The sequence below is a fragment of the Stylophora pistillata genome, chromosome 11, assembly GCF_964205215.1.
Source record: "Stylophora pistillata chromosome 11, jaStyPist1.2, whole genome shotgun sequence".
Lineage (NCBI taxonomy): Eukaryota > Metazoa > Cnidaria > Anthozoa > Scleractinia > Pocilloporidae > Stylophora > Stylophora pistillata.
In genome coordinates, this window is record NC_142529.1 from 19,533,890 (window position 1) to 19,669,367 (window position 135,478).

Below are 135,478 nucleotides of genomic sequence, written 5' to 3' on the forward strand. Positions count from 1 at the left end.
AAAAAATCTTAGATAACATGTGCAGTTTGTATAGATCGAGATACAATCAAATGAACATAGTAGTCAGCTCTGTACATCATGTGTTCACTTGCAAATATAATGTTGTCATTTTAAATTATAATGGATGCATGTTCAAGTTTGTTCAACTTGATGGTTTTCAGGATCAATAGAAGCATGTACCATTCAGTCGCATACAGCAGTATTATGTGCATTCAAGCTCTGTTGAAATTTGAACAGGTATGAGTCAGCACTTTAATACTTTAAGACACTAAAGATATTATAATTGTGATGGCTTCTTGCACCTGCTCTGCTGATCAAAACTCCCATTTTTTTTCCAATTTATACAAGACTAAAATTTGCCATATCTAGCAGTCAGAATTAAATTTATCAGACACAGACTTTTGAAACAAGAGAGTAAAATTAACTTGATTTCATTCAAAAGGGAAATACTTTGGGGAGTCCATGCAAATGCTTTTCTAGATCCCTGACAGTGCCTGAAAGAACAGCTTCGAATTATGTATTCAGAACATGTGCACAAATATCTTTAAAAAAAAAACTTTGCATCTCTTGTTCATTGTATGGATCCAGACCTTTGTTTACAACTGGTTTGCTTCAAAAATACAAATCATATACCCTTAATTCTGAAAAAGGTGGGAAGTATCCTCTAGTCTTAGTTGGTCAACCACATGACTTATCACAGCAGCATGACTGTTATTTACATTATAAGTCAACATCGTTACTTTTGAGCAGGTACAGACAATTGAGTTGAAAATTTCTCTTTGTTTATTTCCAGGCAGCAATTCAAAAGGCAAGTGAGAGTGTCAAGATGGCGGTGAATATCTGTGAAAGGTACAACCAATGATTTGTTTATCAATGTTGACAGTGACTTTCAAAAGACATAATGAGAATTAAGAATTCTACTTTAATTATTTTCAGACATAGGAAAAAGCCCACATGGTCAGAGACATTTTCAAGCTGGATATGGAGTTCTCCATATGACGAGTTTTCTACAGGTTTGTGACTATTGTAATCACCCCCTAACTCTGTTTATTCTTTGTTATGTTTGCTTGTTTGTTTGTTTACATTTTTTTGTAACTTTCATTGATAACAACTGACAGTGCACAGGACAACGCTGTAGCTATTCATTGAAAACAAGCCATTAGATCTCTCAATGAATTTAATGGTCTCATGGTTAGTACACTCAACTCTGGATAATTTAAGTGGTTTGGGTTCAAGCCCCGGCTGGGGACATTGTGTTGTGTGCTAAGCAAGACACTTTACTCTCACAGTGCCTCTCTAGATCTTCACCCAAGTCTTTAAATTGGTACCAGCAAATTTGATGCTGGTGGGTAACACTCCCAGGCCTGCAATGGACTAGCATCCCATCCAATGGGGAGAAGTGTTCCTTAAGTCCACTCATACTACAGAAACTGGAGTTAAGCACTGGTGTGATGGGCCACTTGGCTTGTAAACAGACTTTTCTTTTTAAAAAGCTTACGGCAAGACTTTTGGTATTAATGAAGTCTTTCTGAGTAGCAAGACTTTCAGTAATCAAGGGGTTAAAAACTAAGATGTTAAATAAATCTAATATTTATGAAATTACATGATTGTATAATGCAATATTGAATTTTTTTATCTGAGGTATTCATAAATCGTAATTTATAATTACAGAAGAGAAGCATGCTGAATTGTGCTATACAGAATGTCTGCTACTTGATGCTCTACTTACATTTATTCAGGTACTGAATAGCAGTAATATAGTCCACCACTTTCTATAGGCTCATTTCTAAACAAATAATTGATTGTTAGTTTTATTTTGCAAACAGTCTTGTGTTTACATGTACCGTATTATTTGTCGTGCATGCTGTAATAAACTGTGATTCAGTTACAGTTGTGTTGAACTTCATTAGAAATGTTACAGTCAATGTTGTTTACCACAGGATGACAATCTCATCAGTTTTGTGTGGGGAGCTTTGAAAATTAGGACCTGTTATCAGAATTACAAGTAAGGATTGAGTCTTAAACAGAACTTTGTATGTAATGGTACAGCCACTCAAATGTATCATATTAGAAACAATGAAAATAATTCTTAATAGTTTTCAATCATTTTTTAGATAATTGAGATATTTCATTCATTGTATTTTACTACATATTAGTCTGATTGATCTCCTAGGAAGAGTATTTTTTAATCATCAAAGATTATAGGACATGTAAGGTTCAATAAATTGATTCATGTTTACTGTAAGTACTCTCAACTGATATATCAGTCAATATATCAGTCAAGAGTTGGAAGATACTCAACCAATATGTTGGTCAACACTTGGTTGAAAGTCAGTCCAATTAGTTGATCAAGACTCAGTCAATAGTCAGTTGACATTCGGTCTATAATTAGTTCTTAGTAACCGAGCGGGAGGTCTGTATGGGAGAATCTTGACCAAAGTTGCCAGTACAGACCAAACACAGTGGGGTCTGTACCAGTGACCGAGGTCAAGATTCTACCATACAGACCGACCTTGCTCGGTTAATAAGATGTTTCTTATATGGCTGTGTCTTATATGCCAATTTTTTGTATTCTTTGTACCTTTTTTTTCTAGACCGGTCTAGATGCCGGTCTAGATGGGAAAATCTAGACTGCTTTCAATATTGATTTCAGCCAATCAAATTCATGAATTCGGTAGTTCCCAGTCCTTGTGAGACACAGCCATATAATAATTGGTGGATAGTGGGCTGATACCTGGTTGAGACTCTATGGATAATTCATCTTGACTGATATATCAACCAACTATCAGCCAACTATCAACTGACTATCACCTGAGTGACGACTGACATCCTGGTTGAGTATCATCAGACTCTTGACCAATATATCTGTTGAGTAGCGACCAGCTCTTCCTATGACATATCGACCATTATTAAAAACTAGATCATTGGACAATGCAATTCAAGCCTTTTTATTGGCTTAGCCATTATGGTATATCAGCCAACAATATACCATAATCTACAAATACGGTAAGCGTACTTGTCAGCTTAAAATTAAAAGGGAGCTAAAAATTTAATAAAATTTAATAATTTAATTTAAGGTTTTTAATAAAACAATTATTCCCCTGGCGCTTGTTGGATATGAGATGATTATAGCCAACCCGGCGCTACGCACCTCGTTGGCTATCTATCATCTCATATCCAACGCGCGCTCGTGGAATAATTGTTAAATATACCTCACAAGAGTACTTACAGTAAACAAGATGTAAGAAATCTTTAGTGGCATTGAAGTTGTGCTGTGTTGGTCTTTCTTTCTGATTTACCAATGAATTGTATTAAATCCTTGTTTTAAATAGGACTTGTCTTGAAATGATAGCAGACCAACCACATTCTTCATATCAGTCACCTCTAGAGAAAGACTTTGAAGCAGGAGTTCATTTTGGAATTGGTGGGTTTAATCTGGTGAGTGGTACAAATGGTATTATTGCTTAAATAATTATGCAATCTGAGCTCTGAGCAAATTTCTCTGAAAATTTAACATCAATTATGACTTAGTGGTAAGTTTTAAATTCAAGCTTTGCCATAAAATTAATGAAGGAACAATGTTTCAACCTCTCTGAAGTCAGATTTGAGTTCTTGTAAAATATGAAATTTTACATGTACACCGTATGAAAAAAATTAGCATATAAATATGATCATAATAATGAAAAATGAGAACATAACAAGCACTAAGATGTGTTAAAATAAAATGATAACAATAGTTTACATATTTGAGTTTGAATTAAAAAAGTCAATAAATGAAAACTTTGCATGGGCTTTAAAATTATCCAAACAAATAACTTTGTGCTAATTGAGTATAATACTGTTCGTTTTATAAGCTTCAGATGAGTTCCTTGCTTTTTTTTTTAAAGCAAAATGAAGTATTATTTATATTCATTTTTGCTTTCCAGGTATTGTCTTTACTTCCACCCATAATCATAAAACTGTTGGAGTGGGTTGGTTTCTCAGGCGATAGGGCAAGTACCTAACCATCTATTTTCCATGCACAATAAATTACTTTCAATTAATTTACAGTTAATCAGGTTTTCTAAAATTCATTGTTTCTCTCTCTGGGACACTACAGTTTTTAGGGTTAAATCATTTACACAAGGGAAGTAAAGGTCAGAATTTAAGGTCCCCACTGTGCTCTCTACTTCTCCTTGCCTACCATACATGGATCACACAGTATTTAGGTAAGTTAAAGAAATTTCCAGTCAGTGATGCTCAAAGGAAAAAAGTCTTTTGACTAAGTTTTATGAAACCCAAACCAAGGGAGGCGGCACGGCCGAGTGGTTAGGATGCTGGACTTGTAATCCGGTGGCCTGGGTTCGAGTCCTCCACCCTCTACTCGCTGGATTTGTTTTCGTTTGCCCCGAGTTCAACTCCTCAGCTGCGCTCTGTAAATAGCCTACTAGTTTGCCCCCTGCCTTTGGGTATTTTCATGCACTTTATGTTTATTTGAAATCTTTGTTTGATTTATTTGAGGGTCACAAGTTCATCAGTTGAATTACTGTCATGTGTTACCCTCCTTAAATAAAGTTATTATTATTATTATTATTATTATTATTATTATTATTATTATTATTATTATTATTGTTGTTAACCAACACCAAAACAATTTTAAGGACCATTTAGAATGAACCAAGGTAATTAGAGCCGACAATTCCCTAGGATTATTAATTTGAAATTTCTTTGGATCGCCTTACCGGCTTTGCTAAGTAATTGGTTAGAGAAATGTTTTCCATCCTCGCAGCCAATCAGCTTTAAAATTGACACCGATCACGCGTTTTTCGCTTCGGACGGACCGTGTTATTTTGAGACAAAAAGTGTGATGAAAAGGCTTGATTTTGTGACCAATTATTCTTTTGTCATAGCCTCATACTCTGGGTTTGGGATGGAGTAAGACGCTAAGAAAAATTCTATTGTAATTCTAAAACGCCATGCTTGTGTGTTATTTTTTTTTCAGGAAATGGTGATGGCGATATAGATCAATCTGAGGAAATATTACAGCCTCTTTTGGCAACATTTCCCAAGGTACTGGCAGTTGTTTAAATTAGGTTTTAACGCATTTTTCACTTCATTTTTTCGAAGTCCTCGCAGCTTATAATACGCTATCATTTCGTTTTCAATTCTATAAATTCGCATTCGCAAGATTGTGGTAGCTTTTCAGCTAATCGCAAGCCAGTAAGTCAATTTTTTTTATTTTCAGTGAGCTCTCGTTGTTTGTTGCTTTGTTTTGTTTTGTTTTGTTTTTTTCTATTGATGAGCAGGTGTTTATTTTGTGAATCAAAAACTATTAAAAGTGATGTTAGATGGACGAACGAATCATTTACGATTCAGCGAAGGCCTAAATGGAACCCTCTGTATTCTTTTGTGCAGGGATCGCTGTTTCTATTCTACGATGGTCGCATCAAACAAGTTCGAGGAAAAATAGAAGAGGTACATTACAGACCGCAGGAATAGCAGCATTACACGCGCGTTTCATGCTTGTAAATCTGCCATATTGCGCGCAAATTACGCGCGCGTTACGCGCGAGTAAAAGAAATACACGAAAGTGCTTGTAAGTGCACATGATTCTCAATTCACCAGATCGATGTTAAAATCTCAACAACTGCGCACCTACCCCTCCCCTAACCTAACAACAATCAACTGATAACAAGTCGGGTTAATGTAAATACGCTGACATTGTTCCAGTGCACCTAACTTTGAAAGCTGGCTGGCTTTTCTCTTCTGCAATGATGAGGACCCGCCTACCTCTCGAATTCCTTTTTTTCGATTCTCAAAGAAATTAAATTCATCCCAAGAGAGGGTATCGTACACTTACTGAGGGTGGACAGTAACGGGAATTTAAACTTAAAACAGTAGGTTTGCATAAAGTTTTCCATTATTTGTTTCCAGGCCATCGGCAGATACAAGCACTCGATCACAATTCAGTCGGAGATTAAACAGTTTCACCATATTTTCTACTGGGAACTGATGTGGTGCCACGTGTAAGTACAACAAATAATAGTTGAGAAGGCTGTCACAAAGTGTTTCATCACTTTTTCAGCGAAACAAAGAATATATGCATGCACTTATAGCCGCAAGAAGCCGCAAGAATATTTTCTTAGTGCTGTTCTTATGATCCCATCTTCAGGTGCAAAGGAGACTGGGCCGAGGCTTACCGGTACGCTGGCATTCTTTTTGAAGAGAGTATGTGGTCAAAGGTAAATGGCGCACATTAAAATGATATTTTTTATGGAGGGAGGGGATATTTGCTGAAGATTCTACATGTACGTCTTTGCCAACGAGTGGTGATTGGTCAAGTGAGAAACCTCAACTCCACGCCCTTAACTTAATCGAAACATCAGCAAAACTTGTTCCTCTAAGATAAAGAAAGCCTATCAAAATGTCGTGCACATGGAACTTTCAATGCTTTCGTTCCGTTTCCAACACCAAGTTTCCATTCTTCTCTGATTGATTTGTCGCAAGGACGTCGTGTCCTTTTCTTAAAAGGAGTTGGTGCCCCTGCAGACAAACTTTCCATATGCTTAGAGATCGCGCATTGGTTTGAGAATTCACAGTCCTTTTTATGATTGTAATTATGCTTGAAGGGTGTCACATTTCACCCCTTGCAATGGTCTAGCCCACCATAGGGTCTACAGCTCAGTGGAAGAGCGTCGGAGCGCGGAATTCGAAGACCTGACGTTCGATTTCTCATAGGGATCCAGAATTTTTTCTTTTCCCTGCGCTTGTGATCAGACGAAAAAGCTTCTTCTTTACTCCTCCAACAAGCTCTTTGTTTATCTATTTATCACGGCACTTTCGACATTGCTGGTGCCAGTGGTGCGCCGGACGGTTTTTACACGCAAACCGTAATAGTTATACTCCCGAACGAGTTCTCTGTAGCAGACCATCTTGAAATGTAAACTGCTTGGTGTTTTTTAATCCTTTGAGCGTTTTTCGATAGATTGTCGTAAAACTAAAACTAAAACCATAGCAATCACAAAAGCCAATCGCAGCGAGGAAAATATCACAAGGACCCAATGAGAACTCGAAGAAGAAACAAGCAAACTGCTTGAAGCGCGGGAAAATACGGGTGACCAAGACGCGATTGGTTATAGTCTTGAATCGGATTGGTCGAGAAAGTAGAGCGAATTTTCTGGACCAATCATATAACGAAGGAAAGCAAAAACGTGGCAATCCCGGATTGCTTTCGACACTCAATTGGAAATTGCTCTAAGTGAGAGACAGACTGTTCTATCCTGCGTTCGAGGCGGTGCTTAATCGTTTCTCTGTATATTCAGACTGTTTACATGCACCTCAAGGCGTCTTTCAAACTCACGGCCAGACTTGCCAACCAGCCAATCAGCGATGAAGAAGGGCGACACACAGAAAGCTTTATGTTTAGGTAAGCTTTTGAAAACTTAATGTAGGCTACTGATGTTCTGACAATCATTTAGCTTGGTAAAATATTCACGATTAAAAATTTTTTTTCAGGTTCTAGTAGCCCTAAGCTTCAGGATTTCCACTTGGCCCAAAAGAGTATATGATTTACAGGCTCTTTCTTCCATCGCAACACTTCCTCCTTTCCATACCCCACCCTCCTTGTGTACCTAGATGTTTTTTTAGGTCCCATTTTCCCCATAATTCCTTTTTTTGTTTCTTTCTGTAGCTAATTTTTTTAATTTGTTTTAACTTTTAAGACGTCTTCCAGATTTTAAGCAGCGTATCGCCGGTCAATCTCTTCCTTTTGAAGACTTCGCCATCCACAAGGCAAACAAGTATTTTGAACAAAATGGCGGCCTTTTTCTGCCTGGAGTGGTAAGTCCAAACTTGCTCGGTGCAGTCTTAAAGCGTGATCTGTGTAGGATATTTTTAATCAGCTTCGCGACAACTGAGTCAATAATCATTTTATCAAACGATTGCTGTTCTTTCTTTGTTACATTCTTCGTGCATTTTGCATCTCCTGGGGCCATACGACTTTTCAGGCCTTCTCTCGCCGTTGCTTTCGGCCCTCATGCATGAATCTTTTCTTGCCATTTTTGAATAAAAGCGCTCATGGAACCGTTTGGGTCATGTGATACCAAAAAAAAAAATGTTTCCACGGATTAAAACATTGGCGTTAAAGGCCCGCTCTGATTAACTACACAAACTCCACATATACATTGCTATTCACCTTCGAATTACTCGTGCTGGATTTGTTCTCGAAATATATTAATCGATCGCGGCTGAAGTGAATGAGTTAGAATCGTCTTTTCTGCTATATTATCTCACTTGTTTCAGTAACTCTAAAACAACTACTTCGGTGAATAGTTCTTAATTACTTCTGTTAGAGAGAAAAACACGAAAGAGGCAAAAATAAATCTTGAACTACCAAGGATGGCAATGGACGGAATCGTTTAAAACTTATTGCGATTATCGAGCTTAACATGAATTACAGGCTTGTTTTCCAATTACATCTGTCGTGTTCATATTCCAAACTAGGGTTTTGGTAATAATTCAAAATGATAAAAGAACATTACACGAGGCTGCTCTTTCAGTTGGTCTGTTAATTATGGAAAATGTTATTTCTCCATTTATTACTAGGAGCTTCTATATATATGGAATGGCTTTAAAGTCCTTACTCGTAGACCTGACTTAGTCCCACCTCTGCTGAAACTAGTGGAGAGTTCTTTGCATAAATTGAAGCAAACAAAAGGCGAGTTAGTTAAAGCAACATTGTTCAATTTGTGATAAAGCTAACTCGAAGTCTCTGTGTTTTTTTTTTTCTGATTCAGTTTTGTTGCTTTGTAGACTGTTTTACTTTTTGCATTTTGTTTTTCCACAGGTTTACCTTACGATAATTTGCATATCGTTGGGAATTTTCTGTACTCGTTTAAAAACTGGTTGCGTTTTATGTTTTATCTCGAAGATGAAAACTTTTAAAACCTTGTCATACTTAATTAAAGACTGTTGTAACGCAAAATGCATCAACTTACTTTTCTTACTAGGATACCATTTTTCCTTGAATAACCGCCCACGCCCTCACCAGAATAAGTGCTCACGCCCTAGGCCCTAAGAACAGACAAGTGTCCCCCTCGAATTAGCGCGCCCCCCCCCCCCCCCTCTTCCCCACTCCCTCACCTTCTTAAATGGTAGGGGTATAAGGAACATCTGTTTCTGTTGTCACCTAATAGAAAAATTTTAGATTTAACTACAGCAGAATCCGGACAGGAGAAAAAATTTCTTAATGAGCGCCTCCCTCGATTAAGCGCTCCCTTCCAATAAACGCCCACCCTTTCAGCCGAAATTTTAAATAATAAGCGCCTGGGCGCTTTTTCGAGGAAATACGGTGTGAGCTCGGTTTCTATCCAATTCGAAAATTCTCAAGGAGTAACAACGATTTCATCCCCTCAGCTATAAGAGTTGATATTCATATTGCACACCTTTTTTTTGCTTTTAGAAGAGAATGAAAATTACGTAGACGACTTGTGTTTGGGTAAACTCCTGCAAGGAATGTGTCATCGTTGCTTGAATAACAGGAAAGAAGCAATGGAATGTTTGAGAAATTCTTTTGACAGGTAAATGGTGGGGATTGATGCTAACATTGCATCACCAAGCATAACTTTTTTCTTTCTTTTCTCTTTCCCTTACTATTTTTTTTTCTTTCAAGATCTTATGGGAATACTAACCCATTCCATCTCACTCCAAGAAATTTCCTACTTGTAGTTCCTGTGATTAACGGCTGCTCCATTTGTTTTTGCCTTTGTTGTTCTCGGTCGAGTGTGGAGCCCGAATACGGGTTTTGTGAAAGCAAATGTATGTATAGAATATTTATGACCTGTGCCTCGGTCATATTGTGCAGTCAATAACTGCAATATGAACGTGTGTGATGGACGTTGTTTTTTTTTATTTACAGATCAAAAAATTTAAAGCAGAATTTTTACCTCGCTCCTTACGCGTGCGCGGAGATTGGATTTCTGTATTTGGACGAAGAGGACCTCGGGCGAGCAAAAGAATATTTGGAGCGAGCAAGGTATTGACTTATCAAATTGAATGCAATTTGCCTCTTTACGTCATCTTTGATTTAACTGAAAAACAGTTAAAGACTCGTGTAAGTAAATCGGACTTCGCTAACCTTTTCACGTTTTCGCGCTTTTTACCGGTTGAATGATCCAACTGGTTGGCGCCGGTTGTATCCACTCCCCGCTACGTCGCCGTTGTATATTTTCCCGCGCTTTCCGCTTGTTTGATATTTGCCCAATGCGCCTGGCACCGGTCTCATTAAATAAACAATTTCCTTATGAAGTGGGTGACCATTCGAGCTGAAGTGTCATTGATCATCCACGAGTGACAGTTTATTATCTATCATTAAGTTTTTTCACTTATTGTTGAAACCTGATAGGAAACATCGTGATCACCTTTTACAAAGTCTACTTCACTTACGAATTCACGCAGCTCTCCAGAAAATTGAGCACAACAGCGTATCCTTGGGAAGACCACAAGTTGTACGTGGACAAGAATTTTTGCAAAATGGACGGCAGAATGAGCTTCAAAATATGAATAGCGAAGAAATGACAGAATCAGAAGATTTCTTCGATGCCGAAGAAGAGTGCGCGAATTTATGTCGCCAAGATTCTAACTCTTCATTTGATATAATATCGGATTTTTCCGATGAAGTTTGAGCATGAAGGGTCTACTTCATGGTTTTTGAGGCTTCTTGAAAAAAGTAGCTTTCCAATTCCACTCCGTTTCAGTCTTCTCTTTGGGATTTTTGCTTCTTTCTCTAATGTTTACTTATGTCTACCTTATAAAACTAGAATGTCAAGGTTCCCTATCTTGTTAAAGCAATTCTTCAAAATGTCAATGATTCTTAATCAGGGGGTAAGCTCGAGATTACAAATAAGTGACGGAAGCTGCTACAGCTGCTACATATTTCCTAGTAAATTAGTTTTGAGATATTGGTGTAAGATCAAGATAACAACTTGATAAGTTCGAGTATTCTCATTACCTGTTTGATGGATAATGTACGGAAGTTATAGGGAGAAGTTTCATGTTCATTACTTATGGGAGTTTAAGGTTTAAATATCCTTACTATGTTCCACTCACTATCAATAGGCCGGAAAACAGCGGACTTGTCAACCAACTTTAACATTGGGTTTTCGACAGAGTGCTTAGTTAGAGATTTGGAAGCACCCAAGAGCCCAATCAAGAAGTTTTACATTTGTGTTAGTCGCTGTTGTAAAAAGTTCAAAATGTTTTATATTAACAAAGGTTATACATTTTCTATGCCAAGTATCAAATAATATTTAACAATGAAACGCATCCAGTAACGGATTATGGCAAATGTTTTTATGTATATTTTCACTCTGGCATGTAATTTATGGTGTAATATCTTAAAAAGGAAATATTCACTTTTTACATTTGAATACGTGCGGTATAAACTATAAATGATAACTGTTGATCATGCTGTACTTGATACTCTCGTTTGGATTGTATATATTCACTCGCTTTTCGAGAAAAACACCATTTTTTCTATTCAGTATCTTTGCCCATCATGTTATTCCATAACGTTTTTAACCCAATTTTCACTCAGGTATCTGTCGTGGTTGTTGATCGTTAGGGAGAAAGCAGGCAATGACGTGCTCCTCGTTAAATTTTCACCATGAACTTTTCCCCAATCTTCACTCAGGTATCTGCCGTTCTTTTTTATCGTTAGGGCGAGAGCAGGCAATGACGTACTCCTAGCCAAACTTTCAACTAGGCCGTTTCCTAAGTCTCTATCAAGGTCTTCGCCGACTTTGTCGATTTTAAGGGTAAAGGCAGTTGGTAATGTGTTATCTGTCAATTTTTCACTAACGTGTTCTCTTGAGTCTCTCCTTACTAAAAGGCAGCGATCTCCTGACTTGCATTTAGTCAGGTGTAAAGACGTTCCTCGGAAATGCTGACTTAGCCTAGTCGCTACTAAGCGCGTTCTTGGTTTCCTACAAGAAAAAGTGATATGCACTTATTTACTGAGTGTAGGTGGCCAAACGGAATATCCCTCGGCGTAGCGCAGCAAGGTCCGTAATTCAAGACCCAATGAAGAAAGGTTTGGTCGATCCAAGGAAAACTTATTCCGCTATTACATCCAAAAGGATTTTACCCTGTAGGGCGTACTTTGAATTATTACGTTTGAGCTTTTAAATTGAATCATTTAATCACCAATTTAAAAAAAGAAATTATTGTCGTAAATGTCATTTACGGTGACTAACCTCGACGAGATGCATTCAAATATGGCGATAAAAGGTAGCCTTTCCACTGGAGATGATAGACCCGGCATTGACGCATCATAGTATACAACTTAAGTAGGACAACATTCAAGCTGGCGTAAGACGTGATTTTCTTGTACTTGAGGTGAAATCTGCCGGAAGAAACGTACCGTTCGTAAGCGTTCTGTGAGTCATTGTGATTTCATCATCTTACATCTCCAGACATGACCGAGTGATTCTCTCGCCTTTTTTACACCTCTTAGATGGGAAAAAAACTTCAAGTAACAATGAAGTTACTCCAAGGGCCAAGATTCATTTTAGGAGAAGGACTCATCAATGGTGCAAACTTTGATTGCTTTTTGTCAAATACGACCATCACTTCAGTTCTCACGGAGAAAAATTTCAATTTTAAAGGCTTGGACTTCTTGACGAGATACACGAAGAGATATCGGCTCGATGGTATTTGCTGTAAGCAATACATGGATATCAAAGCCACCAAAAAAAATAGCAACCATACCTTTGCACTGTGTGTAGGAAGAGAGTTTGGGCCGAATTCTGGTCTCATTTTCTCTAACCGGTAATAAAAGAAAATAACTCAAATTAGAAGACTCGTTGCCTGTGTCAATAAACTCAGTTATATTAGATAAAGAAGTAATTTACGCAAAAAATACGCAAATTAGAATCGGGTTGAAAAAGCTTGGGAACAATTTAGAACTTCTACAAGAACTGAGCCATAAAATTCCAAGTAAACCCGAAACAACAAGCACCTGATAATTTTCGCATTTCTTGTGGTCTATTTTTGACACTAAGTAAACAGCTTCTGTACCGCTGCCACTGCCAACACTGTAAGAGTCACGTCCGCTCTTCTAGTAGTGGGCTTGGGCTGCCTGTGGTTGAATCCGAACATTTGCATAGCAGAAATGCAATGCGAGAAATCTGAAAGTTGCTCACATTCACCGAAAATCGGCGATCAGTGTTACGCCGCGAAGGGTTCCCTTACAGGTAAGACTTTTCGAAAATTATCGTAGTTGGAAGTTTATTATTGTTTAAGTGCACACCTAGTGGAATTGATATTCAGGTGGCTTTCTGACATTTGCATGTTGTAATGCTGTAATTGCATTGAAATTTTTGTATGGAAATGAACCATATTGAGGGTATTCTATTACGAAATCTTATAAATATATTGATGAATAAAGAAACGATTAGATTTAATAACTTAATACTCAATAAACTGTTAAAGGAATTCGGGTTTTATCTGAATGGATCATTATACTAAGTTGCACATGATATGGTGATGATCCTGAAGATTTTGTTATAGTGTTCGTAATGCCACACATTTTTGTTTTCCAGGGTGCTGCCATGTGTCGTTTTAAATCTAATCGAGCGTTTCCGAGGAATTTGCAGTTTTCATTGGCTATCTTCCAATTCGAGCATCCAATCACTGTTAATGTTGAGAGGTGTTGCGATGACTGCCTTAATAGAGAGAATATTCCACGTACGTTGATTCTTATTGCTTATACGATAAATGGTTTTGAACTCGGGGGAAATATTTGATTAAATCGTGTAGTTTGATCGTCATGGCTAGCATAGGACCAACATATTCTTCTAAATAAGTCTGCTTGGCTATAAGCTATAATCTTTAGGTCTGAATGAAACTCACAAATTGTAGATAACCATGTTGTAGAACTAGTAGAGACAACGAAATTTTAGGAGTCTGTGTACATCAACACTTAATATAGATGTCTAATTTAAAGAAAACAACTGCCAATACCTCACAAATGTATAATTTTAGTGTATTTTATTGTAAAAACGTGGATATTCCCGAGAGATCTAATTATTTGTAGACTTTAATAATTAAGTTTAAGTCAATAGTTAATCCTAATTTAATGCGTATATGCATGTCAAAAAAGACTTGCAAAAGATTAAAGTATGAGATATTCACTCTTTTAATACTTTTTATGCTCTTTTTGGCTCTAAGAGAGGTATGCATCATCCGCTATTTTGATAAAGATGGTCACTATTTTTTTCTTGCCTTATAATTATAGCTTCCAATACGCCGGGAGAGGTCAACGTACTTTTACAACGAGCGGATGGTGAAGTGCTTGGCGAAACGACGAATTGTTATTACAATCAAAAGAAAAAGGCTATTCCAAAGATAACTGAGGACCCAGAGCTACAGGAGGGATTTTTTCGAAGTTATTGTGAGATGTTGACTAATCGTAACAATGCAACAGCCAGTGGCACTGAAGCACAAAACCCTGGAATTCGTGGTGAGCGGCGCAACTTATTGATTGTATCTAAAATTCATGAAAACCAATCGAGTGCCGTCACATGTGGTTCAAATCCAAGGCAAATTAATCAATCAATATAATTTTATAATTTGTGCATTATTTGGTAAATAGACCACTTCAGGCAGTTGGTATGTCGGCTGATAATGTTCGCGGCTGAGATATCGTCCCAGAAATGAATATTTTGTTTTAATTACAGATACCCTTCACTTTTCATGGCTACTACCTCCAATGGAAGCGAAGCCATAATGTTGTCCTGTTGAGTAAATATAATACTAGAATACGAATGACGTCCTAGCCCACAACGAAGTCTGCCGAGTTTTACCCGATATTCCGAGTCACTGTATTCAAACATCTTTCTCTTGTGGAAAAAGCCAGACTGATAAATATGTGAGACGCGGCAGCCATATGCAGTCGTGACTGCCTATTTTTGAAATTATGAAACGATAAAGCAATCAACATCTTTCCATTTTATATAAACCACGTGGAGCGGTTTATATAGCTTCATATAAGGAACCGCTTGACCAATCAGATTGCTAGAAACTCTTTGCTCAGCTCGAAAATTATACAAATTGAATATATTTATACCTTAAGGAAAACAATTTTAAAGCATTGTTTTGATTTCACATTGGACTGGTCAATTTTTAAAAGGTCGATAACTTTATTTTCTTATGTTTCTTTGATTGTACTACAAGGGTTAGAAGTTTAGCACTCAAATCTTTTAGCTAGGCAGTTCCCTTAAATAGAGAAATTCATTTGATGACTGTCTCTAGCTGACATTAATTGTAAACATCCTTATTTTTTCTAGGTTCTACAGAACCTGTGCAGATGTTATACACCCTCCTTTGCTTTGCAGCAGAAATTAGTGCTGAACAATTTATCAAAATGATCTTCAACTCGTCCGCTGGAAGAGTAGTTTATGACCAATACAATGACAGCTCATTTCTTCCCGAAGCTATTGCCAGAGAGTATGGGCATGAGAAGATAGCTGTTTATCTTGAGAGGATAACTGGAAGGTATTCAGTTACACTTGACTTCGGAATGAGGTGATTTAGATACGATTAATATTGTAAAAAGATTGGGACTACTCATCGTGTTGATATACGGCCTTATACAGTAATAGATCCACGTTTTCTTCCACAGCGAACCGCGGGTTAACATCAGCTGTTGCAGCGAGTTTTGTGCGTAAGAAGTGCGTAGATAAAATGATTTAACAAGGCGGCTATCCAAAGGTGGTACTAAGTTTTATTTTTATGGCTACGTACTGCCTCTTATGGAGACGAAGCCATAATATTTTCCTGTTGAGTGGGTGAGTGTCACAGTAGAATTCGAACTACCTCTAAGCCAATGCAGGCGTCCTATTAGGGCGATTTAAAGTTAAGAACGTGCGATCGTTTATTCAAACGGCCACGCTTAATTTGGAATTAGAGTCGACGGTAGGGGAAAGGCGAAAAGACGCCTGCGTAATATTTACTCCACTACCACTACCCCTTCCTTATTTTTTCACTGTCTCACCCCTTCTTGGTCCAGATATCTTTCTCTCTTAACCCTTCCACTTCCATTAAAATGAAAGATGACGGCCATAATTTTCGCCAAGAAAATACTGACCACACGCTCGCCAAAATTTCTCCTGCTCTGTAGGCTAAGCCACAACGAAGTCTGCTGAGTTTTACCTGATATTCCCCACCCTTAGCTTTTGTTTGTCTGGGAACATCTTCGGTTATTTAACGCTTAGAATTCCGATGTTTCTCGGTGAGCCCTGCAGAGTATTAAAAAGTATTACAGAAGACCATAAACATCTCACAATCATTTCAGGATAGCGCGTAAAAAAAAAAAACCTTTTCCGTGAGAAATATCTTAAAGGTGTGAGTATATCAGGAGAAACCATTTTTTCAGTTCTTGCCTTGACAGTACAAGAGATGATAAAGATCTCAAAGTAGTTTCACAGTGTCGTCTCCGTCACATAATTGAAAACAAGACTTATCTTTGCAGAAATATCTAAAAAAGTACGATTTGCACATCGATAAAACTTTGAAGAAAAGGTTTGTTTATTCGGAGAGCATTTTATCATTTTAATCAGCGACTTTGGTCTAAAAGGGCCTCTAAATTTGCAAAGCGACCTAAGTCCGAGGTTTAACGGGCTGACCCTATTCCAAAGGAATGATGGAACGGTGAAACGGCGAAAAGGTGCAATGAAGTAAGAAAATAATTTATGATTTACAGGTAAAATTAGAAGAAGCATAGTTTAATCATTATTGGCGCTTAGAGGATAGACCGAAAAAGGAACAATGAGATTCCTGAGCTAACCCCAATGCATTATTGTTATCAGTACTATTATTATCAATATGATTATTAGTTACCACTTAGTTATTGGTTGAATAGCAATTAGTTGCTATATTTTTTAATCATCCCTCTCTATGTAGGATGCGTCAGGTTTTCTCGTTTGCATGTTGAACAAATCCTCAGCGACAATTTGAAACATTCCTTAAAAGAAAAAGGAGAATGATAATGTTGTGACGCTTTCATATTTCTCTATGAAGCTTTGATTTACATTTACAAAAAATGTTTTTTACAAAATATGAAAAAAATCCTGATTAAAAGGAGAAGTCACATTTTGGCCTCGTTGAACCTATGAACTTAGAAACTTCTAATGTTGTCACTTCCAATGAGGATCATTATGTTTTTCGATCGACTGCGCTTCAAACTGTTATTGCTAACCTTGTTGGGTCTTACACAATGTAAATAAACTTTTTAAAACAAATTCTTCCTACTTAGATTTTCCAAAGAGGCCAGTGATACGCCAAACTACCCCCAGGGAAAAGGAATTATGGGGAAAATGAGACCTCAAAAAATATCTGGGCACACAAGGAGGGTGGGGTATGGAAAGGAGGAAGTGTTGCGATGGAAGAAAGAGCCTGTAAATTATATACTCTTTTGGGCCAAGCGGAAATCCTGGAGCTTAGGGCTACTAGAACCTGGAAAAAAATTTTAATCATGAATATTTCACTAAGCTAAATGATTGTCAGAACATCAGCAGCCTACATCAAGTTTTCAAACGCTTACCTAAACATAAAGCTTTCTGTGTGTCGTCCTTCTTCATCGCCGATTGGCTGGTTGGCAAGTCTGGCCGTGAGTTTAAACGACGCCTTGAGGTGCATGTCAACAGTCTGAATATACAGAGAGACGTTTAGCGCTGCCTCGACCACAGGATAGAAAACATCTGTCTCTCACTTACAGCAATTTCCAATTGAGTGTCGAAAGCAATCCAGAATTGACCCGTTTTTGCTTTTCCTCTTGATATGTTTGGTCTAGAAAATTCGCGCTACTTTCTCAACCAATCAGATTCAAGACTAAAACCAATCGCGTCTTGGTCAACCGCGATTTCCCGCGCTTCAAGCAGTTTGCTTGTTTCTACTTCAAGTTCTCATTGGCTCCTTGTGATATTTTCCTCGCTGCGATTGGCTGTTGGGATTGCTATGGTTTTAGTTTTGCGACACTCTATCGATAAACGCTCTAAGAATTAAAACACCAAGCAGTTTCCATTTCAAGATGGTCTGCTACAGAGATCTCGTTGGGGAATATCTTGGTTTGCGTGTAAAAACCGTCCGCCGCACCACTATCACCAGCAATGTCGAAGTAAAACTGAAGCAAAAAATAAAACTGAAGCAAAAAAAAGGCAAGTTAAGTAAAACAACATTGTTCAATTTGTGATAAAACTAACTCGAAGTCGCTGTGTTTTTTTCTGATTTAGTTTTGTTGCTTTGTAGACTGTTTTACTTTTTGCATTTAGTTTTCCACAGTTTTGCCTTGCGATAATTTGCATATCATTGTAAATTTTCTGTACTCGTTTGAAAACTGGTTGCGTTTTATCTCGAAGCTGAAGACTTGTAAAGCATTTGGATACTCATTAATTTATTCGTGTTCTTCTCGTTGCCATGTTCCCACCAATCACGTAGCTCCTTTTTCTGCCTTTAAAAGCACACACAACCCACAATTCCCCTATTCGCTCCGACGAAGGGCTAACGCTCGAAACGTCAGCTTTCATAATCGTAACGGTGGCCAATTTACCATTTCAACTTTGTTGATATATTCAATTATTTCGTTACCCCCACCGACGCAGCCCCAAACAGTTTCTTTAGAAACTATCAGCCTTTATTCATTGGGATACTCAGTTGAAGACTGTTGAAACGCAAAATACATCAACTTACTTGTCTTGCTAGGATACCATATTTCCTTCAATAAGCGCCCACGCCCTGAACGCAATAAGCGCTCACATCCTAGGCCATAATATCAGACAAGAGCCCCCCTTCGAATTAGCACCCCCACCCCCTTCCCCCCCCCCCCCTTGCTCTCTCATATTCTTAAATGGTAGGAATACAAGGAACATCTGTCTCTGTTATCACTTAATCGAAAAATTTAAGATTTAACCACAGCAGAATCAGGCAAGGAGAAAAAATTCTCAATGAGCGCCTCCTTTGATTAAAGCGCCCCTTCCAACTAGCACCCATACTTTCAACGGGAATTGTAAATAAGCGGCCGGGCGCTTTTTTGAGGAAATAGGGTGACCCCAGTTTCTATCCAATTCTAAAATTCCCTTAACTATAAAGGTTGATATTAATAATGCACACTTTTTTCTAGAAGACAATGAAACGTATTTATCATCCAGGAGTGACGGTTCATTTTTATCAATAATTTTTTTTCCTTTCCTTGTTGAAACCTGATAGGAAAAATCGTGATCACCTTTTACAAAGTCTACTTCACTTGCGAATTCACGCAGCCCTCCAGAAAATTGAGCACAACAGTGTATCTTTGGGAAGACCACAAGTCGTACATGGACAGGAATTTGTATAAAATGGACCGCAGAATGAGCTTCAAAATATGAATAGCGAAGAAATGACAGAATCAGAAGATTTCTTCGATGCTAAAGAAGAGTGTGCGAATTTATATCGTCAAGATTCTAACTCTTCGTTTGATATAATATCGGATTTTTCCGATGAAGTATGGGCACGAAGGGTCTACTCCATGGCTTTTGAGGCTCCTTGAAAATTTTATAATTTGGATATATCAACAAAGTCGAAATGGTAAATTGGCCACCGTAACGATTACAAAAGCTGACGTTTCGAGCGTTAGCCCTTCGTCGGAGCGAAGGGCTAACGCTCGAAACGTCAGCTTTTGTAATCGTTACGGTGGCCAATTTACCATTTCAACTTTGTTGACATATCCAAATTATTTCGTTACTCCCACCGACGCAGCCCCAGACAGTTTCTTTAGAAACTATCAGCCTTTATCCTTGAAAATTTTAGCCTTTCACAGGGTTCTCGCGCTCTTTGAAAGTCTTTGAAAGTCCTTGAATTTAATTTTTTGTTTTCAAGGACTTGAAAACCCTTGAACTTAGGCGCAGGTCCTTGAAAATTTCTAAAAAGTCCTTGAAAATAAGTGAAAATGAATCAAATTCGAAGTTTTCTTTTGTTTTCGGTGTTGAAAGTGTAAGTTTCCATAGATACAAGGAAACACCAGAGAGAAAAGCAACATTCCAAAAGAGAAGACCGGGTTGAAACGGAATGGAATTGAAAGCAGGGTTCTTGCACTTTTTTAGGAATCCAATTCAACGACTTTCAAGGACTTTTTAGGTCCTTTCCAAGGACCTCGGCTATCAAATTCAAGGACCTTTTGCATTTAACAGGAGCTGATAGAAATAAAAAACATTGCGTGCAGGGCCGAAGTCCAACGAGCGTGATTTCAAGCATGAACATCAGAGTGATCACGTGTTAGGTAACTAAGGTTATTTTCGATGCACCAATCAGGTACAAAATATATAAAAATCACGAGTCAAACATCATAATCGAACGCGGGATTTGAAAGAAAAACTCGTTTTCGCGATTTGTGCTCGTGTAAAACTATTATGACAAGGTGTTTCATGTTAAAGCAATTTTTATGGCGCCCAGAATAATACAAAAACCAAAAATGTCAATGATTCTTATCAGAAGGTAGAGATTACAAATAAGTGACGGATGGTGGAAGTCAATTATCATCGTTGATTCAAAATAATAGTAAGGCATTGGGCTGCCTAGGACTTCGTTCAAAAGCTCCATCAGTTTCTCATTTCAGCCGTAAGGATTTTTTTTAACCTTAAACTCCCAAGATCTGATTGTTAATCCTTCGTTTTTCGTGTGTGGGAAATTAACGTCTCCAACCCCTAACCCTGCAGGAGACGGGACCTCCATTTAGTCGTCCCTATCCGAGAAGACTAGAATATCTAACCATTTCTTGGTGTAGAAAGGTAGCAAATTCTTCTTAATTATTTTAAGACCTTGAATGTTGGTCCGGCCGGGGCTCGAACCCTCGACCTCCCACACAACAGTCCAGCGCACTATCCATTGAGCTAACCGGGAGGCGGTTATGAAAATTTAGCATAAGATCATTGTAACAACTATCTGATAAGTAGGAGTACTCTCATCGCCTGTTTGCTGATAAGTTTGAGTATTCTCATTACCTGTTTGCTGAATAATATATATGTGATAAGGAGAAGTTACATGTTAATCGCCTCTAGAAGTTAAAGGGTTTAATCTTCATACTGTGTTCCACTCACTGTCAAGAAGCCGGAAAACAGCGGACTTGTCAAACAACTAACTTGGGCTTTCAGCAGACTGCTTAGTTAGAGATTTGCAAGAACCTAAGAGCCCATTTTTACAGATCCTGTTGTAAAAAAGGTAAAAAAGTTTTATATGAACAAAAGATTATACAGTTTCTATGCCAAATATCAAATGATATTGAACAATGTAACGCATCCAGTAACGGATGTTACTAAAATTGAGAACGGGAAACGGAGAACGGGAAACGGAGAACGGGAAACGGAGAACGGGAAATGAAGAACGGGAAATGAAGAACGGAAAATGGTGAACGGGAAATGGAGAACGAGGAACGGGGAGCGGGAACGAGGAACGGGGAACGGGGAACGGAGAACGACGAACGGGGAACGGGGAACGGGGAACGGGGAACGGAGAACGAGGAACGGGAAACGGGGTACGGGGAACGGGGAACGGGTGTACAGCGGTAACCCGCCTGAGAACTCAAAATGGCGAAGTCTGTTGGCTTGACTTCGCGAGTGAAGATTTAAAAGGTTGTCCACGTTGACATCGGCTGCAGGCACGTTCGTGGCTGACCAGACCGATGCGGGAAAGGCAGATCCGCGGGCGGAGTAAAGGGAACTAAAAGGGTCTGGCAACTAGTTTTGAGCACGTGCTCTTCGAACGCGATCGTCGGAGCAAAAAGCATGGACTGTAAGTATAGGTTTTATTGAAGGATTTTAATTTGAAATGTTGAGTGCCTCATAAATTTAGTGTTTGTCTGGCACACATTGCAGGTTGCATAGAAATCAAATCCTCGGAGAGATGAGTATCTTACAATTCATGCACAACATTTGAACAATCAACTCAGAACTACAAGCTCGCGGCATTTATTCTTACATTCGTAGAGTAATTGTACTGCAAGGTAATGAAGTTTACCTCCAATATCTTCACCGTTACAACCTAGCAATATCAATATTATTGTAAAGCAAACAGCTGCATGACTTTCACGCCCATTATGGGAATCACTTTCTCTTGAATATGATCAATGCAATGTAAATATTATTGTAAGCATTAGCATGAATGTGAATTCATACACCTACATTCTTGAATACATAACTCATGTTTTCCTGTTAAATTAAATGTTATTAAAAGTTCTGTCAATGTTTGATTTCTCTATTGTTTACATGGAAGTTTATGGGTCGATAGAAAGATATGTTCCTGATGTTATTTTGCGGTAAGGTAAGCAGATATCTGCATGTACTAATTCTAATAACTAGGCTGGTTATTACGTTTCCTAGCTCATTTCTGTTAATCTAAGATATTACTAGGCTTTTGTAAATTATTCTAGCATTTTTTTTGAGCATTTTAGTGAGGCAAAAGCAGTGAGCATTATTCGAGCATTTTAGTGGCATTTTCCCGGATTATTATTTTTTTAGCGAGAAAATAAAATAGAAATTAACTTTTTTCAGTCCCGCTTTTAATTCATGAAAAAACCTAATACAGCTGAATGGAGCTGGAGACTGAGGACAAGTCAGCGGTTTTACCTTTCGAGATTCAAAAGGCGGCCATTTTTGTTTTCTTCGTGACCCGTGTAAGTTACACGGGTCACGAAGAAAACATAAGCCTGTATACATTGTCGTTACTTGCAACACTTGTACCTAAGTGTAAACTTTCAAATTAATTTTAAAAAAACGTTTGTATAATGAGCATTATCCGAGAATTTTAGTTACTTTTTTGGGGGAGACCGAGCATTTTAGTGGGAAAAATGGAGCATTAGGGTGGAGCATTTTAGTGGGGAAACAAAAGCATAATCTACAAAAGCCTAGATATTACCTGCTTGCTACTTATCTGCAAAAAATGCTGTTGGGCAATGCAAACAACCAACATACCTAAACTCTGCCAAAAGATGCAGATTTCAGGAAGGAAACACAAAGAGAGACGTCAGAACAAATGGTGGCAGCCATTGCAGAAACGTTGACTTCGAATTCTCGCCTCGGAATACCAGGCTTCGAGGCTTCGCCTGGGTAACAGTTAAATAAAAGCGAGTCGTCTAATTTCGCTGCAAGCGGTGACCTAGCGATAAAATCAGCTTTTGTAAACGTCGTTTACTTCGCCATTTTGAATTCTCTGGAGGGTTACCGCTGTACACCCGTTCCCCGTTCCCCGTTACCAGTTTTAGTAACATCCATCCCGTAACTGATCATCGCAATTTTTTTTTTCTCTTATGTATATTTTCACTCTAGCATGTTAGTTTATGGTGTAATGTATTGAAAGGAAGTATTTACGTTTTAGATTTGAATACGCACTGTATTAACTATAAATAATAACTGTTGCTCGTGTTGTATTCGATACTCTTGTTTCGAATTGTATTTGTATGGGGTACAGAGAATTGTATAGAGATTTAGCATCGCGTTTACGTGGAACATGAATGGTAAGTGACCACGTGACCTCGTTTTCCCCACCATTTTTCCACGTGATTTTCTTCACTTTTCCTCTCACAGTGTAGAGGTTAACTGTAAGTCATACAAGAGCGCCTTCAAATCCGCCATGACGTGAGCTCACGCGAAGCTAAAGCAGCAATGTTCACGCTATTTTACGTGAAACGTGAAAGGGCAAGCTGACATTTGCCGTTTCACGTAAACGCGGAGCGAAATCATTTCTATCGTTTATATAGCTGGCAACGCCCGTTAGAGTGAATCCTGTGTTCTGATTGGCTACCCGAGCTGGCAAGATAAGCCCATCTTGCCTACTCGCCGGGATTGCCCGCTTTGATCCGCGTAAGAAAAAAATTGCGTGGAGCGGACTGGAAATGGTTCGTAACTTTTGGACAATGTCGGCGATGAAGTTGCAAAAAGCGGCAGAAGACATTCAAAACAAAGAAAACATAAATGACCCTCGTCATTAGGCTACAAACACATTTGACTTTCTCTCCCGGCTCTCCAAGTAAACGAGTCATTCTTGATTCTTTTTAAAGCGAAATATTTTTGCTATATGATAAATCCTTTATTGACCAAGCTTGTTCGGTCAAGATGGTTGAATATTAGCCTCGTTTGTTTTCTTTCCGTTTTCATGGACCGAGACGAAGTCGACCGGGTAGCTTTTAAAACACACGCATCGTAAAGATAAACGCTGTCTTTCCCAAAATTTCTTTGTAAGGAAACAAATCCTTTAAAACGCCTCTCGCTTTCCGGGCTACTAGCCAGTCCGCTGTGCTACATTGGCAAATATTCAACCTACGTAGAAAACCATAGAATTACTCAACTTGAATGATGGTAATACTTTAGGCAGACAGTGAACATCTCAGCCTGTGGTTCATGTTTATCGAAACGAAATAATCTTCCCATTTTTAATAACAGTACCAGGAAGAAACCCTTAATAATCTTTGTCACATCAAAACTTTTTATCACTGCATAAAATGTCAAAATAAAACTTCAATAAAACTTTTATAAAAGTGTGCGAGTGCTTTTAATGAGAAAAAAGAAGCATTGTCAGATTTTCCTGGAAGTGGACCCCCTGAGCTATGAATTAATACAAAAAGTCCATTCCCGGCTCGAGTTTAGTGGCTCACAGCCACTTTGATTTCTTCTGGTATTAAAAAGTTCTATAATTATTTCGATTCTCACTCCTTTGAAACTTCAACTAATTATGGCTGTTTTAGTAAGCAACAACCGAAAAATAATTCGTTCATTTATTACTTGAAATGAATTAACGTTTCGAGACAATCGGCCTATCATTCTTTCTTTCGTTTTTTTTTTTTTTTTTGGGGGGGGAGGGGACTACAATAGTCATCACTACGGTTAAATATGGTTGCAATAAAAGGAGGACTCCGTTGATAACAAACATTCTAGTAATAAAGAATTGGTTCATGCTTTGCGTGTATATATTGGTTAGGGAGCAGATACTGAAACGATTCAAGCCGGCATGTTGAATTTACTACGCAGTCTCGTATATGCAAGAAACTAGTTGTTTTTCGCTCCTGAGTAGACAATATTAATTTGCAATCTTTTGAAAAAAGATTTTTCGATATATGCCGAGTTATGAATGCACGAGGGAAAAATTGAGAGCACGAGAGAAGCTAAGAGTTACTAGAGGCGCAGCTGAAAGCAATTCTAGCTTCTCTATGAATATATGACGGGCAAAAACGACAAAGAAAATCTTTATCCAAAGAACTGTAAATTGTTTGCTCAGCAGCGCAAAAAAGGAAATTTATATCAGCCGCTCGAAAAACGAAGCGAAAACCTGACAAATTTCTTGCATTTACTAGACCCGTGTAGTAGATTTACAATACCCAGCTTAGTTGCAATTGTTTACAAGAATTCATGACCAGTAAATTTGTCTTGAAAATTCTGAAAATTGTACAATTTAAAACAAAACTTTCACTCTCGGGAAATATCAACACCTCAAAATAATATTCGTACCGTTCCAGTGAAGAGTCTCCAAATTTTCAGATGAAGTTAGAAAACTCAGTTTGTTTTCAGCCATGATTAGCCTCACGTTAGGAAATTAAGAAAGTATCGTAAACTCCAAAAATAATTTCCTCGATTGAGCAACTGCATGCTTATTGTGCTTCGAAACGAGTATTATTTAACATACTTTTTTTTTGTTGTTTTGAGCTTCAAAAGCTCTATCCTATCGGGAAGGAACAGAAACAAAATCTTGAAGTTTTCAAACGTCTGTGTGCGCTTGAATGATCCACGTTAGGTTAAGCATCAATTCGATTTGTACTGTAAGGATTTAACACGACTTGTGCGTCTTTTTTTTACCAACAAAGATCTCGTCATCATACTTTTTCGTGCATTCGTTTGGCATTATTTCCTTCTTCGCGTCATACTTCTTCATTTTCTGTTTCGTTAATTTAGTTGAATACTTCGAAAAACTTAGAGATCCAGAGTCTAAAAATTTCTCTTCATGATTGATTTGTCGATTCCACTGACACAACGGTGGGCTTCTTTGAAAACCACTATCAACATCAAAAGAAGAGAAACATCCACCCAGATAACTGCTGTCAGAAATCCTCACATTAGAAGAAAATAATAACTTGCTATTTTGTAAAACTCTTCTCAGGCTTTCAACAAAATCCCCCGTCAGGTAATCGTTATTGATGGTTGTCAGGATTAAGGCAGTTATCGATGTGCTTTCCACCAGACCTTCAACCAGCCCTTTTACCCAGTCACCATACAGGTATCTGGGCTTGCTATTGATTGTGAGGGTGAAAGCAGTTATTGACGTACTATTCGCCAAACCATTTCCGAGACCTCTTCCCCAGTCTCCATACAGGTATCCGTGTTCGCTGTTGATTGTGAGGGTGAAAGCAGTTAATGACGTACTCTTCGCCAAACCTTCTCCGAGGCCTCTTCCCCAGTCTCCATCCAGGTATCTGTGTTCGCTGTTGATTGTGAGGGTGAAAGCAGTTAATGACGTACTATTCGCCAAACCTTCTCCGAGGCCTCTTACCCAGTCTCCATCCAGGTATCTGTGTTCGCTGTTGATTGTGAGGGTGAAAGCAGTTAATGACGTACTCTTCGCCAAACCTTCTCCGAGGCCTCTTCCCCAGTTTCCAAGCTGGTATAGGCGTTCGCTGTTGATTGTTAGGGTGAAAGCAGTTAATGACGTACTATTTGCCAAACCTCCTCCGAGGCCTCTTCCCCAGTCTCCATCAAAGTCTCCGTATTCGCTATTGATTGAGAGGGTGAAAGCAGTTAATGACGTACTATTCGCCAAACCTTCTCCGAGGCCTCTTCCCCAGTCTTCATCCAGGTATCTGTGTTTGCTATTGATTGTGAGGGTGAAAGCAGTTAATGACGTACTCTTCGCCAAACCTTCTCCGAGGCCTCTTCCCCACTCTACATCCAGGAAAAGGTGTTCGCTGTTGACTGTGAGGGTGAAAGCAGTTAATGACGTACTATTTGCCAAACCTTCTCCGAGGTCTCTTCCCCAGTCTCCCTCCTGGTATGGGCGTTTGCTGTTGATTGTGAGGGTGAAAGCAGTTAATGACGTACTATTCGCCAAACCTTCTCCGAGGCCTCTTCCCCAGTTTCCAAGCTGGTATAGGCGTTCGCTGTTGATTGTTAGGGTGAAAGCAGTTAATGACGTACTATTCGCCAAACCTTCTCCGAGGCCTCTTCCCCAGTCTCCATCCAGGTATCTGTGTTTGCTATTGATTGTGAGGGTGAAAGCAGTTAATGACGTACTCTTCGCCAAACCTTCTCCGAGGCCTCTTCCCCACTCTACATCCAGGAAAAGGTGTTCGCTGTTGACTGTGAGGGTGAAAGCAGTTAATGACGTACTATTTGCCAAACCTTCTCCGAGGCCTCTTCCCCAGTTTCCAAGCTGGTATAGGCGTTCGCTGTTGATTGTTAGGGTGAAAGCAGTTAATGACGTACTATTCGCCAAACCTTCTCCGAGGCCTCTTCCCCAGTTTCCAAGCTGGTATAGGTGTTTGCTGTTGATTGTGAGGGTGAAAGCAGTTAATGACGTACTATTTGCCAAACCTTCTCCGAGGTCTCTTCCCCAGTCTCCCTCCAGGTATGGGTGTTTGCTGTTGATTGTGAGGGTGAAAGCAGTTAATGACGTACTATTCGCCAAACCTTCTCCGAGGCCTCTTCCCCAGTTTCCAAGCTGGTATAGGCGTTCGCTGTTGATTGTTAGGGTGAAAGCAGTTAATGACGTACTATTCGCCAAACCTTCTCCGAGGCCTCTTCCCCAGTTTCCAAGCTGGTATAGGCGTTTGCTGTTGATTGTTAGGGTGAAAGCAGTTAATGACGTACTATTCGCCAAACCTTCTCCGAGGCCTCTTCCCCAGTCTCCCTCCAGGTATGGGCGTTTGCTGTTGATTGTGGGGGTGAAATCAGTTAATGACGTACTCTTCGCCAAACCTTCTCCGAGGGCTCTTCCCCAGTCTCCCTCCAGGTATGGGTGTTTGCTGTTGATTGTGAGGGTGAAAGCAGTTAATGACGTACTATTCGCCAAACCTTCTCCGAGGGCTCTTCCCCAGTCTCCCTCCAGGTATGGGTGTTTGCTGTTGATTGTGAGGGTGAAAGCAGTTAATGACGTACTATTCGCCAAACCTTCTCCGAGGCCTCTTACCCAGTTTCCAAGCTGGTATAGGCGTTCGCTGTTGATTGTTAGGGTGAAAGCAGTTAATGACGTACTATTCGCCAAACCTTCTCCGAGGCCTCTTCCCCAGTTTCCAAGCTGGTATAGGCGTTCGCTGTTGATTGTTAGGGTGAAAGCAGTTAATGACGCACTCTTCGCCAAACCTTCTCCAAGGCGTCTTACCCAGTCTCCATCAAAGTCTCCGTGTTCGCTGTTGATGGTTAGGGTGAAAGCAGTTAATGACGTACTATTCGCCAAACCTTCCCCAAGGCCTCTTCCCCAGTCTTTACACAAGTCTCCGCGTTTGATGTGGATGGTTAGGGTTAAAGCAGTTAATGACGTACTCTTCGCCAACTCTTTCCCAAGGCCTCTTCCCCAGTGGTTACCTATGTATCCGTACTCGATGTTAATGGCTAGGGTGAAAGCAGTTAATGACCTACTCTTTGCCAACTCTTCCCCAAGGCCTCTTTCCCAGTCTCCATACAGGTATCCGTGTTCGCTGTTGATGGTTAGGGTGAAAGCAGTTGACGACGCACTCTTCGCCAACTCATCCCTAATGCTTCTTCGCCAGTCTTTATCCAGGTATCCGCGTTCGCTGTAGATGGTTAGGGTGAAAGCAGTTAATGACGCATCCTTAGCCAAATCCTCCCTATGTTCTTCGTATAACGTTTCAGAACAGTGATTCGTTTCATCGTTTACAAGGCAAGGATCTTCTGACTGGCATTTATTCAGGGGTGAAGATATTAATTGGTTATACTGACTCAACCAAGTCGATATCAAGTGCGCTCCTGATGTCCTACAAGAAAAAAATGATATGAATTTATTTACTGAGTTATGTTTGCGCTGACTGGAAAATGCTTACGCAGAAAGGTTCATATTTCAGGACTTAGTGGAGTACAGTATGTTCCATCCAAGAAAGAATTTTCTGCTGTTACATTCAAAGGGGTCCTACCTTGTCTGACTAACTTTGTATCAATAGGTTTGAGCCTTTGAATTGAATCATCTTATCACAAATTTAAGCAAAGTTTAATTTCTCATAAATGTCCCGATGCACTAACTTTCTTACGTTTTCTCTCAATGGTTTTCTTAAACTCCTCTTTGTTGATTGGTAATGAAAATGTTCAGATTCTGTTTTTGTTTTTTTGTTTCTTTTTTTAAAACAATTTTTTAGGGTACGTCAGCACTCTTCCTGACAGGTTATATGACGTAGGAGTTCCGAAGTTTTCCGAGTTTCAAAGGTTTTCCTTCCACTTATCTGATCTTTCAAGCAGATGACCCACGCGATCACGCACGTGTTTGAATAAATATTCAGCGTATTTTCGGGGAGTTTGCTCCTACGACGATTTAGCCTGCAGAACAGGCGTAATTAGGGCGAGCGAGTGCACAGTATTTGCTTAGCGAAAAATGACCGCCATCACTGACGGTCAAAAATAAAGAGAGGGGCCGGGGTGAGGTAGTGAATATTCCGTCGTCCTCTCGCCCTTTCCCGCCCCCGCCCCCGCCCCCGCCCCCGCCCCCGCCCCCTACCGTCGACTCAAACTCTAAATCAAACATGGTCGGTTGAATAAACAAGCGCGCACTTCTTAAACACGAAGGCGCGCTATAAAAGGAGAGGTCCCTTAGGTGTCTGATAGACGAACAAACGGAGCTAATGAGATGTTTACTTCCACCAGCATGGTAGCAATGATGTAACGTGCGAACCACCTACTTCGATTTTAAATTTACCGCCACAAATAAAGACAGTTTCCACTGGAGAAAGGAAATACAAATCTCAAAAATTCTTGTATTGTGATGAAAACATAAAACAATTTTGAGGAATGCGCCCGCTGTTCACTGCTTAGGATTAGCTATAGCTCAAGCTGACTTGACTGTTGGAGTTCTACATCACACGACGGTTGATTGACAAATGGTCCAGAGGTACCTAAGGCACCTCTCCTTTCATAGCGGCCTTCGTGTTTAACGATAAATTGCCCTAATAAGACGCCTGCACTGCAGGCTAACTACGATTCACTTCCCCCAACAAATGAATCGCGTTCAGCGTTGCGAAAGGCGGTTTTAAGTTTTGGAAATTGAACGTGCTATAAGTAATATATATTCCTGTTATAATGGGAATAACATTAACAGTAATAGTAATAACCAAGCCCAAATCGGCAGAAATCGCCAAGGAGTGGGTAATTTTTATTAATCTTACGTGTAAAATGTTTATATTCAGTTCGGGATATTTAGTGTTGTAAATGGACCACAACGCGTAACCCTTTCATTAATATTAATATTTTGTTTGATTTCAAAAGTGCGATGCCTAAGGTCATTTATGATGACTAACCTCGACGAGATGGCATCAAATATGGCGATTAAAGGTTGTCTTTCTTCTGGAGCATAGACCAAGCATTGACGCACCATGGTATACAACCAAGTAGGACAACATTCAGGCTGACGTAACACGTGCTTGCCTTGCACTTGAGGCAAAATCTGCTGTAAAGAAACGTATTGTTCATATCCCTACTGCAGTTCATTGTAATTTCATTACCTTACATCTAAAGACATGATTGACTCTTTCGCTTTCTTTACAGCTCATAAATGGAAAAACACTTCAAGTAACAATCGACTTACTGTGAGTGCCAATATTCATTTAGAAGGAGGACTTATCAACGGTGCAAGCTTCAATTACTTTTTGTAAAATGCGATCAACACTTCGGTTCTCACGGAGAAAAAATTCAATGTTCAGGAATTGGACTCCTTAACGAGGCACATGATGAGATAGCAGGTAGCTGGTTTATGCTGCACGTACTACATTCCTATCAAAGTCAACAAAATTCTTACTCTCCCCAGCTAAAAACAACAAACATACCTTTGCACTGCACGTAGGAAGAGGGGTCGGGCCGAATTCTGGTCTCATTTGCTCTAACAATAGAAGGACAATAACTCAAATTAGAAGACTCGTTGTCGGTGTTAATAAGCTTGTTATAAATTAAAGAACTAATTTAGGAAAAAATAAGCAAATTAGAATCGGGTCAAAAAACTTGGGAGCAATTCTGAAATTCTTCACGAGCTGAGCCATAAAGCTCCAAGTAAACCCTAAGCAAGAAGTACCTGATAGTTTCCGCATTTCTTGTAGCCTACTCTGGATATTAAATAAACTGCCGCTGTATCGCTGCCACTGCCAGCGCTGGGTTGACAATTCGTATCCATCATCATCGAAATACGCTTTGTGAGGGAAAACATCACTGTTATCTGCAACCTCAAAAACGAAAAGAAAAGACATTTTAAAGTTCAACATAAATTTACCAGCCTTTAACATACAAAGTCTTAACGGGAAAGCGTATGGTCGGTACACTGGTCGTTCATCTTTAGGCAGACAGCCTTTTTGCAGTGAAACGTTTTAACCCACGGGCATCATCTGGTCGTGTAGTCTGATCGCCCTGGTGGAGTGGTCATGAGAAGGAATGTTGTCGGTATTAGTGACTGACGTTTCGACAACCTGAGCGGAAGTCATCATCAGAGTCGAGTGAGGTGCAGACTTAAAATACTGACTGACTACTTGAAAAAAGAGTGATTCTACAAAGTTGAAATTTCCCTCTCTTTTCAGAGAGAAAAATTAGTGAAATATCGCCAATTTACACTTGTTAAGTACTTACATATACAAACAGAATATTCCTCGCTGGACGGTACAAACAAGTCAACACCCATACATTGGAAGTAGAATGTTTTGTTGACCCTTGAGTCGTATTCCACTGAACAGCTAACTCCGGATTATCAGACGTTGTTAAGAGTTCTGGAAAATAATAATAATTAATCCAAAGTTAAGGAATTCGGCAAATGTATCACACACCCAAGAGATGAAGGCCCGTCAAGTGCATTATTCTAGACTGGAAATGTTTAACTAAGTTAACTTAGACTGAATTATTATACATACGATCAGTTCCTTACCCCTTGTTGATTGTAGGCAAGGAATGTCTTCAACGCAGCCAGAGGAAGCTCCCATCATAACTGCTTGGGTTTCCTGTTTAGTTTGTTGTAGAAATTGTCCATATTCTACCGCAAACGTCTGATTGTGTAAACTGTTGTCTTTTATGCAATTAAACAGGAAAAACCACCTTTCATACTCCGTGATTAGATGAGATTGGATACCTTCCGCTTCTGAGCCAAAGAAAAAGGAAGTATCACATTTATTAAGACCTTTCAGGTGTTTCAAGCCGTGGGCTTCAAGAAGGAAGCTATCTTGAAAAATTGAGAGTTGCCTTCCTCGTAAGGTCGCTAACACAACTTTGTTGGACACTCTACAGTTTACTCGCTGTCGGTTAAAATGTCCAATTTCACTAAAAGACGTCAAACTTTGGCTCGCAGCAGCCTTCTTGATTCCACATTCCTGATCCTCATCTACCAATGCATTTTCGCTGAGCTCATCTGCAAGGTAATCCACTTCTATTTCGGAAAAAAAAAGAGAAGTACAATACGCTGCGTTAACTATAGCCATGACAAACACTTGTGGTCCGTAAAGGGGTTTTGATATCCATAACCATAAATTTTTCCGAATGAAATGGAAAGAGGGGTAAAATCTGCCGAAAAACGAAACAAAAAATATTAATTTTTAAACGATAATAGTGAAAGGCTATACTAATGCGTTGTTTCAATCTGTAGAACGGGTTATTGTTTGCTCTCCCTTTTCTAAGGCTTATACGCGTAAATTCTTTCTACACCAATAGCTAACTGAATGTTTTACAAAACAACCACAAGTACAATGGTGGGAAGGATTTAGTGTCCACTAACATTTATGACAAAAAAAACATGACCACGGGGTACCTTTAGAAGTCGCCAGAGGAATGTTATCTTCAGACTCGGAGCTTACGCTCTCGCAAGATTCGTTAGACGAGGTGTCAATGTCTCCCAAATAACCAGTGTCCTTTACAACATTACTTTCAAGATGATTGCTCTTTTGTTCACTGCTGAGACCTGTTTGGTAAAAGCACAAAATTAAAAGAAATAATGGGTTACTGCCCATACGTCACCCTCCGCTACAATCTTAACGGTGCGCGGTTTCTTTCGTATAAACATCACTTCACAACTTGCAAGCTGTATACATATCTAAAAACATATTCTAAGTCAGCAGTGCTAGTTGTTCACTCACCGGGCTGCTTTTGCGCTTCCTCCGCAGCTCTCACAAGCTCAGACCAGTCGATTGTCTGTTGGTAGTTTGGGGCGTCACTCTCTAAAGAAAATCTAAGCAGCAAAAATTTGTTTTAACGATTGTATTTTAATTGTTTATGACTCGTTAACGTTCGCAAAAAGCAGTCGATCTAAACCTTATGATGCTCATAAAAAATGACTGCATCAGCAGTGACGAAGGGCTAACGCTCGAAGCGTCAGCTTTTTAACTCATTACGGTGGCCAATTTACAATTTCAGCCTAAGTTGATATAACCAAATCTCATAGGTTAAGTCGAGGATAGTCGACACAAAAATGGGAAAGGACAATTCAATATCAAAATAAAAAAAAGTCTAGATCGTTTTAATCTCTGCTGAAACTCGACCCACTCTCATCCCAGACAGAGTGGAAAAGGGCGACTAAATCTTTTGCGAAAAAGCATCAAATAAGTCAACAAGAGTTAACCAAAGAAGCCCAATATCATTTTAAAACAAAAAAGAAGAAACTAATGTACATCAACCTGAGTGGCAAAGTGAACTCACTACAACAGTCTAACGCCTGATGTCGATCCGTGGCTCGCAGTTAGAAGTAGACGAGCATCTAAATGTCTCTAACATCGCATATTACCGCGATGAATAACCCCAACCGTTTTTGTAATCTTAGTACCTTTTAGTTATCTCCTCAAGGTAAATTGCTATCTTCTCATGCCCACATTCTCTGGCAATAGCTTCAGGAAGAGCTGACCTGTCTTTGTAAAGGTCATAAACTACTCTTCCGGCGGAAGAGTTGAAGATCATTTCAATGAATTGCTGGCCACCAATTTCTGCTGCAGCGTAAACTAAGACGCATAGCATCTGAACTGGCTGTATAGAACCTAAAAAAAATTGTGAGTGTTTACAATTGGTCAAACATGGCCAGCCAACCAGCAATTACTCGAGTTCCTCTATCAAACATAACTTTCTGGCCAGAATAGTTGAGTGCTAAATTTAAATCCAGTATTCTGCTAACAACTCTAATAAATCGAAAAAACATTTTAAGAAAATAAAACTATTAACTTTCCCATTGACTGGTCTAGCCGGTCAGATCCAACAAACAATAAGTGAACAACGAAGACAATTCTTTAAATTTGTTTTCAAAAAGGCAAAAGATTTTTTAAAAAAATGATATTCAGTATAACATTGCAATAGGTACGGGACGATATCGAGGGCTTGTAATTTGATATTTTTAAAGAATTAAAGAATATACATAAAGATGCATGATTTGTAAAAATTGATTGAATGATTGACCGATTGATTGACTAGTTGATTAATTGATTGATTAACAGTAAGATTGACTATGATGTTAGTAGCCTGGGGAGAGGGCGTAATTTTGACGGGCGAGTACTCAGTATTATCTCGGTGAAAATTCCAGCAGCCATCTTTGATTTTACAGCAGCGGAAGGCTGGAGAGAGAAATAGATTTTGTACTAAGGGGGTGGGCGAAAGTCAAAAAGAAGGAGAGGGGGGTGGGGCAATGAATATTACCGCCTTCCCCCGCCCCCTACCCCTACCGTCGACTCTAATTCCATATTAAACAAACGATCGCCCAACTATGACGCTTGCACTGCAGGCTTTGATGTTAGCAATGATTCAAGATTAGAGCTTTACAGAATCCTCAACATCTTTTAAAAAAATTCAACAATTTAGGATTCTCGCCTTAGCTTGCATCTGTTAGGGTCACCTGCAGTTTTTCTCAGTAGTTCTCATGAAATTTGGATGTAATCAATAAGTTGCGCCACTCACCACAAATTCCAAAATTTTGTGCTTCACCCCCAGTGGATGTTGTAGTGTTATGAGTATCCAAATTATGAGCCCATTTTCGCAAAAGATGCGGCAGTAACCTAGGGCTTTGAACCACCACCTCGATAGCCTCGAGTTCTTTATCATAATATTTAATATATGTTTCGCCCAACGCTTTATCATCAGCTTTCTTTAAATAAATCTTGACCCAGCCTGGCTGTTGGGCAGCTATAATAACAAAAACACGCAAAAATAATGATCATCACGATTAAAACTGTGGAGAAGGCATACCTCGTACCTCATTCCTTTTTTCGCTCCTCGTTTCTTTTCGTGCCTTTTTGTTCTGTTTTGTTTTTCTTTAAAACTTTTGTCTGATATTACTGAGATGTGAAATTCAAACAAACTAAATATAGAACACAAATACAAGGTACTTCGGTGTCACCAAAATTAGTAAAGGATTAGCGGATCTAATACTTTGCAAATTCGTTTTCACTTGTACGTAATTACAAAAAAATAAAATACTGATCATAGATATTTGAAGTCAAAGCTCCTGCTGTTACTCTAATGACCACGAGAGTACACATGCTAAACATTTCGTTTATCTCCGCACTAGTTAAGCATGAGTTGAGAACAGTTTCACGGTTATATTTAAAGAGTAAGAATCAACATACGTGGAATCTCCATTCCAATAAGGAATTTATCCCTAAACCTATCCACTTCAACTGCTCCCAGATTCTCGAAGCTTGCAAATCCGGACAGCACCTTCCCTGGCAACTTTCGATCAGATTCAAAGCGACAATAACCTGCACCCTAGAAAACAGAAATATGCCGCGTAACGAAAAGTGCAAACGTTTACGATGATCACCGTACCATGTACAACTTAGTAAGTTAATCCATTCAGACACAGCCAAAACTGATTTCCTTAAAAGTTTAATAACTCTTCTCTAATTATATCTGATTGTTTATCTATTAATGTACATATTGATAGAATTTCGCGGTAGAACACTCTTAATATGGTTGATTGCCATACAATTTAGGTGCATTTATTATGATAGAATTATAACATGCATATAACAGAAAACCACCTGCATATCAATCACATAAGGCGTGTACTGATACAGTGATGAATACCTTGCTACGATAATTTTCGTAAACCCTTACCTCCAGGGGAACCTTATTCGGCTCGACAGTGAAGTTAAAGTGCTCATCTTCATGTGTTGACAGATCATCTACGGAACATAATTGAGATTTTACCAAAGATTTGTACACACGCAGTTTCTGTAAATTCTCGCTAGTTCCCTCTCTGAACTTATGGCACATCACTGATCATGACAGAGTAAAATATGAGTGCTCTGAAGAGTGGTCGGCTCTACAAAGCCTTAAAAAACGCAAAGACATAGTTATCAAAACGGCCGATAAGGGCGGCTCAGTCGTTGTTTAGCGCACCGACCTCTACCAAAAAGAAGCTTTGCGGCAACTTTCTGACACCTCTTTTTATCAAAAGGTCGACGAAGACCTCACTGCCAGCAATCAAAACACCGTCAAAAATACGATCAACCAACTCATAACTAAACAAGAATTGCCGGCCACAGCAAAAAATCTCATCATAACCACTCCTAGAACTTCTTGTATTTACTTTTTACCTAAAATTCACAAACCTAACAACCCGGGTCGGCCCATCGTCTCGGCTTGGAGTTGCCCTACCGAACTTATCTCCAGCTATTTAGACAAAATTATGGCTCCCATCGTCAAAACTTTACCATCATATATTAAAGACAGCCAACACGCTCTTCAAATTTTTGGCGACGTTATTTCCTTGGCAAAAACAAACTTCTTTTCACCATGGATATTACGTCTCTTTACACTGTCATTCCTAATGGCGAAGGTCTTCTGGCCCTTAAACATTTTTTGATCAACGTACTGTTAAGGAACCTAAATCTGAAACACTACTACGCTTAGCCGAACTAGTGCTCACACTCAATTGTTTTTCATTCGGGGACAACTTTTTTCAAACAAACCAATGGTGTTAGCCATGGGTACCAAAATGGGACCTAGCTATGCCAATCTTTTTGTAGGTTTTGTCGAACACCAATTTTTCAGCCAATACAACGGCTCCAAACCCGAACTCTACGGTCGCTACATCGACGACTGTATCGGCGCCACCTCCTCTACCAGAGAGGAGCTCACTCAATTCATAACCGCAGTCAATTCTTTTCACCCGGCTCTGAAATATACCTGGGAAATTTCTGACAATTCTTTATCCTCTATGCACTAGTTGTTTAGTTAAACTTAGTCCTTGACGTTTTTCCTTTGTTCTTGTTTTTTTGTTTGTTGCGTTACGTTTCGGTATATATACACGAGGTAGAGTTTGGTCAAATGTTTTTCGGGACTGTAGCTTCTCGCACGTGTTCTTAACGACGAGCACTTGCGGGCTGTAAAGTCTTCTTTTAATCGTTAGGTTCGCACAAAATGTAAGTAGGATTTCGATTGACGCTTGTTTCAGGTATTCATTTTGTTTATTCGTCTTCTTGTTTGTTTTCTTTCTCAGTTTTCACCGTCTTGTAACCGATTTTTCATGACATGTTCATACTATCAATTGTGATGGTCGAAAATTAAAGGAATATTACGGATAACGCGTCGAAGTTTTGTGCTATCCCTAACACTAGTGTGTATTACAAACCTACAGACTCGCATAATTACTTGTTGTATTCGTCTTCGCATCCATCTCACTTTAAAAATTCCATTCCTTTTTCTCAGTTTCTAAGACTTCGTCGTTTATGTAGTGATGATTCTGATTTCCACCACAAATCAGAGTCAATGTGCCAGTTTCTCGATAGACGTGGTTACCCTGATTCTGTCGTTCAAGCGGGTTATCACCGCGCCCAACTTATTGATCGACATTCTACGGTGGCCCAGAAGGCTCAACGCAAACAAAAAATATACTGCAGCAAATAAAAAATATACTGCAGCAAATAAAAATATACTGCAGCAAACAGTATATTTTTTCGTTGCTGCAGTATATTTTTTATTTGCTGCAGTATATTTTTTATTTGCTGCAGTTTACTTTTTGTTTGCGTTGAGCCTTCTGGGCCACCGTAACATTCAGCACTACAAACGTCACAAAAAGAAGATTCCGACCGCATTCCATTCACGTTTCACCCTCACAGCCACTCAGTTAAATCCATCATTCTTAAAAACTTTAAATTACTTCAGAACGATCCAGAGACAAGCACTATCTTTTCGCAGCCTCCGCTCGTTTCATTCAAATGCAACAAAAATATAGGCAATTTTTTGGTCAGAAGTTCTTTTCAGACTAATGACCAACCAGGCACTTTTAAATGCGCTCGTGCACGATGCAAAACGTGTCTTTTCATTCACAACACTGATAAAATATCGGGACCTAAACGATGCATTAAGATCACCGATCAATTCACGTGCACCTCCGCCAATGTAATCTATTGCATAACTTGCACTTATTGCAAAAAGATATACATCGGCGAAACAGGCAGAAGACTAGGTGACCGATTCCGAAAACAGCTTCGAGACGTGGAAAGGAATGACAAGGACAAATCGAAACCAGTCGCTAGACATTTTAATTTACCTAATCATTCTAAGCAACATATGGCAATCTGCGGTCTTTCCTTACACTTAGGTAGCACGGAAAGCCGTAAAACTCTTGAACAAAAGCTCATCTTTCAAACCGGCAGTCTAAATCCCACAGGTATCAAAGAACGCTTTTCATTCCACTAATTTATTCATGTTTTTCTCGTTGCCATGCTCCCACCAATAACGTAGCTCCATTTTCTGCCCTTAAAAGCACGCACAACCCACAATTCCTCTATTCGCTCCGACGAAGGGCTAACGCTCGAAACGTCAGCTTTTATAATCGTAACGGAGGCCAATTTACCATTTCAACTTTGTTGATATATTCAAATTAAAATATGTGTGGTTCTCTGCAGCCCATATTTTTTCGGCCTAATTTGCTGTTTCAAGTCTAAACTGTCCGATTTCGGACTTCTTGTCACCCTACAGATTACTCCACTCGGTCCCGTTAACGACTACTAAACTATGCAAATCAGCCGTTGTAAGGATTTACGAGGATACTTCGGGTAAGTTTCTAACTCTACACAGTCTTTTACCTGAGGACGAGTTGTGATCACATACACCGCTGGTTGAACCGTCATTACCGGCAGGGCAGTCAAACATCTGTTAACACAACATAAGGTCACATGATGCTACGTTTGAAGACACAGACCGAACATTTATAACACCCATCTTGCTATACTTAGAGGATATTGGAACACTTTCAATTTTAACACTACAGCCTTTTGATTCTTTACGTAGAAAACTACAAAAAAAAAACTATTAAAGTTTTGTACACTATTAATGCATTTGATTTCCCATAAAAATGCTCTTCTTAATGCTCCATTTTCTCCTCTAAATTTAAATAACTCACCACGAGGCTCGAATATTGCTCATTATACAGACACTTTAAAAAATTTATTATTACTTTTAACAGGGTGTTATAACGTGAAATAAAGGTATAGGTGAGTAAACGGTATAACAACATAGCCGCTTTTTTTAGCCTTGAGTCTTGAAACCTAAAAGCGCTGACCTCTTCCCAGTCTCTGCTCAGCTGCATTGGAGTTTTTCGGAAACCTTCATGTAAAATGCACGAATAATGCTAAGTGCTCTTGCCTCACTAAAATACTCGAACGAAAATATTTCCTCTAAAATTTATTTTGTCTTTATTTTGTTCTCAATCTGAGGAATTCAGAGGCCGGTAATGAATAAATGTTTCTATTACGGGAAGGTCTGCGAGTCTGGTCTTCTTAATACCAAATCTTACGACTTTCCATACACCATTAGTTTAATGGGTAAATGTAGCTCATTCATTTTTCCTTCATGGAGATGAATCTTACCTCAAAAGAATTCAACGACGAGATTCCTTGATTAGGGGGTTGAATATTGCTGATATCTGAAGTCCCTGCAGTAGAAATATTTATAGTTTCAATTTTCTTTTTACACACTTATCTTTGTTTATCTACCTTTTTCTTTTTGCATGAATTAGAATTACACACACATCTTGAATGGCTGTTACTTGTTGTCTTGTGGAAGACAAATGCATATATTAAGTCAACGTTTGCTTCTTAATTGTTGTAAACAAATAGATTCGATGTTACCATGGGTGTGTAGAGTTATAGACCACAGTAGAATTGAAAATTTTGTTCAAACAATTGTGACGCACTCAGCTACGCCGAGATAATTAATATATCGACATTGGTGTAAGCGTGGTCTGTACTCTTATCGACAACGATATTTGTCATTACAGTGGTCAAAATGTAAATTCACGACGCGCAGCCAAGTGAGTCCGCAACAAATTTTGACCACGCTAAACCACTGACGATTTGTTTATTTACCACAATATTGACATAAGTAAAACGTTTCTTTCAGTGCGACAACGGCAAATTGGCCGATCAGACTGCGATTTCTAATTGGAGTAATAATATCTGTTTACCACCTAAAAAACACTATGAAGAAGGTATACAAAGGAATCTGTTGACGATTAAGTATCGTCTATGTAAACGGGAAGTGTTCATCGCTTAAAAGTATAAAAGGTAATTAATATGGACAACATTCTATATTTCTCTGATCGAAACGACGTGGAGAGTTCTCGATTTCTTTTAGTTTGATTTTCTGCGCACTACATGTAACTCAAAATTGTCCTCACTGCACCACACATTCCCTTCGGCCGCTTTTACAGAAAGGTATGACATTACTAATGCACCCACAGAAAAGTCTCGTATATACACATCTGTTGCACCATTCTGCTACCATACAGAAAGTACAAGCTGTACCTTTCGTAATAAGCCATTTAGCAAATATGGGTCATTTATCTTGCTAACTTTAAGTCAACGAAAGCAACTGACGTACCTTCCTCGTCATTGTCAAAAGAATTCAGCATCTGCAAAAATTAGAAAGAAAACAGGCTAGTGTAACACTTTGAAAATACTTAACTACAGTCTACGTTGTAACGTCTATAACTAGTTTTAACAAAACTGGGATTAAGTGCTATTATCACTGAACATCATTTCAAAACTAGCCAATAAGTATACCTTACTTAATGGTTAAACATACAATATGCGAGCAATGAGCTGATGCACGGATGAAAAAAAAATTAAAAATTCAAGAGTTGAAAACAAAAATATTTTTAATGAACATTAAATGAAATGGCTGATAAATGCATGTCTAGTTAATATAGCAATCACATTCTGATTCTGGCATGCTAAGAGATGAGATCTTACTTCTTCATCCCATAGATCCATCAATGTGTCAAAGTCTGGATTTCCGTCTGCTTAAAGTAAAAGATATATGCAATTTTCTTTAAAGAAAATAATTATTCAAAAACGTTCCTAATGAGCACTGGACAAAGGTAGAATCTAAGTTATAAAATAAAAAATTAATAAAATAAATACGTTAATTTAGCCCTCAGGGGCTTTTCAGCCACAATATAGACTAACTAAGAACTTGAAATCCCAACTGGCAGGAGGCAGACCAGTGAGCTATTTACAGAGCGCAGCTGAGGAGTTGAACTAGGGGCAACCAAGAACAAATCCAGTGAGTGGCAGGGTGGGGGACTTGAACCCAGGACACCGGATTACAAGTCCAGCATCCTGACCACTCGGCCACGCCGTCTCCACAAGTTCTCGCCAGGAGGCAACTGAGCCAGAGAGAAATTGATGATGAGTGGTGAGCAGTGGGGGATCGGGGGGAGGGGCACAGGGTCAACGCAACAAACAAATATGCCCCTCCCCCCCTCAGCAGGCAGCTGTGTTACAGGGTAAAAACAGCTAGCCACTTTTGGGTACATGGTTTAAGAATTAAAGTCAATTTTACAGATGTTAAATGCTCTAAATCTATCTGGATAATGTACAATACAATTGTTTGATCAATTGATCTTAACCCTTTCACACCCAGGGAGCGACCCACAAGGAATTTCCTCTTACAGCACTCAAACAAAAAGGTTACAAGAAGCAAAATAAATTGTCAAAAAGTGGACATTGCTTGATTTAACACCAAACTACGCCATCACCTCATGTGACTCTTACGCTTCTTTCACACATTACAACTTCCCACGTGCATCTCAACTCATTATAGTTCACCAATAAATTTTCTCTGATTCTTATTGGTTTAAATTGATCACGTGACGCGATAGTGTTCATCCATGGAGAGACGCTATCAGCCCATAGTGCCAGTCTGCAGAAAATACCCAGATGGATAGTGCTCATTTGCAGAAAATACCCCGATGGATAGCACCCATCCACCGAAAAACCCGGATGGATAGTGCCCATCTGCAGAAGTACTCTGATGGATAGTACTCAGCAATAAAAGATTTTGAAAGGTTTGATGGCCAAGAAGTTAGAAAAATCGGAAAAACAGTGACATTTTAAGTCTGACAGGTATATCATATAAAGTTGCAAATTATTGACATTAATTTTATGACAGGCTGTAGGCATGAATAGATATTTGATTGATCTGCATTTAGTGGGTTTTGACAGTTTTTCAACTGGCATGCGGAAGAAAATCTGGTGGTGAACAATAAAGACAAAAGAGTGTTTAGGTCTCGGAACTTTTGGTCCGATAGTTGCCCCTTGAAAATTTGATGTTCTTTAAACTAGCATAGTTGCCCTCGAAGCTTTGCTTCTTGGGCAGATATATGTTTTAAGAACATCAAATTTCTGTGGGCCAACTATCAGCCAATAGTTCCTCAACAGAAACACTCTTGTTTAAATAGTGCACGCTGTGGCAATTATCATTTGTTAATTTTATTAGTTGATCTACTTAATGTTATACCTGCATTTGGGGGTTGCATGCTATTCTGAACCATAACTGATGCACTTGAATCACTCAACAAAGATTGGTTCAAGTTGGGTATAGCTAAAAAATAAAAAAAGTAAAAAAAAACACATGAAATAAAAATTGCCAAGCTCATAGCTGTCTTCAGGACAAAACTGTGAAATACATGTGTTTTCTCTTTTAATATAAAGGTTTTTAAACAAGACTACACTTTCAAGAAGGAATGGCTCAGAAGAGAAGGTATTCAAGTTCTAAGTTTTAAAGCTTGGTCAATGGGTAGAAAGCCAAGATTGCTGATGTTGCCCTTCACAAAAAATGAATCTATTGCATAACTTGCACTTATTGCAAAAAGATTTACATTGGCGAAACAGGCAGAAGACTAGGTGACCAATTCCGAGAACATCTTCGCGACGTGGAGAGGAATGACAAGGACACATCTGGTAAGAATATGTCACTTCTTACAAAAAGCTGAATATAAAGAGTTCCCTTATAGTTTTGATGTACGCATATAATTCAGTGTTAAACAAGTTCTCTGCTAGCAGCTATTTTACAGGGTAAAAACAGCTAGCTATTATCAGAATAATTCCCAATCCTTTATGAGAACTAGCATCATACAAGCAACATAACAGGAGAATGGTACAGGGTTGAATGATTCACGTTTAGATGGCCCTGAACCTGGGATGCTGCTTTCTTGAACTGGAAAGCCACACTGGGTTGGCATTTCATATTGAGTCGTACTAGTATTATTAGAAGCACGTGTAGACTGGTTCAAGAATGGCAAAGTCACTGCAATAGGAGTATAGAAATAAAAATTGTCAAGTTCTCTAGTGGAAATACCATTGTGCCCCACTTATTATTTATCAAAGTGATACAAAATTAAATAACCATGTAACTGCAGTTTCCTCTCAAATTACAAAATAACAATATACCCTAGTGTTTAAGTATTCACTGTTGTTAAAAGATAAAAACACCTATTTCAGTGTAGATTGTGTGGGTCTATCATTTAAAGTATATTTCTACATATGTGAGCTGTGCTGGTGCAGTGATGAGAGCGCTAACCTATCACAACTGTGGCCCAGGTTTGATTTATGGACTTGGCATCAAGCATGTAGGTTGAGTTTGTTGTTGGTTCTCATCCTTGCTCCATTTAAAGTAAATTATTATACGTGGTCAACCCATTTGAGACACATTTATCTATATGATACAACATATTACATATAATCTACATAAACATATCTTTTGTTGATCTACTAATTGCAGTACGTACAGCTGTATATCATCACTGTTATAATGGAAGATATAATCCCATTCTGATCGACATGTAGATGTGGCTGTGTTTTTGTCAAAAGCTGATCCAAAAAGTTCTCTTAAAGTTTTGATGTACGCATAATTCAATGCTGAACAAGTTCTCTGCAAGCAGCTACATTACAGGGTAATAACAGCTAGCCACTTTTGGGTACATGGTTTAACAATTAAAGTCAATTTTACAGATGTTAAATGCTCTAAATCTATCTGGATAATGTACAATGTAATTGTTTGATCAATTGATCTTAACCCTTTCACACCCAGGGAGCGACCCACAAGGAATTTCCTCTTACAGCACTCAAACAAAAAGGTTACAAGAAGCAAAATAAATTGTCAAAAAGTGGACATTGCTTGATTTAACACCAAACTACGCCATCACCTCATGTGACTCTTACGCTTCTTTCATGCATTACAACTTCCCACGTGCATCTTAACTCATTATAGTTCACCAATAAATTTTCTCTGATTCTTATTGGTTTAAATTGATCACGTGACGCGATAGTGTTCATCCACGGAGAGATGCTATGAGCCCATAGTGCCAGTCTGCAGAAAATACCCAGATGGATAGTGCTCATTCGCAGAAAATACCCTGATGGATTCAAGAATTTGAATGGTTTGACGGCCCCGAAGTTAGAAAAATTGGAAAAACAGTGACTTTTCAAGTCTGACAGGTATAACATATACAGTTGCAAATTATTGACATTAATTTTATGACAGGCTGTAGGCATGAATAAATATTTGATTGATCTGCATTTAGTGGGTTTTGACAGTTTTTCAACTGGCACGCGGAAGAAAATTTGGTGGTGAACAATAACGACAAAAGAGTGTTTAGGTCTCGGAACTTTTGGTCTGATAGTTGCCCCTTGAAAATTTGATGTTCTTTAAACTAGCATATTTGCCCTTGAAGCTTTGCTTCTTGGGCAAATATATGTTTTAAGAACATCAAATTTCTGTGGGCCAACTATCAGCCGATAGTTCCTCAACAGAAACACTATTGTTTAAATAGTGCGCGCTGTGGCATTTATCATTTGTTAATTTTACTAGTCGATCTACTCGTTATACCTGCATTTAGGGGTTGCATGCTATTCTGAACCATAACTGATGCACTTGAATCACTCAACAAAGATTGGTTCAAGTTGGGTATAGCTAAAAAATAAAAAAATTAAAAAAAAAACACATGAAATAAAAATTGCCAAGCTCATAGCTGTCTTCAGGACAAAACTGTGTTTTCTCTTTGAATATAAAGGTTTTTAAACAAGATTACACTTTCGAGAAGGAATGACTCAGAAGAAAAGGTATTCAAGTTCTAAGTTTTAAAGCTTGGTCAATGGGTAGAAAGCCAAGATTGCTGATGTTGCCCTTCACAAAAAAATGACCATCAAATCCGGCCTTTGGGTGGAGCATTGGAACACATATCCAACATTACTGGGAAAATACTGAAACTCCGAATAAATCGACTCATAATTCAGCAAGCAGCACTGGTTCCAGCGTATTTTCAAGATCTTTGGCTATATCAGAGCCAAATATTTATATCAATCTTAGCAGAAAATAAATGTTTCACCAAAAAGACATAGCGGACAGATCAAGAGCTGAAATTTTCATTAAAATGCAAATATATCCAAGAACAGATAAGGAAGCCAATTTCAATTTCATACACAAACCATACACATGCACAAAGGTGTTAACATTGTACATACCATTTGGAGGTCTATTCAGAATAATGTAGAGAACAGAGTTGCCTCTTATCTCCTTTCTGATTTTCCGTCCATTCCAGATACAATGTTCACCACAAAAATCAAAGGTGCTGCTTTTAGTAGTGATTTTTGCACATGAAAACCTGTTCATTAAAAACAATACATCTCAAAATCATCAGTAAATACATATTATAAGTTAGAGATATCAATGGAAAAAAATAGAAGATCTGGGTGACTTTGGGATCTCACAGTCAAATTTCTTTCAAATCAGATTTATTTCAAAGATTTTTCGTACTCTCACACTGATCAGCTTATGTCAAAAAGGCAGTACATTAAGAGTATTTGTGTCTGAAAGGGGTTTGATCATTGTGCCTGCTTTGGAGATACTTCATACGACAATCCAAATTCTAGTTCGTCATTGCGCCCATTTTCCGTATAGTGAAATGCAGTTGAAGTTTTAGGATATCATACTATAAGAAACAAGCAAAACAAATCCCAAATGAAAATAGCTCTTGACAAAATATAGGGGACAGAAGTTTGAACGCCAGCCAATAGATCTCCAACAAAAACAGTGCAACCTTGTGGTTTCTCCCACATCAAAAGATCAACTTTGAAAAAGAAAAAAACTTTCACTTACCCCACATTTAAGTCAAAGGCTGGAAACGCATCCTTGAGTGTTTCTTTCACATCGACCTCTGACTCGGTAGCAAGAAACTGGACATTGGGTTTGTACTGTCCTGAGCGTCTTATTTTTTCCAAATTACGGGGTATATATACGTTTTCATTTCTCCTGCCACAATCGTCAAACGTCAGTAAAGTGACATTTCTTGTAAATGAATCCTTTACCGCTGCAGCCATCATGTCACAGTGGCACTGTTTTCTGAAAAAACTAACCAGGGAATGATAAATAAAACTGTATTTATTTAATGCATATAGAGAGCGTTCACCCGATAATCTATTACTGAAATTCTCTGGTTTTCGGACCTTGTGACTGAGGTCTTGAAAAGGGCAATATTTTCAAGTCCAATGTCACAGGTTTTCACTAAAAGAATGAAATGACATTCATTTTTTTTCCTTTCTCAAATCACGTAGGTTAACTGTGCAAAGTTGTTTATTAAAAAACTTTTTGTAAACAGAAATGTGTCACCAAATGGGTTGCAATCGATGCATTGACTAAAAATTGTTTGTAGTTTCCCAATCCTTTGCAAAAAGTTACTCAGATAGTGTAGGTTACTTTCATTTTTTTACTTCCAATTTCACTAAAATCATTTGATCGGCATGAAGTTTTCCACAGCAAAAACAATTCGTTCAGTCTTTGGGAGTCAGTTGACTCCCATCATTTGTACCTTAAAGAGCTGAGTATCGGATAATCACTTATGAAACAAAACTAGGCGACATTCTCAACCGTTTCTTACTGTATTTTTGCTGCGCGTGCCTTTGTCAACTAATGTTTCCGTCCTCTTGCTAAATCACCCTAATATTCTCCAGTACAACCCTTGCACTAGGTTAATAACAAGTTACTATTGTTAATTCATTAACGGGAATAAATTAACAAGACAATCCGGCAAAGCGTTGCTGTTTCCAACTAGCAGAAATAGGTCAGCTAAATCATGCCCACTCTGGCAACCAAATGGTAGGTCCTTTTCACCAGTTTAAAAGTTTTTTTCTTGATGACACAAAGGTGTGTTCTGTATCAACAATAAATTTTCCTGTTAAGTCACCCTATAAATATTTCACTTTAGGAATGATAGAGCAGAGTCAATGGAGGAATGAAGGCAAAAATTACAAAGCGTGACTATGCAATCAAATATAGTAACACAGTTTGAAACAACGAAAGTTTGAAAAGGTTTTGACACTCTGTAGAATTGCAAAGTGTGGCTCGCGTAATCATTTCGAATGTGCAATTTAAGGGCCCAGATATTCTCTCTCATTGACTTTTAAACCCAACTTTGAAAACGGCCGGAGGCGAAACTATGAGGCTCTTCTTATAATCATTTATTTATTTGGATGGTGTACTCCAAATCGGAAATTAAAATTAGTCGCTTAAGTGTTCACATTCACCAAAAGTCAGCGACCGGTTTATTTCCTATGCATCGGTCACGAGGAGGCCAGACAAGCTTCCAACTGTAAAAAATGAACAACAAGTAGAAAGGTTTTCATATAGTGACACACCTATTTAAAACTTTAAAGGATGATCGAGAGGGAAAACCATTGAATGTCATCAACTTATCAACTCACTGAAATAGACTTGAAATCAAAGGAAATGAACAGAAGTTTGTGCTGAGCTTTTTTCGCCCTTTGGTGACCGAAAACAAAATAACGATTATCAAGGCATTGAAATTGTCCTGAACAGTTGCAATGGCAATGCATGAACCAAAGTAGAAATTCTAAGAAACTGATCCCCTAAAATCTGGGATGAACTTGAATCATTGGAAACATTCTTATCATGCCACAACATGTAACTGAGACTATTATTTCTTTTAAAATAAGATTACACAATAGACCACAACAAAAGTGCACTCAAAACGTAACTGATGTTTCCAAAAGTATCAAAATATAAAAATCCCTACCTTAAGTTGACCTGTGTGATGAGCAATGCATCATGATTGTTTACAATAGCTTTGAAGTATAGCTAACCACTCTACTATTGATTCAAGTGAACAATTTTCTCTCCTGTCACTTTTGTTTCCACAAAACATTTCATCCATGATAGGCATTGTCCCAACCAAGCTTACATATTTCAATAAAAATTTCGGCCAGAATGTATAACCTTCATCTTGAATTTTAATTCATAAAATTGCACTGTGAAACAAAGTTAGTTGTTATGGCTATCGACAACCCAAAAATACGGGAGTTTGCGCCAATTGTCCAGGTATGCCGAAGCACTGTGTTTAAGCTGGCAGCAAACCTGCATCAAGAGTTAATCAAAAGAATCCTTACCATAATATTACACTAGGTGCCACCTTTAACCTTCACCCAACTGAAGGCAAAAGCAAAGAATGCACACTATGCAGCTGCCTAAGCTTTAAAAGAGATAAGAACCTGTGATCAGCACATGTGCAGTATTCATGGCGAGTCCGTTTTTAATTAGTGTCTGTGAATATTGATCAATATTTTTATAACAAGGGCTCGAATTTCTTTTTAAACGATTAAATTACACCATGTGGAAGAACACAAAAATACTGTTTGGAAATTCAAACTCGTAGTGTCGCCACAGCAGTGCAGTATAACTGTTTCTGTCGCTGGCACTAAGATTCAATTCTAATTTCTAGATGAAGAGCTCGGACAAATTTTCATATAAATATAAACAATGATGGCCGAGCAATCAAACATGACAACAGATGACAACACGCAGTAAATCATTCACCAAACAGAGCATTCAATTATAGCGATGATACCTTTGTCGTGAGGTCACTGGATGCAAGTTGTAAAGCGCATGTGCGGTGTACACTGCGTCAGATAATTACATCCATTTTAATCAATCAAATGTAAATTCTCCAATGAAAATAATTTGGTGGAATTTTGAGCTACGATTTATTTTACAATAAACATTCGCTAAGATTCTGCGGGTCTTCTGAATTCGAACATTCGCATAGCAGAAATGCAATGCGAGAAATCTGATGTGCTCACATTCACCGAAAATCGGCGATCAGTTTGTTTCCGACGCTTTGGCCACGAGGAGAACAGAAATGCCTCAACCCGTTAAGGAACAACAAATGGAAAGAATTCCTCGCTGCGACACACTTCTTCAAAACTATAAAGAGCGACCGAGACGGTAAATCGCCGAAAATATATCACGGGCAACGAACGGAAAATCCGTTCCGCTTCCCAGTCTTTTAGCAACAGAGAACAAAACAACGACGATCAAGGCAATGAAATTGTCGTAATTTAAAAGGAGAGAGATTGTTGCATTTCATCGCTACTATCAAGAATTAATCAAAAGAACCCTTACTTACCCTTCCCAACTGCAGTCAAAGGCTTTCTCTTCAATTGCGAAGTCACACTCCCGAGAAAAAACAGAATGAGCACGTATCACTGCTACATTAATAGGGACTTTAAGCAAACCACGACGGCGACGGCAACGAGAACGTGGGAAAACAATAGATCTAATTGGCAGAACAATAGCCCAGCACGTGCGTTTTAAACTTTGTACATTTCTTAGCCGTCCTTCGCAAAACAACAACGTGAAATCACCAAAACTTGCGTCGTCTGCGAGGCGAAACCGCGGCGGCAAATTATTCTAATTTACATGTGGAACTCAACGCTACTTTTATGCGTTATGTTGAGTTTGACGTCTGGCGCCCTATGAGACGGTAAACACATCCAGCCATTTTCGAAATTCTAACTAAAAGTAGAAACTCATTTTTTAATCGACGTCTTCCGTGGCGTTGCCGTCCTGACTGCTTAAAGTCCCTAATTAGCTTTAAAGCGCGATAAGAACCAGTGTCTGTGACATGCAGCCTGTAAAGCGCATGTGCGGTGTTCATGGCGAGTCTATTTTTAAAAATAATTTGGATGTATCAACAAAGTTGAAATAGTAAATTGGCCACCGTAACAATTATGTAAGATTGTTGCCGGGGTGCCGGCTGTAAAGTGCATGTGCGGTGTAAAAGGCGAGTTTTGTGGGGAGGAGCGTTGAGTGACGAGACTAAAAACGGCTGCGAGGGAGACTACCGTAACGATTACAAAAGTTGACGTTTCGAGCGTTCGAAGGGCTAACGCTCGAAACGTCAGCTTTTGTAATCGTTACCATTTCAACTTTGTTGATATATCTAAATTATAACTGTTTCAGTCGCGGGCACTGATATTCCATTCCCAGATGACGAGCTGAGACAAATTTGACGTCGCTTTTGTTGATTTGGCGGGAGTACAAAATATGAGAAAATTAAGACACAGCAATATAACCGCCTTCAATACAACATGACGAAATATGACAACTCGCAGTAAAGCATTTGGTCGTAAGATTGTTGCCGGGGTGCCGGCTGTAAAGGGCATGTGCGGTGTAAAAGGCGAGTTTTAACAGTAGGTGGGTGGTGTCAAATAGAGGCTCGCCTGTGAATATTGATTGAAAAAACAGTTATCAGAACAAGTGATTAAATTACGCTGTAGAACAGGGAAAATAAAAACTGTCATGAAAGTCAAACTCTTAGTGTCACAACAGTAGCGAAGTCTACTTGTTGAGTCAAGGATTCATGACTGACATCTCGATCGACTTCATGCCTTCAAGATGAAGAGCTCAGACAAGTTTTAATTTCGTTTTTGTTCTTTTGGCGGAACTGCAAGATGTAAACAGTGATGACACAGCGATCAAACTGTCTTCAATAAAGCATATAATACAGTAAAGTATATAATACAGTAAAGCGTTCACAACCACAAAAGAGTTTTTAAAATATCTCGAGTGCAAATGCAGAAAAATTTCTAACCTGATTAATACCGAAAGAATAAATTATTTCCCTGCTTTAGAGGCAACAGCAGAATGAACATGAAATGCATATGTCAACACAGCTCTTGGTTTGTTTACCCAAGGACGGTACAAATTATTCAAATTCTCTGTCGAAATCTCATTCTTCTGTTCGTGAACTTTGACGATTATGTGCTTTGAGACAAAATAATTTTGTTGTCAACCGAATGCTGCGTTGCACACGAAACACATATATTGTGGCTCGCGTGGGAACTTGTAGTGTTTTGTTTAACGTATACAGGTATGACAAATATTGAGACATATAAGTAATGCTGCGAGTAGCCACGGAAGTCCCTATAGTTAATTTGGCGGCACGGGAAGTACAAATCTGATTCAAGGGATTATCTCAAGAAGAGCTTTAAGCCGGCTTCACATCATCGCGGACAAGCTGTAAACTGGATTCCGCCGGTGAAATCCGGTGGTATAAATTTTCTGTTCGTTCTTTTCGTTTGATCAGAACTGCAAAGGAACATTAACCGTTTAACTCCTGAGGAGTGACTGCCATCCAATTTCTCCTGACAGCATGACTCCTAAATCAAACCCAAAAGTAATGAGAATTAAGATAGCGGTCATCAACTTAAGAGACTCTTGATTGATTGACAAATTCTCCAGTGAGTGCCATAGGAAATCTGTAGAAAACAGTATGGAGAATATGCATATTGATCTTAGGGTGCAAAGGGTTAAGTATCACGACACGATTCAAGTGATGGAGAAGATATCAAGAAGGTTTCAATGGGGGGAGGGGCCGGGGAAGCCATTTCTGTGGCTAACCAGTTTTACTCGTGACTAGAAGTTGAAGGACTTACATAAATGTATTTTTGTGACATATCAAAACTTTTATTTACAAACAACAGAACTTGACCCCAATTGAGGCAAATGCTTAGTTCTCAAGTATGGATATCTGAGACATTTGACGGCTAGCATTGGCTCGCTTACTTGACAGTTGACGGTAAAAATATTGCGATTTTGATGGTTGAAGGTTAAAATTTTCACCGTTCGACGGTTGACAGTTAACTCCACTGAGACCCTCCATCAAGTGAAAGAGTATTCAGTATTTTTTATGTTTTAATATATTTTTTTTGCAATTTCTTTATCAGTTTTGGCATTTTTGAAATATTACTCTATTTACAATACACCTCAGGACTCAGTTACAGTACGTTGTTTACAATAGTTTAGTAAGAACACACCACAAACAAAGTATAGTTTACAATAAACTTGATTACAGCAGATGACTTACTCTCGATTACTTCCACTACCTACACAATACTCTACATTTACATTACTTTACCACATATTACATTACTTTCAACATGTTACGTGAACTACTTACAGTACCTTAATAAGAGTATATAACGAAAATTGTGTGCTTTACAATAAAATTCGACTTCTTATGCTACTCTGCATTGTTTGGACGACACCCATCCCACAGAACGATATGTGGAAAAAGCTTATTCCACTTCTGAAAATGTTTAGATAATTTATTCCGCTTTGTTGCTATCTTCATTTCTACCTGGTATATCTCCCCGATCTTGTCCTTATAAACTAGCATAGAGGGGTTCTTAGAATTCAATTTACACTTGTATATATAAAATTCAGCTGTCAGTATTAGGTGATTTAGAATAATAAAGTCCTCTTCCGCATTGAAAACTCCAAAAAATATATCCTATATTGTAAAGGTTTGAAAGTTAACTTGATATTCACCAAGCCAAGAACAGAAAGCTTGCCAGAAAGCCTTCGTAACATTGCAGTAGAAAAAGATATGTTCGAAGGATTCAACCTCTTGTTTACAAAGAGTACATAAAGGCGAATCCGCCAATCCCCACCTAAACAATCTTTCGTATGTAAATACTATATTATTTAATACTTTATATTGGAATTCTCTAATTTTAGTTTCAATTGTGACGATAAAAGTCAAGGAGTATATTATCTTCCAGTAAAACGGAAATTGTGGAAAGTTTTCCTTGAACTGTTTTTGCGCAGTTGAAGGGATTTGCTTTTTACTTTTAAACGCGTTGTAAAGCGATTTGGACGTGATTTTTGCTAACATTACCTCAGAATTTTCCAACTTCAAATAAATTATGTCATCTGTATGAGAGGGGAGATGTTAAGCGCTTTGTCTAGTAGTAAGTCTCCAGTCAAGAGGAATGGCGTCCACGACGCTCATTAACTTAAAATATTGTAACGGAGATCCAATGTATTAACCCACCCTCGGAATTTCTGAGCGTTCTATTATGTCTGCAAGTATTGATTAGCAGTGTGAATATGACAAAAACTGTTTCTGATCACTTTCTTTATTAATGCTTTAAAAGCATTAATAAACGTGTTTTATTGTATTTTTTTTTTTTTTTCAAGGCAAAATTCGGCACTTTGCTTGGGTAATTATTCCTTAAAGTAACAAAGTTTCCATCCTCAGCCATCTTTTTCTTTTCAAAAGGTTATAATTAAACTGGTTTATAATCTCTTGCTCGGCTTATACTTGCCTCTTTCTTGTCTGTTCATGTTACCAACCTAATACTCTTTAGATTCCTAAAATTTTGTGTTTTTTTTTTTTTTCTTAATTGAAGCAGAAAGTTGCGTCAGAATGTTTTTTAAAATCACTTTATTAGCAGGGACAGCAGGGACAAGACCGATGTAAGGTCTGGGCACGGGACGAGACAAGTCTTCACTGAGAGTAAACTGGGCACTAGTAAATAAACAAAATTACGAAATGCACCGCCTAACACAATGTGAGAACATTACAAGTCTTGATTTGTTTTGATCTGTTCCCTCTCCTCACTAAATTAAGGATTATTCTAGTAGAAGATGGAAGTAAACGCGACGGATCAGCTAAGGTAAGTGTACCTTTAACATTTTTAGCTAAAAGCCAAGAAAATTTTGATCGTCTACTCAAATCCTACCAAGGACAGACTGTCCTCGAAGTATTGAGCGTTTGCAGTGAAGTACGTTGAATAGAACGGATTTGTAAACTTGTGATCTCAAATTCTTATGAATATAAACTTGTTTTCTTGAATTACCAAATGCTTTCCACAATAAGCACATAACAGGTAATTCAGTGCGTTGCATTGCATAATTTGGTGGTAAGTTATGAATGTGTATGAATGTGTATGAATGTGTATCGATGTGTATGAACTTGCTTGTATCCAACGTATGATATTGCCGGTTATTAATTTGATTTCAACGAAAGCGCCAGGGATGGTGAATCCATATCGGGTGTTTGACCACATCAAGTCATCGCCGATTTCAATTTTCGGTAATTTTGTCGCGCTCTGATGAGTATCCTGAGTATCCCAATGTGTACTGAAGACTTACATGTAAGAAATAAAAAGTTCATCGGCGAAGTGTATTTGGCTTAAAATTAATCCTTGACATCCCAACATCCGTATGAAAGTTCTCCATACTGGTCTCTATATTTCCTATGGTACTCACAAGGAGAATTTAACTTATAGTCATGAGCCTCTTGAGTTCATGATCATTTTCTCTATCCTCAAGAACTTAGAGTTTGATTCAGAGGTGATGCTGTTGGGAAAAGTTACATGTTAAACACTCCCAGGGGTTCAAGGGTCAAGGAGAGACTTCAATCTCTTCAGTGTTGTGTCAAGAATGGTGTAGTTGTGCCACCTGTGTTGTTGCATTATGAATTCAAAATGCCATGCAAATTAACACTGCATTTATAAAAGTTTTGCATCACATATTTTCCAATTACCTTTCATTGGGTGGTGGGGCTATCTTCCTGAAAATGATAGGTACTGTATCTTTTAAAGGGTTAAGAGCATTCATGTTTGTTCTTTCTAATCGTTTATTGGCTCAGGATTTTTCCAAAGTAGTTTGATTTGTATTTTCCTTGGGTATTCATGTCCATTAATAAAAATAAGTGAGAGTAAATTAAGGTAAAACCATGATCCCATACAAATTTTAAACTAGAATTATAACAGATACGTGTAGAAAAATCCAAAGCCGGTGTATGTCCCCACCCCTCCCCTAGTCATCAGTATATTTGGATAACCAGTCAATCACTGGTAATTGTGAGCATTGAATTCATGACTGAATTGACAATTTCTTTTTTTTCACTCTTTTTATTGTCTTTTTTAACAGTTTAGGTGATGATTCACCTACTATGGCTGAAGCTATCAAAATGATCACCAAAGCTTATGATCTCTGCTTTTCAAACAAGTTCCTTCAAGCAAAGGCAGACATAGGGCCATGGTACGGAAAATTTAAGCTATCATTAATAGTAAACTGTATCTAGTGCAGATGATAGGGTCTGGGTACAAACTTAACGCAGGAAAAAGTTTTTGTTAGGGCTGACTGTTCTTCCCCCTAAAAAAATATACTCTACTACTCACTATCAAAACTTGTATAAAGGCTGAAAGTTTCTAGTAAAGAAACTGTGGTGCTGCGTCGGTAGGGGTAACAAGGTAATTTGGTTATATCAACTAAGTTGAAATTGTAAGTTGGCCACAGTAACAAGTAAAATAGCTGACGTTTCGAGCATTAGCCCTTTGTCAGAGCGAAACGTCAGCTTTTTTGCATGTTACAGTGGCCAATTTACAATTTCAACTTGGTTGATTTAACCAAATTACTACCAAAAATTGCAATTTAGTTCATGGAGCTTGCTACCCGATTGGAGACATCTCTCTGTACTCAATTTTTGAAGTTTGGAAACAGATCTTAATTGCACTGGTGGAGAAAACTATGGTAGTCTCTGTTGAAGAGCGCCACATTTGTCTGACGGACAATGATTGTTAATACAGTGTAAGTCTAGAATTTACATAATTTTGCCTATTTTGTATGACGACCTGAATGGAAATCATCATCAAATTCTGTTAAATCATAATTATAAAGAAAAATTACTAATCTTGTGGTCAAAATGCTAGTTCTTTGCACAGAAAACATGCCTTTTCAGGACTCCCTCACCCAAAAAATCTTAGATAACATGTGCAGTTTGTATAGATCGAGATACAATCAAATGAACATAGTCGTCAGCTCTGTACATCATGTGTTCACTTGAAAATATCATGTTGGCATTTTAAATTATAATGGATGCATGTTCAAGTTTGTTCAACGTGATGGTTTTCAGGATCAATAGAAGCATGTACCATTCAGTCACATACAGCAGTATTATGTGCATTCAAGCTCTGTTGAAATTTGAACAGGTATGAGTCAGCACTTAAATACTTTAAGACACTAAAGATATAATTATAATTGTGATGGCTTCTTTCACTTGCTCTACAGATCAAAAATTCCCCTTTTTTGCCAATTTCTACAAGGCTAAAAATTTGCCATATCTAGCAGAACTAAATTTATCACAGACTTTTGAAACAAGAGAGTAAAATTAACTTGATTTCACTGAAAAGGGGAATACTCTGGGGAGTCCATGCAAATGCTTTTCTAGATCCCTGACAGTGCCTGAAAGAACAGCTTCGAATTATGTATTCAGAACATGTGCACAAATATCTTTAAAAAAAAAACTTTGCATCTGTTGTTCATTGTATGGATCCAGACCTTTGATTACAACTGGTTTGCTTCAAAAATACAAATCATATACCCTTAATTCTGAAAAAGGTGGGAAGTATCCTCTAGTCGTTGGTCAACCACATGACTTATCACAGTAGCATGACTGTTATTTACATTATAAGTCAACATCGTTACTTTTGAGCAGGTACAGACAATTGAGTTGAAAATTTCTCTTTGTTTATTTCCAGGCAGCAATTCAAAAGGCAAGTGAGTGTCAAGATGGCTGTGAATATCTGTGAAAGGTACAACCAATGATTTGTTTATCAATGTTGACAGTGACTTTCAAAAGACAATGAGAATTAAGATTTCTACTTTATTTTCAGACATAGGAAAAAAGCCCACATGGTCAGAGACATTTTCAAGCTGGATGTGGAGTTCTTCATATGACGAGTTTTCTACAGGTTTGTCTGTTGTAATCATCCCTTAACTCTGTTTATTCTTTGTTATGTTTGTTTGTTTGTTTTTTTACATTTTTTTGTAACTTTCATTGATAACAACTGACAGTGCACAGGACAACGCTGTAGCTATTCATTGAAAACAAGCCATTAGATCTCTCAATGAATTTAATGGTCTCATGGTTAGTACACTCAACTCTGGATAATTTAAGTGGTTTGGGTTCAAGCCCCGGCCGGGGACATTGTGTTGTGTGCTAAGCAAGACACTTTACTCTCACAGTGCCTCTCTAGATCTTCACCCAAGTCTTTCAATTGGTACCAGCAAATTTGATGCTGGTGGGTAACACTCCCAGGACTGCGATGGACTAGCATCCCATCCAGTGGGGAGAAGTGCTCCTTAAGTCCACTCATGCTACAGAAACTGCAGTTAAGCACTGGTCTGATGGGCCACTTGGCTTGTAAACAGACTTTACTTTTTAAAAAGCTTACGGCAAGACTTTTGGTATTAATTAAGTCTTTCTGAGTAGCAAGACTTTCAGTATCAAGGGGTTAAAAACTAAGATGTTAAATAAATCTAATATTTATGAAATTACATGATTGTATAATGCAATATTGAATTTTTTTATCTGAGGTATCGTAAATTGTAATTTATAATTACAGAAGAGAAGCATGCTGAATTGTGCTATACAGAATGTCTGCTACTTGATGCTCTACTTACATTTATTCAGGTACTGATTAGCAGTAATATAGTCCACCACTTTCTGTAGGCTCATTTGTAAAGAAATAATTGATTGTTAGTTTTATTTTGCAAACAGTCTTGTGTTTACATGTACTGTATTATTTGTCGTGCATGCTGTAATAAACTGTGATTCAGTTACAGTTGTGTTGAACTTCATTAGAAATGTTACAGTCAATGTTGTTTACCACAGGATGACAATCTCGTCAGTTTTGTGTGGGGAGCTTTGAAAATTAGGACCTGTTATCAGAATTACAAGTAAGGATTGAGTCTTAAACAGAACTTTGTATGTAACGGTACAGCCACTCAAATGTATCATATTAGAAACAATGAAAATAATTCTTAATAGTTTTCAATCATTTTTTAGATAATTGAGATATTTCATTCATTGTATTTTACTACATATTAGTCTGATTGATCTCCTAGGAAGAGTATTTTTTAATCATCAAAGATTATAGGACATGTAAGGTTCAATAAATTGATTCATGTTTACTGTAAGTACTCTCAACTGATATATCAGTCAATATATCAGTCAAGAGTTGGAAGATACTCAACCAATATGTTGGTCAACACTTGGTTGAAAGTCAGTCCAATTAGTTGATCAAGACTCAGTCAATAGTCAGTTGACATTCGGTCAATAATTAGTTCTTATTAACCGAGCGGGAGGTCTGTATGGGAGAATCTTGACCAAAGTTGCCAGTACAGACCAAACGCAGTGAGGTCTGTACCAGTGACCGAGGTCAAGATTCTACCATACAGACCGACCTTGCTCGGTTAATAAGATGTTTCTTATATGGCTGTGTCTTATATGCCAATTTTTTGTATTCTTTGTACCTTTTTTTTCTAGACCGGTCTAGATGCCGGTCTAGATGGGAAAATCTAGACTGCTTTCAATATTGATTTCAGCCAATCAAATTCATGAATTCGGTAGTTCCCAGTCCTTGTGAGACACAGCCATATAATAATTGGTGGATAGTGGGCTGATACCTGGTTGAGACTCTATGGATAATTCATCTTGACTGATATATCAACCAACTATCAGCCAACTATCAACCGACTATCACCTGAGTGACGACTGACATCCTGGTTGAGTATCATCAGACTCTTGACCAATATATCTGTTGAGTAGCGATCAGCTCTTCCTATGACATATCAACCATTATTAAAAACTAGATCATTGGACAATGCAATTCAAGCCTTTTTATTGGCTTAGCCATTATGGTATATCAGCTAATATACCATAATCTACAAAATGGTAAGCGTACTTGTCAGCTTAAAATTAAAAGGGAGCAAAAAATTTAATAAAATTTAATAATTTAATTTAACGTTTTTAATAAAACAGTTATTCCCCTTGCGCTTGTTGGATATGAGATGATTATGGCCAACCCGGCGCTACGCACCTCGTTGGCTATCTATCATCTCATATCCAACGCGCGCTCGTGGAATAATAGTTAAATATACCTCACAAGAGTACTTACAGTAAACAAGATGTAAGAAATCTTTAATGGCATTGAAGTTGTGCTGAGTTGGTCTTTCTTTCTGATTTACCAATGAATTGTATTAAATCCTTGTTTTAAACAGGACTTGTCTTGAAATGATAGCAGACCAACCACATTCTTCATATCAGTCACCTCTAGAGAGAGACTTTGAAGCAGGAGTTCATTTTGGAATTGGTGGGTTTAATCTGGTGAGTGGTACAAATGGTATTATTGCTTAAATAATTATGCAATCTGAGCTCTGAGAAAATTTCTCTGAAAATTTAACATCAATTATGACTTAGTGGTAAGTTTTAAATTCAAGCTTTGTCATAAAATTAGTGAAGGAAAGAACAATGTTTCAACCTCTCTGAAGTCAGATTTGAGTTCTTGTAAAATATGAAATTTTACATGTACACCGTATGAAAAAAATTAGCATATAAATATGGTCATAATAATGAAAAATGAGAACATAACAAGCACTAAGATGTGTTAAAATAAAATGATAACAATAGCTATTGTTTACATATTTGAGTTTGAATTAAAAAAAGTCAATAAATGAAAACTTTGCATGGGCTTTAAAATTATCTAAACAAATAACTTTGTGCTAATTGAGTTTAATACTGTTCGTTTTATAAGCTTCAGATGAGTTCCTTGCTTTTTTTTTTTGAAGCAAAATGAAGTATTATTTATATTCATTTTTGCTTTCCAGGTATTGTCTTTACTTCCACCAATAATCATAAAACTGTTGGAGTGGGTTGGCTTCTCAGGCGATAGGGCAAGTACCTAACCATCTATTTTCCATGCACAATAAATTAATTTCAATTAATTTACAGTTAATCAGGTTTTCTAAAATTCATTGTTTCTCTCTCTGGGACACTACAGTTTTTAGGGTTAAATCATTTACACAAGGGAAGTAAAGGTCAGAATTTAAGGTCCCCACTGTGCTCTCTACTTCTCCTTGCCTACCATACATGGATCACACAGTATTTAGGTAAGTTAAAGAAATTTCCAGTCAGTGATGCTCAAAGGCAAAAAGTCTTTTGACTAAGTTTTATGAAACCCAAACCAAGGGAGGCGCACGGCCGAGTGGTTAGGATGCTGGACTTGTAATCCGGTGGCCTGGGTTCGAGTCCTCCACCTTCTACTCGCTGGATTTGTTTTCGGTTGCCCCGAGTTCAACTCCTCAGCTGCGCTCTGTAAATAGCCTACTAGTTTGCCCCCTGCCTGTGGGTATTTTCATGCTCTTTAAGTTTATTTGAAATCTTTGTTTGATTTATTTGAGGGCCACAAGTTCATCAGTTGAATTACTGTCATGTGTTTCCCTCCTTAAATAAAGTTATTATTATTGTTATTAACCAACACCAAAACAATTTTAGGAACCATTTAGAATGAACCAAGGTAATTAGAGCCGACAATTCTGTGGCATCATTAATTTGAAATTTCTTTGGATCGCCTTACTTTGCTAAGTAATTGGTTAGGGAAATGTGTTCCGTCCTCGCAGCCAATCAGCTTTAAAATTGAAACCGATCACGCGTTTTTCGCTTTGGACGGACCGTGTTATTTTGAGACAAAAAGTGTGATGAAAAGGCTTGATTTTGTGACCAATTATTCTTTTGTCATAGCCTCATACTCTGGGTTTGAGATGGAGTAAGACGCTTAGAAAAATTCTATTGTAATTCTACGACGCCATGCTTGTGTGTGTTTTTTTTTTCAGGAAATGGTGATGGCGATATAGATCAATCTGAGGAAATATTACAGCCTCTTTTGGCAACATTTCCCAAGGTACTGGCAGTTGTTTAAATTAGGTTTTAACGCATTTTTCACTTCATTTTTTCGAAGTCCTCGCAGCTTATAATACGCTATCATTTCGTTTTCAATTCTATAAATTCGCATTCGCAAGATTGTGGTAGCTTTTCAGCTAATCGCAAGCCAGTAAGTCAATTTTTTTTATTTTCAGTGAGCTCTCGTTGTTTGTTGTTTTGTTTTGTTTTGTTTTTTTTTTTTATTGATGAGCAGGTGTTTATTTTGTGAATCAAAAACTATTAGAAGTGATGTTAGATGGACGAACGAATCATTTACGATTCAGCGAAGGCCTAAATGGAACCCTCTGTATTCTTTTGTGCAGGGATCGCTGTTTCTGTTCTACGATGGTCGCATCAAACAAGTTCGAGGAAAAATAGAAGAGGTACAGTACAGACCGCAGGAATAGCAGCATTACACGCGCGTTTCGTGCTTGTAAATCTGCCATATTGCGCGCAAATTACGCACGCGTTACGCGCGAGTAAAAGAAATACACGAAAGTGCTAGTAAGTGCACATGATTCTCAATTCACCAGATCGATGTTAAAATCTCAACAACTGCGCACCTACCCCTCCCCTAACCTAACAACAATCAACTGATAACAAGTCGGGTTAATGTAAATACGCTGACACTGTTCCAGTGCACCTAACTTTGAAAGCTGGCTGGCTTTTCCCTTCTGCAATGATGAGGACCCGCCTACCTCTCGAATCCCTTTTTTTCGATTCTCAAAGAAATTAAATTCATCCCAAGAGAGGGTATCGTACACTTACTGAGGGTGGACAGTAACGGGAATTTAAACTTAAAACAGTAGGTTTGCGTAAAGTTTTCCATTATTTGTTTCCAGGCCATCAGCAGATACAAGCACTCGATCACAATTCAGTCGGAGATTAAACAGTTTCACCATATTTTCTACTGGGAACTGATGTGGAGCCACGCGTAAGTACAACAAATAATAGTTGAGAAGGCTGTCACAAAGTGTTAGATCACTTTTTCAGCGAAACAAAGAATATATGCATGCACTTATAGCCGCAAGAAGCCGCAAGAATATTTTCTTAGTGCTGTACTTATGATCCCATCTTCAGGTGCAAAGGAGACTGGGCCGAGGCTTACCGGTACGCTGGCATTCTTTTTGAAGAGAGTATGTGGTCAAAGGTAAATGGTGCACATTAAAATGATATTTTTTATGGAGGGAGGGGATATTTGCCAAAGATTCTACATGTACGTCTTTGCCAACGAGTGGTGATTGGTCAAGTGAGAAATCTCAACTCCACGCCCTTAACTTAATCGAAACATCAGCGAAACTTGTTCCTCTAAGATATAGAAAGCCTATCAAAGTGTCGAGCACATGGAACTTTTCAATGCTTTCATTCCGTTTCCAACACCAAGTTTCCATTCTTCTCTGATTGATTTGTCGCAAGGACGTCGTGTCCTTTTCTTAAAAGGAGTTGGCGCCCCTGCAGACAAACTTTCCATATGCTTAGAGATCGCGCATTGGTTTGAGAATTCACAGTCCTTTTTATGATTGTAATTATGCTTGAAGTGTGTCACATTTCACCCCTTGCAATGGTCTAGCCCACCATAGGGTCGACAGCTCAGTGGAAGAGCGTCGGAGCGCGGAATTCGAAGACCTGACGTTCGATTTCTCATAGGGATCCAGAATTTTTTCTTTTCCCTGCGCTTGTGATCAGACAAAAAGGTTCTTCTTTACTCCTCCAACAAGCTCTTTGTTTATCTATTTATCACGGCACTTTCGACATTGCTGGTGCCAGTGGTGCGCCGGACGGTTTTTACACGCAAACCGTAATAGTTATACTCCCGAACGAGTTCTCTGTAGCAGACCACCTTGAAATGTAAACTGCTTGGTGTTTTAATCCTTTGAGCGTTTTTCGATAGAGTGTCGTAAAACTAAAACTAAAACCATAGCAATCACAAAAGCCAATCGCAGCGAGGAAAATATCACAAGGACCCAATGAAAACTCCAAGAAGAAACAGGCAAACTGCTTGAAGCGCGGGAAAATACGGGTGACCAAGACGCGATTGGTTTTAGTCTTGAATCGGATTGGTCGAGAAAGTAGAACGAATTTTCTGGACCAATCATATAACGAAGGAAAGCAAAAACGTGGCAATCCCGGATTGCTTTCGACACTCGATTTGAAATTGCTCTAAGTGAGAGACAGATTGTTCTATCATACGTTCGAGGCAGTGCTTAAACGTCTCTCTGTATATTCAGACTGTTTACATGCACCTCAAGGCGTCGTTCAAACTCACGGCCAGACTTGCCAACCAGCCAATCAGCGATGAAGAAGGACGACACACAGAGAGCTTTATGTTTAGGTAAGCTTTTGAAAACTTAATGTAGGCTACTGATGTTCTGACAATCATTTAACTTGGTAAAATATTCACGATTAAAATTTTTTTTTCAGGTTCTAGTAGCCCTAAGCTTCAGGATTTCCGCTTGGCCCAAAAGAGTATATAATTTACAGGCTCTTTCTTCCATCGCGACACTTCCTCCTTTCCATACCCCACCCTCCTTGTGTACCCAGATATTTTTTGAGGTCCCATTTTCCCCCTAATTCCTTTTTTTGTTTCTTTCTGTAGCTAATTTTTTTAATTTGTTTTAACTTTTAAGACGTCTTCCAGATTTTAAGCAGCGTATCGCCGGTCAATCTCTTCCTTTTGAAGACTTCGCCATCCACAAGGCAAACAAGTATTTTGAACAAAATGGCCGCCTTTTTTTGCCTGGAGTGGTAAGTCCAAATTTGCTCGGTGCAGTCTTAAAGCGTGATCTAATAAGCTTAATAAGCGTGATCTTAGTAAGCTTCGCGACAACTGAGTCAATAATCATTTTATCAAACGATTGCCGTTCTTTCTTTGTCACATTCTTCGTGCATTTTGCATCTCCTGGGGCCATACAACTTTTTCAGGCCTTCTCTCGCCTTTGCTTTCGGCCCTCATGCATGAATCTTTTCTTTCCATGTTTAAATAAAAGCGCTCAGGGAACCGTTTGGGTCATGTGATACCAAAAAAAAAAATTTTTCCACGGATTAAAACATTGGCGTTAAAGGCCTGCTCTAATTAACTACACAAACACCACATATACATTGCTATTCACCTTCGACTTACTCGCGCGGGATTTGCTCTCGAAATATATTAATCGATCGAGGCAGAAATGAAGGAGTTAGAATCGTCTTTTCTGCTATATTATCTCACTTGTGTCAGTAACTCTAAAACAACTACTTCGGTGAATAGTTGTTAATTACTTCTGTTAGAGAGAAAAACACGAATGAGGCAAAAATTAATCTTGAACTACCAAGGATGGCAATGGACGTAATCGTTTAAAACGTATAGAGGTTTTGCACAGCAGCCATGTTGGATGGCAGGAACAGTAGATTATTTTACCCATGGGAAAAAAAATTCTTTCTTATGCAAAATATTTTCATTGTTCCTGCCATCCAACATGGCTGCTGTGCAAAACCTCTATTGCGATTACCGAACTTAACATGAATTTCAGGCTTGTTTTCCAATTACATCTGTTGTGTTCACATTCTAAACTAGGGTTTTGGTAATAATTCAAAATGATAAAAGAACATTACACGAGACTGCTCTTTCAGTTGGTCTGTTAATTATGGAAAATGTTTATTCTCCATTTATCATCAGGAGCTTCTATATATATGGAATGGCTTTAAAGTCCTTACTCATAGACCTGACTTAGTTCCACCTCTGCTGAAACTAGTGGAGAGTTCTTTGCATAAATTGAAGCAAACAAAAGGCGAGTTAGTTAAAGCAACATTGTTCAATTTGTGATAAAGCCAGCTCGAAGTCGTTGTGTTTTTTTTTTTATTCAGTTTTGTTGCTTTGTAGACTGTTTTCCTTTTGCATTTTGTTTTTCCACAGGTTTGCCTTACGATAATTTGTATATCGTTGGGAATTTTCTGTACTCGTTTAAAAACTGGTTGCGTTTTATGTTTTATCTCGAAGCTGAAGACTTTTAAAACCTTGTGATACTTAGTTAAAGACTGTTGCAACGCAAAATGCATCAACTTACTTGTCTTACCAGGATACCATTTTTCCTTGAATAACCGCCCACGCCCTCACCGGAATAAGTGCTCACGCCCTAGGCCCTAAGAACAGACAAGAGCCCCCCTCGAATTTGCGCCCCCCCCCCCTCCAACCCACTCCCTCACCTTCTTAAATGGTAGGGATATAAGGAACATCTGTTTCAGTTGTCACCTAATAGAAAAATTTTAGATTTAACTACAGCAGAATTCGGACAGGAGGAAAAATTCTTAATGAACGCCTCCCTCGATTAAGCGCTCCCTTCCAATAAACGCCCACCCTTTCAGCCGAAATTTTAAATAAGCGCCTGGGCGCTTTTTCGAGGAAATACGGTGTGAGCCCGGTTTCTATCCAATTCGTAAATTCTCAAGGAGAAACAACGATTTCATCCCCTCAGCTATAAGAGTTGATATTCATAATGCACACCTTTTTTTCGCTTTTAGAAGAGAATGAAAATTACTTAGACGACTTGTGTTTGGGTAAACTCCTGCAAGGAATGTGTCATCGTTGCTTGAATAACAGGAAAGAAGCAATGGAATGTTTGAGAAATTCTTTTGACAGGTAAATGGTGGGGATTGATGCTAACATTACATCACCAAGCATAACTTTTCTCTTTCTTTTCTCTATCCCCTCCTATTTTTTTTCTTTCAAGATCTTATGGGAATACTAACCCATTCCATCTCACTCCAAGAAATTTCCTACTAGCAGTTCCTGTGATTAACGGCTGCTCCATTTGTTTTTGCCTTTGTTGTTCTCGGTCGAGTGTGGAGCCCGAATACGGGTTTTGTGAAAGCAAATGTATGTATAGAATATTTATGACCTGTGCCTCGGTCCTATTGTGCAGTCAATAACTGCAATATGAACGTGTGTGATGGACGTTGTTTTTTTTTTTATTTACAGATCAAAAAATTTGAAGCAGAATTTTTACCTCGCTCCTTACGCGTGCGCGGAGATTGGATTTCTGTATTTGGACGAAGAGGACCTCGGGCAAGCAAAAGAATATTTGGAGCGAGCAAGGTATTGACTTATCAAATTGAATGCAATTTGCCTCTTTACGTCATCTTTGAATTAACTGAAAAACAGTTAAAGACTCGTGTAAGTAAGTCGGACTTCGCTAACCTTTTCACGTTTTCGCACTTTTTACCGGTTGAATGATCCAATTGGTTGGCGCCGGTTGCATCCACTCCCCGCTACGTGGCCGTTGTATATTCTCCCGCGCTTTCAACTTGTTTGATATTTGCCCAATGCGTCTGGCACCGGTGTCATTAAATAAACAATTTCCTTATGAAGTGGGTGGCGATTCGAGCTGAAGTGTCATCGATCATCCACGAGTGACAGTTTATTATCTATCATTAAGTTTTTTCACTTATTGTTCAAACCTGATAGGAAACATCGTGATCACCTTTTACAAAGTCTACTTCACTTACGAATTCACGCAGCTCTCCAGAAAATTGAGCACAACAGCGTATCTTTGGGAAGACCACAAGTTGTGCGTGGACAAGAATTTTTGCAAAATGGACGGCAGAATGAGCTTCAAAATATGAATAGCGAAGAAATGACAGAATCAGAAGATTTCTTCGATGCCGAAGAAGAGTGCGCGAATTTATGTCGCCAAGATTCTAACTCTTCATTTGATATAATATCGGATTTTTCCGATGAAGTTTGAGCATTAAGGGTCTACTTCATGGTTTTTGAGGCTTCTTGAAAAAATTAGCTTTCGAATTCCATACCGTTTCAGTCTTCTCTTTTGGATTTTTGCTTCTTTCTTTAATGTTTACTTATGTCTACCTTATAAAACTAGAATGTCAAGGTTCCCTATCTTGTCAAAGCAATTCTTCAAAATGTCAATGATCCTTAATCATGGGGTAAGCTCGAGATTACAAATAAGTGACGGAAGCTGCTACAGCTGCTACACATTTCCTCGTAAATTAGTTTTGAGATATTGGTGTAAGATCAAGATAACAACTTGATAAGTTCGAGTATTCTCATTACCTGTTTCATGGATAATGTACGGAAGTTATAGGGAGAAGTTTCATGTTTATCACTTATGGGAGTTTAAGGTTTAAATATCCTTACTATGTTCCACTCACTATCAATAGGCCGGAAAACAGCGGACTTGTCAACCAACTTTAACATTGGGTTTTCGACAGACTGCTTAGTTAGAGATTCGGAAGCACCCAAGAGCCCAATCAAGAAGTTTGACATTTCTGTTAGTCGCTGTTGTAAAAAGTTCAAAATGTTTTATATTAACAAAAGGTTATACATTTTCTATGCCAAGTATCAAATAATATTTAACAATGAAACGCATCCAGTAACGGATTATGGCAAATGTTTTTATATATATTTTCACTCTGGCATGTAATTTATGGTGTAATATCTGAAAAGGAAATATTTACGTTTTACATTTGAATATGCACGGTATAACCTATAAATGATAACTGTTGGTCATTGTGTACTTGATACTCTAGTTTGGATTGTATATATTCACTCGCTTGTCGAGAAAAAAACGATTCTTTCTATTCAGTATCTTTGCCCATCATGTTATTCCATAGCGTTTTTGACCCAATTTTCATTCAGGTATCTGTCGTTGTTGTTGATCGTTAGGGAGAAAGCAGGCAATGACGTGCTCCACGCTAAATCTTCACCATGAACTTTTCCCCAATCTTCACTCAGAGATCTGCCGTTCTTTTTTATCGTTAGGGCGAGAGCAGGCAATGACGTACTCCTAGCCAAACTTTCAATTAGGCCGTTTCCTAAGTCTCCATCAAGGTCTTCGCCGACTTTGTCGATTTTAAAAGGTGAAGGCAGTTTGTAATGTGCTATCTGTCAATTTTTCACTAACGTGTTCTCTTGAGTCTCTCCTCACTAAAAGGCTGCGATCTTCTGACTTGCATTCAGTCAGGTGTAAAGACTTTCCTTGGATATGCTGACTTAGCCAAGTCGCTATTAAGAGCGCTCTTGGTTTCCTACAAGAAAAAGTGATATGCACTTATTTACTGAGTGTAGGTAGCCAAACGGAATATTCCTCGGCGCAGCGCAGCAAGGTCCGTAATTCAAGACCCAATGAAGAAAGGTTTGGTCGTTCCAAGGAAAACTTATTCCGCTATTACATCCAAAAGGGTTTTACCCTGTAGGGCGTACTTTGAATTATTACGTTTGAGCTTTTAAATTGAATCATTTAATCACCAATTTAAAATTTTTTTTTAATTTCTCGTAAATGTCATTTACGGTGACTAACCTCGACGAGATGCATTCAAATATGGCGATAAAAGGTAGCCTTTCCACTGGAGATGATAGACCCGGCATTGACGCATCATAGTATACAATTTAAGTAGGACAACATTCAAGCTGGCGTAAGACGTGATTTTCTTGTACTTGAGGTGAAATCTGCCGGAAGAAACGTACCGTTCGTAAGCATTCTGTGAGTCATTGTGATTTCATCATCTTACATCTCCAGACATGACCGAGTGATTCTCTCGCCTTTTTTACACCTCTTAGATGGGAAAAAAAACTTCAAGTAACAATGGAGTTACTCCAAGGGCCAAGATTCATTTTAGGAGAAGGACTTATCAATGGTGCAAACTTTGATTGCTTTTTGTCAAATAAGACCACCACTTCAGTTCTCACGGAGAAAAATTTCAATTTTAAAGGCTTGGACTTCTTGACGAGATACACGAAGAGATATCGGTTCGATGGTATTTGCTGTAAGCAATACATGGATATCAAAGCTACCAAAAAAAATAGCAACCATACCTTTGCACTGTGTGTAGGAAGAGGGTTTGGGCCGAATTCTGGTCTCATTTTCTCTAACCGGCAATAAAAGAAAATAACTCAAATTAGAAGACTCGTTGCCTGTGTCAATAAACTCGGATATATTAGATAAAGAAGTAATTTACGCAAAAAATACGCAAATTAGAATGGGGTTGAAAAAGCTTGGGAACAATTTAGAACTTCTACAAGAACTGAGCCATAAAACTCCAAGTAAACCCGAAGCAACAAGCACCTGATAATTTTCGCATTTCTTGTGGTCTATTTTTGACACTAAGTAAACAGCTTCTGTACCGCTGCCACTGCCAACACTGTAAGAGTCACGTCCGCTCTTCTAGTAGTGGGCTTGGGCTGCCTGTGGTTGAATCCGAACATTTGCATAGCAGAAATGCAATGCGAGAAATCTGAAAGTTGCTCACATTCACCGAAAATCGGCGATCAGTGTTACGCCGCGAAGGGTTCCCTTACAGGTAAGACTTTTCGAAAATTATCGTAGTTGGAAGTTCATTATTGTTTAAGTGCACACCTAGTGGAATTGATATTCAGGTGGCTTTCTGACATATGCATGTTGTAATGCTGTAATTGCATTGAAATTTTTGTATGGAGATGAACCATATTGAGGGTATTCTATTACGAAATCTTATAAATATATTGATGAATAAAGAAACGATTAGATTTAATAACTTAATACTCAATAAACTGTTAAAGGAATTCGGGTTTTATCTGAATGGATCATTATACCAAGTTGCACATGATATGGTGATGATCCTGAAGATTTTGTTATGGTGTTCGTAATGCCACACATTTTTTTTTTCCAGGGTGCTGCCATGTGTCGTTTTAAATCTAATCGAGCGTTTCCGAGGAATTTGCAGTTTTCATTGGCTATCTTCCAATTCGAGCATCCAATCACTGTTAATGTTGAGAGGTGTTGCGATGACTGTCTTAATGGAGAGAATATTCCACGTACGTTGATTCTTATTGCTTATACGATAAATGGTTTGAACTCGGGGGAAATATTTGATTAAATCGTGTAGTTTGATCGTCATGGCTAGCATAGGACCAACATATTCTTCTAAATAAGTCTGCTTGGCTATAAGCTATAATCTTTAGGTCTGAATGAAACTCACTAATTGTAGATAACCATGTTGTAGAACTAGTAGAGACAACGAAATTTTAGGAGTCTATATACATCAACACTTAATATAGATGTCTAATTGAAAGAAAACAACTGCCAATACCTCACAAATGTATAATTTTGGTGTATTTTATTGTAAAAACGTGGATATTCCCGAGAGATCTAATTATTTGTAGACTTTAATAATTAAGTTTAAGTCAATAGTTGATCCTAATTTGATGCGTATATGCATGTCAAAAAAGACTTCCAAAAGATTAAAGTATGAGATATTTACTCTTTTTAAACTTTTTATGCTCTTTTTGGGTCTAAGAGAGGTATGTATCATCCGCTATTTTGATAAAGATGGTCACTATTTTTTTCTTGCCTTATTATTATAGCTTCCAATACGCCGGGAGAGGTCAACGTACTTTTACAACGAGGGGATCGTGAAGTGCTTGGCGAAACGACGAATTGTTATTACAATCAAAAGAAAAAGGCTATTCCAAAGATAACTGAGGACCCAGAGCTACAGGAGGGATTTTTTCGAAGTTATTGTGAGATGTTGACTAATCGTAACAATGCAACAGCCAGTGGCACTGAAGCACAAAACCCTGGAATTCGTGGTGAGCGGCGCAACTTATTGATTGTATCTAAAATTCATGAAAACCAATCGAGTGCCGTCGCATGTGGTTCAAATCCAAGGCAAATTAATCAATCAATATAATTTTATAATTTGTGCATTATTTGGTAAATAGACCACTTCAGGCAGTTGGTATGTCGGCTGATAATGTTCGCGGCTGAGATATCGTCCCAGAAATGAATATTTTGTTTTAATTACAGATACCCTTCAATTTTCATGGCCACTACCTCCTATGGAAGCGAAGCCATAATGTTGTCCTGTTGAGTAAATATAATACTAGAATACGAATGACGTCCTAGCCCACAACGAAGTCTGCCGAGTTTTACCCGATATTCCGAGTCACTGGATTCTTCAAACATCTTTCTCTTGTGGAAAAAGCCTGACTGATAAATATGTGAGACGCGGCAGCCATATGCAGTCGTAACTGCCTATTTTTGAAATTATGAAACGATAAAGCAATCAACATCTTTCCATTTTATATAAACCACGTGGAGCGGTTTATATAGCTTCATATAAGGAACCGCTTGACCAATCAGATTGCTAGAAACTCTTTGCTCAGCTCGAAAATTATACAAATTGAATATATTTATACCTTAAGGAAAACAATTTTAAAGCATTGTTTTGATTTCACATTGGACTGGTCAATTTTTAAAAGGTCGATAACTTTATTTTCTTATGTTTCTTTGATTGTACTACAAGTGTTAGAAGTTTAGCACTCAAATCTATTAGCTAGGCAGTTCCCTTAAATAGAGAAATTCATTTGATGACTGTCTCTGGCTGACATTAATTGTAAACATCCTTATTTTTTCTAGGTTCTACAGAACCTGTGCAGATGTTATACACCCTCCTTTGCTTTGCAGCAGAAATTAGTGCTGAACAATATATCAAAATGATCTTCAACTCGTCCGCTGGAAGAGTAGTTTATGACCAATACAATGACAGCTCATTTCTTCCCGAAGCTATTGCCAGAGAGTATGGGCATGAGAAGATAGCTGTTTATCTTGAGAGGATAACTGGAAGGTATTCAGTTACACTTGACTTCGGAATGAGGTGATTTAGATGCGATTAATATTGTAAAAAGATTGGGACTACTCATCGTGTTGATATACGGCCTTATACAGTAATAGATCCACGTTTTCTTCCACAGCGAACCGCGGGTTAACATCAGCTGTTGCAGCGAGTCTTGTGCGTAAGAAGTGCGTAGATAAAATGATTTAACATGGCGGCTACCCAAAGGTGGTACTAAGTTTTATTTTTATGGCTACGTACTGCCTCTTATGGAGACGAAGCCATAATATTTTCCTGTTGAGTGGGTGAGTGTCACAGTAGAATTTGAACTACCTCTAAGCCAATGCAGGCGTCCTATTAGGGCGATTTAAAGTTAAGAACGTGCGATCGTTTATTCAAACGGCCATGCTTAATTTGAAATTAGAGTCGACGGTAGGTGGAAGGGCGAAAAGATGCCTGCGTAATATTTACTCCACTACCACTACCCCTTCCTTATTTTTTCACTGTCTCACCCCTTCTTGGTCCAGATATCTTTCTCTCTTAACCCTTCCACTTCCATTAAAATGAAAGATGACGGCCATAATTTTCGCCAAGAAAATACTGACCACACGCTCGCCAAAATTTCTCCTGCTCTGTAGGCTAAGCCACAACGAAGTCTGCCGAGTTTTACCTGATATTCCCCACCCTTAGCTTTTGTTTGTCTGGGAACATCTTCGGTTATTTAATGCTTAGAATTCCGATGTTTCTCGGTGAGCCCTGCAGAGTATTAAAAAGTATTACAGAAGACCATAAACATCTCACAATCATTTCAGGATAGCGCGTAAAAAAAAACCTTTTCCGTGAGAAATATCTTAAAGGTGTGAGTATATCAGGAGAAACCATTTTTTCAGTTCTTGCCTTGACAGTACAAAAGATGATAAAGATCTCAAAGTAGTTTCACAGTGTCGTCTCCGTCACATAATTGAAAACAAGACTTATCTTGGCAGAAATATCTAAAAAAAGTACGATTTGCACATCGATAAAACTTTGAAGAAAAGGTTTGTTTATTCAGAGAGCATTTTATCATTTTAATCAGCGACTTTGGTCTAAAAGGGCCTCTAAATTTGCAAAGCGACCTAAGTCCGAGGTCTAACGGGCTGACCCTATTCCAAAGGAATGATGGAACGGTGAAACGGCGAAAAGGTGCAATGAAGTAAGAAAATAATTAATGATTTACAGGTAAAATTAGAAGAAGCATAGTTTAATCATTATTGGCGCTTAGAGGATAGACCGAAAAAGGAACAATGAGATTCCTGAGCTAACCCCAATGCATTATCATTACTATCATTATTGTTATCAGTACTATTATTATCAATATGATTATTAGTTACCACTTAGTTATTGGTTGAATAGCAATTAGTTGCTATATTTTTTAATCATCCCTCTCTATGTAGGATGCGTCAGGTTTTCTCGTTTGCATGTTGAACAAATCCTCAGCGACAATTTGAAACATTCCTTAAAAGAAAAAGGAGAATGATAATGTTGTGACGCTTTCCTATTTCTCTATGAAGCTTTGATTTACATTTACAAAAAATGTTTTTTACAAAATATGAAAAAAATGCTGATTAAAACGAGAAGTAACATTTTGGCCTCGTTGAACCTATGAACTTAGAAACTTCTAATGTTGTCACTTCCAATGAGGATCATTATGTTTTTCGATCGACTGCGCTTCAAACTGTTATTGCTAACCTTGTTGGGTCTTACACAATGTAGATAAACTTTTTAAAACAAATTCTTCCTACTTAGATTTTACAAAGAGGCCAGTGATACGCCAAACTACCCCCAGGGAAAAGGAATTATGGGGAAAATGAGACCTCAAAAAATATCTGGGCACACAAGGAGGGTGGGGTATGGAAAGGAGGAAGTGTTGCGATGGAAGAAAGAGCCTGTAAATTATATACTCTTTTGGGCCAAGCGGAAATCCTGGAGCTTAGGGCTACTAGAACCTGGAAAAAAATTTTGATCATGAATATTTCACTAAGCTAAATGATTGTCAGAACATCAGCAGCCTACATCAAGTTTTCAAACGCTTACCTAAACATAAAGCTTTCTGTGTGTCGTCCTTCTTCATCGCCGATTGGCTGGTTGGCAAGTCTGGCCGTGAGTTTAAACGACGCCTTGAGGTGCATGTAAACAGTCTGAATATACAGAGAGACGTTTAGCGCTGCCTCGACCACAGGATAGAAAACATCTGTCTCTCACTTACAGCAATTTCCAATTGAGTGTCGAAAGCAATCCAGAATTGACCCGTTTTTGCTTTTCCTCTTGATATGTTTGGTCTAGAAAATTCGCGCTACTTTCTCAACCAATCAGATTCAAGACTAAAACCAATCGCGTCTTGGTCAACCGCGATTTCCCGCGCTTCAAGCAGTTTGCTTGTTTCTACTTCAAGTTCTCATTGGCTCCTTGTGATATTTTCCTCGCTGCGATTGGCTGTTGGGATTGCTATGGTTTTAGTTTTACGACACTCTATCGATAAACGCTCTAAGAATTAAAACACCAAGCAGTTTCCATTTCAAGATGGTCTGCTACAGAGATCTCGTTGGGGAATATCTTGGTTTGCGTGTAAAAACCGTCCGCCGCACCACTATCACCAGCAATGTCGAAGTAAAACTGAAGCAAAAAATAAAACTGAAGCAAAAAAAAGGCAAGTTAAGTAAAACAACATTGTTCAATTTGTGATAAAACTAACTCGAAGTCGCTGTGTTTTTTTCTGATTTAGTTTTGTTGCTTTGTAGACTGTTTTACTTTTTGCATTTAGTTTTCCACAGTTTTGCCTTGCGATAATTTGCATATCATTGTAAATTTTCTGTACTCGTTTGAAAACTGGTTGCGTTTTATCTCAAAGCTGAAGACTTGTAAAGCATTTGGATACTCATTAATTTATTCGTGTTCTTCTCGTTGCCATGTTCCCACCAATCACGTAGCTCCTTTTTCTGCCTTTAAAAGCACACACAACCCACAATTCCCCTATTCGCTCCGACGAAGGGCTAACGCTCGAAACGTCAGCTTTCATAATCGTAACGGTGGCTAATTTACCATTTCAACTTTGTTGATATATTCAATTATTTCGTTACCCCCACCGACGCAGCCCCAAACAGTTTCTTTAGAAACTATCAGCCTTTATTCATTGGGATACTCAGTTGAAGACTGTTGAAACGCAAAATACATCAACTTACTTGTCTTGCTAGGATACTATATTTCCTTCAATAAGCGCCCACGCCCTGAACACAATAAGCGCTCACATCCTAGGCCATAATATCAGACAAGAGCCCCCCTTCGAATTAGCACCCCCACCCCCTTCCCCCCCCCCTTGCTCTCTCATATTCTTAAATGGTAGGAATACAAGGAACATCTGTCTCTGTTGTCACTTAATCGAAAAATTTAAGATTTAACCACAGCAGAATCAGGCAAGGAGAAAAAATTCTCAATGAGCGCCTCCTTTGATTAAAGCGCCCCTTCCAACTAGCACCCATACTTTCAACGGGAATTGTAAATAAGCGGCCGGGCGCTTTTTTGAGGAAATAGGGTGACCCCAGTTTCTATCCAATTCTAAAATTCCCTTAACTATAAAGGTTGATATTAATAATGCACACTTTTTTCTAGAAGAGAATGAAACGTATTTATCATTCAGGAGTGACGGTTCATTTTTATCAATAATTTTTTTTCCTTTCCTTGTTGAAACCTGATAGGAAAAATCGTGATCACCTTTTACAAAGTCTACTTCACTTGCGAATTCACGCAGCCCTCCAGAAAATTGAGCACAACAGTATATCTTTGGGAAGACCACAAGTCGTACATGGACAGGAATTTGTATAAAATGGACCGCAGAATGAGCTTCAAAATATGAATAGCGAAGAAATGACAGAATCAGAAGATTTCTTCGATGCTAAAGAAGAGTGTGCGAATTTATATCGTCAAGATTCTAACTCTTCGTTTGATATAATATCGGATTTTTCCGATGAAGTATGGGCACGAAGGGTCTACTCCATGGCTTTTGAGGCTCCTTGAAAATTTTATAATTTGGATATATCAACAAAGTCGAAATGGTAAATTGGCCACCGTAACGATTACAAAAGCTGACGTTTCGAGCGTTAGCCCTTCGTCGGAGCGAAGGGCTAACGCTCGAAACGTCAGCTTTTGTAATCGTTACGGTGGCCAATTTACCATTTCAACTTTGTTGACATATCCAAATTATTTCGTTACTCCCACCGACGCAGCCCCAGACAGTTTCTTTAGAAACTATCAGCCTTTATCCTTGAAAATTTTAGCCTTTCACAGGGTTCCCGCGCTCCTTGAAAGTCTTTGAAAGTCCTTGAATTTAATTTTTTTGAACTTAGGCGCAGGTCCTTGAAAATTTCTAAAAAGTCCTTGAAAATAAGTGAAAATGAATCAAATTCGAAGTTTTCTTTTGTTTTCGGTGTTGAAAGTGTAAGTTTCCATAGATACAAGGAAACACCAGAGAGAAAAGCAACATTCCAAAAGAGAAGACCGGGTTGAAACGGAATGGAATTGAAAGCAGGGTTCTTGCACTTTTTTAGGAATCCAATTCAACGACTTTCAAGGACTTTTTAGGTCCTTTCCAAGGACCTCGGCTATCAAATTCAAGGACCTTTTGCATTTAACAGGAGCTGATAGAAATAAAAAACATTGCGTGCAGGGCCGAAGTCCAACGAGCGTGATTTCAAGCATGAACATCAGAGTGATCACGTGTTAGGTAACTAAGGTTATTTTCGATGCACCAATCAGGTACAAAATATATAAAAATCACGTGTCAAACATCATAATCGAACGCGGGATTTGAAAGAAAAACTCGTTTTCGCGATTTGTGCTCGTGTAAAACTATTATGACAAGGTGTTTCATGTTAAAGCAATTTTTATGGCGCCCAGAATAATACATAAACCAAAAATGTCAATGATTCTTATCAGAAGGTAGAGATTACAAATAAGTGACGGATGGTGGAAGTCAATTATCATCGTTGATTCAAAATAATAGTAAGGCATTGGGCTGCCTAGGACTTCGTTCAAAAGCTCCATCAGTTTCTCATTTCAGCTGTAAGGATTTTTTTTAACCTTAAACTCCCAAGATCTGATTGTTAATCCTTCGTTTTTCGTGTGTGGGAAATTAACGTCTCCTACCCCTAACCCTGCAGGAGACGGGACCTCCATTTAGTCGTCCCTATCCGAGAAGACTAGAATATCTAACCATTTCTTGGTGTAGAAAGGTAGCAAATTCTTCTTAATTATTTTAAGACCTTGAATGTTGGTCCGGCCGGGGCTCGAACCCTCGACCTCCCACACAACAGTCCAGCGCACTATCCATTGAGCTAACCGGGAGGTGGTTATGAAAATTTAGCATAAGATCATTGTAACAACTACCTGATAAGTAGGAGTACTCTCATCGCCTGTTTGCTGATAAGTTTGAGTATTCTCATTACCTGTTTGCTGAATAATATATATGTGATAAGGAGAAGTTACATGTTAATCGCCTCTAGAAGTTAAAGGGTTTAATCTTCATACTGTGTTCCACTCACTGTCAAGAAGCCGGAAAACAGCGGACTTGTCAAACAACTAACTTGGGCTTTCAGCAGACTGCTTAGTTAGAGATTTGCAAGAACCTAAGAGCCCATTTTTACAGATCCTGTTGTAAAAAAGGTAAAAAAGTTTTATATTAACAAAAGATTATACAGTTTCTATGCCAAATATCAAATAATATTGAACAATGTAACGCATCCAGTAACGGATGATACTAAAACTGAGAACGGGGAACGGGGAACGGGGAACGGGGAACGGAGCACGAGGAACGGGGAACGGGGAACGGGGAAAGGGGAACGGGGAAAGGGGAACGGGGAACGGAGAACGGAGAACGAGGAACGGGGAACGGGAAAGGGAGAACGGGGAACGGGGAACGGGTGTACAGCGATAACCCACCTGAGAATTCAAAATGGCGAAGTCTGTTGGCTTGACTCGCGAGCGAAGATTTAAAAGGTTGTCCACGTTGACATCGGCTGTAGGCACGTTCGAGGCTGACCAGACCGATGCAGGAAAGGCAGATCCGCGGGCGGAGTAAAGGGAACTAAAAGGGTCTGGCAACTAGTTTTGAGCACGTGCTCTTCGAACGCGATCGTCGGAGCAAAAAGCATGGACGGTAAGTATAGGTTTTATTGAAGGATTTTACTTTGAAATGTTGAGTGCCTCATAAATTTAGTTTTTGTCTGGCACACATTGCAGGTTGCATAGAAATCAAATTCTCGGAGAGGTGAGTATCTTACAATTCATACACAGCATTTGAACAATCAACACAGAACTACAAGCTCGCGGCATTTATTCTTATATTCGTAGAGTAATTGTACTGCAAGGTAATGAAGTTTACCTCTAATATCTTCACCGTTACAACCTAGCAATATCAATATTGTTGTAAAGCAAACAGCTGAATGACTATCACGCCCATTATGGGAATCACTTTTTCTTGAATATGATCAATGCAGTGTAAATATTATTGTAAGCATTAGCATGAATGTGAATTCATACACCTACATTCTTGAATACATAACTCATGTTTTCCTGTTAAGTTAAATGTTATTAAAAGTTCTGTCAATGTTTGATTTCTCTATTGTTTACATGGAAGTTTATGGGTCGATACAAAGATATGTTCCTGATGTTATTTTGCGGCAAGGTAAGCAGATATCTGCATGTAGTAGTTCTAATAACTAGGCTGGTTATTACGTTTCCTAGCTCATTTCTGTTAATCTAAGATATTACTAGGCTTTTGTACATTATGCTAGCATTATTCGAGCATTTTAGTGGCATTTTCCCGGAAAATTATTTTTTTGCGTGAAAATAAAATAGAAATTAACTTTTTTCAGTCCCGCTTTTAATTCATGAAAAACCTAATACAGCTGAATGGAGCTGGAGACTGAGGACAAGTCAGCGGTTTTACCTTTCGAGATTCAAAAGGCGGCCATGTTTGTTTTCTTCGTGGCCCGTGTAAGTTACACGGGTCACGAGGAAAATATAAACTTGTATACGTTGTCGTTACTTGCAACACTTGTACGTAAGTGTAAACTTTCAAATTAATTTAAAAAAACGTTTGTATAATGAGCATTATCCGAGCATTTAAGTTACTTTTTTGGGGGAGACCGAGCATTTTAGTGGGAAAAATGGAGCATTAAGGTGGAGCATTTTAGTGGGGAAACAAAAGCATAATGTACAAAAGCCTAGATATTACCTCCTTGCTACTTATCTGCAAAAACTGCTGTTGGGCAATGCAAACAACCAACATACCTAAACTCCGCCAAAAGATGCAGATTTCAGGAAGGAAAAACGAAGAGAGACGTCAGAACAAATGGTGGCAGCCATTGCAAAAATGTTGACTTCGAATTCTCGCCTCGGAATACTAGGCTTCGTAGCTTCGCCTGGGTAATAGTTAAATAAAAGCGAGTCGTCTAATTTCCCTGCAAGCGGCGACCTAGCGATAAAATCAGTGTTTGTAAACATCGTTTACTACGCCATTTTGAATTCTCTGGAGGGTTACCGCTGTACACCCGTTCCCCGTTCCCAGTTTTAGTAACATCCCTCCAGTAACTGATCATCGCAGTTTTATTTTCTCTTATGTAGATTTTCACTCTAGCATGTTAGTTTATGGTGTAATGTATTGAAAGGAAATATTTACGTTTTACATTTGAATACGCACGGTATTAACTATAAATAATAACTGTTGCTCATGTTGTATTCGATACTCTTGTTTCGAATTGTATTTGTATAGGGTACAGAGAATTGTATAGAGATTTCGCATCGCGTTTACCTGGAACATGAATGGTAAGTGACCACGTGACCTCGTTTTCCCCACCATTTTTCCACGTGATTTTCTTCACTTTTCCTCTCACAGTGTAGAGGTTAACTGTGAAAAAAGGCACTAAAGCTATACCTTGCAAGTCATCCAAGAGCAACTTCAAATCCGCCATGACGTGAGCTCACGCGAAGCTAAAGCAGCAATGTTCACGCTATTTTACGTGAAACGTGAAAGGGCAAGCTGACATTTGCCGTTTCACGTAAACGCGGAGCGAAATCATTTCTATCGTTTATATAGCTAGCAACGCCCGTTAGCACTACAGAGTGAATCCTGCGTTCTGATTGGCTACCCGAGCTGGCAAGATGAGCCCATCTTGTCTACTCGCCGGGATTCCCCGCTTTGATCCCGCGTAAGAAAAAAATTGCATGCAGCGGACTGGAAATGGTTCGTAACTTTTGGACACTGTCGGCGATGAAGTTGCAAAAAGCGGCAGAAGACATTCAAAACAAAGAAAACATAAATGACCCTCGTCATTAGGCTACAAACACATTTGACTTTCTCTCCCGGCTCTCGAAGTAAACGAGTCATTCTTGATTCTTTTTAAAGCGAAACATTTTTGCTATATGATAAATCCTTTCTTGACCAAGCTTGTTCGGTCAAGATGGTTGAATATTAGCCTCGTTTTTTTTCTTTCCGTTTTCATGGACCGAGACGAAGTCGACCGGGTAGCTTTTAAAACACACGCATCGTAAAGATAAACGCTGTCTTTCCCAAAATTTCTTTGTAAGGAAACAAATCCCTTAAAACGCCTCTCGCTTTCCGGGCTACTAGCCAGTCCGCTGTGCTACATTGGCAAATATTCAACCTACGTAGAAAACCATAGAATTACTCAACTTGAATGATGGTAATACTTTAGGCAGACAGTGAACATCTCAGCCTGTGGTTCATGTTTATCGAAACGAAATAATCTTCCCATTTTTAATAACAGTACCAGGAAGAAACCCTTAATAATCTTTGTCACATCAAAACTTTTTATCACTGCATAAGATGTCAAAATACAACTTCAATAAAACTTTTATAAAAGTGTGCGAGTGCTTTTAATGAGAAAAAAGAAGCATTGTCAGATTTTCCTGGAAGTGGACCCCCTGAGCTATGAATTAATACAAAAAGTCCATTCCCGGCTTGAGTTTAGTGGCTCACAGCCACTTTGATTTCTTCTGGTATTAAAAAGTTCTATAATTATTTCGATTCTCACTCCTTTGAAACTTCAACTAATTATGGCTGTTTTAGTAAGCAACAACCGGAAAATAATTCGTTCATTTATTACTTAAAATGAATTAACGTTTCGAGACAATCGGCCTATCATTCTTTCTTTGGTTTTTTTTTTTTTCGGAGGGGGGGGGGAGGGGACTACAATAGTCATCATCACCGTTAAATATGGTTGCAATAAAAGGAGGACTCCGTTGATAACAAACATTCTAGTAATAAAGAATTGGTTCATGCTTTGCGTGTATATATTGGTTAGGGAGCAGATACTGAAACGATTCAAGCCGGCATGTTGACTCTACTACCCAGTCTCGTATATGCAAGAAACTAGTTGTTTTTCGCTTCTGAGTAGACAATATTAATTTGCAATCTTTTGAATAGAGATTTTTCGATATATGCCGAGTTATGAATGCACGAGAGAAAAATTGAGAGCACGAGAGAAGCTAAGAGTTACTAGAGGCGCAGCCGAAAGCAATTCTAGCTTCTCTACGAATATATGACAGGCAAAAACGACAAAGGAAATCTTTATCCAAAGAATTGTCAATTGTTTGCTCAGCAGCGCAAAAAAAGGGAATTTATATCAGCCGCTCGAAAAACGAAGCGAAAACCTGACAAATTTCTTGCATTTACTAGACCCGTGTAGTAGATTTACAATACCCAGCTTAGTTGCAATTGTTTACAAGAATTCATGACCACAAAATTTGTCTTGAAAATTCTGAAAATTGTACAATTTAAAACAAAACTTTCACTCTCGGGAAATATCAACACCTCAAAATAATATTCGTACCGTTCCAGTGAAGAGTCTCCAAATTTTCAGATGAAGTTAGAAAACTCAGTTTGTTTTCAGCCATGATTAGCATCACGTTAGGAAATTAAGAAAGTATCGTAAACTCCAAAAATAGTTTCCTCGATTGAGCAACTGCATGCTTATTGTGCTTCGAAACGAGTATTATTTAACATACTTTTTTTGTTGTTGTTTTGAGCTTCAAAAGCTCTATCCTATCGGGAAGGAACAGAAACAAAATCTTGAAGTTTTCAAACGTCTGTGTGCGCTTGAATGATCCACGTTAGGTTAAGCATCAATTCGATTTGTACTGTAAGGATTTAACACGACTTGCGCGTCTTTTTTTTTACCAACAAAGATCTCGTCATCATACTTTTTCGTGCATTCCTTTGGCGTTCTTTCCTTCTTCGCGTCATACTTCTTCATTTTCCGTTCCGTTAATTTTGTTGAATACTCCGAAAAACTAAGATATCCAGAGTCTAAAGATTCCTCTTCATGATTGATTTGTCGATTCCACTGACACAACGGTGGGCTTCCTTCAAAACCACTATCAACATCAAAAGAAGAGAAACATCCACCCGGAGGACTGCTGTCAGAAATCCTCACATTAGAATAAACTAATAACTTGCTACTTTGGAAAACCCTTCCCAGGCTTTCAACAAAATTCCCCGTCAGGTCATCGTTATTGATGGTTGTCAGGATTAAGGCAGTTATCGATGTGCTTTCCACCAGACCTTCAACCAGCCCTTTTACCCAGTCACCATACAGGTATCTGGGCTTGCTATTGATTGTGAGGGTGAAAGCAGTTATTGACGTACTATTCGCCAAACCATTTCCGAGACCTCTTCCCCAGTCTCCATACAGGTATCCGTGTTCGCTGTTTATTGTGAGGGTGAAGGCAGTTAATGACGTACTATTCGCCAAACCTTCTCCGAGGCCTCTTGCCCAGTCTCCACGCAGGTATCTGTGTTCGCTGTTGATTGTGAGGGTGAAAGCAGTTAATGACGTACTATTCGCCAAACCTTCTCCGAGGCCTCTTGCCCAGTCTCCAACTAGGTATCCGCATTTGCTGCTGATTGTGAGGGTGAAAGCAGTTATTGACGTACTCTTCGCCAAACCTTCTCCGAGGCCTCTTCCCCAGTCTCCATCCAGGTATTTGCGTTTGCTGTTGATTGTGAGGGTGAAAGCAGTTAATGACGTACTCTTCGCCAAACCTTCTCCGAGGCCTCTTCCACTGTCTCCATGCAGGTATTCGCGTTCGCTGTTGATTGTGAAGGTGAAAGCAGTTAATGACGTACTCTTCGCCAAACCTTCTCCGAGGCCTCTTCCCCAGTCTCCATGCAGGTATCCGTGTTTGCTGTTGATTGTGAAGGTGAAAGCAGTTAATGACTTATTATTCGCCAAACCTTCTCCGAGGCCTCTTCCCCAGTCTCCATCCAGGTATTGGCTTTTGCTGTTGATTGTGATGGTGAAAGCAGTTAATGACGTATTATTCACTAAAGCTTCTCCGAGGTCTCTTCCCCAGTCTCCATCCAGGTATAGGCGTTCGCTGTTGATTGTGAGGGTGAAAGCAGTTAATGACGTACTATTCGCCAAACCTCCTACGAGGCCTCTTCCCCAGTCTCTTTTCGGGTCTCCGTATTCGCTATTGATTGAGAGGGTGAAAGCAGTTAATGACGTACTATTCGCCAAACCTTCTCCGAGACCTCTTCCCCAGTCTCCATACTGGTATCCGTGTTCGCTGTTGATTGTGAGGGTGAAAGACGTTAATGACTTACTTTTCGCCAAACCTTCTCCGAGGACTCTTCCCCAGTCTTCATCCAGGTATTCGCGTTCGCTGTTGAATGTGAAGGTGAAAGCAGTTAATGACGTACTCTTTGCCAAACCTTCTACAAGGCCTCTTCCACAGTCTCCACGCAAATATCCGTGTTCGCTGTTGATTGTGAAGGTGAAAGCAGTTAATGACGTACTCTTCGCCAAACCTTCTCCGAGGCCTCTTCCACAGTCTCCACGCAAGTATCCGTGTTCGCTGTTGATTGTGAAGGTGAAAGCAGTTAATGACGTACTCTTCGCCAAACCTTCTCCGAGGCCTCTTCCACAGTCTCCACGCAAGTATCCGTGTTCGCTGTTGATTGTGAAGGTGAAAGCAGTTAATGACGTACTCTTCGCCAAACCTTCTCCGAGGCCTCTTCCACAGTCTCCACGCAAGTATCCGTGTTCGCTGTTGATTGTGAAGGTGAAAGCAGTTAATGACGTACTCTTCGCCAAACCTTCTCCGAGGCCTCTTCCACAGTCTCCCTCCAGGTATGGGCGTTCGCTGTTGATCGTGAAGGTGAAAGCAGTTAATGACGTACTCTTCGCCAAACCTTCTCCGAGGCCTCTTCCACAGTCTCCATGCAAGAATCCGTTTTCGCTGTTGATTGTGAAGGTGAAAGCAGTTAATGACGTACTCTTCGCCAAACCTTCTCCGAGGCCTCTTCCACAGTCTCCATGCAAGAATCCGTTTTCGCTGTTGATTGTGAAGGTGAAAGCAGTTAATGACGTACTCTTCGCCAAACCTTCTCCGAGGCCTCTTCCACTGTCTCCATGCAAGTATCCGTGTTTGCTGTTGATTGTGAGGGTGAAAGCAGTTAATGACGTACTCTTCGCCAAACCTTCTCCGAGGCCTCTTCCACTGTCTCCATGCAAGAATCCGTGTTCGCTGTTGATTGTGAAGGTGAAAGCAGTTAATGACGTACTCTTCGCCAAACCTTCTACAAGGCCTCTTCCACTGTCTCCATGCAAGAATCCGTGTTCGCTGTTGATTGTGAAGGTGAAAGCAGTTAATGACGTACTCTTTGCCAAACCTTCTACAAGGCCTCTTCCACAGTCTCCACGCAAGTATCCGTGTTCGCTGTTGATTGTGAAGGTGAAAGCAGTTAATGACGTACTCTTCGCCAAACCTTCTCCGAGGCCTCTTCCACAGTTTCCACGCAAGTATCCGTGTTCACTGTTGATTGTTAAGGTGAAAGCAGTTAATGACGTACTCTTCGCCAAACCTTCTCCGAGGCCTCTTCCACAGTCTCCACTCAAGTCTCCGTGTTTGCTGTTGATTGTGAAGTTGAAAGCAGTTAATGACGTACTATTCGCTAAACCTTCTCCGACGCCTCTTCCCCACTCTCCATCCAGGAAAAGGTGTTCGCTGTTGACTGTGAGGGTGAAAGCAGTTAATGACGTACTATTCGCCAAACCTTCTCCGAGGCCTCTTCCCCAGTCTCCCTCCAGGTATGGGCGTTTGCTGTTGATTGTGAGGGTGAAAGCAGTTAATGACGTACTATTCGCCAAACCTTCTCCGAGGCCTCTTCCCCAGTTTCCAAGCTGGTATAGGCGTTCGCTGTTGATTGTTAGGGTGAAAGCAGTTAATGACGCACTCTTCGCCAAACCTTCTCCCAGGCGTCTTACCCAGTCTCCATCAAAGTCTCCGTGTCCGCTGTTGATGGTTAGGGTGAAAGCAGTTAATGACGTACTATTCGCCAAACCTTCCCCAAGGCCTCTTCCCCAGTCTTTACACAAGTCTCCGCGTTTGATGTGGATGGTTAGGGTTAAAGCAGTTAATGACGTACTCTTTGCCAACTCTTTCCCAAGGCGTATTCCCCAGTCGTTACCTATGTATCCGTACTCGATGTTAATGGCTAGGGTGAAAGCAGTTAATGACCTACTCTTTGCCAACTCCTCCCCAAGGCCTCTTTCCCAGTCTCCATACAGGTATCCGTGTTCGCTGTTGATGGTTAGGGTGAAAGCAGTTAATGACGTACTATTCGCCAAACCTTCTTCAAGACCTCTTCCCCGGTCTCTATCCAGGTCTTTCTCTTCGCCGTTGATGGTTAGGGTGAAAGCAGTTAATGACGTACTATTCGCCAAACCTTCTTCAAGACCTCTTCCCCGGTCTCTATCCAGGTCTTTCTCTTCGCCGTTGATGGTTAGGGTGAAAGCAGTTGACGACGCACTCTTCGCCAACTCATCCCTAATGTTTCTTCGCCAGTCTTTATCCAGGTATCCGCGTTTGCTGTCGATGGTTAGGGTGAAAGCAGTTAATGACGCATCCTTAGCCAAATCCTCCCTATGTTCTTCGTATAACGTTTCAAAAAAGTTATTCGTTTCATCGTTTACAAGGCAAGGATCTTCTGACTGGCATTTATTCAGGGGTGAAGATATTAATTGATTATACTGACTCAACCAAGTCGATATCAAGTGCGCTCCTAATGTCCTACAAGAAAAAAATGATATGAATTTATTTACTGAGTTATGTTTGCGCTGACTGGAAAATGCTTACGCAGAAAGGTTCATATTTCAGGACTTAGTGGAGTACGGTATGTTCCATCCAAGAAAGAATTTTCTGCTGTTACATTCAAAAGGGTCCTACCTTGTCTGACTAACTTTGTATCAATAGGTTTGAGCCTTTGAATTGAATCATCTCATCACAAATTTAAGCAAAGTTTAATTTCTCATAAATGTACCGATGCACTAACTTTCTTACGTTTTCTCTCAATGGTTTTCTTAAACTCCTCTTTGTTGATTGGTAATGAAAATGTTCAGATTCTGTTTTTGTTTTTTTGTTTCTTTTTTTAAAACAATTTTTTAGGGTACGTCAGCACTCTTCCTGACAGGTTATATGACGTAGGAGTTCCGAAGTTTTCCGAGTTTCAAAGGTTTTCCTTCCACTTATCTGATCTTTCAAGCAGATGACCCACGCGATCACGCACGTGTTTGAATAAATATTCAGCGTATTTTCGGGGAGTTTGCTCCTACGACGATTTAGCCTGCAGAACAGGCGTAATTAGGGCGAGCGAGTGCACAGTATTTGCTTAGCGAAAAATGACCGCCATCATTGACGGTCAAAAATAAAGAGAGGGGCCGGGGTGAGGTAGTGAATATTCCGTCGTCCTCTCGCCCTTTCCCGCCCCCGCCCCCTCCCCCTCCCCCTACCGTCGACTCAAACTCTAAATCAAACATGGTCGGTTGAATAAACAAGCGCGCACTTCTTAAACACGAAGGCGCGCTATAAAAGGAGAGGTCCCTTAGGTGCCTGACAGACGAACAAACGGAGCTAATGAGATGTTTACTTCCACCAGCATGGTAGCAATGATGTAACGTGCGAACCACCTACTTCGATTTTAAATTTACCGCCACAAATAAAGACAGTTTCCACTGGAGAAAGGAAATACAAATCTCAAAAATTCTTGTATTGTGATGAAAACATAAAACAATTTTGAGGAATGCGCCCGCTGTTCACTGCTTAGGATTAGCTATAGCTCAAGCTGACTTGACTGTTGGAGTTCTACATCACACGACGGTTGATTGACAAATGGTCCAGAGGTACCTAAGGCACCTCTCCTTTCATAGCGGCCTTCGTGTTTAACGATAAATTGCCCTAATAAGACGCCTGCACTGCAGGCTAACTACGATTCACTTCCCCCAACAAATGAATCGCGTTCAGCGTTGCGAAACGCGGTGTTAAGTTTCGGAAATTGAACGTGCTATAAGTAATATATATTGCTGTTAAAATGGGAATAACATTGACAGTAATAGTAATAACCAAGCCCAAATCGGCAGAAATCGCCAAGGAGTGGGTAAGTTTTATTAATCTTACGTGTAAAATGTTTATATTCAGTTCGGGATACTTAGTGTTGTAAATGGACCACAACGCGTAACCCTTTCATTAATATTAATATTTTAACAACAACAAACATATGAAACATATGTGTGAACTGCGGTTATGAGACGTATATGAGCACGATCCTTCGCAGTAAAGCACTATTTGAGCAATAGTGAAAATCAGACCTGAAAAAAATTTCAGGCCTGTACGGGATTCGAACCACTGACCTCTGCGATACTAGTGCAGCGCTCTACCAATTGAGCTAACAAGCCAACTGGGAGCAGGCCATCAAATTAATTCGACATAAACCCGTAGATGATAAATCAAACAACAACAAACATATGAAACATATGTGTGAACTGCGGTTATGAGACGTATATGAGCACGATCCTTCGCAGTAAAGCACTATTTGAGCAATAGTGAAAATCAGACCTGAAAAAAATTTCAGGCCTGTACGGGATTCGAACCACTGACCTCTGCGATACGAGAGCAGCGCTCTACCAATTGAGCTAACAAGCCAACTGGGAGCAGGCCATCAAATTAAAAGTAAGTAAAGCTCAAATAGTGCTTTACTGCGAAGGATCGTGCTCATATACGTCTCATAACCGCAGTTCACACATATGTCTCATATGTTTGTTGTTGTTTGATTTATCATCTACGGGTTTATGTCGAATTAATTTGATGGCCTGCTCCCAGTTGGCTTGTTAGCTCAATTGGTAGAGCGCTGCACTAGTATCGCAGAGGTCAGTGGTTCGAATCCCGTACAGGCCTGAAATTTTTTTCAGGTCTGATTTTCACTATTGCTCAAATAGTGCTTTACTGCGAAGGATCGTGCTCATATTAATATTTTGTTTGATTTCAAAAGTGCGATGCCTAAGGTCATTTATGATGACTAACCTCGACGAGATGGCATCAAATATGGCGATTAAAGGTTGTCTTTCTTCTGGAGCATAGACCAAGCATTGACGCACCATGGTATACAACCAAGTAGGACAGCATTCAGGCTGACGTAACACGTGCTTGCCTTGCACTTGAGGCAAAATCTGCTGTAAAGAAACGTATTGTTCATATCCCTACTGCAGTTCATTGTAATTTCATTACCTTACATCTAAAGACATGATTGACTCTTTCGCTTTCTTTACAGCTCATAAATGGAAAAACACTTCAAGTAACAATCGACTTACTGTGAGTGCCAATATTCATTTAGAAGGAGGACTTATCAACGGTGCAAGCTTCAATTACTTTTTGTAAAATGCGATCAACACCGGTTCTCACGGAGAAAAAATTCAATGTTCAGGAATTGGACTCCTTAACGAGGTACAGGATGAGATAGCAGGTAGCTGGTTTATGCTGCGCGTACTACATTCCTATCAAAGTCAACAAAATTCTTACTCTCCCCAGCTAAAAACAACAAACATACCTTTGCACTGCACGTAGGAAGAGGGGTCGGGCCGAATTCTGGTCTCATTTGCTCTAACAATAGAAGGACAATAACTCAAATTAGAAGACTCGTTGTCGGTGTTAATAAGCTTGTTATAAATTAAAGAACTAATTTAGGAAAAAATAAGCAAATTAGAATCGGGTCAAAAAACTTGGGAGCAATTCTGAAATTCTTCACGAGCTGAGCCATAAAGCTCCAAGTAAACCCTAAGCAAGAAGTACCTGATAGTTTCCGCAATTCTTGTAGCCTACTCTGGATATTAAATAAACTGCCGCTGTATCGCTGCCACTGCCAGCGCTGGGTTGACAATTCGTATCCATCATCATCGAAATACGCTTTGTGAGGGAAAACATCACTGTTATCTGCAACCTCAAAAACGAAAAGAAAAGACATTTTAAAGTTCAACATAAATTTACCAGCCTTTAACATACAAAGTTTTAACGGGAAAGCGTATGGTCGGTACACTGGTCGTTCATCTTTAGGCAGACAGCCTTTTTACAGTGAAACGTTTTAACCCACGGGTATCATCTGTTCGTGTAGTCTGATCGCCCTGGTGGGGGTGGTCCTGGGTAGGAATGTTCTCGGTATTAGTGACTGACGTTTCGACAACCTGAGCGGAAGTCATCATCAGAGTCGAGTGAAGTGCAAACTTAAAATACTGACTGACTACTTAAAAAAAGAGTGATTCTACAAAGTTGAAATTTCCCTCTCTTTTCAGAGAGAAAAATTAGTGAAATATCGCCAATTTACACTTGTTAAATACTTACATATACAAACAGAATATTCCTCGCTGGACGGTACAAACACGTCAACACCCATACATTGGAAGTAGAATGTTTTGTTGACCCTTGAGTCGTATTCCACTGAACAGCTAACTCCGGATTATCTGACGTTGTTAAGAGTTCTGGAAAATAATAATAATTAAACCAAAGTTCAGGAATTCGGCAAATGTATCACACACCCAAGAGATGAAGGCCGGTCAAATGCATTATTTTATGTTGGAAATGTTTTACCTAAGTTAACTTAGACTGAATTATTATACATACGAACAGTTCCTTACCCCTAGTTGATTGTATGCAAGGGATTTCTTCAACGCAGCCAGAGGAAGCCCCCATCATAACTGCTTGGGTTTCCTGTTTGATTTGTTGTACAAATTGTCCACATTCTACTGCAAACGTCTGGTTGTGTAAACTGCTGTCTTTTATCCAATTAAACAAGAAAAACCACCTTTCATAGTCCGTGATTAGATGAGATTGAATACCTTCCGCTTCTGAGGCAAAGAAAAAGGAAGTATCACATTTTTTAAGACCTTTCAGGTGTTTCAAGTCGTGGGCTTCTAGAAGGAAGCTATCTTGAAAAAGGGAGAGTTTCCTTCCTTTTAAGGTCGGTAACATAACTTTGTTGGACACTCTAGAAGTTACTTGCTCTCGGTTAAAATGTCCAAACATCAAACTTTGGCCCGCAGCAGCCTTCTTGATTACAAATTTCCGATCCTCATGTACCAATGCATTTTCGCTGAGCTCATCTACAAGGTAATCCATTTCTATTTCGGAAAAAAAAACAAGAGAAGTACAATACGCTGCGTTAACTTAAGCCATAATTACGACTGTTGTCAATCAAAACAATTGTGGTCCGTAAAGGGGTTTTGATATCCATAACCATAAATTTTTCTGAATGAAATGAAAAAAGGGGTAAAATCTGTAGTAAATCAAAAAAATTTTATTTTCTAGACGATGATAGTGAAAGGCTATACCAATGCGTTGTCTCAATCTGTAGAACGGGTTTTTGTTTGCTCTCTTCCTTTTCTAAGGCTTATATGTGTAAATTCTTTCTACACCAATAGCTAACTGAATGTTTTACATAACAACCACAAGTACAATGGTGGGAAAGATTTACTGTCTACAAACATTTATGACAAAAAAAACATGATCACAGGGTACCTTTAGAAGTCGCCAGAGGAATGTTATCTTCAGACTCGGAGCTTACGCTCTCGCAAGATTCGTTAGACGAGGTGTCGATGTCTCCCACATAACCAGTGTCCTTGACAACATTACTTTCAAGATGATTGCTTTTTTCTTCACTGCTGAGACCTGTTTGGTAAAAGCACAAAATAAAAAGAAATAATACGTTACTGCCTATACGTCACCCTCCGCTACGATCTTAAGGGTGCGCGGTTTCTTTCGTATAAACATCACTTCACAACTTGCAAGTTGTATACATATCTAAGAACATATTCTTAGTCAGCAGTGCTAGTTGTTCACTCACCGAGCTGCTTTTGCGCTTCCTCCGCAGCTCTCACAAGCTCAGACCAGTCGATTGTCTGTGGGTAGTTTGGGGCGTCACTCTCTTTAGAAAATCTAAGCAGCACAAACGTGTTTTAACAATTGTATTTTAACTGTTTATGACTCGTTAACGTTCGCAAAATGCAGTCGATCTAAACCTTATGATGCACATAAAAAATGACTGCATCAGCAGTGACGAAGGGCTAACGCTCGAAGCGGCAGCTTTTTAACTCATTACGGTGGCCAATTTACAATTTCAACCTTGTTGATATAACCAAATCTCTTAGGTTAACTCGAGGATAGTCGACATAAGAATGGGAAAGGACAATTCAATATCAAAATAAAAAAGTCTAAACTGTTTTAATCTCTACTGAAACTCGACTCACTCTCGTCACAGACAGAGTGCAAAAGGGCGGCTAAATCTTTTGCGAAAAAACGTCAAATAAATCAACAAGAGTTAACCAAAGAAGCTCACTATCATTTAAAAACAAAAAAGAAGAAACTAATGTACGTCAACCTGAGTGGCAAAATGAACTCACTACAACAGTCTAACGCCTGATGTTGACCCGTGGCTCGCAGTTAGAAGTAGACGAGCATTTAAATGTCTCTAACACCGTATATTACCGCGATGAATAACCTCAACCTTTTTTGTAATCTTAGTACCTTTTAGTTATCTCCTCAAAGTAAATTGCTGTCTTCTCATGCCCACACTCTCTGGCAATAGCTTCAGGAAGAGCTGACCTGTCTTTGTAAAGGTCATAAACTACTCTTCCGGCGGAAGAGTTGAAGATCATTTCAATGAATCTTTGGCCACCAATTTCTGCTGCAGTGTAAACTAAGACGCATAGCATCTGAACTGGCTGTGTACAACCTAAAAAATATTGTGAGTGCTTACAATTGGTCAAACATGGCCAGCCAATCAGCAATTACTTGGGGCCTTCTATCAAACATAACTTTCTGGCCAGAATAGTTAAGTGCTAAATTTAAATCCAGTATTCTGCTAACAACTCTAATAAATAAAAAAAAAACATTTTGAGAAAATAAAACTGTTAACTTTCACATTGACTGGTCTAGCCGGTCAGATCCAACAAACAATAAGTGAACAACAAAGACAATTCTTCACACTTGTTTTCAAAAAAGCATAAGATCTTTTAAAAAATGATATTCAGTATAACATTGCAATAGGTAGGGGACGATATTGAGAGCTTGTAATTTGATATTTTGAAGGAATTAAAGGATATACATAAATGACGCATGATTTGTAAAAATTGATTGAATGATTGACCGATTGATTGACTAGTTGATTAATTGATTGATTAACAGTAAGATTGACTATGATGTTAGTAGCCTGGGGAGAGGGCGTAATTTTGACGGGCGAGTACTCAGTATTATCTCGATGAAAATTTCAGCTGCCATCTTTGATTTTACAGCAGCGGAAGGCTGGAGAGAGAAAGAGATTTTTGTACTAAGGGGGTGGGCAACAGTCAAAAAGAAGGAGAGGGCAGGGGTCGGGCAATGAATATTACGCCTTCCCCCGCCCCCTACACCACCGCCGACTCTAACTCCATATTAAACAAATGATCGCCCAACTAGGACGCCTGTACTGCAGGATTTGATGTTAGCAATGATTCAAGATTCAAGCTTTGCAGAATCCTCAACATCTTATAAAAAATTCAACAATTTAGGATTTTCGCCTTAGTTTGCATCTGTTAGGGACACCTGCAGTTTTTCTCGAGTAGTTCTCGTGAAATTTGGATGTAATCAATAAGTTGCGCCACTCACCACAAATTCCAAAATTTTGTGCTTCACCCCCATTGGATGTTGCAGTGTTATGATTTTCCAAACTATCAGCCCATTTTCGAAAAAGATGCGCCTGTAACCTGGGGCTTTGAACCACCACCTCGAGGGCCTCGAGTTCTTCATCATAATATAGAATAACTGTTTTGCCCAACGCTTTACCATCAGCTTTCTTTAAAAAAATCTTGACCCAGCCTGGCTTTTGGGCAGCTATAATAACAAAAACACGCAAAAATAATGATCATCACGATTAAAACTGTGGAGAAGGCATACCTCGTACTTCATTCCTTTTTGCGTTTCTCGTTTCTTTTCGTACCTTTTTGTTTTGTTTTTCTTTAAAACTTTTGTCTGATATTATTGGGATGTGAAATTCAAACAAACTAAATATAGAACACGAATACAAGGTACCTCGGTCACACCAACATTAAAAAATAAAATACTGATCATAGATATTTGAAGCCAAAGCTCCTGCTGTTACTCTAATGACCAAGAGAGTTCACATGCTGAACATTTCGTTTGTCTCTGCACAAGTTAAGAAAGAGTTGAGGACAATTTCACAGTTATAATTAAGGAGTAAGAATTAACATACGTGGAATCTTCATTCCAATGAGGAATTTATCCATTAATCTATACACTTCAACTGTTTCCAGATTCTCGAAGCTAGCAAATCCAGACTGCACGTTCTCTGGCAACGCTCGATCGGATTCAAAGCGACAACAACCTGCACCCTAGAAAACAGAAATATGCCGCGTAACGAAAACTGCAAACGTTTACGATGATCAACATACCATGTACAGCATAGTGAGTTAATCCATCCAGACACGGCCAAAACTGATTTCCTTAAAAGTTTAATAACTCTTAATTAATTATATCTGATTTTTTATCTGTTCGTTTACATATTAATAGGATTTCGCGGTAGAACACTCTTAATATGGTTGATTGCCATACAATTTAGGTGCATATATAGCATTATAACATGCATATAACAGAAAGCCATCTGCATATCAATCACATAAGGTATGCCCTGATACAATGATGAATACCCAACTACGATAATTCTCGTAAAACCTTACCTTCAGGGGAACCTTATTCGGCTCGACACTGAAGTTAAAGTGCTCATCTTCATGTGTTGACAGATCATCTACGGAACATTATTGACATTTTACAAAAGAATTGTACACATGCAGTTTCTGTAAATTCTCGCTAGTTCATCTATTTCCCTCTCTGAAATTATGGCACATCACTGATCTCGACAGAGTAAAATATGAGTGGTTCTCTGCAGCCCATATTTTTTCGGCCTAATTTGCTGTTTCAAGTCTAACCTGTCCGATTTCGGACTTCTTGTCGTACAATCCAGGGGTAATTTCTCGTAACGCTACGCGTTCCTCCAATTTAAAATCACCCTGCAGATTACTCTTTGAATTATACTCCACTCGGTCCTATTAACGACTACTAAACTATGCAAATCAGCCGTTGTAAAGATTTACGAGGATACTTCGGGTAAGTTTCTAACTCTACACAGTCTTTTACCTGAAGAGGAGTTGTGATCACATACACCGCTGGTTGAACCGTCATCATCGGCAGGGCAGTCAAAACTCTGTTAAAAAAGAAACAACATAAGGTCACATGATGCTAAGTTTGAAGACACAGGCCGAACATTTATAACACCCATCTTGCTATACTTAGAGGATATTGGAATACTTTCAATTTAAACACTACAGCCTTTTGTTTCTTTACGTACAACACTACAAAAAAAAAAAACCCTTAATTTTTTGTACATTATTAATGCATTTGATTTCCCATAAAAATGCTCCCTTTAATGGTCCATTTTCTCCTCTAAATTAAAATAACTCATCACGAGGCTCGAATATTGCTCATTATACAGATACTTTAAAAAATTTATTCTTATTTTTAACAGGGTGTTATAACGTGAAATAAAGGTATAGGTGAGTAAACGGTATAACAACATGGCCGGTTTTTTGAGCCTTGAGTCTTGAAACCTAAAAGCGCTGACCTCTTCCCAGTCTCTGCTCAGCTGCATTGGAGCGGCAACAGTGACACTTGATTTCATTTGTTTGAAATTAGAGTTTTCCGGAAACCTTCCAATAAAATGCACGAATAATGCTTAGTGCTCTGGCCTCACTAAAATACTCGAAGGAAAATATTTCCTTTAAAATTTATTTTGTCTTTATTTTTTTTTCTCAATCTGAGGGATTCAGATGCCGGTAATAAATAAATGTTTCTATTATGGGAAGGTCTGCAAGTCTGGTCTTCTTAATACCAAATCTTAAGACTTTCCATACACTATTAGTTTAATGGGCAAATGTAGCTCATTCATTTTCCATTCATGGAGATAAATCTTACCTCAAGAGAATTCAACAAGATTCCTTGATTAGGGGGTTGAATATTGCTGATATCTGAAGTCCCTACAATAGAAATATCATTTATAGTTTCAATTTTCTTTTTACACACTTATCTTTGTTTATCTACCTTTTTTTTTACACACAGATCTTGATTGGCTGTTAGTTGTTGTCTTTTGGAAAACAGATGCACATATTAAGTCAACGTTTGCATCTTAATTGTAGTAAACAAATAGATTCGTTGTTGCCATGGGTGTGTAGAGTGACAGATCAGAGTACAACTGAAAATTTTGTTCAAGCATTTGTGACGCACTCGGCTACGCCGAGATAATAAGTCGACATTGGTTTAAGCTTCATCTGTACTCTTATCGACAACGATATTTGTCATTGCAGTGGTCAAAATGTTGTAAATTCACGAAGTGCAGCCAAGTGAGTCCGCAACAGATTTGACCACGCTAAACTACTGACGATATGTTTTATTACCACAATATCGACGTAAAATAAAATGTTCTTTCGGTGCGACAACGGCAAATTAGCCAATCAGATTGCGATTTCCAATTGGAGTGAAATATATCTGTTTACCACCTAAAAAACACTATGGAGAAGGTATACGAAAGAATCTGTTGACGATCAAGTATCATCCTTGTAAACGGGAAGTGTTAAGCGCTTTAAAAGTATAAAGGGTATTTAATATGGACAACACTCAATGTTTCCCTGATGGAAACGACTTAGAGAGTTCTCGATTTCTTTTAGTTTGATTTTCTGCGCACTACATGTAACACATGTCCCCATTGCACCCCACATTTGCTTCAGCCGCTTTCACAGAAAGGTATGACATTACTAATACACCTACAGAAACGTCTCGAATATGCACATCTGTCTCACCATTCTGCTACGTTACAGAATATACTAGCTGCAACTTTCGTACAAAACCACCTCGCAAATATGGGTCTTTTATCTTCTCAAGTCTAAGTCAACGAAAGTAGTTGACGTACCTGTTTCGTCATTGTCAAAAAGACCTGGCATCTGCAAAAATTAGAAAGAAAACAGGTTAGTGTAACACTTTGAAAAACTGTTAACTACAGGCTATAACGTCTTCACCTAGTTTTAACAAATCTGGGATTAACATCATTTCAATACCAGCTACTACATATACCTTAATTGATGGTAAAACATACAATACGCGCAGGTATTTTGCAAGTTGCGTAGTGTTTTGCCGAGCCCCAAAGGGGAGGAAAAATGCGAAGAATGAGCTAAATGTCGGCTCGTATCATACCTTAAACCATCGACTAACAGATCTATTATTCCACTATTACAAGACTACCATTTCACTGTTAAATATTTCAATTTCAATTTTCAAAATACATCCTAAGCCGTATCTGTACATTGTACTGATCGCGCGAGGATTATTAAAAAGACGAAAACAACACGAACGAAACCACTAAAGAGTTCTTTGCGTCCTACAAAGATATTTGTCGCGCTTAAAAGTAGGTTTCTTTAAAAATCAAGCCTAAAAAAAAGAAAAAAAAAACACAAATTAAAGTTTCCATCGTTCAGTGCAGCCATTTTGTTGCTCCGTATTTTTGCCCTGTTCTACTGTATAATACCATAGCATGTTTTGCGCGTTCTGATGACCTTATTTGATGAGATAGTAGTGGAATAACAAATGCATCGATTACATCCATTTTAAAAACACTGGTGATCCTTGCAATCTGATTGGCTTACAATGGTGTGATTTACTCACAAATCGTACCATTTTTTGCTCTAAATCGCATCATTTTCCCCCAGCCTATAAAAAAGCTATACTAAAACAAAATTTTAAAAAAACCCAGCCTATAAGAAAGCTACACTGAAACAAAACTAAAAAAAAAACAGCCTATAAGAAAGCTGCACTAAAACAAAACTAAAAAAAACCGTCTATAAGAAAGCTACACTAGAACAAAACAAAAAATCAGCTTTCTAGGCTTGTATAAAGCAACTTATGAGATTCCACGAAAATGAACGACAACTCTTTACAAACCACTGAAACCAGCTCAGTACTGAATCAATAAAATATTTGCACAAACTACAAAATCCTGTATATGAGCGACTGAATTTTGCAATTTCAGAACAGGATGCAATAAAGTGATGTCTGAACTTCGTGTCGTGCAAATTTGGTCTAAAATCATACTACTCTTGTGATTTCAAATCAAACTCGAGTTGCGCATGCGCTTGATTTAAAAATCAAGCCTATAATTTTAGACCTAATTAGTATAGGTAATCGCATGGAGCCGAGTAAAATTAAGGATTAGTATCACGCGTGTTTTCGGAAGTTGCTGAAATTGCCCGAGTCGCGCACCGATGAGGGCGATTTCTGCAACTTCCGAAAACACAAGCGATATTAATCCTTAATTTTACGAGGAACTATGTGATTACTTGTTTATAATATAAGGGGCAATATGTTTTCTTACTGATCTCGCGCAAAACGGGATGCCTTTGTTACAAAACAAACAGAAATTTATGTACCTTGGCAGCCATTGTTAAGCGATTTTCAGCAAATCATTTTGAAGTAATTTTGCCCGGGGCAATTACAAAAATTAAGAAAAACTCCCCTCCGTTCTTGACCAATCAAAAATTCAGTAATTTTGCTCCTATGATAAAATGATAAAAAAGCAAAAATTTCAGCATGCTGTAGGCTGAGAACACGCCAATTAATCCCAAAAGATTGAAACTGAGTGCAAAAAGTTTAAACTAAATTGATTGACAGGTAAGTTGCGAAAGTACAACAAAACAAATGGCAAAAAGGTGGGGAGAAAGTTACAACGTTTTAATTCAGAGTTTGAGGGACAGCACTAAAAACAAAACCACCCAACAAAGGAGAAAAACAACTAAAAGTTTGAAAGTCTTGAGCTCCCAAAAACGGCTATTAAAGCATGAACCAGAGTCCCTGGATAAAATTCTTGAGGATTTTTACACAACAGTTTCTGTTGTGTAAAGAATGAAGGACGGGAAAGATTACAAGCGCAATAGCTTTCGTTTGATGGTTACTGTCGTCGACCGATATCTAAAAGAGGACGAGTACAAACGCTCTATTATTCGTGAAATAGATTTTAAGAGTGTGAAGCAAATTTTTGAGGGAAAAGCCCGACTGCTTCGGCATTAAGGTAAAGGCAAGCGGCCAAACCAGTGAGCCATGACACGAAATACGAACAACTTAAGAGGAAAACAGAGTCATCTTTTTGCTTGTATATTATGAAGAAGTAATCGCACGATTTTCCTCATGCAATTTGATATAAATCAGTACGTGTAAAATTTTTCAAAGACTGCAAATTTACTTCGCCCTACGGGCTCGTGTAAGTTGCATTGGAAAACATGTGATTACCTCATACAAATTGCACTACACCAAGCTCTGTTACTCTATTATGTTTTTTGTGTGATATCTTGCACAGCTGGTTGCGACGCATTTGAAGCTAGACATGCAGACAGAATACTAAAATAATTTAAATCAACATTTAATTAAATGGCTGATAAATAAATGTCTAGTTAAGTTACAATCACATTCTAATTCTGGCATGCTAAGAGATGAGAATAAGATCTTACTTCTTCAGGCCATAGATCCATCAATGTTGTAAAGTCTGGATCTCCATCTGCTTAAAGTAAAAGATATATGCAATTTTCTTTAAAGAAAAAATTAATATTCAAAAACGTTCCTCATGAGCATTGGAAAAGGTAGAATCTAGTTCTCCTGAGGTGGCAAACCAAAGATATCACTCACCAGTGGTAGTCGCTACCGGTGAGTTATCAAGAATTGGTATACCTGGCAACCACGAACTAAAAATTGGATTGCTGAGATATACTAAAATCAATGTATATACCCTATCCCCAGTAACAAATTAAAAGAAAAACTTACATTTGTTTGGAAAAGCCACTGCATTAAAATCATTAGAAAGACATAACAACCAAGTGATATACTAATAGGACTCAAGAATGCAGTAAGAATCCATTATTTTATCAAAACTTTAATAAAATATCATTTAATGTGAGCATTTTGAGATTAAGGGCTGACAAGTTTTTTTGGTGCCGTTTTGGGGTAAAAACAGTTATTTCTGTGTAAATTGTGCAAGTCTACCATTTCAAGTAGATTTTTATGTCTGGTAGATCTATTTTAGACACATCAAGTACATGATATCAGATCTACAAAAACAATTTTTTTTCCATTTGATCTACTCATTGTAATCCATTGTATATAATGGTAGAGTATCCCCATTCTGATCTACCTGCAGCTGCTATGGTTTGTGATGTTATCATATCAACATTTGCACAGGCTGCAGATGGCCCTGGAAGAAACTGGTCGACTTCTTGCATGGGAAAGTCATTTGAGGGTTGCCAGTCCCTCTGAGCCATGATTGTTGCACTTGCATCACTCAAGGTAGATTGGTTCATTAAGTTAGGCAAGGCAACTAAATAATAAAAAAAAAACATGAGAATGAAAATCTGTCTAGTTCATAGATGAAGGACACAACCAACCACTTAAATTTGACCCAGAAATATACAGTCAAGAACTTGTCACTTCTTGTAAAAACACAATCTGTAATTTAAAGCCAAACAAGTTCTCAGCTATGTCACTGGGTAAAAACAGATAATTTCCAAGGTGTATGTTTACATATAAAAGTAAATGATTTTAGAATTAATCTACAACATGATAAAATTAACCTGGATAATGTTACATATTAATTGTTTGATCAATAATTTTTTATCTTCATACATATCCAAACAGAAAAGTTACAAGAGGACAAAAAATTATCAAAAAGCCGATATTACTTGATTTAACACCAAATTATCAGAACAATAATAACAAGTGACATATCAGGAAAATGGCACAGAGTTGAATTATTCACATTTTAATCTTGAGAGTGGAATGGTTGATATAAAGATACTATACGGTACATAAAAAGTCTGATATAAACCAAATTTTTATTTGCCTGTCGCTGTGATTTCTTGTGATGTTGTCACATTAAAATTTGTGCTGGCTGCTGATGACCCTAGATGTGGGATGCTGCTTTCTTGAACTTGAAAGCCACTGCAGGGTGGTATGTCATACTGAGTTGTAATTGTTCTACTTGTATTATCTGAGGCATATGTAGACTGGTTCAAGCCTTGAAATGACACTGCGAAAAGAGTATGGAAATAACAATTGTCAAGTTCTCTAGCGGACATACCATTGTGCCCCCACTTATTATTTTCCAAAGTAATACAAATTAAATAATTATGTAACTGCAGTTTCCCCTCAAATTACAGAATAACAATATAACCCAATGTTTAAGTATTCAGGTGTTGTTACAGGGTAAAAACAACTATTTCAGTGCAGACTGTGTGGTTCTTTCATTTAAAGTATATTTTCTATGTATGGGGGGCTGCTCTGTTTGAAGTAGATTTTTAAGTGTGGTCAACCTACTTGAGACACATAATTGATACAACTTATTACATATGACTTTGTATCTACATGAACATATTAACATACAGCTGTACATCATCACTGATATAATGGAAGATAATTATAACTCTGTTCTGAAGTACATGTACCTGTGCCTGCTATGTTTTGTGGTTTCATCATATCAACATTTTTGCTGGTTGCAGATGGCCCTGGAAGGAAGCTGGTACATCCGTGCAATAAATTGTCACTCCAGGGTTGCAAATTATTCTGAGACATGACTATCCCACTTGTATTACTCAAGGTAGGTTGGTTGACATTTTCCGAAGCAACTAAATAAGAAAAAATTGGAAAGAAAAACTGTCAAGTTCACAAATGATGCACACAACTATAACCACCACCAACATTAATTTTGATAAAAAAAATATGGTAAGAATATGTCACCTTTGTCAAAAAGCTGATATAAAAAGTTCACAATTCAATGCTGAACAAGTTCTCTGCAAGCAGCTAAATTACAAGGTAAAACAGCTAGCTATTTCTGTGTATCTGGTGTATATTTACATATTAAAGTCAATTTTTACAGGTGTTTAATTATATACATCTATCAGGATAAGAGAGAGAGAGAATGTTATATAATTGTTTGATCAATAATCTTAACCCTTTCATTCCCAGGAGTGACCAACAAGGAATTTCTCTTCACATTATTTTACCTTCATACCTATCCAAATAGAAAGGTGACAAGAAGACAAAAAAATATCAAAAAGAGGATATTACTTGATTTAACACCAAATTATTAGAACTAGAATCATACAAGTGACATAACAGGAGAATCATACAGGGTTGTATTATTTGGGGTACCTGTAGGCTGATTCAAGTGTTGCAAAGCCACTGCAATAAGAGCATGTAAATAAAAAACTTTAACTTTACTAGTGGACATACCACTGTGCCCCACTAATTATTTTCCAAAGTGATGTAAATTAATTTAATTTAATAATAAGTTCTTAATATATAGCGCATTAAAATTGAACTCTATGTGAGAGTTTCCCCTCAAACTACAGATGAATAACAATATACCCTAATATGTGGAGTATGTAGGATTCCACGTGCAAATTTTTGTGTTGGCTTATCATTTATGCATGCCGTTTAGAACTATTTAAATGCTAGGGCTTGTTAGCACGCATATTTTTCAACGTATTCTCTAGCCCAAAGTTTTTGTTGCCGATCTTAGACTCTTAACTTGAGCTTCAGTGCCATCGCTACAGTCAGGAAAACATTTGTAAGTCTTGTATGTTTACCATCGCTTGACCCTTCTTCTCATGTATTTTTATTTATTTTCCTAGTCAAACCTTGCTTGCTCACTCGCTTGATCACAAAACCTCAATCAGCTCTGAGTCTCCTCAACTGAGCGTGAGTTTGAAATTTTCTAGACGTAGCATCAACAAGAACTGTACCCTAATACGTATAGTATTTAGGTTTGTTACATCCCCTAGATGGGGATGCCCATCCATCACAAGGTCACTCTACCATTTCATCGGTTAGCTATAAAGTACAAATTTATAATCCTGGTCAGAGAGAGGCACTTTCACAGTAAAGTGTTTTGCCAAAGAACACAACATATTGACCCTGAGCCAGGTCTCTCTCCCAGACCTCGCAACATGGAGTCCAGTGCACTGACCATATAGGCCACTGTGTCTCCCACCTAGTGGAATTATGTCCAATGCTAAATTCCCATTCTCCCATTTTATTTAGCAAATCTACAATGGGACTGTGATGTTTCTCTACATGATACATGTATCATATCTACAAAAGGGTATTTATCAGTTGATCTACTTATGGTTATGCAAATGTTAATGTATAATTATGATAGATCTCATGTAACCTGATTTAGATCTACTGGGGGCAACTGCTTTATTTTGAAGTTTTATCAGATTACAACTTGTGCTGGCTGCTGATGGATGGCCAGCTTGGAAGAGTGATACACTCCTGCATTGGAAAGTCATTTGGAGGTTGCACAGTCAGGTCAAGTCGCTGTCAGGTCGCTGTAACCGCGGGTAACCTGCTACTGGTACTATGTAACCCAGTACAACCTGTCGCATAGTCGAGTCGTCGGTGTTGTATCTTAGGAAACTCAAGGACTAAATTATAACCAAACCCGCAATGAACATGAACATTCCAAGATCCTTTTATTCCTGTTCTATATCTGCGCAGGCGCATCCATGTACACGTAACACAACCATGACGTAACTTAATATAATGTAACACAAGTATAACAAAACAAGGTCACGATATAACATCTCCCCTTTTTTTTTTACGAAAAATAGAATGTGAAAATACGCAACACAAAAAAAACAAAACAAAAGTTTTTAAGTCAATTACAGCTATTACTTTAACTCGTAATCGTTCAAGTGCCTCAGGGGCCTATGGGTTGTCCGAGTAGGATAACGCTTTTCCGCAGGGGATTCACATAAAGAACCCGGTTGAACTATTAGAGTGTCATTGACATTAGCAGAATCAGAATTCTCTGGCAAGGAAGCAAGTTGAGAATTCATAAGGGGGTCAGTAACAGGCACTGACACTGTTGGTTGCTTGTTTGGAATACGAGAATCTCCAGAGCTAGCTAGAATGGATTCCTCCAACGTTGCTGTAGGAGGGATATAGGCAGACGGTATAGTTAAGTCGCGAACAATCTCACAGGGCTGATCTACGTTGGGAGATACATCAAGCGGCATAGACTGGTATTCAGATGCTAAAAAACCACGCGTCGAAGCCACATCTGCAGGGCGTCTCAACAGCTGGTCTATGTGTCGTTTCCACAGATTACCTGCCACCTTGACCATATAATGACGAGAACCAAGGACCTCAGTGACGACTCCACGCACCCATTTTCCTCCCCTTCCAAAATTTCGAGCCAGAACAGAATCGCCGGCATTAAACTTGCGGAAGCCTCTATGTGCAGTGCGACTCAGCATGGTAGAGTATTGGCGAGCTTCGACATGTTTTTCAACTGAAGGTGTCAGCAAGTCCAGCCGGTTGCGCAGTCTCCGGCCCATGAGAAGCAGTGAGGGTGGTTCACCTGTGGTAGAATGAGGAGTGGTCCTGTAAATCAATAAATAATTTGCAATAACAGCATCTACATCTGCATTGGTAAGGTGGGCTTGTTTAATGGCTGATTTCAAAATCTGCACGACACGTTCTGCTTGACCATTTGTAGATGGCTTGTACACCGCTGAAGTACGGTGTAGTAGTCCATTGCTGGCACAAAATTGTTCAAATTCTGTAGAAGTGAACTGGGGCCCATTGTCTGACACGATAATTTCTGGCAAACCATGCCTGCTGAAGATGTCACGCAAGGTGGTCACAGTTGCTTTAGCTGAGGTAGTAGACATTTTGACTACCTCTGGAAATTTACTGTAAGCATCTACAACCACAAGGTAGGTACAGCCAGAGATTGGCCCCGCAAAATCCACATGAATGCGAGACCACGGTCGTGCTGGAAAGGTCCAGGGATGAATTTGAACTGGGGAAGGATCTGATCTCATAGACTGGCAAGTGCTACATGAAGAAACAGTTAATTCAATGTCAGAATCCATGTTGGGCCACCACACATAAGATCGTGCCAAAGCTTTCATTCGAGAGATCCCGGGGTGAGTGTCATGCAGTTCTTGCAACACTTTCTCTTGGAGCGATGGAGGAACGATAACACGAGCACCCCATAATAAGCAACCATGACGTGTGCTTAACTCGTCTTGTCTTGTTTTAAATGGTACCAGACTGGGATCCACTACATGAGACCAACCACTAATGACGTGAGTGTACACTTGGGATAAGACTGGATCCAGTTGAGTCTCCTTCTTGATCATCTGACTGGTCACATTAGTGACAACTTCAGTGTCCAAAAAATAGCATTCAACATTTTCACATTTGGGGGACCATGTCAGAGGCAAGGGAAGGCGAGACATACTGTCTGCATCTACATGTGCTACACTACTACGGTACTCAATCTTGTAATTGTATGAAGCAAGGATAAGAGCCCATCTTTGAAGTCGAGCTGCAGCATGAGCGGGAACCGGTCTCTGAGGACCCAAGAGAGTCAGCAAAGGTCGATGGTCGGTTAAAATTGTAAAGGAGCGACCATAGAGATACTGTCGGAATCTCTTTAGTCCAAAGATGATACTGAAGGCCTCCTTTTCTAGCTGAGAATAGTTTTGTTGAGCAGGAGTCAAAGTGCAAGAAGCAAAAGCCACCGGTCGAAATTGTCCATCAATTTGATGAGACAGGACTGCTCCAGCGCCATAAGATGAGGCATCACATGAAAGAAAAAGGGGCAAGGTATGATCATAATGTACCAGTGTCCGTGAGTTCAGAATGAGCTGCTTTGCCGCAACAAATGCATCCTCTTCAGCTTTCAACCATCTCCATGAAGTACCCTTTTTAAGTAATTGGTGCAAAGGTGCTAGGACTGTAGAATGATGAGGCATGAACCGAGAATAGAACATTATGAGTCCCAAGAAAGATTTCAAGGCCGTTACATCTTTGGGCCTTGGAGCATCCCGAATAGCTTTAAGTTTATCCTGAGTGGGGTGTAGACCTTCTCCATCAATCATATGTCCTAGGTAGACCACTGATGATTGAAAAAACTTGCACTTTGCCTTGTTTAATCGGAATCCAGAATTAAGAAGTCGCTCTAACACCAGTGAAAGTGTGTGAAGGTGGTCCTCTGCATCTGTGCCAGCAACAAGAATATCGTCCAAACGACTAACAGCCTTTGGTACATCCGACAACAAATTATCCATGATTCTCTGAAAGATAGCAGGACCAGAATGAATGCCATTCGGCAATCTTTTGAATGCAAACAACCCAATGTGAGTGTTTATGGTGAGGTAAGACTGGGACTCTTTTGCAATCGGTACTTGATGATAGGCCTGCTTTATATCCAGGACACTGAACACCGTGCAACCTCTTAAAGCTGAATGCATATCCTCAATCTGAGGCATAGGGTAGGTTTCAACACGGGCACTTGCATTGTATGTTACACTAAAATCTCCACAAACGCGGACATCCTCTGAGTCTTTCTTGCCAACGACTACAATTGGAGCCGCACTGTTCACAGATGTCACTCGTTCGATCACACCATCTTTTTCCATCTTAAGCAGAGCACTCTCAACTTTTGACTGTAATGCATAAGGAACGGGTCTGGCTTTATGAAATTTGGCTTCTTTACTTTCATTCAGTATGACAGGATCCCCATTATAACATCCAAGTTGAGGTTGAAACAATTCACTGTAATTCTCAAGGACTGATGCTAATGTCTGGTTTCCTAGGGTTTCCGGTAGTGTAGAGGGATGGCATTGCAAGGGTTCAACGTGATTCAAACCTGGCAACTTCTTCCAATCCAGCTTGACATCTGTAAGCCAGTTTCGACCAAATAAGGCACCAGTCCCTTCGCGTACAATTAGCAAAGGCAGTGTGTGTTGTGATCCCATGTACTCAACCTTCACATGCGCTTCCCCTAAGGGATGCACAGTCTCACCTGTGTATGTCGACAGCACAACATTTGTAGATTTCATTTCAACGTCTGGGCAAACTTGTTTCACGAAAGTAATCGGGGCAAGAGACAATGCACACCCAGTGTCTAACTGCATCAGACAATCCTTGTCTTCAATCTTCAGCGGTACAGAAATGTCAGATCTGGACATTGCATGAACATCAGACACCACATACAACTCCTCTTCTTCAGATAATTGTCCCTGAGGTTGCTCTTCTTCAAAATCCATAACATTGACTCCCCCTTTCTTACACACTCGAGCAATATGTCCTCTTAACTTGCAGTGGCGACACACAGCATTCCTAAATTTGCATTTAGCTCTTACGTGATCAGAATTACCGCATGAAAAACAAGCATAAGAAGCTGCTGGCTGGGAACTGGACGAAATCTGGCTAGGAGGCGGCCGCGAAGTAGATGGTGTAGTCGAGTATCCACGAGAAGTGGAAGGTAAGCCTGAGAATTCCTTCTTCACTGAATTAACTGGTTGAGGCAATTGTTGCTGTTGAACTTGCAAAGTTTCTTTAGCCGCGATTTCGTCGGCGATAGCCACTTGGAGAGCCTCTTAAAATGTTCGATCTTCACTCAATAGTTTTTTTCGAGTCGCAGGGTTTCGAATCCCACACACAAACTGATCGCGGAGCGAGCGGTTCAGAAATTCGCCAAAATTACAAGTGGTGGCCAAATGTCTTAAACGAGCACTGTAAACCGACACGCTTTCATTTTCTTCTTGACAACTTCGATGAAATCTGTAGGATTCGGCAACTTCTAACCGCTTGGGCTTGAAATGTTGTTGCAGTAGTTCACATAATACCTCAAATGTTTTTTCTTTTGGGTTCTCGGGGCTGCATAAGTCGCGAAGAGTGCCATATGTCTTCCTACCAATTACGGAGATCATCACGGCGACCTTTTTCTGACTAGCTGCCCGAACAACAGCCGCAGTGGCATCAGCAGCACATTGTCCGATATCGTTTGCTACAAAAAACTGGTCAAGTCTTTCAAGGTAAGCCGTAAAAGACTCAGAGGAAGGATCAAATTCACCAACAGAACCAAACAACGGTGAAGCCATGGCGGGAATTGCAAACGCACCAGCGAGCACGTGCGTGGAAGCATAAACGAACGAAACGAAGTGGAGTAAGATTATCCGGTGTAGGAAATAGCACGAAATAGCCATATAACACAAAAGTATCCCATCCTCGTCGCCAAAATGTTGTATCTTAGGAAACTCAAGGACTAAATTATAACCAAACCCGCAATGAACATGAACATTCCAAGATCCTTTTATTCCTGTTCTATATCTGCGCAGGCGCATCCATGTACACGTAACACAACCATGACGTAACTTAATATAATGTAACACAAGTATAACAAAACAAGGTCACGATATAACAGTCGGCGACTAAACCGGCAACCCCCCTAGGCTTGCCTGAGGAGGAGGGTGTGTGGACACCCAGTTAGAATTAAAAACAAGACCTTCAAAGGGCGGATGAGCTCCTCGCGAGCCAACGGCCATCCACTGCAGCAGAACTTATCCTCCAGTCGTCGAGGTATCCTTGCCACTGGAACCATGACATGTGATGTCAAGCACCGTGGGAACTTTGCCGTGCAACTTTGTACTCACATTAAAAATTCACGCACAGCTTCCACTTGGCCAAAAGTCCTACAGCGACTGGTAAGCGGCGACGGGGGCAGGATTGTGAAGTCTGGAAGCCTTCAGTTGTGAACCAGCACGTAGGCGGTGGGGGTCAAGTTACAGTCGTTCTGCTCTTGGAGTTGGGAACAGAAGAGTAGTTCGGTAGTCACCCTCATGTCTGAGCAGTCCTCTTTAGGAGCCACTCTGCTCACCCCGCATGGGGAAAGGATTAGAAAAGGTATCCTAAACATAGTCTGTTTCCTTATATTCCCTGGCTGGGTTACCGCACCCAGCGGGTTGACCTTTGTTACAGTCAAAAACAAAGGAAGCAACAACTCCTTTTTGGTACATGGAATGTACGTACTTTGATGGACACCAAAAATAGTGAGGGACCAGAAAGGCGAACTGCCTTCGTTGCTCGTGAGCTTCATCAGTATAATATTGATATCGCTGCACTTCAAGAGACCCGTCACGCTGGTGAAGGACAACTGACTGAGAAAGGAAAGGAACAGGATATACCTTCTTCTGGAAGGGGAAGGAGGAGAATGAACAGAGAATACATGGCGTGGGCTTTGCCATAAAAAATGAGCTGATTAGGAACCTGGAGGAACTGCCGGTTGGTGTAAGCGAATGCCTGATGACACTCCGTTTGAAGCTAAAATCCAATCAACAAGCGACAGTAATCTCCGCATATGCACCAACTCTACAGGCTGAACCTGAAGATAAAGAGATATTCTACTCCACTCTTGACAATGTGTTCACACAGATTCCATCCAATCACAAGATCATTCTCCTTGGTGACTTCTATGCTCGGGTTGGCAGAGATCACTCTGTATGGGAAAATGTCATTGGGAAGGAAGGGGTAGGCAATGCTAACTCCAATGGGATCCAACTCCTGACCAAATGCACAGAGCACCAGCTGGTGATAACAAACACCCTCTTCCGCCAAAAGAACAGGAATAAGACTTCATAGAGACATCCTAGATCACGCCACTGGCATATGATTGACTATGTCATTGTACGTTGCTGTGACAGAAAAGACGTTCTGATCACCAAGACAATGACATCATCTGACAAGTGCTGGACCGATCACAGGCTAGTACGATCCTCTATGTCCTTTGTCATTCACACGCAGAGAATGACGCCGAAACGGCTGAGGCCCAAGTATAACCTAGGGAAACTTGATCACCCTGAGAAACAAGCTGAGTTCCAGTCCAAACTGACTGCAGCGCTGCTACACGTTGATGACATCGATGTTGATTGTCTCTGGGAAGGCTTAAAGACTGCTAACAAAACAGCTTGTGACGAAACACTGGGCAGCCAGAAGTGGTGCCATCAGGACTGGTTTGATGACAATGACGCAGAGATAGAGCAGATGATTGCTGAGAAACGTAGAAGATTCTCTGTTTGGCAGAATGAAATCAGTAATGCTATAAAGAAACAGCAATACCACGAAATGAGATCCAAAGTCCAACGCCGGGTCCGTGAGATGGAAAATAGTTGGTGGATTCAAAAAGCACAGCAATAACAGCAAAGCCTTCTTTGCAGCCACCAAAAAGATCTGTGGGCCAACATCCCAGGGTGTTAGGCCAGTTGCAGGCAAGGATGGAACCCTTCACAAGGACTTGGCTGGCATTCGTGACAGATGGAAAGAACATTTCTGTGAGTTACTGAATCAGACTCCCTCGGTGAACATTGACGCAATTGCGAATTTGCCTCAACTCTCCGTAAAAACCCATCTTGACGAGACACCGACTCTAGAGGATATTGCCACAGCTATAGGTGCTATGAAGAAAGGCAAAGCTGCTGGCCCTGATGGTATCCCTGCAGAAGCATACAAGGCTGCTGGTTCAGCTCTCATTGAGAAACTGCATGTACTCCTCATGCGAATCTGGGACGAAGAAGTAATTCCCAGCGATCTTCAAGATGCTCTGATTGTCACCATTTTCAAGAAAGGTGACACGGCAAACTGTGAAAACTACCGAGGTATATCCCTGCTTTCCATTGCTGGGAAGATCTTTGCTCGCATCCTTGCATGCCGCCTCTTCCCCATTGCCGAGGAGGTCCTTCCAGAGTCTCAATGTGGTTTCAGACCAGCACGTGGGACTGTGGACATGATTTTCTTGGCACGATAGATTCAGGAAAAGTGCAGGGAACAGCATAAAGACCTTTATATGGTTTTCATTGATCTGACTAAGGCATTTGACTCCGTACATCGGCCAACACTGTGGAAAGTGCTCTCTAAAATTGGATGCCCAGAGAAATACATCAGAATGATCCGTCTGCTGCATGACAACATGTCTGCATCAATACTTATTGATGGTGAGTCTACCGAAAGTTTTGTAGTGAAGACTGGTGTCAAGCAGGGCTGTGTCATAGCCCCAACACTCTTCTCGATTTTCATCTCCGCCGTGCTACACCTGGTGTCGGAGAAATTACCTCGTGGTATAGATATGCAGTTTAGGATGGATGGCAAGCTGTTCAACTTACGGCAACTGAAGGCTAAGACATTAACCACTCACATGGCTGTACTCGAGCTCCAATATGCTGACGACAACGCCCTAGTGACCCACACAGAGGAAGACCTTCAAGTAGCTGTGGATGCCTTCAGTTATGCCTATGATGCACTTGGCCTCACACTTAATGCTCGGAACACACAAGTTCTTTTCCAACCATCACCTGATCACACACTTGAGCAAAAACAACCAGAGATCACAGTTGGAGACACACGCCTTAGCTCTGTTGATCATTTCTCGTATCTTGGTAGTTGCCTGTCATGCAAGGCAGATTTGGATGTTGAAACCCAAGTTCGTCTAAAATCAGCTAGTGCTGCCTTCGGTAGCCTCAGAGACAGGGTTTTTAATAATAGAAACCTCTACACCAACACCAAAATAAAGTTTTACAAAGCCGTAATATTGCCAACCCTGCTGTATGGCTCAGAAGCTTGGACAACCTATACCCATCATCTCAAAAGTCTTGAGAGGTATCATCAGCGTTGCCTTCGCCGTATCCTCAACATCAAGTGGCAAGACAGACGAACAAACAGCAGTGTTTTGGAAGAGGCTAATGTCACAAGTATTGAGTCCTATATTATCAAGAACCAACTTCGCTGGGCTGGTCACCTTGTCCGTATGCCTTCATCCAGACTCCCAAAGAAGATTCTGTATGGTGAACTGTCCAATGGAAGACGTAACCAGGGGGGGCAACGAAAACGCTTTAAGGATAGCCTTAAACACAACCTGGAGCAGTGCGGTATCAACCCCAAGAACTGGGAGCAATTGGCCAATGACCGGCCTAGCTGGAGAAGTGCTATCCACACTGGTGTGGCGCATAGTGAGCAACGGAGGAGGGAGCACTGTGAGAGTCTCCGCTTGGCGAGAAAAGAGAGACACCAAAATGCCAGTGTAGTTCCAACCTCCACTGATTTCAGATGTCCAGTCTGTCAGAGAATTTGCTCTTCCCGAATCGGACTGTATAGTCACCAGTGAACTCATGTAAACTAATTTAATTTAATTTAATTCAATTTAATCACTGCCAAGTGGACATCTTACTCGTTATGAGGGATTGCCAACACACATTATTCTGAACCATCACTGTTGCACTTAAATCACTCAAGGTAGGTTGGTTCAAGTTTGGCACCCCCACTAAATAAAAAAACATGGGTAAGAAAAATTGCCGAGTTCATAGCTCAGTATTGAGGATAAAATTATGTACAACACAAATTTCCTACCTGGTGCTGAGCTGGGTGCAGTCCCATTGGTTACATGTGGTGATTCTTGTGGCATCTGGAATAAATGTAAAAAGAAAACAAATAATACGTTTCTGCTGCTTTTTTTATCTTTAAGTCAGTAAAATAGAATAAAATAGATTTTCCTTGTGAATTCTGACAAAATGAAAAATCAGTAGAGAAAATTATTGCATATCTGCACAAAAAGCCTATAACCAGTAAAGCTACTTACAAGGTTGTAAAATAATGTGCATTATAAAATATAGTGTGGTAAGTTGATGTGAGCAAATTAAATCACACAAGAATGATGCTTTAACATATATCCTAATTAATGAGCATATTTTAAGAATACTATGGTCTAAAAGAGCAATGCCATGAATTGAAGGATACTTTAGGCACCAATATTCTTAACTTCCTTTCAGGATTTTCTTTTTAAAGCTACATGATTTCAGTAGATTTCAGAAGAATCAAAAAGAGAATTTAAGTTCATGGGATTAAGTTTTTTAAAATCACCCCTCTATCAACCAGTATCTGTGAACCAGCAGGGTTCAAATTCAGCTTAAGTGATTAAATGAGCAAATAAAAACGGCATCTTTTTGTATGGCAATGCATTTTGTAGTTAAGCCTAAAAAGGTTGCAAGGGTTTTCCACAATTAATGGCAAGCTTAAGTGCCCAATGATAGTTATATATTAGGGCTGTCAATCTTGTCATCAGGACAATGTTTTGCTTGGGCAAATTTTTAAAGGTGTTGGTCAGGCCTATTGCCATGGCAATAGTAAAGCAGTGCTCAAAGATCCTCTAGAACTCAGCTTTTGAAATATATCTCAAAAATCAGGTCACCAAGTGACCTCAGATTTTTTTTTTGGAATTTCTAAAACTCTGTCACATTCTCTATCCTTAAATACAGCTGCCATATCTGTTTACAACTCTTGCCACACAATTTTGTGGGAAAGATTGCATGGGATTCATTAATTTGAATCCAATTTCTCCACCATAAAAACTTTTTCAAGCCTCCTTAATCTATGGATTTCATATAAACTGCAAGCATAACGCAGAGTGTAAGGTGACACAGACATACCTGATCATCCTCCAACAGAATGTAAAGGACTGAGTTACCCCTCACTGTTTTGTTAATCATATTTCCACCCCAAACACCAGGGTTTCCATGCAAATTAAAAGCTGTACTTTTATGGCCATAGGATGCGCAATAAAACCTAACCATATATCAAAAAATTCATATACATTTAGTAGCAATGGTCTAGTTTCTCCTACAATAACAGATTCAAATAAATGTTCTACTGTAAAGATCATAACTTAATTCGTAAATTAATTTTTTTAACAGTCATCTAACTTTTAGACTTGTTGTCCCAGCAAATTTGTTGCCACAACTAAAATCCAGATGTTCCCTAATCTCAATCAAATCTAGTGTCCCATCTCAAAGAAAACATCCAGCACCTGTAGGTACACAAGTATTTACCAAAAGATCCCACGGATAAGCCGCACTTTTATCCAAAAATCGTCGGCAGGAATTGGGGGTGCGGCTTATCTGCGGGAACATTTGAAATGTGAATGTCCATTTTTGTGTTCGATCTAATGCCTGGTTACTAAGCTTCTAATGTTCTGCTCAAGTTCTTGTTGTAATGCAAAAATCTACGGAAAAACTGTGTTGAATGAAGAAATTGCTGTCAACAAATACCAGAAAAAGACCAATCTTATGTCAAAGTTGGTAGAAACGACGTCCATGATATTAAAGTACTAAAATTGTGGGTAACACTCTAAAGTATTTTCCATTGCAATGTTAATGATGAGTTTACGTTCAATGAACAGCGGATGAAGAAGACTTCTCTGGACTCGACTTTGGATTTCTTTTGATTTCTATCAAAAAACATTTCCAAAATTTGAGTTGCTAAGTTCGGGGTGCGGCTTATCTGCAGGTATGGCTTATCCGCGGGCTTTTACGGTATATATTGATATCAAATGACCATGTACTGAATAAATTGAAACTAAAACTGAATTCAAATTAGATTGTTTGCTCTCAATTTCAAAAAGTAATCAATTATTATGTATATATAATCAAAAAAATTATAATGAATCAAATTGAAGAGTTGTCCTCAACAATATAAGCCACCTCCATGCTTATTAATGATGAATTCAGATATCTTGGTAGACACTTATAAATCTATAAACTAAATGGAGGCTCTACAATTTTTATACAAGTATCATGTGAATTCCCAAATTAATTTTGTTTTCTAGAATTGATACTGGTAGTCTGCAACTTTGGGATTGAGACTGCCTTTTCAAGGCACTGTATAACAATATAAATGACTTTTTATGGGGCCCCAATTAATTTATGTGTAAGATGTGTGATTTCCATCATGAAAAGTAAAAGTTGTCATTTATGATACAACTACTACTATTTTTTGTTGATAAAACCTTATCAAAATCCAAATCCTATATACATATTGTTGCTAAAATAGGTGTTTCTGACATATATATCAATAATGTAACTCTACTACTATCCTTCTACTACTAATACTACCACATTGAGCTGTTACCAGTGCAAGCCCTGCTAAAACAACAACAGAATTAATAACTATATATTAAATAAAGACTATTACCTTCCAGTTAAGTTAAACAAAGGAAATGCATCCTGAAGTGTTTGCCTCACCAATTCTTCTGACATACTTTTTGAAAATTGTACATTTTTGTTGTACTGTCCAGTGCTTGGCTTTTTAATTTTTGCCATGTCTATGGTCGTTGGCATTAATATTTTGCCATCAAGCCTAACGCAATCACTGTCCTTCAGCAACACAACACGTCTGGTGAAAAGGCCTGCACCAGTTGAGTTTTCCATCAGTTTTCCTGAAATAAATATTGCATACTTAGCTGAACTCTCAGTATAACTTCTTTAAGCACTGTTCATAATGAGTACTTCATTGGACATGGTTTCCAAAGACACAGTAGTTTAAAAATTCTCTTACCTCTCCTTAATAAAGCAAATTTTGCCCACCATCAATAAGAAAAACATCTTCTAGTCTTGAATGGTCTTTAACATCTGGGCCCCGTTGTTCAAAGGCCAATTTTTTATAACAATAACCCAAGATTAAATCTTAATCTGCATTTCTTTATTCCTTTACACAAAAGCCTTTGTGAGATAATTTTCACTTTTCTTTTAACAGCAGCCAAAAATCAGATTCTAGAGAAAAGAATTATTTTTAATTTTCCTTTAAGCTTTCAAAGTAATCAGATTTCACACTTATCCTGGGTTATCCAGAGGTGGCAAAATATGGCATACAAAAATCCTCAACTTGTGGTGCAACACTGTTTCACAGCAAGTTTTGGGTCAAATAATATGAAAGCTAATCACTATGGAATTGGCTTTTCTTTTCTTGCGTTTTTTTTTTCAGAATGTAAACTGGAAAAGGGACTATCCCCACTACATCTTATTTAGAAGTACTCAAACAGAGTAGTAGCTAGTAGCAATAAGTATTTTCTAATCAGACATTCCTTTGGTTTAGTGAATTTTTGTCTCCTTTTCATACTTCTTTGGAATGATATTTTTCACATGAAAATTGACATGAAAAATTTTGAATGCAAAATGTTTTCATGTGAGCTTAGTATGAATCTTGCAAAGACTGAGTGAAAATTCCCACATTTTCCAAAACATTTCACCTATTGATTTACTTCCTTAATTCAGAGAGTTAAAGAGCATGTGAAATCACTATGTTTAAAGGGAAACAGGTTTTACATGAATCTTGTAAGATTCTTATAAGAATCTAAGTTGCATGAGAATCCTACAAGATCTTGTAAGGTTCTTGTAAGAACCTTAAGATAGAACAAAGATCTTTTAAAGAAACTTACTAAGATTCTTACTGAAATCTTAATAAGATTTCCACCTGGGAATGTTTCATGTTTTTCACCTTGCCAAATCAACTTATCGCACAACAAAAACATTAAATTTTGTTGTGGGTTGAAAAAAGTTGTTGTGAAAAGTAAATCGTGGGTCTACTTTGAGCAACTTGTTTCCCATCAAACTCACAACCTGTCACCCTACAAATTTGCTCATTATTGTGCACCAATTGGAGGGTTTTGGTACATGTATCTCACATTTCACCACCTCAACCCAGCTTTGAACAATCTGACACTGAGCTTTAAATTGTTTGATCACTTGTCATCGAAAGAAAAGCTCAGTCTTCTAGGACTGTTGCCCTCATGACCACTTCCATACCTAAGGTAACTATGGTATTACAAATTTGCACAGTATGTATTGTAGAAATGGGATTCAGAATGTTGAGAGTTTAGGCTCCTTTAAATAGGTTTGTATTTTATGTATTTTTCTTTGTTTCAGAATCACTATAATAGTCATATATCACAAAGGATGAAATGCAACTCAAACAAGTCTAGCATCACTTTTACCATGGTTAATTCTAGACTATATCATATACATGCACAACGTATCTGTGAGCACTGACAAAAGGAAGAAGATTAAAAACAAAAAATGAGCCAAAAGAGAGTTCCACATTATCTCTCTCACCTTCAAATGCTTTTATGTGAAAAGAGCTAGGCCTGTGCTGCACCTTTAGAACAAACTATGTTAAGCTAGAGGAGTTGCCCACCAAATCCAGACACTGATCATTGATTGAAGCAAAATCCAAGCACTTTCTTATTCTCAGGTGTTGAAACATGTATTTTCAATCAATCCTACACAAAATTATTACAGCACTGTTTGACCTGTGAAAAAGAGAGTATTAAGCAAAATTAAGCTTCAGCTGACCACTTATTTAATAATAAGATAATTTGGTTTTATCAACTGAGTTGATAAGCTTGATATTGCTTCAGGCTTGGCCTTCTGCAGTGAGTTAATGGAAACTTATCCCCTTTCCTTTTTGAATTGATTGCTAAGTATCATTAAGAAAAAATTCCCATGAAGGAGAACTTCCTGTTGTTATTCTGTAGGAACTATGCCAATCATTTTTAAACCCTCCAAACTATTCACTCAGACTTGACTTTACTTGTTGTGGAAATGCACTTATAGATACACAATTCTTCTCTTTAAAAATTAATTACTTAAATCAAGCTGAGACAGACACCACCTTAACCGCTATGTAACAATCCATGATTCCAGCAACAATTTTTTTATCCCTAGAGATGCAACTAATCAAGACCACTTAAACATGCATAGAAGAATCAGATGGGTTTCAGTTTCATGCAATCATGGAATGTCGGGTTTTTCTAGGGAAGAACTGACGCAAATATGCCTGATTGTAGCTATAGACGTTAAAAGTTATTGGTAAGATTTTGGCACAGCTTTATACTATCATAGTACAAAGCCGTAGTCCCAAAGGCAATCTCTTGTTTTTGTTAGTGTTCTCCTTATCCAAGAAATGTATGCATAACAAAGCATAGGGTGTGCTGAAATCTTACCCTACAGTCCCATAACAATTTTCCCAGAAAAATATCTAAAATATGCTTCATCAACCATTGATCCAGAATCAAATTTAAAAAAAAGACATTTTTATCCAAAGAAACTCATTAAACTCTGGGCTACTTAAAAGGCCTGATGACTTCAAGCTGATTTGTGCTCTGGTTGCTTCCTTCGAGCTTTACAACAGAACAGAGTACAGTAGAGGCTTCTCTATTACATGCACTAGTAAATGAAACCTTTGTAAATCTGCAAGCGATGTATATAATTTAAATATTTAACTTTTGGTCGCGCCACTCACTAAGGATTCACAAATAGCCTTTAAGATTCAAAGACCAAGTCATGCAGAAAATGACTAAGACTTAGGGGCAAGGCAACCGAACCGTGATTTACTAGTAAATTTATTTATTTTTCCTTGAAGAAGGTGTTAGACAACTATTGTAATTAGCGTGCAGAAATATGAAATTGGCATACCATATTTACCCGAATAAGCGCTGCCCTCGATTAAGTGCCGCCCTCGAATAAGCGCCGCCCTCAAATAAGCGCCGCATCTGGGACAAAAAAGTTAATAAGCGCTGCCCTCAAATAAGCGCCGCACCCCCAATGCGGCGCTTATTCGAGGAATTCAGTATAACGAGGAAAAACACTATAAAACAATTTTAACACAGCATCAGCAATTTCTATTCTTCAAATGTGATGTTCTTTAGTTCAAAGTGACTGTATTTCTCTGCTAGGGTTGTCATGAAACGCTCGGGGTTTTTTCACCATATGAATTTCTCTCGTAATTCTATATTTACTATCCGTTTAGCATCAGTCCATAGGAACATTGACGGATAGAAAGTGTACCGTTGGATAAAAATATAGAAAAAGTAAATTTGTCTGGTACAATTTTTAAATGAGCGCCGCACTTGTGGCGCGAAAAATTAAATGAGCGCCGCGGCGCTTATTCGAGTAAATACGGTAATTATGTTAGAACTAGCAACTAACGCCTACAAAAGTCTGCAAACGGTATAGATCAAAAATTCAACTTTGGACACGAAATTTAACTGTTAACCGGTTGCTACTTTGAGCAGGCAAACTGTGCCAAGCCGTGAACCTTCGGTTTCACCGTAAGGCACAATTTAGTATGTTGAAATTCTCAGTTATTTTATTTTGCAGACTCGTCTGCCATGATAAAGCGACCTCGTGTTGTTCACTTTAGTTTATTTGCGAGTGATGACAAGAAAACTGATGTGAACATCAAAAATATAAAATAAGAATGCAAAAATATATGAAAAATGACATAAACATTAGCATCAGACGACTGCGGTTAACTGTGTGACGAGAATTAAGTTAAGAAACCACGTGAACTGCAGGAAATATTCATTTTCAAACTTCGACATCTTGATCTCGACTGATCTATTTAGCTACACGTAGTTAACTCTTACCTTGGATCATAAAGAGGATTACACATGATGGCATTGCTTCGTTCTGAAGAAAACCTCAAAATGTTTTTCATGGCATTGCAAGGACAAAAAGGTGTAAGCATATCGTTTTCTGTCGGCACCTTGCTTATAAACAATTACATTTAGTCCGGCAAGGTCACGAGACTGTTGCTGACTCAATGCGCATGTTCATTGTGCATTTAGCGGGTACAAAAAGGCCTGGGCCCAGATCAATGAGCGAACAAACCGAACAAACCACTAGCGCATGCGCAGACAAAATGCCTCTCAGTTCGGAGCCATTCATTTATAAAGTTTTCGACGCGTTTCTGCGAGGATTCAACTGGACGATCGACACCTTTTTGTATTGTTTTTTTGGAGATGGATTAAGGAGTATGACAAGTTCACCAACATTTCTAACTCTGTTGATGCTCATGGTGTTTGTTGGCCCTTTGGTTGAGGATACTTTAATGATCAAAGTGCGAACAAAACGCGAAAAAAGCCCCCGAAAACTTGAAGTTTGAGATTTGATTTACTGAAGATCAAAATGTGCACACGAGACAACAAACCTTGAAGGTTAGTCTTAAAATGTTGATGTTTTATTTTTGTGAATCACAAATTTGTATGTGGAGACGATCGTGAGATCAAAATTTAGATTTTGATCTTATTTTACTTCAACTTCGAAGTGAAATTGCGTTAAGTAAAATTGCGTTTCCCCAACTGTCAAATCACTTTAAATAACATCGTCTTTTCGTTCTCTTTACAGTCATATAGGACACAAGGCTTTAAAAAATTTTCCAGCTTCAGGATTAAGTTGCTCTTACTACAACCCTCGGCGAATTATTTTTCGGTAGGTTTTGGTGAATTTTTTAAGTCATGACCCAAAACCGTCTTTGGCCTTTTTGCTCTCCAAGTCTGTTGTACATGGTAGGTATGCATGTGTCTTAACAACGGTTATGGTCTTACTTCAAACAACTACGGTTTTGGCTTATTTTTTTTTACTGTGTTTTTGTGGTAATTTTTAATATCGCCTTTTCTAGCTTCATGTACTAATAGTAATAGTAATAGTAATCAAAGTTTAATGTTTTTACGTGGGGCATGGTTACCCATATTGCCCGAGCCAGAGGCTCATGTATGAAACGCAAGACAACGACCCACCCATCCCACCCCAGGGGAGGACATCCATCACACAGTAATCTCTTGCGTGAGAAATTAATGTCTCCTACCCCTAACACTGCAGGAGACAGGACCTCCATTTATTCATCCCTGTCCGAAAAGACAAGAATATCTGAACCATTTCTTGATGTTATAGAAAGGCAGCACATTCTTCTCAATTATTTTAAGACCTTGAGTGTTGGTCCGGCCGGGGCTCAAACCCTTGACCTCCCGCACATCAGTTCAGTGCTCTATCCATTGAGCTAACCAGGAGGTGGTTAAGGGAAGCTAACCAGAGGAAAAACTAACTAGAGGAAAAACTTCGGTAAAACTTATTTATCGATTGGCCCCCAAATCCCTCATTATTGTCAGTTATTTGTTTATCTATCTAGCTTTCGGTCTAACTAGTGCATTTACCTCAAAAAAATGCGTGGGCTTTGTCTCTTGAGTAAAACTGGTGCCGTTTTCTTCATGTTCATGTGTTTTTCGAAACGAGTGGCGTCAGCTGTATTCTGTCCTGTTCATTTCAGTAGAATGCTTTGCGTTGTGAAATAAATTTTTAGTCGAAGTGCACTATGAATTTCAAGCCATTTTAGTTATATTTCACTTTGCTGTATGTGTTGTGATGTTGAAGTTACTTCGTGAGATTGATGATGGAAATTAACTGTTGTATTCTCTTCTGTTTAAGGTAATGTGAAGTGACCCAATAATTGGTACTATAGACAGATTTACTGTGGCTAGCTGTTATTCTAGGGTTTGTCATTATTCTGAGAAGCTTACTTCTTGTTTAAATTATCAGTCTTTTGTTCTCTGTACACAACTTGGCTAGACTAATATGCTATATGGGAGTTATGTCTACTCTATTTATAAAGGTAAAATTACCAATAAAGTTTTCAGAAGTGTTGTCCAGATTTCACTGAAAATGAATGTGAGGAGGGATCAGTCATATTTCTTAAGAGCTTCCAGGATTAGAGGATCAGTCATATTTTCTTAAGAGCTTCCAGGATTAGAGTTAATAAATTTCTTGAGTGATTCATACATGATTTGTCTCCTGTAAAATTGACACAGCCAAACCTCCTGGCAAATGTCTGTAAATGTCTCCTTTTGTCTTCAGTCTTATTTCTCCAAAATCTAATAGGTGTAAATCACCCATTTTCTTAAAGAGGTCAACAAAACTCTCCTCGTCATTTTGATCTGACTTCCTTCAGTCTTATTCCCAAGGGATACAAGCCTTGGGAAATAATTTGGTTTTTGTCCTCACTGATACTATCAGCTGTACAGGTTCCCATCAAATTTTCAGATAACTCTTGTAATTTAATAGGTTGAAAAGTAAGGTTGCTAAGTGTGTATCTGATGTTTTTGGGCAGTAAGAAGGATAGATGAAGTCAAATATAATTTTTATTGGGAAAGTAATGGATTCATTTCACTATTATTATTACAACTGGAAGCTCAATAAGTTATTTGGTTTAATTCACATTTAGCAACAGGCTGGTCTTTCTTTTTTTGTTCACACAGCTCTAGTTATGGTGCAATTTTCATCCGTTGAGGGTTAGGGGTAGTTTGACCAAAATAAAGTGATCAGATTTTGGTAAAATTCTTTCACGTCATAAACCATATGTGATGATATTTTCAAGACTGATGATTGAAAAGAACTTTCTTCTCTCTGATAAAATCCCTTATTATTCTACCATTTCCACCAAGTTATGACGACCATACCTCTAGTGCTAATATTATCTTACTTTTAACGCGACAATGACATTTTGTGTTTCAGTAATGATCGTTCCCGCCGGTTGTGATTCATGAAAAAAACTTTTCAACCAAAACCTAAACTTCTGTGAACTGTTGTTTTTTGCTGAAATTGCAAATACATTGAATTGCACTGGAAGTTAAAGCTCTAAAACACTCAAAGGAAAGTAAGTACTACAAATGTACTCGATTTGTTGAGATAGCAATGACACGATTAAATTACTTTCCAATACGTCTGCGCTCTTCGACAGGCCTCTTGTATCATTCACAAAAAAGATCATCTACATCGATCGCACCAATAAATGTTAAAGAGGACTCGAATTGAACTCGATTGTGTACCTTTTTGCTTTTGGAAAATCAATCGATTGTGACTTCCTTTCGCACACCACACAACCATATTAAGACTAGGACGCTTCCGAGTCTAAGTTAAAGAGGGAAAAACGACAAGAAAAGTTGTCTCAAGAGCTCGTTCCACTATTCTTTTCCGACGCATTTTCCTCCTGCACTTCTTTCGCGGGAAACCTTAACCGGTGCGTAGCAGCGGTTATTCGCTTCACACAAATTTACTGAACATGCGCAGACAACTTGGATCTCTGCTCAAAGATCCAACGGATAAGTGTCTACAAAATGTACTGCGCTATCCACCAGATAGAGATTTTATCCAGTGTATAGCGTTATCCATCCGTCGAACAACCGGAGCCTAGGATTTAGTCAAGGAGGGTTCGAAGAACTGTCCGAGGGCATCCTCCCCCGTGGGTTTTTGAAAATTAGGTCTTCGGGAGCATGATTTCCAGCATTTTGAAGGAAAACTTAGGGGGGTTCGACCGAAGCACCCGAACTACCCCTGGATCCGCCCCATGATTTAGCCATGCGTTTCCTGTCTGGATCCCATTGTCATTATGGAAGGAATGAATCAAAAGTTGAAGAATGTCACGCGATAGACTGAGAAACGCAGTCGAATAAGTCACGCGATGAACGAGTTGTGCCACAGATCCAGTCACGCGATTGACAAAGTGTCAAAATAGAATTTAACTACGTTTCTTGATTTAATTTCATAAATATATTTTATTTCTGTTTTAGCTGAATGGCAGCACTTTTAAACAAGCGTGGCTCTTACCCTTAGAAAATTAAGGCTGAGTTGATGTAGAGTTGTATACCACACAGGGACAGCACAAAGCCTTCAAAGATACAGATCTTATGTAACACATACAAGACACATTACTCCTCTGCTTTCCCGCTCCCTCGCCACTCTCAGGTATTACAGTTGAATCGTGGGATTGTAAAAGTAGCGAAATGCAACTTATAAATACCCGTGAGAAAAACATAAAAGAAAAACGAAGGTCATTTCCAAAAAAAAAAAGAACTTTGATTGCTTCAAGTAGAGTCATATTTCCTTATGTCGTCTTTAATACCTCATACTAACCAAGTCGAGGTCCTTGTTGTAAGTTGTAGACGAGTTTATGGCTTAAGCGTAAAAGGCACAAGCCTTAAATCTCCGCGGAAAAAACTCAGACTATAACCTTGCAGTAAGGACTGAGGAAACCGGGTTAGTATAAAGATATTCATTATATCTTTGGGTTCATAATTTCGATTCAAACAAACTTTTGAATTTAGTGCGCTGCACAGTGAAATACGGCCCGCTAAATTGACCAATCAAAGCTGTGTAATGTAAAGACGGTTTGACTTTTAAGCGACGCTTCAATCTGGAATGTGATTAGTAGAAATCTTGTAGCTTGAACTGTCCCTGCCAGTCAAAGCAATCTTTGTTGATTCAGTTGCTAGTTGTTATCGTCCGCTTTCAAGCACCAAACCAGATGACAAGAAGTTTGAAGAATGTATTGAAACAGCATATCTAAGTGGCAAGGAAGTAATCCTAACTGGTGACTTAAATATAAACTTAACTGAAGAAAGCTCAATGAATCGCGCTTTAACGAAAGGTCTCAAGACCATGCACTTTGACCAGTTTATAATTGACGTAACAAGACCTGCGAGCAGAACTTGTTTGGATCATACGCAGGAGCAAGAATATCAGTGTAGATGTACTGGCCCATTTGCCAACTTTTGCGGGGTGGAAATATTTTAAACAATCAAAGCAAGATAAGCAAGAGCACAGTGCAATTTAGTACAGAAACATAAAAGGCTCCCCTTGTGTTAACGCCTTTGTGTTCGATGATGTAAATGACTCTTTGGCCGCTTGGGAAGATATATTTTCTCAGGCAATTGATATGCACGCGCCTATCATGCAGAAGCGGGTTCGTAGAGTCAAGCAGCCGCAATGGTTAACAAGAGACATTTTGGGTCAGCTGTCGAAAAGAGACAACCTGCTGAAAATAGCCAGGGCATATAACACCGCTGACACATGAACAAGGTAACGCAGCGCGCGAATTCAGGCCACCAATATAATCACAAGAGCAAAAACAAACTACTTCAAGGCTTCGTTCTAGAATAGCAAAGGGAACTCTAAATCTATTTGGAAGTTAATAAGATCCCTTAGAGGAGACAAACCAACGCGTCAACCAGAATTTCTCAAAGTTACCAAAGAAAAGGTAATCTCAACAGCGGCAGACATAGTGGAATATTTTAATCTGCACTTCACAACTATTGTTGATAAAGCGGAACGATCTCATCTCTCCTGACCACAAACAATTGCAATCTTGACAAACTCAAACAGTTTTTTAGCGAAAAGCTACCTTTAGAATCACAGTTCACTATACCTCAGGTAATAGCTGATAGGGTGAAGGCATATTTACTGAAAATTCCAGCCAATAGAGCAACTGGAGTTGACGGAATCAGTTGTGCTCTTTTGCGCCTAGGCAACACAGAAGTAACGCCATCAATAGCAAAGCTAACTAACCTATCGCTTTCATAAGGAACTTTTCCTTGTCGTTGGAAAAGCGCCAGAGTGACTGTCATGAGAAGACACACAGGGTTTGCACTGTAAGTATCCCAGAAGGCTTCATACAATTCCTTATAATTTTATTATAAGGAATTGTATGGAGCTTTTTAAGCGTTAGTCGTGGCGCGACGGATGTTGTCATGTATGATCCTTGCGAGGATCATATGTGACAACACCCGCCGCGCCTCGACTAATGCTAAAAAAGCTCCATGCAATTCCTTATTTTATTGTAAGGAATTGTATGGAGCTCTCCGAGATACTTACAGTGCAAGCCCCGTGTGTCTTCTCATGCTTCCTTCTCCAAAGCTGGTTATATGGATGATGTAAACAACTGTAGGCCTATTTCGGTACTTCCCGTGCTGTCTAAAATCATCTTACGTCATCTGCATGACCATTTGTCTGAATATCTATATGTTCACGACCTCATCTATAACAACCAGTACGGATTTAGAAAGCAGTACAGCACAGAGACAGTACTTGCCTATATAGTTGGTACTCTGCTGTTCAATATGGATAAAAATCATATTAATGGTACGGTTCTGGTTGATTATAAGAAGGCTTTTGACGTGGTAGATCATGTGACTCTACTCAGCAAGCTTGAAGCCTATAAACTGGATAGGAGCGCTTTACAAGTCATATCTAGCCGATCATACTCAACTGGTTTCATTCATAGGACAGACCTCGATCGTTAGGACTATTACAGTGGGTGCGCCAAAGAGTTCCGCATTGAGTCCCTTACTTTTTGTGCTCTTCATCAATGACTTACCCTTAAACGTCCACACGCGGATCGATATCATTGTTTCGTGTGCTGACGAAGCCACCATCCTCGCTTCTTCCGATTACATAAATGTAGAAGAGCTCAAGAACACTCTCTCACGCGAGGTCTCCAACGTCGATGAGTGGGCAACAAACGACAATAAACTGTTCCTAGACGAATACAATACCAATTGATGAACCGCGCCTACGAAAACGTTTAACTAATAATGAAGATCGCAAGCTCGAAAGAGAGCTCAAAGGGAGCACATAAGAATAGGTCGAGAAGGTCAAGCTGCTAGGCCTTTATCATAAATTTAACGAACAGCTCAGTTTCGATGTTTATATTGACTCTTTATGTAAGAAGATTTCAAAGTGTATCGGCATACTTAACAGAATTAAGGCTTACTTACTTAGAGCAGAGCGTACACTTTATTATAATGCTTTAATTAAGCCACTGATATTATATTGTGGTGTAACACAGACAAGCTGCTAGTCGTGATGATATAAATAAGATATTTAGTATTCTAGGGTGGGTGCAATATAACATCGAGTCTGACATCAAAAGATGTATTTATGTTGCTGATCTTCAAGAGAACGTAAATGTGAAATGCTTCCAGTATGCGGACGACACAATAATCTACGATCATCCTAAAACATCTGACCAAAATAAGTGTAGAAATTAATTAATAAACTAAGTCCCTGCTCTAAGCAAAGTACCCTTGCCTTTAACAACGACAAAACCAAGGTTATGATCCTATCCATCCCGCAAATGTCCCGCAGAGTACATCACCTTGACGAGTATGTCGTAATCAGTGGTTACAAACTAGAAGGTATTTTATCTTGCAAACTACTTGGAGTTCACATCAATGCCATCTTAAGTGGGACGATCGCATCAAACACACGGTATCTAGATGCAACACCACTCTATCGATACTAAGAAAATTGAAATACCTTGCCAAATATGAGCTTAGAGAGCAACTGACAGAAACATTGATTTTTTTCAAAACTGAATAGATTATGCCGATCGGGTTTTTCACCCTTTACCACAATTCTTACTGTGCCGCTATAATTTGCAGCTACAAGTTTTGTCCTTGGTCACTATGTTAACAACTTTCGGGATGTATTTAAAATCGGATGGCTTCCAATCATTGAGAGAAGAGATTTGAGCCTCCTGGAATTATGCTTTAAAGCTTTGCATAACACTGAGACTTGGCCAGACTATCTTAAAATAGTAAAACAGGAATGCCGCAAGGAATTGCGCTCAAGATGTTCAATTAGATTGGTGGTCCCGACCGAAAAGAGCACTTTCTAAGATAACGCGTCGAAACTATTTAACATTCTACCAGAATCTATTATAAACTGTAAAGATTACAGAACCTTTTCAAGACTTTCAAGGAGTTTTTTATGTTATAGAGTGATTACAGAGTGATTAGTCAGTTTTACTGTAATTTCTATTCTATTAATCCTACTTCTACTTTTAATTGCATATTGAGTAATTTGCGAATAACTTAATTTGATTTATTTTAGTTGTAATTGATGTATTTTAACAGGGAAGGGCCAGCTAGTGGATCTCTTGATAAACCATCATCATTGTTATTATTATTATTATTATTATTATTATAATTATTATTATTATTATTAAGATGCTTAATGGCTTACAAGAGGATTATGGGTACTTGCCCTGCCTATTTAAACGAACTGTTAGAACTAAACAACAGCCAGCACAGCAGAAATACACTAGGTGCTAATTTAACCATTTTACTCAGGAGATACATTAGAGAGAAAGAGGAAGGCCGCACGTTTTCTCCAACAACCTCAAGATGTTGGAATCGCCTCTAACTTAAGCTACGTTCTTCTCAACCTGTACATACATACATACATACCTACATACATACATACATACATACATACATACATACATACTTTATTTGAACACCTCCCATACTTTATTTGAACAGTTCCCTGTCTAGGGCTCTTCCGCCGTCAATGCTAACAACTAATTACATGAATATATCATAATATGCTAAAATTAAAAATTACAGATTTAAAAAATAATTATAGACTTTAGCCTTAATTTTTTTTACGTCAGAGGTTTTCTTAATCTCGTTTGGAAGGTTATTATACAGCTTTGCACCCCGCAAAGCAAATGATCGTTGCCCTGTTTTTAATCTACAAATTGGGAGGTCTAATTCACCACTGTATCTAGTGTTTCTGTCGTGAATCTTCGAACGCTGAATAAGTTTTCCAGTAAGATAGCTGGGTATCTGGTCATGAATACACTTATGGACCATTAATAAGTCGTTTGTAAGCAGTCTATCGTTCACATTGAGCCAATTTAGAGCTGTAAATACTTTGAAGAATGCTTTGTAAAAACATTTTGAATAAAGTCAGCTTAGGGATAAGATGTTTAATCCTTTTTAGATAATTTATTCTTAGATCGCATGATATGAGCAATATGTTTTACCTTTAACTTTTAGATCTTGATTTGCTGTACATTGTGATTTTTAATGAGTTTTTAATTAAATTCTTAATTAGGTTATTAATTATAATAGGTTTTTTTAATTGTAACGATGTTTAAAGAGGGCTACAAGTTCATTAGTTTTTAACTATTAAGTGTCACCCTCTTAAAGTAAAGTTTGATTAATTTATTGATTGATTGTATTCTTTTAAACAAACTAACGAAACAGTGGCGTTCAGCGTTAAATCATGCAATAATCATTTAATTACGGCAAGGGTTTGTCTCTCATCTAAAGGTTCCAGAGCCCCCAGATTTAAGGGTTTTCGTCATTTTCTTATTCGATAAAGCCAATTTCTCGAGTTCATCGGCTTTTTTTCGAAGAATTTTTTAGCAGCTTCAGATCCCTTGTTTTGGATGACATCTCAGGTTTCGATGACATCCCAGGCTCTCAGTGTCCTATATATCGTTGAAACATTCACCTTGGGAAGGAATTCATCCGAAGACTTGCATTTAAGAGAACAAACGTCAAACCTGATTTGGAGCGTGCATTTATACCTGTTCACACAAAGTCCTTTGCATCCATAGCTTGCTTTCTTCTAAATTCGGCTAGTCTGTAAAGCATATCAAATAACTGCGTTCAGCGTTTAAATCATGAGATTAAGGCAAGGATTTGTCTCTCTTCTAAAGGTTCCAAGGCTCGCAGATTTTTGAGCAGTCGTTATCTCCTCACTCAATACAGCCAATTTCTCGAGTTCATTGGCTTTTTTTCGTAGAATTTTAGCCGCTTCAGATCCCTTGTTTTCGATGACATCTTTGATCGTGAGGCCTAGTTTCTCAGTGTCCCATATTATCGTTGAAACATTCGAGTTGAGAAGGACTTCATCTAAAGACTTGAGTTTAGAAGAACAGGCCTCAAAACTTGATTTGGAACGTGTTTTTGTACCTGTTCGCGCAAAGTCCTTTGTATAAATGGCTTGCTTTCTTCTCAACGCGGCTAGTTCAGCAAGGATATTTTTTATGGGGTCATTCAGACCTTGGGTTTCAGCGAGATAGCGAAGGTACCATAGGTTATTTTCCTCTAATGTACCTAACTTGCTCAAGGCAATCGCATCCACTTCATAGATGCCAACTAAAAGCTTTTGCAAGAGATCTTCGGCCTTTGTGATTTCAATTGAATTTTTAACCTCCTCGTAGAAATGTGCCCCGCCTTTGACGATTGTCCCACCAACATAGAAACCAATTCCTGCTGCTATAAAGGCCGTGGCGGCTCCCGCAGTCATGAGTGAAGCGATTCCACCACCGAGCATTACCAATCCTCCTAGTATTGAACTAGTACCTACAAAACGTACCGCCTTGCAGTCCTTCCAAACTTCATCAAGTTTATCAGCTGCTGCATGGAAACTCTCGGCGGTTTCAATAAGTTTCGAAAAAATTTTTATCATCCTTACTTGAAGTTCTGCTAAAACATCCCCAACCTGTTCCATTTCCAGTTCAGAGAGATCTATTGACAAACTGTTCAAATCTTCCGGATTGTCCACGATTCTGTCCCATTTTTTCTGGCGAAAAAATTAAAGTGAATGTAACTGCTCGTACAACCTCATAGATTGCTTAAGTATGTCCAATATTACGGATCGATACGAGTCATCTAATGTATTCACGAGTCATACGACCCATGCTCCTCATTAGGGAGACTATCAGTTTTTCACACCACACCACTGACCCCTGATGGTGATTCGTCGATCATTAATATTCATTACGGAAACCATGGAAACGAAACAAGTTGTAAGGCTGTAATTTCTATCCATGAATGCCACTGGATAGACTTGGAGAGTATTCGTCGTTCTAGAAGGACCGCGTGAAGTTGTATTGAAAAGCAACGTGCTAAGTGCACGAATTTATGAGTCGTACGAATCGTAGGAATTGTCCTGAATGTAGTCCCGAGTCATAAGATTTTTCAGTCTGTCCGTGAATCTGACTTGGAGTCTCTCTAGTGTGTCGCCTCGAACAATTTGAGCAGATCACGCACAAAGTGCGCAAAGGCAAAAGTATTCCTCGTTGTGAAGGTGCCGCGCGAAATACACAAAAAAACAAGACTATTCCTCATTCTAAAAGCACCGCGCGAAGCGCATGCAAAGTGCACAAACTGCAAGTGTATTCGTCGTTCTGAAAGCACCGCGCGAAGTGCACAAATAACAAGAGTATTCTTTGTTCTACCAAAAAAGCATTACGCGAAGTGCACCAACAAGGTTTTGTTATCCTTAAAGCATCACTTAAAGTGTATTATTATTAACTTATATTGCACTAATATCAATATATATAATTAACAATTATTCCACGAGCGCGCGTTGGATATGAGATGATAGATAGCCAACGAGGCGCATAGCGCCGAGTTGGCTATAATCATCTCATATCCAACAAGCGTGAGTGGAATAATTGTTTTATTAAAAACGTTAAATTAAATTATTAAATTTTATTAAATTTTTAGCTCCCTTTTAATTTTAAGTTGACACGTACGCTTGCCATATTTGTAGATTATGGTATCTTGGCTGATATACCATAATGGCTAAGCCAATAAAAAGTCTTGAATTGCATTATCCAATGATCTAGTTTTTAATAATATCAGATATACCCACCCATCCCATCCCAGGGGAGGACATCTACCACACAGTAATCTCGTGCGTGGGAAATTAACGTCTCCTACCCCTAACCCCAAACGTCCTTATCCGAGAAGACTAGAATATCTATTTATTTCTTGATATTATAGAAAGGTAGCACATTCTCCTAAGTTATTTCAAGACCCTGAGTGTTGGTCCGGCCGAGACTTGAACCCTCGACCTCCCGCACAACAATCCGGCGCTCTGAGACGGTATTTGTATTTGTCGTTCAAAAAGCTCTGATTGAAATATACAAACAACAAAAGTATTCCTCGTTCTTAAAGGACCGCGTGAAGTGCACAAATAACAAGTTTAATATCTTTGTTGTACTGAAAGGCAACGCGTGAAGTGCTCAAAAATAAAGGTATTCCTCGTTCTAAAAGTATCGCGTGAAGTGCACAAACAACAAATCTATTCCTCTTTGAACTAAAAAAAAAAGTCCTGCGCGCAGTGCACAAACAGCCACTATTTCTTGGTATTGCTAAAAGCACTGCGCAAATCAAAACATTTAAACTAAGAATGGAATTTTCAAAGCCCTTTGGGCTGGAGGGTCAGCAAGGAGTGAAATTAGTTTCTTTCTCACCTTCATTAGCTTTTTTCATGGAGACTTTTATCGTAAAAAAAAAAATTGTCACTTCTAATTTGTTATAAATTGTAACTTCTACGCACATTCATAGAGTAACGATGGATTTATTAAATGTAATGTCTATAAAAAACGTAACTTTGTGAAAGGAAAAGGATAGACATTTCGATTGTTACCAAATAGCAACCAAAAGTAATATGAACTCTGTTTCGATTGAATGTAACATTAAAGAGCGGAAAAAGTCGACGCACAAGTCCGCACAGCGAATGCATACAACATGACTGTTGAGACGATGATTAGGGAAGAAAAACAGGATTCTAACTAATTGTTTCCAAGAATGCCTTTAATGAGATCTAGCAAATTTTCGAAGGAATACCCTTAGCGTTCCGCGTAAGCACCTAATTATGGCTTTTGACACCGATTATCTGGCAGGAATTTATATAAAGATAAAGATAATCCGGGATAGAGAAAGGTAAACCTGGAGTCAACGAGAAAAGACTGAAAAGTCAATATTCCACACCAATTACTCGTTTTGCGCGACTGAGATAAATTCATTATTAAAAGACCCAACACGTGGCACTACTATGTGGTAAGTGCTTTCAACACTAGAATACTTTACAACTTTTACAGCGTTTTGACATTCGACTGACATAGTAAGTTCCAAATTCGCTGTGATAAACGCCAACAACGTTTGATTTTCCCTCCAAAATCAAAGATTTCTGGCCGAAAACCTACATTTCTCCCTTTCAGTTATAAAGATAAAACCCGACATCAAAGATGACTGATGCAGCTCCTTGAAGCAAAGCTTATAATAATTAGATAAAAGCTTGCAGCTAAGGAACAGAAAAATTTCTGCTTCATTACGAAACCGATCGACGGCAACCTTCCCTTCTTCTTCATCATCTTCTTCGATTCCCAAACAGTACTGCCTCGCGACTCTAACGAACTCAGTTATTTTTTAAAAGGCTTTCTCCAGTGAAATAAACCATAAATAAAAGCCTTGATTAAACAAAGTTGTCTGTGAAGACGCTCACCATTACTAACGCATCGAACAAGTTTGCATAGTTGCCACAGAAACTTACGATGCATTTCATGAATTTTCATAAATCGACGACTCGTACAACTCGTAGGAATCGACACAGTATCATCAGGGGTCAGCTCTCTCAAAGCGGTGAAAAAAATCGCCAAGTCTCCCTAATGACAATCATGGATAGACAGCAAAGCCTTACGAATCGTTTCGTTTCCATGGTTTCAGTAATGAATATTTATGGTCGACGACTCGTGCAACTCGTGAATAGATTGGACGACTTGCATCGATCCGCGGTAATGGACAACCCTCAGATTGCTTTCACTTGACTAAACGACATAGCTCAGAAAAAATGAGCAAGTGAGTCTAAGGTAGCTAGTACCAGTTTCCTCGCGCGGGGAACAGGTCACTCTCGTGCGTCATGCGCGAAAGAAACGCGCGAAAAAAGCGCGAGATTTAAAAGACGAAAAATTCAGAACAAATATTGCGGGGCGAGGCATTTTTTCGGTCTACGCTAGTTTTGTAAGAAGTTTGCCACCCAGCGTGTATTTGATGTGTTGAACGGCCAATGCGTATGCAGGAGACAAACAAAGATAAAGAAGACGATTCTCGGAGACATAAACGTTTTTTCACATCTTAACGAGAAATCCAATCGATACGAAATATCACGACAGCAAAGAAAGGACAACTCAAGTGAAAGAAAATCTGCCTGAAGAAGAAAAAGACTGTGAACCTCCGATGAAAATAATATAATATAGCCAGAACTTGTGAATAAGTACTTCAAGGTGAACTCGGGAGGTTGTCTTTGACAATTACTGAATGATTTTCTGAGCAGCAAATGTCTGAAAACATCAGATCGTAGGATTCGCGCGAGCACACGCAGTTGTCAGGGATAGCCGTGACAAATCATGACAACTATCGATCTTATGGAATCCGGATTTTTAAATACACGAGAACGCGCGTGAGAATTGCTAAACTCACGACGGCTTTTGGACGAAAACAAGTCCGATGACCCCTTCTTTTTACTGTTCCAATATAATGTTATCGCTGAAAGGAATCATCAGGAAAAAAGACTAGAAAATTCTACGGTGGGACATTTGTACTACATGAAAACTGTCTTTTTCTAAGTTTTCTGAAATTCCGCCCCGCACAAATCTTTGTGCATTTTCCTTTTCAAGTGCCAAAAGCAGTCACTAAGAAAAATCAAGGGTTCACCGAGTTAGTTTTCGAACTATTTGAGCCATAAGATACTAATGCGTCTGAATAATCCTTTCGAAGCGTTGTCATGGAAACCGCTAGTGACAAAATGACACCTATCTTTGGAGAACCAATTATTGTGTTATTCAACCCGGTAAGTGTTCAAATGGCCTTGGTCAGTCTTTTGGTTATATTCTTTCAAAGTTACAAACCATCAAAAATATGAAAACCGGTACCAGCCACCTTAAAGACGTAGACAGTTGTTTGAACCTGGCAGTAAAGCAGTATCAGACAGACAGACAGACATCTATATTTATACAGGATAGCCCCTTCAGTGTAGTAAACACTGGTATCAACGGGGGTCCTGTTACCCACCCAACCCACCCCAGGGGAGGACATCCATCACACAGTAATCTCGTGCGTGGGAAATTAACGTCTCCTGCCCCTAACCCTGCAGGAGACGGGACCTCCATTTATTCGTCCCTATCCGAGAAGACTAGAATATCTAACCAATTCTTGATGTTAAAGAAAGGAAGCATATTCTTCTCAGTTAATTTTAAGACCCTGAGTGTTGGTCCGGCCGGTATTGAACTCTCGACCTCCCGCACAGCAGTCCGGCGCTCTCCCAATTGAGCTAACCAGGCAGCGGTCGCGAAACTCTATTTTCTAGATCAGAGTAGTGCAAACGAATGTTGGCTGTGACAGTTACTGACGTTTCGGGAACCTAAATGGAAGTCATCATCAGAGTCAAATGAAGTTTGACTTGTTTGTCTTTTGAAGGTCTTACGGTCTGTTTCGTGAAACTGATAGGTTAGTTTTTCCATCATTCAAGCCTCAAGCAACGTTCATGAGTAGATTGACATTGCATTAGGCAAATGGTGTTGGTTGCTTTTGATCTGTCGGTAAAGCAAGGTCTTTCTGTTCAGGTTATTTGTCAAAAAAAAAAAACATTGTGAACGAGTCGATAGCAGAATTTCGGTAGTTGTTGGTATCTACTGAGAGGATGAATTGGCTATTTTACTTCAATTGGCAGTAATGTCGCAATCTGATTGACCAATTTGCCGTTTTCAATAAGAGTACAGACAACGCTGCTCGCGTCGACGTGTCACACAACGTGTCACCCACTGGACTCCACTGAAGAATCGTCAAAATTTCTTGCGCCTCGTGAGTCTACAACATTTTGACCACTGTGATGACGAATATCTTTGTCAATAAGGGTACCGACCACGCTAAACCACTATCAGTTTTTCAAATTTGGTAAACCAGCTTTTCAGAGTCAGTCTCTCAAAACAGTTCGTTTGGTAAGTTACATGGATTGTTATTAGGAAGACGTTTACGAACTTGTGCGCGCGCGACTCATGTGCGCGTGCTTTGGGATTACGTAGGTTACGCGGAACTTTTTATATTTGACGGGTGCAAATTTCTTAGACAAGATTTGAAAGTTTTTTGAGTTTATCAAGTGGCAATTTGTTTAGCAGTCGTTGTCGCTTTCCGTGAGTTTACCATTTACCGTATTGGAATAAACGCGTTTGTTGATTTCCGTTTCGCTTCCGAACATGGATCATTAACAACATCACAGCCTCATCCGTAAGGTCACTGCAAAACTGAGCGCAATTACAAAAAATCTCTTAGATTTATCAATCAATTCGCGACCTGCTTTTATTTCATCCGCTAATCAAGCCGATTACCGAGTCCCCAGGAAGTTGGAACTAAAACTACTTCATTTAAAGTAACTTCATAAGATTTTATTATCATGAAAAATACCTCAGTGGGACCCAATGTAGCCTGGATGTCTTCTTGTGCTGTTAAAGAAGAAAGACCAAAGTTAATGGACATTGACATCTGCAATGGTTTACCTTACTTACTCTTATCTCTCCAAGCGGAATCCCTAACCGTAACGACTTTCTAGAATTAATGTTTCATTCGCTCCAACGAAGGACTAACACTTGCATCGCCAGCTTTAGAAACGCTTCACGGTACCTAATTTACATTATCAACTCATTTAATAAAACCAAATTATCAAGTACTGGAACAGACAGGCAAGTATCAAGTCAGGAAATCATACCGATTGCACATTTATTTATAACGGCCGAAACACTCATACATGTCCAAAATTAAAAACGTTCTTTAATATACGAAATAGACATTTGAAGCGAGGCGGTTTAGACGATAGAAAACGACTGAGAGCAATGATCCGGCACAGTTAAACGATAAAGCCGAATCAAACATATTTACGCTTAAGAACTTATACGAATGGTACAAAACAAGAGACATTAGGCAAAAAAGGGTGACAGAATACCGTTGAAAACAATGCGCGTGAACACAAACGAACTTAATAAAAAAGCGACGAAAAGAGAAAAGAATATGCGAAGTAGGAACGGATAACTTCAAATTAATTTTGGCGGCAACAGTTTTCTCGCGGATTTATATATTAGCAAAGACGGCAAAGGAATCGTTAAAGTATATGTAGCAACAGCAAAGACTACGACCGTAACTGCTTGATACTCATAAAAGAAGATTGACAAAGCT

At 38.9% G+C, this 135,478-nt stretch overlaps 7 protein-coding genes and 2 long non-coding RNA genes across 19 annotated transcripts in view; 5 read left to right on the forward strand and 4 right to left on the reverse strand.

The window, feature by feature from the left end:
* LOC111325636 (tetratricopeptide repeat protein 39B) overlaps positions 1 to 11,519 on the forward strand; it is a 13,830-nt gene extending 2,311 nt beyond the window's left edge. The window contains exons 3-20 of one of the 3 annotated variants that reach the window (XR_015993156.1): positions 162 to 237; positions 794 to 849; positions 937 to 1,013; positions 1,672 to 1,739; positions 1,941 to 2,005; positions 3,333 to 3,438; positions 3,927 to 3,992; positions 4,100 to 4,208; positions 4,982 to 5,049; positions 5,395 to 5,454; positions 5,914 to 6,005; positions 6,152 to 6,221; positions 7,302 to 7,405; positions 7,701 to 7,818; positions 8,584 to 8,695; positions 9,440 to 9,557; positions 9,896 to 10,094; positions 10,382 to 10,520. Coding sequence is in view for 2 of the 3 variants with exons in the window: in XM_088738403.1 (XP_088594529.1) it covers positions 162 to 237; positions 794 to 849; positions 937 to 1,013; positions 1,672 to 1,739; positions 1,941 to 2,005; positions 3,333 to 3,438; positions 3,927 to 3,992; positions 4,100 to 4,208; positions 4,982 to 5,049; positions 5,395 to 5,454; positions 5,914 to 6,005; positions 6,152 to 6,221; positions 7,302 to 7,405; positions 7,701 to 7,818; positions 8,584 to 8,695; positions 9,440 to 9,557; positions 9,896 to 10,012; positions 10,382 to 10,661 (1,762 nt within the window). In the remaining variant the exon portion in view is untranslated. Of the gene's footprint in view, positions 1 to 161; positions 238 to 793; positions 850 to 936; positions 1,014 to 1,671; positions 1,740 to 1,940; positions 2,006 to 3,332; positions 3,439 to 3,926; positions 3,993 to 4,099; positions 4,209 to 4,981; positions 5,050 to 5,394; positions 5,455 to 5,913; positions 6,006 to 6,151; positions 6,222 to 7,301; positions 7,406 to 7,700; positions 7,819 to 8,583; positions 8,696 to 9,439; positions 9,558 to 9,895; positions 10,095 to 10,381 lie in introns of all 3 variants that reach the window. The other 2 variants (XM_088738403.1, XM_088738404.1) reach the window with 2 other exon arrangements.
* Positions 11,520 to 11,819: 300 nt separating this feature from the next.
* On the forward strand, positions 11,820 to 16,827 carry LOC148720491 (uncharacterized). Its single transcript, XM_088738410.1, has 3 exons — positions 11,820 to 13,722; positions 14,273 to 14,497; positions 15,324 to 16,827. Exons 1-3 carry the CDS (start codon positions 13,554 to 13,556, stop codon positions 15,563 to 15,565), a joined length of 636 nt encoding a protein of 211 aa, XP_088594536.1. The 5' UTR covers positions 11,820 to 13,553; the 3' UTR covers positions 15,566 to 16,827.
* Positions 16,828 to 24,395: 7,568 nt separating this feature from the next.
* On the reverse strand, positions 24,396 to 50,379 carry LOC111347634 (uncharacterized). Its single transcript, XM_088737636.1, has 22 exons — positions 49,912 to 50,379; positions 46,593 to 46,844; positions 45,959 to 46,098; positions 45,324 to 45,407; positions 43,543 to 43,742; positions 42,954 to 43,161; positions 41,405 to 41,454; positions 41,034 to 41,064; positions 40,022 to 40,086; positions 39,239 to 39,305; positions 36,261 to 36,328; positions 35,771 to 35,909; positions 35,103 to 35,327; positions 33,988 to 34,195; positions 33,305 to 33,396; positions 32,980 to 33,129; positions 32,107 to 32,601; positions 31,815 to 31,951; positions 31,270 to 31,417; positions 31,028 to 31,080; positions 30,503 to 30,651; positions 24,396 to 28,975 (listed from the first exon to the last, which is right to left on the reverse strand). Exons 2-22 carry the CDS (start codon positions 46,814 to 46,816, stop codon positions 25,819 to 25,821), a joined length of 6,090 nt encoding a protein of 2,029 aa, XP_088593762.1. The 5' UTR covers positions 46,817 to 46,844; positions 49,912 to 50,379; the 3' UTR covers positions 24,396 to 25,818.
* A 3,716-nt stretch (positions 50,380 to 54,095) lies between these two features.
* LOC148720492 (tetratricopeptide repeat protein 39B-like) lies at positions 54,096 to 67,919 on the forward strand. Of its 3 annotated transcripts, XM_088738491.1 has the most exons (20): positions 54,096 to 54,247; positions 55,509 to 55,619; positions 56,494 to 56,569; positions 57,123 to 57,177; positions 57,260 to 57,331; positions 57,986 to 58,053; positions 58,255 to 58,319; positions 59,643 to 59,748; positions 60,249 to 60,314; positions 60,422 to 60,530; positions 61,254 to 61,321; positions 61,665 to 61,724; positions 62,184 to 62,275; positions 62,422 to 62,491; positions 63,570 to 63,673; positions 63,969 to 64,086; positions 64,997 to 65,108; positions 65,839 to 65,956; positions 66,296 to 66,412; positions 66,782 to 67,919. In XM_088738491.1, exons 1-20 carry the CDS (start codon positions 54,219 to 54,221, stop codon positions 67,059 to 67,061), a joined length of 1,896 nt encoding a protein of 631 aa, XP_088594617.1. In that variant the 5' UTR covers positions 54,096 to 54,218; the 3' UTR covers positions 67,062 to 67,919. The 3 variants fall into 3 exon arrangements, with proteins under 3 accessions (XP_088594617.1, XP_088594615.1, XP_088594616.1); XM_088738489.1 differs by lacking the exons at positions 54,096 to 54,247; positions 55,509 to 55,619 and adding an exon at positions 56,150 to 56,168 and having other exon boundaries at positions 57,119 to 57,172; positions 57,254 to 57,331; positions 63,969 to 64,128; XM_088738490.1 differs by lacking the exons at positions 54,096 to 54,247; positions 55,509 to 55,619 and adding an exon at positions 56,152 to 56,168 and having other exon boundaries at positions 57,119 to 57,172; positions 57,254 to 57,331.
* Positions 67,920 to 70,555: 2,636 nt separating this feature from the next.
* On the forward strand, positions 70,556 to 72,485 carry LOC148720493 (uncharacterized). The gene is made up of 2 exons (XM_088738492.1): positions 70,556 to 70,900; positions 71,730 to 72,485. The coding sequence occupies exons 1-2, from the start codon at positions 70,837 to 70,839 to the stop codon at positions 71,969 to 71,971; spliced, it is 306 nt and encodes a 101-aa protein (XP_088594618.1). The 5' UTR covers positions 70,556 to 70,836; the 3' UTR covers positions 71,972 to 72,485.
* Positions 72,486 to 73,136: 651 nt separating this feature from the next.
* Positions 73,137 to 76,289, reverse strand: LOC148720494 (uncharacterized). The gene is made up of 2 exons (XR_015993207.1): positions 73,999 to 76,289; positions 73,137 to 73,419 (listed from the first exon to the last, which is right to left on the reverse strand). It is a non-coding gene; the product is annotated as an uncharacterized LOC148720494 (long non-coding RNA).
* A 4,410-nt stretch (positions 76,290 to 80,699) lies between these two features.
* LOC111345793 (uncharacterized) lies at positions 80,700 to 118,631 on the reverse strand. Of its 6 annotated transcripts, none has more exons than XM_088738397.1 (24): positions 118,484 to 118,631; positions 116,169 to 116,365; positions 114,253 to 114,496; positions 112,713 to 112,848; positions 111,637 to 111,691; positions 100,884 to 101,063; positions 100,283 to 100,468; positions 99,578 to 99,760; positions 98,901 to 98,947; positions 96,317 to 96,347; positions 95,326 to 95,387; positions 94,492 to 94,558; positions 94,035 to 94,102; positions 93,551 to 93,689; positions 92,947 to 93,171; positions 91,828 to 92,035; positions 91,148 to 91,239; positions 90,823 to 90,972; positions 89,943 to 90,425; positions 89,650 to 89,786; positions 89,104 to 89,251; positions 88,862 to 88,914; positions 88,339 to 88,487; positions 80,700 to 86,052 (listed from the first exon to the last, which is right to left on the reverse strand). In XM_088738397.1, the coding sequence occupies exons 3-24, from the start codon at positions 114,486 to 114,488 to the stop codon at positions 82,095 to 82,097; spliced, it is 6,993 nt and encodes a 2,330-aa protein (XP_088594523.1). In that variant the 5' UTR covers positions 114,489 to 114,496; positions 116,169 to 116,365; positions 118,484 to 118,631; the 3' UTR covers positions 80,700 to 82,094. The 6 variants fall into 6 exon arrangements, with proteins under 6 accessions (XP_088594523.1, XP_088594524.1, XP_088594522.1 ...); XM_088738398.1 differs by having other exon boundaries at positions 88,339 to 88,484; positions 98,901 to 98,950; XM_088738396.1 differs by having other exon boundaries at positions 98,901 to 98,950.
* A 115-nt stretch (positions 118,632 to 118,746) lies between these two features.
* Positions 118,747 to 120,543, forward strand: LOC148720495 (uncharacterized). Of its 2 annotated transcripts, none has more exons than XR_015993161.1 (3): positions 118,747 to 119,053; positions 119,244 to 119,404; positions 120,321 to 120,543. It is a non-coding gene; the product is annotated as an uncharacterized LOC148720495 (long non-coding RNA). The 2 variants fall into 2 exon arrangements; XR_015993160.1 differs by having other exon boundaries at positions 119,244 to 119,327.
* A 6,879-nt stretch (positions 120,544 to 127,422) lies between these two features.
* Positions 127,423 to 135,478, reverse strand: part of LOC111345795 (uncharacterized) — a 32,513-nt gene continuing 24,457 nt past the window's right edge. The window contains exons 10-11 of the mRNA XM_088738402.1: positions 134,714 to 134,751; positions 127,423 to 129,044 (exon numbers count right to left, since the gene is read on the reverse strand). Of these exons, the coding sequence (XP_088594528.1) occupies positions 128,133 to 129,044; positions 134,714 to 134,751 (950 nt within the window). The 3' untranslated portion in view covers positions 127,423 to 128,132. The remainder of the gene's footprint in view (positions 129,045 to 134,713; positions 134,752 to 135,478) is intronic.

Coding starts and splice junctions, on each gene's coding strand:
- LOC148720491 (XM_088738410.1), top strand. CDS start 13,554: ATGCCACACATTTTTGTTTTCCAGGGTGCTGCCATGTGTCGTTTTAAA. Junction 13,723..14,272: donor TAATAGAGAGAATATTCCAC/GTACGTTGATTC, acceptor TTATAATTATAG/CTTCCAATACGCCGGGAGAG. Junction 14,498..15,323: donor ACAAAACCCTGGAATTCGTG/GTGAGCGGCGCA, acceptor TATTTTTTCTAG/GTTCTACAGAACCTGTGCAG.
- LOC111347634 (XM_088737636.1), bottom strand. CDS start 46,816: ATGATGGCTGCAGCGGTAAAGGATTCATTTACAAGAAATGTCACTTTA. Junction 41,065..41,404: donor TGGATCTATGGGATGAAGAA/GTAAGATCTCAT, acceptor TAATTTTTGCAG/ATGCTGAATTCTTTTGACAA. Junction 30,652..31,027: donor TTCCTACGTGCAGTGCAAAG/GTATGTTTGTTG, acceptor GTTTCTTTACAG/CAGATTTTGCCTCAAGTGCA.
- LOC148720492 (XM_088738491.1), top strand. CDS start 54,219: ATGGAAGTAAACGCGACGGATCAGCTAAG. Junction 54,248..55,508: donor AACGCGACGGATCAGCTAAG/GTAAGTGTACCT, acceptor CTTTTTTAACAG/TTTAGGTGATGATTCACCTA. Junction 60,531..61,253: donor ATGGATCACACAGTATTTAG/GTAAGTTAAAGA, acceptor TTTTTTTTTCAG/GAAATGGTGATGGCGATATA.
- LOC148720493 (XM_088738492.1), top strand. CDS start 70,837: ATGTTGACTAATCGTAACAATGCAACAGCCAGTGGCACTGAAGCACAA. Junction 70,901..71,729: donor ACAAAACCCTGGAATTCGTG/GTGAGCGGCGCA, acceptor TATTTTTTCTAG/GTTCTACAGAACCTGTGCAG.
- LOC111345793 (XM_088738396.1), bottom strand. CDS start 114,488: ATGGAAAACTCAACTGGTGCAGGCCTTTTCACCAGACGTGTTGTGTTG. Junction 112,849..114,252: donor TTGTTTAACTTAACTGGAAG/GTAATAGTCTTT, acceptor ATATATGGTTAG/GTTTTATTGCGCATCCTATG. Junction 94,103..94,491: donor TGATCACAACTCCTCTTCAG/GTAAAAGACTGT, acceptor AATGTTCCGTAG/ATGATCTGTCAACACATGAA.